Source organism: Coffea eugenioides, chromosome 3 (assembly GCF_003713205.1).
Source record: "Coffea eugenioides isolate CCC68of chromosome 3, Ceug_1.0, whole genome shotgun sequence".
Classification (NCBI taxonomy): Eukaryota; Viridiplantae; Streptophyta; class Magnoliopsida; order Gentianales; family Rubiaceae; genus Coffea; species Coffea eugenioides.
The window spans coordinates 7990971-8134674 of NC_040037.1; the positions used below are offsets into that span (position 1 = coordinate 7990971).

At 35.2% G+C, this 143704-nt stretch overlaps 11 protein-coding genes, 1 long non-coding RNA gene and 1 pseudogene across 13 annotated transcripts; 5 read left to right on the plus strand and 8 right to left on the minus strand.

The window, feature by feature from the left end:
- Nucleotides 1-10836: 10836 nt before the first annotated feature.
- LOC113764845 (non-lysosomal glucosylceramidase) lies at nucleotides 10837-24077 on the plus strand. The gene is made up of 18 exons (XM_027308862.1): nucleotides 10837-11524; nucleotides 12402-12512; nucleotides 12627-12683; nucleotides 12852-12928; nucleotides 13022-13121; nucleotides 14313-14386; nucleotides 15228-15328; nucleotides 15404-15507; nucleotides 15646-15699; nucleotides 15798-15853; nucleotides 15960-15998; nucleotides 17994-18135; nucleotides 18341-18525; nucleotides 19097-19164; nucleotides 19319-19391; nucleotides 20186-20247; nucleotides 21806-23120; nucleotides 23502-24077. The coding sequence occupies exons 1-18, from the start codon at nucleotides 11444-11446 to the stop codon at nucleotides 23764-23766; spliced, it is 2964 nt and encodes a 987-aa protein (XP_027164663.1). The 5' UTR covers nucleotides 10837-11443; the 3' UTR covers nucleotides 23767-24077.
- A 665-nt stretch (nucleotides 24078-24742) lies between these two features.
- Nucleotides 24743-25792, plus strand: LOC113765569. Its single transcript, XM_027309795.1, has one exon. The coding sequence runs from the start codon at nucleotides 24912-24914 to the stop codon at nucleotides 25710-25712; it is 801 nt and encodes a 266-aa protein (XP_027165596.1). The 5' UTR covers nucleotides 24743-24911; the 3' UTR covers nucleotides 25713-25792.
- Nucleotides 25793-32211: 6419 nt separating this feature from the next.
- On the plus strand, nucleotides 32212-45844 carry LOC113765164 (glutathione reductase, chloroplastic). Its single transcript, XM_027309246.1, has 17 exons — nucleotides 32212-32368; nucleotides 32843-33005; nucleotides 33566-33630; nucleotides 34219-34288; nucleotides 35214-35285; nucleotides 37975-38178; nucleotides 38858-38931; nucleotides 39016-39099; nucleotides 40300-40387; nucleotides 40587-40668; nucleotides 41439-41512; nucleotides 42296-42403; nucleotides 42528-42592; nucleotides 43590-43703; nucleotides 44118-44217; nucleotides 44967-45020; nucleotides 45314-45844. The coding sequence occupies exons 2-17, from the start codon at nucleotides 32856-32858 to the stop codon at nucleotides 45407-45409; spliced, it is 1500 nt and encodes a 499-aa protein (XP_027165047.1). The 5' UTR covers nucleotides 32212-32368; nucleotides 32843-32855; the 3' UTR covers nucleotides 45410-45844.
- Nucleotides 45845-47408: 1564 nt separating this feature from the next.
- On the minus strand, nucleotides 47409-49942 carry LOC113765778 (low-temperature-induced 65 kDa protein-like). Its single transcript, XM_027310026.1, has 4 exons — nucleotides 49763-49942; nucleotides 49272-49493; nucleotides 47831-49105; nucleotides 47409-47714 (listed from the first exon to the last, which is right to left on the minus strand). Exons 1-4 carry the CDS (start codon nucleotides 49821-49823, stop codon nucleotides 47647-47649), a joined length of 1626 nt encoding a protein of 541 aa, XP_027165827.1. The 5' UTR covers nucleotides 49824-49942; the 3' UTR covers nucleotides 47409-47646.
- A 1695-nt stretch (nucleotides 49943-51637) lies between these two features.
- LOC113765271 (protein disulfide isomerase pTAC5, chloroplastic) lies at nucleotides 51638-56332 on the minus strand. Its single transcript, XM_027309390.1, has 7 exons — nucleotides 55636-56332; nucleotides 54786-54992; nucleotides 53167-53262; nucleotides 52951-53088; nucleotides 52596-52845; nucleotides 51983-52020; nucleotides 51638-51886 (listed from the first exon to the last, which is right to left on the minus strand). Exons 1-7 carry the CDS (start codon nucleotides 56020-56022, stop codon nucleotides 51785-51787), a joined length of 1218 nt encoding a protein of 405 aa, XP_027165191.1. The 5' UTR covers nucleotides 56023-56332; the 3' UTR covers nucleotides 51638-51784.
- A 417-nt stretch (nucleotides 56333-56749) lies between these two features.
- LOC113765529 lies at nucleotides 56750-59209 on the minus strand. The gene is made up of 4 exons (XM_027309748.1): nucleotides 59029-59209; nucleotides 58815-58880; nucleotides 57702-58059; nucleotides 56750-57597 (listed from the first exon to the last, which is right to left on the minus strand). Exons 3-4 carry the CDS (start codon nucleotides 58056-58058, stop codon nucleotides 56977-56979), a joined length of 978 nt encoding a protein of 325 aa, XP_027165549.1. The 5' UTR covers nucleotide 58059; nucleotides 58815-58880; nucleotides 59029-59209; the 3' UTR covers nucleotides 56750-56976.
- Nucleotides 59210-60370: 1161 nt separating this feature from the next.
- Nucleotides 60371-66508, minus strand: LOC113764663. Its single transcript, XM_027308634.1, has 11 exons — nucleotides 66360-66508; nucleotides 66175-66264; nucleotides 64964-65059; nucleotides 64686-64761; nucleotides 64502-64591; nucleotides 64328-64416; nucleotides 64134-64238; nucleotides 63887-64024; nucleotides 63183-63288; nucleotides 61724-61935; nucleotides 60371-60832 (listed from the first exon to the last, which is right to left on the minus strand). The coding sequence occupies exons 1-11, from the start codon at nucleotides 66432-66434 to the stop codon at nucleotides 60764-60766; spliced, it is 1146 nt and encodes a 381-aa protein (XP_027164435.1). The 5' UTR covers nucleotides 66435-66508; the 3' UTR covers nucleotides 60371-60763.
- Nucleotides 66509-74075: 7567 nt separating this feature from the next.
- On the plus strand, nucleotides 74076-74936 carry LOC113765129. The gene is made up of 2 exons (XR_003467701.1): nucleotides 74076-74258; nucleotides 74422-74936. It is a non-coding gene; the product is annotated as an uncharacterized LOC113765129 (long non-coding RNA).
- Nucleotides 74937-79449: 4513 nt separating this feature from the next.
- Nucleotides 79450-80523, minus strand: LOC113764923 (glycine-rich protein 23-like). Its single transcript, XM_027308968.1, has one exon. It carries the CDS (start codon nucleotides 80480-80482, stop codon nucleotides 79730-79732), a length of 753 nt encoding a protein of 250 aa, XP_027164769.1. The 5' UTR covers nucleotides 80483-80523; the 3' UTR covers nucleotides 79450-79729.
- Nucleotides 80524-86404: 5881 nt separating this feature from the next.
- LOC113765720 (chalcone--flavonone isomerase-like) lies at nucleotides 86405-87473 on the minus strand. The gene is made up of 2 exons (XM_027309966.1): nucleotides 87112-87473; nucleotides 86405-86984 (listed from the first exon to the last, which is right to left on the minus strand). Exons 1-2 carry the CDS (start codon nucleotides 87383-87385, stop codon nucleotides 86581-86583), a joined length of 678 nt encoding a protein of 225 aa, XP_027165767.1. The 5' UTR covers nucleotides 87386-87473; the 3' UTR covers nucleotides 86405-86580.
- A 3654-nt stretch (nucleotides 87474-91127) lies between these two features.
- On the minus strand, nucleotides 91128-93103 carry LOC113765925 (annotated as a pseudogene).
- Nucleotides 93104-103061: 9958 nt separating this feature from the next.
- On the plus strand, nucleotides 103062-105221 carry LOC113765926 (cyclin-dependent kinase inhibitor 4-like). Its single transcript, XM_027310164.1, has 3 exons — nucleotides 103062-103453; nucleotides 104837-105034; nucleotides 105152-105221. Exons 1-3 carry the CDS (start codon nucleotides 103062-103064, stop codon nucleotides 105219-105221), a joined length of 660 nt encoding a protein of 219 aa, XP_027165965.1.
- Nucleotides 105222-125156: 19935 nt separating this feature from the next.
- LOC113765267 (protein PYRICULARIA ORYZAE RESISTANCE 21-like) lies at nucleotides 125157-127049 on the minus strand. Of its 2 annotated transcripts, XM_027309385.1 has the most exons (4): nucleotides 126919-127049; nucleotides 126531-126612; nucleotides 125971-126210; nucleotides 125157-125925 (listed from the first exon to the last, which is right to left on the minus strand). In XM_027309385.1, the coding sequence occupies exons 1-4, from the start codon at nucleotides 126928-126930 to the stop codon at nucleotides 125648-125650; spliced, it is 612 nt and encodes a 203-aa protein (XP_027165186.1). In that variant the 5' UTR covers nucleotides 126931-127049; the 3' UTR covers nucleotides 125157-125647. The 2 variants fall into 2 exon arrangements, with proteins under 2 accessions (XP_027165186.1, XP_027165185.1); XM_027309384.1 differs by having other exon boundaries at nucleotides 125157-126210.
- Nucleotides 127050-143704: the final 16655 nt, after the last annotated feature.

A 143704-nucleotide genomic window follows, 5' to 3' on the forward strand; every position in this document is an offset into this window, starting at 1 on the left:
GGGAATACTTCTTGATCATTTCTACCAACTTAAAGCCCCAATTTGAATTCCCTTTATATACGGAAATATCCCTTTGGATAACTTACAGAATCTCCATCATTACTAATCCTTTGTGTATTTTCGTCTTTCTAATCATCCACCAATTTGTGGTCAACTTTTTTTTATGTTAATACACCTATGGTAATAGGTAATAAAAACCCCATAGAGTTGATCTTTTGAACCCGCTTCAAGCCATGATGACATAATAACCAATCTTGGGGTAAACAGTCTCTACTGCTTTTGTTTACTTCGCTCTTGTACATAGGAAATGAGATTCAATTTTATTTACTGCAAATTTTGAAGCCGTTTTCTTTCACCCATATAACTATCTGTTTTACGTCATCAACCCGAATGATGAATAAAAAAATGAAAACTAAAATGTATATTTAACCCATTTAACTTAACTTTCTTCTTAAGAAAGAAAGAATATAGGGGAAATTTTGCGTCTCACCGAATCACACGTAAAGATATTGATAATACACATAGAGTTAATGGTATTTCATAACTAATTGATTGAGCAGCAGCCCTTAGACCACCTAAAAAGGAATATTTATTATTTGATCCATATCCCGACATAAGAAGTCCAATGGGAGCAATACTTGAAATGGCGATCCATAAAAAAACACCAATAGTAAGATCGGCTAGAACAAGTCGATAACCAAAAGGAATTACTGAATAACTTAGTAAAATTGATATGACTGCGATGGATGGTCCAATACTGAATAAACGAGCATCGCCCCTAGATGGAAGAAGGTTCTCTTTGAAAAGTAGTTTTGTACCATCCGCTAGAGCTTGAAGAATTCCTAAAGGGCCGGCATATTCAGGTCCAATACGTTGTTGTATCCCTGCAGATATTTCTCTTTCTAACCAAACAATCACGAGTACACCTATTGTGATTCCTAATACAAGAGTAAAAATGGGGATAAGTATCCATATGATCCCATAGACTTCTTTTAGGGATTCCAATTTGAAAAAAGAATTAATAGCCTGTAGTTCGGTTGTATCAATTATCATTTTAACGATCAACTTCTCCCATAATGATATCTATGCTACCTAGTATCGTCATAATATCAGCCAATTTCATTCTTTTAACTAACTGAGGAAGAATTTGCAAATTGATAAAACCCGGTGGACGAATTTTCCATCTCCAAGGAAAAACACTTCGATCTGCTACCAGAAAAATTCCCAATTCTCCTTTTGGTGCCTCAACTCTCACATAAAGTTCTTGTTTCGACAATTCAAAGGTCGGAGAAGGTTTTTTACTAATAAATCGATATTCAAAATCATTCCATTCGGGATCTTTTACTCTATCAATATCGTATTGTTTTGATTCTTCCGCGATATGCACCTTTTAAGAAAGGATCATACATTTTAGGAAAATATTCATTTTTAGTATCGTCATTACACAAGCTAGTTCTTGCTTCGAGTATATCCAGAAAAAGAAATTCCTTGTCTAGGGCTTGAATTCGATTTCTAAACTCATTGTTTAGATTCTTTATTTTTTGCTTATTCGTGTAAACCCAACGTTTGTCAAATTCATTAAAGGAAGATTTTTCTAGTGTGTACAGAGATATCTTTCTTTTTATCATTTCTCCAAAAGTTGCTAAACTGGGCAAGTATGTAAAAGATATTCTTTGTTTCCCATTGCTTTCGGAGATCTGAAAGAAATATTGTGACATTTCTTTTCGTAAAGCCTTTTCAAATCGATCATTTTTTATGTAACGAAATGGATGATTCCATCGGTTATAATCGAAAAGAGTAGTTACAAGAGTTTTTTCAAAGCGGGAGAGTTCATTATTAGAGTTGTTCATGTCTTGATCATTGACAAGTCAACATTTGATGAAAAAATTACCTGGTTTTTACTGATCAGTTTGAATAGTTGATGCAACTAAGAAGTACTTATCAGTTTAATTCTTTCTGAAAAGTGAAATATGGTAAGTTGAAATTATGGTTCTTTTAGCATTTACCAGAAGTAAGTAGATAGCAAGCTCTAGAAAGAGAGAAAAGGACTTTAAATGGATTTCTATCTTTTAAGATTCAAGACAAGAGGCCAAGGAAGACCAAAAATATGGACCATAAAATATAGTAGAAAATGATAGATTCAATGGATTTCTGTCTTTTAAGATTCACTCACAAAAAAGAGAAAAATCCAAAAAAAAAAAAAAACAAATGAAGCCAATAAAACGGATCCTTAAAGAGTCATAAGAATTGGATACTTTTGTGTCATCCGTCGCTAATAGAATTTAAAGTTTCAACCATCATCTTTTTTTAAAAAAAATATATTTTTATAAGTTCAAGATCTCTCATTTACACTTCCTCTTCTCGTACCATCCAACTTACTCTCTCCCGCCACCATCATCAAAATACTGAAAAAGGAATAACAACTGACGTGTTAGGACAGCTAAAGCCTATATTGTTGGAATTTAACTTCCTTTATATTTTCTTTGGCCAACAATTTCTGCTTTTAAAGTGAACGAAAGGGTATAAGAAATATCCATCTACACATAAGTGCATAACCTAGTGTATGTCTAGAAATAGAAATCCGCATTCCACTAGACAATCATCATTAACCACTTCCATTCAAATGGAGATAATGTTCCCATCATAAGGGTGGGGCTGCCAATTTATTCCATTCTTAGTTAATTAATGCATAATAAAAATTAAATGGGTTCTGTTTGATTTCACGTTTTAACTTAATTATATGAATCTAAAGACATATATGATGTATTCGATGATGCATAAGTTTTGATAAATAATACTACAAAAGTTAAAGAAATCATCTAGCGGGTGCTCAAGAGGATCATGTTCATAGGGCCCAAAGATTAATGTTTTAGAGAGTGACTTCACTGGAAGAAATGCCTACACTTTTGCATTCTTATCTTTTTGCATCTACTTTGATATCCTAAAAAAAATTCTATGGCCCGCAAGTGATTTACATGTACCAAATTATCAACTACTACATTTTATGTATGCAAAGAGGTAAGGGTATACGTGCCCCTTGTGAGTTGTGATATCCCAAAGGCAAGCATTATTTGTATTTTTGCAAGATTGCTCAGCCAAATCAGCCACAATTAAAGGTTTGTATTTGGTATTTCGTATGATAAAAAATATTGAATATCCCAAAAAAAAATAGATAGATATCTTTTTTTTTATTATTATTGAGGAAAATAAATGGATTATTTGACAGATTGCTTAGGTAGATGTCATCAAGTAACTTAATCCAATCACTTGAGAGATGCTTCACAACTTCTGTTTGCGGTAACTTGATTTTGTTGAGAAGCCAGTGACCCCCAGGGCCCCTTCCTCTCCAATATTTTAATTCGTTTCGATGTAATAAGGATAGAATTTTTTAAATTTAATTCTTGTAGCAATTAAAAATTTCTCCTCCTCACATACCAAAAAAAAAAAAAAATCCTCATGTTTTTTGAGAATTAGCGAAACCCTAAAAAACGAGTCATGAAACTAATCCGTAATTTTTCCTTTCATTAATTCTTTTAGAATAATTTAGTCAGCCTGGCCAACTAATTAAGATAAACTAAGAATTACTTGCTCCACGAAAGAATCTTGCTCTCCTTTCCATGTTTTAATTAAAAAAAATTAAAGATGTCGTATGCAGTTTATTCCTTCAAGAAAATTTGCCTTCCAAGTTCATACCATCAATTAGGTCTATAAAAACATGACAAAAGTGGGTTTTGCTACTAATGGATCATGATTGCTTCAATCATTTCACTTAACTGATGGGACAAGGCAGCCTTTGCTTTGTAAGCTTTTCGATTTGTATTCTAATCACATCAGGCTTTTCGAATGTTTGCTTGTAATCACTTGCAAGCAAAACTCTTAAGTGGCCATCATCCATTATACAATGATGAACTGATATTACAATAATGATTTTCTACCATTGCAATAATGAGAGCCCCAACTCGAAATATAACCTATAGCCACTAAGAAAAACAAAATGAAAGTTTATATTGCAAGAAATTTTATCAAGGCAAAGATAACGATGTAAGAAAGATTTACTCATAAAAATATCTTAATTTCTTGCCGCAAATATCTTGTTTACGTGCATCAGTATTCAGTTGTATGCATGCGGTGACAGAAGAATTATAGTCTATGCAACACATATAACCCTATTTCCATTCCCTTTTTCTCAACAAAAGGTATAATAGCTTCTTCTTTTTTTTTTGGGTTCTTTTTGTGTGAGAAGTGAAAATGCAATATGTTCTTGTGTCTAGATAGATACTGTGCACAAAAAAGAGAAAATTAGAAAAAGGGTAAATTAAATTACTATTACACGAAACATTCTTCTATTATGTCCCCTTAAGGCTTAAGATAAGAGATGAGTTTAGTGTTTAGTTGTCTAAAAAAGTTAAAATTTAGTAGGTAAAAGATAACGCAATTGAGGGGTGGATGATAGTTTGGATATTAGATTATTTGCAGAAATTTATTTGTTTGCATCGTAAACACATTTTTCAATCACTTTTTTACCTTACATATATTTTATTAAAAAAATGCTATGATATTTTTTTCAAAATTTTTTTTTCCAAATAATCTACTATCCGAATACACTCAATATTTAAATATTATAGTTGGACTACAAACCCTATATTTTGTGTGTTTATCCTATGCCCTTAAAAGCACATAATAGAAAAGACCTCGTATGAAAGCTGTCATTAATCGATCTTAACTATCCCACACGCAAAGATTGTTATTAATTTTGATCTAATCTGATTGACATTAATTTTTCTCATGAAACTATAAGTTTTTCTTTTTATTCTCATGTTTAATTATTTTGTCACAAACACAAAGAAATATTTTTTATCTAACAAAATTGCCGTGGACAAGAAAGGAGGCAAGTCACGAGTAACTTGAATCTTAACTAATGACTTTATGTTTGTATCTTCAGAAGCTGAAGGAGTGGACAAATTTTTGTCATGCAGGCAGAAACCCGAAACTTGTCTGAAGATTTTATCTAAGAAATTTGTTCATTTTATCAGTTGCAGCAATTTCGGAAATGGTGAAAATCAGAAGAAAAAAAAAACCGAAGAGATAAGGAAGAAGAGAAAGCCAAAAAGCCATTCATGCTTATCTTCATCATCAGTATTCCAAGATTGTACAACTGAAACATGTGTGGTTGGAATCATTGAAACCAGTGAGCTTCATTCAGTTGCAAGTTGGTTAGAAAAGTCGGAGTAGCAATTGGGGCAGTGTGCATGGTCGAGGAAGATGGACCATTGGGATATTTTCAGTGGATGTGAATTGCACGTAAGTTAATAAAAGCACCAAGAAAAACAATTTCACATCATTCAAGTTTCAAAAGCACCCAAAAAAAGTTGACTCTTTTTTTTTTTCACTTGAAAGTATCTCAACCTTTTCACTAAACTAATTTTTTAAAACTGTGTAGAGTTTTGTCCTAAGAATACACAGTGAGGTAGCACACGATGATCGATTACGGAACCTGCTGGTAATTGCCAGGTTATAGAACCAGTCAAACTATCGCGGGGTCAAAAAGTTGACTTCATCTACTTCCACTTATTTTTCCACTCCAAAAACTAGAAATATTTCCCTCTTGCACCACAAGGATATCTTATGGGATCCTAGTCCTACCATGCACGCCTAATCAATCCAGGGTGGAAAATTAGGTCTTGCCGTGCATATTGGATGTAGAAGAGGGGAATTATTTTTCTTTTCTACGAAAAAAGAAATCGAATCAAATACTTCCACGAAGTAATTTTGGTTTCTAACTGGCTTAGCCCTTTATTAGTATTATTTTTTTTACATAAAACAGAGTATTTCATTTAACTCAAACTTTCATTCAGTACACATGTAAGAAACAGAAACAGGTAAATAATTTCACCACCTTTGAGTGTCTAAGCCTATTCTAACTGTTTGCTTAACCAAGTTGGTGTCAGCAAAAATACAAGGGAAAGATGAGAAATATACCAATACCTGTTGGCTTCTTCAACAACTTAGGTGCAACTGTTTGATTAGTCTTCACTCTTTAGCTCCAAGTCCATTTGCATTGTTTTGCACTTTTTCCACCCCAGCCAATTCTAGAAGTTAGGTGGAATGGAAAGGTATAAAGAAAGGACCATGACGCCGTAGTTTGTTGAATTAACATGTCATTGAACAGTTCCTCAAAGACAAAGGATTTGTCATTGGACTGTTCACCTCCAGTGTGTGTTAGTGTCAACCAGCTAGCTAGGAAAATGCCAGGAAATCAACCGTGTATTAGCCGCCAGGTGAAATTTAAAATGCAGGCTTGATCCTAGGTTAGGGTTTCAAACCTCTGTGCTTGCAGTAAAATTCAAATACGTGCAATAGTATACCCTTTAATTTAAAAGTGGAGACTACCTCCCTAATTCTTTTTTTTTTCAGAGACGACAACTATTATATAATCTATCTATCCTAGACTACAAGAGAGGGGGAGTTAAAGAGGTTTTGTATTAGGAGTTAGTAAGTACACAGACTTTACTAAACTAAAGGAGTGTTTGGACATAACTCTTAGATATTTTTGCTGCAGATAAAATTTAAACCTCCACCTGCAATCGAAATAGGGTCTTTAAGACCCACATTGGTCCTAATTCTTCTTGGTATAGTTAGAAACAGCAGTAGAATAGAAATTGTACGATTGACACAAAAAAAGAGCTAGGAAAAATGTGTGGGATCCATTGATTGATGGAAATATGGATTGGACTGGCTGGTTCTTTGCCCAACATGGTTGGAAGTGAGGGATTAAATCGTTGTAAATTGTGATACCACATAGTGTCAGAATCAATTACATTTGACGTGTGTTGAAATAATTAATAAAACGTTAACGTGGTTATGACTTGCCATCATTTCCACTCATGGTCTTTTCTTTTAAAAAAAAAAAAAAATTTCCACCCGTGGGGAGAATAGGAACGCTGTGCTTTAAAGACTTGTCAATGGACTCAATGCGGTGGAAACTTGACTTTCATTAGCTGAATTCCTCTTCTAAAACACAAGGTGGCATGTAAAATAATGACAAGAAAAATATTCAATCCAATTAAATTTTCTTTTTTTTTCTAATATTAAAAGGAGTATATGTTGAAGAACCTCTTTTTGGGGTGTTTAATTGCTTTCTGCTTGGTTTTTTTTCCAATTCATTAACTACAGTCAAAAGATAACTCAAAATATTCCTTCCATATTTCTATTTTTCTTTTCTTCACTTTTTTTTTTATATATTTTTTACTTTTGCCTAAAGTTTGGCTTTGTTTTCTTGGAGAAATCGTAAATTCTGAGCTTGGAATATTCCTTTGGTTGGACTGTTCCATTCACATCCAAAGGTAATGCGACCCTTTTCACCAAATTGACCCATTAGAAAATGAACCCTTTTCTTTTGTTTTTTTATTATTTTTGGTAGAGTTTTTTCTTTATATCATCTTTAATTTAATGTTTTTGGCTATAACTATTTTCTTTTTATGTTTTTTTTAAATGTTTTTGGGCAGAGTTGTTTATTTTTCTTTTCCCTCTCAACTGGATATCCTTTTTCAAGAGTCAACAGAACTCGTCAGCATTAGTTAAATACTGTATCCCTAACATCTCGAATGCCCTTTTATACCGTGTCTTGTTTGAAGTGTCAACGCTCGTGCCAAACCTTTCTTTCATCATCCATTGTTTAGCACTTTGTATTAACTTTTATTATGCAAAAAATAGGAAGAGGTAACACTCATTAATTTTATGTAAGGCAATTATGGAAAATTACTACGAGACAGGTTCACCGATATTACAAGCTTCAACTCTGATAAAAGTCATACGTTTTTATAGCTAAGAGTCTGATTGGGGTTGTGATAACTTATTGAAAAGTATTTTACTAGTAAAGCTTTTAATAAAGACACTTATCAAGTGTTTAAGAGCTTTTAAATATATCGAATTGGGGGCTTTAAGTCGGTAGAAATAATCAAGAAGTATTCCCCAAGATTTTGGATCTAATTGTGGTTCGCGATAGCAGAGGAAATGGATTGGAATAAGGGGATACACAGTTCAATAAGTATTTATAGTATTGCATAATGTGTACTTTAATATATATATATATATTTATCTCTTTACTTAGTTCCTAATATAGGATAAAATGATTAAATTTAATATTTTATTTTTTAAAATTTTAAAGTAACAAATTTGAGTTTTTCCTAAAAGTGCTTTTAATACAAAAAATTTCACTCCTAATTTTATAAGATGATATTTATCAAACGTCTCAAAAATATTTTCAACACAAAAAAGTACTTTTTATCAGAAGCACCACGATCCCAAACAGATAAGAGTAAAAAAAAAAATTAAAATCAACATGCACCATGTGAATAATTTATTATTTTCTTTGGTCTATCAGAAACTCTAAACTTAATGCCAAAAAACAGGAGGGAGAGAAGCCTTGATAATTGAACTAGGAGGCTAATTAGTTAGTTGGCTCACGCGTAGATAGACTCGATTTTTAAATATTCAATAATTCAAATTGTATCACACCATCTCTCGATTTTTAAATATTCAATAATTCAAATTGTGTAATACCATCTCATCAAACGGTACGACACAATTTGGAACATTAATAAATCTTTGAAAACCGGTCTACCAAGTTCTGGGGTAGTTAGTATCTCAATTAGGTAGTTTGAGCGTGAAGAACAAATAATTTGTTATTGGCCTATAAATGCCAAACTAAAGGTAAAAGAACGGCAGCTGGAGCCCCTCCATTATTGTTTCAAGAGCGCCATTGAAGACAGAAAGTCCTCGGGACCAACCCGTGGGCAGGGCAAGCGCTTTTTATTTCTTCTTTACACAAAGTCGGTGTCCTAATTTGGTCCAAAATGGATGCCATGAAACATCAAACTTAATTGGATCTGTCCCACTTGGACCCCTTTAATAGTTGTAATTTCTTGCTTCTTGACCTCCATGGCTGGCTCCATTGGTCCTCCTCCGCCGCTCCCAACACTTTTCAATAGTCAAATTTTTCGTAAAGGAAAGAACTTTGTTAAAAGGGTCTTGGCAAACTAGGTTGTTTAATTAATAATATGATGTTAACAAAATACAAAAGTTGGAGTCCGTGTTCGTCTTATTCATCTCCGTAATTGAGTAGTTTCAGTAATTTATCACCGTAATATTTTTTAGAGTAAATTTTATACATAAGAACAGTGTATAAACTATTATCGTTGAACTTATGACATATATGCAAAAGTTGAAACTCAAATTTAAAATTTGTATAATTGTCATTTATTTAAAATTAACAGTGTATATACATTGTTAGTGTAAAAAATATTAGTCTTATTTTTTATGCATGTAACCTAATTCTTTATTTTTTTCTTTTTTTTTTTAAAAAAAATAAGTTATGTTTTCCAAAAATTGTTAGTGACATCAATCTTTTACCTCTCATACAACAAATACATGCTTTAATGTTATACAGTAAAATATCTGGTAAGCTTGGACTTTACATACGAAATAAATTAATTTGTGTGAATAATCATAAAATACATGAATCTAGAGGCAATGTTTTGAATACTCAATATTGACTACAAGAATCTCGAAGGCAAAACTTTTCAAGTGCTCGAGTGACAAGTCCATTGCAAACAAAAGAACAGTCATATAGGACTGCAGCGTTTGTCCAGAAACTACTAGAGAAAACTTGTACCATGACGTTCATCTACTCAATAAGGCTATGTTTGGATCATCTGTTTTTGGAGTATTTTTCAAAAATTAATTTTTCAAATACAATAAAAGTTACAACAAAGTACTCTAAAAGATAATCTAAAAATTAGTTTAAATTTTTTTACAATTTTACCAAATATCTCAAAATAAAGTGCCAATAAAAATATTCCAAAATATTTTTTAAAAATATTTTAAAATATACTCTAAAAACTCTGCTACAGCAAAGTTTTTCAAAAATACCTCCAAAAACAACTAATCCAAACAGCAATTTGAATTTTAAAGAATTTGCTGCACTTCTACACAATGAATCGAATATTTCATGCAAAACCCTTTTGAATTTAACACTTTTTTTTAATGAATAGGATTATACATGATATACTTGTGTAACAAAATTTATCTTTACATGTCACTGTTTTAGTGTTCATATTCGTTATCTTAGTATCTACATCTATTATACTACATTATCTACGTTACACACACTACAATTGACATTAATGATTACGAAGAACTGACATACTTAATGTTAGTAAAAGAGAATAAATTGAAACTGTTTCGAATCCAATTCTCATCACAAGTTAAGAATTTTTAAATCTATTCTCGCTTTTATTAATTTGTTTGGACAAGAAGATTTGCCAAAAAAAGATTTCAAATTTTGTTCAAAACATAATTTTTAATTAATTTTTTATTTCACATGCATCACATCACATCACAAAAAATTATTACAGTAACTATTTTAAATAACCTCCTATCCAAACTATTTCTAGAGATAGTTATTCCTCTACTGTTGCCTGTGGATTCCTACACTCTTGCAGACGCAACACGGAAGTGCTGAAGCTGCCGGTGCACCGAAAGGCAGCCTCTCCTCTCGTGCGCATTCAATTCAAAACTGTCACACTAAGACCGCCCATATATGACATACCCCCCCAGTCCCAGCAGGGGCCCCCGCTCCCAGGCCCCTCTCACATTTCATCGCGCGCGCACGCACGCACACACACACCTCACGCCATTGCCCACACGGAGAAATATAATACGTAGCTGCATACAGGGATTGGTATAAAATAGACAGGCTGATTTATGAAGGCAGGACAAGTTAAATAGGAGAACAAATACCAATACTGAGTATATAAATATGTGGAGAATAAAATTTTGCAATATTCCAACACTTGGCAAGTTTACGCGAGAGAGCTCCTGACTCATTCTTTCCAGGTGTTGGATAGTCTGAATAGCACCTTTTCCAATTCCATCTAGCAGTTCAATTTCGATCCCAGCCCACAATTAAAACCCTGTTATTTTTTCCTATATTTAGAGACCCTTTTACTCATTCTGTTAAAATCCCAAATCCCCAGATTTTTTGACTCCATGTTTCGGTGTGTTGGGTAGGCTCGAAATTTGTTGACATTCCATTTTTGTGATTTGATTTTCCTCCTCATCTTCATCTCTTTTTTCAACTCCACTGCACTTTCCAATACTAGCAGGAACAACCCTTTTCATATGCTCAAGCACCAGAAGTAACAAAGAGAAGAAGTGTAGAAGGGGTGGCCTTAAACTTAAAGATTCGATTTTGGGAGGATTAGAAGAAGAAGTGAAGTATCGTGTCTCTTGGGTTTTTCTTGAAAGGCACTTTTGGTCACTTGGTTTAGATAGAAATTTAGAAATCTAGAGTAAAGTTGAGTTTTTTTGTAGAGCCTTGTATGTATAGACAGATAAGTTTGATAGATAGCGATATATAGGAAGATAAGCAATACTAGTAGAAATGGTGAGTGGAAATTTATTTCATTGTAGAAGAAACTCATGGCCCCCAGAGGAATACATCCATCGATCAACTTTACAGTTGGTAAGTTTTACTACTCTTTTTTCTCCTTGTTGTCTATTTTGATCCCTTTGTTCTTTCATTTTGACTATTTTCTTCTCTTGACTAATCCAAGAGTTGCTGTATGTAGATGTATTTTCAGCAGCCTTATCAGAAAAATGTGATCTTGTAATTGTTGTTGCATCAGAAAGTAGTAATATGTGATTTCTGGGAGAATATCTTGTTTTACACAAATGTTTTCATGATGAAATTAATTTTTATCCGTGTCTGTGTATTTACTTTTGGGATTGGTTTACCTCAAAAAAAGAAAAAGAAAAATGGTGAAACAAATCAGTAACGACTCCTTGAAATCTGAATATTTGGGGATGAATTCTCAGCTTCATGGAATCATATTCATTTGTTATTGTGCACATATCTGCAAATATATATTTATCTAGAGAGTGTAATATAGCTGCCTTTGAACTGGCATGAAATCCAATCTAAAGGTGTTAAATTTGGGTTTAACTTTCTGGTTTTTTTTTTCTGTTTGAGAAAATTCTTTTTTTTTTTTTAAATTCAAATTAAGCCATGTTCATAATCTTCATATTGAAGTATGTTTTCCTTCTACACCAAAAGCAATGCCATGCTATTTTTCTGACCATCCTGGTGTTTTATTGCCACAATTTGCTGCAATGGTATGGTGTGGGGACTAGGCGGAAATTAAATGTTCTGTTATGCATCAACTTGGGTGCATTATTTGTAGCTTTCCTGCGCGTGTTCAATATTTTTTATTCTATTTTCTCTATGTTGAGGAAAGTTGGGGAGAAGGATCTGTTTCCATCTGCAATGACTACATTTTCCTGTTAAGCATCATCTTGTTAATTCTGGAGGTAGTGATTGCTTTTTGGCTCTCTTGCTGCAGTTTGATTTTGATAGTGCTGGGCCACCAGAACAAGCTTGGAGAAGGAAATTGGACACCCATGCCAGTATTCTTAGAGAATTCAGTATTACATTTGTGGAAGCAATTAAAATGGTAACCACATGAATCTGTTCAAGAAATTTATTAGATCAAGGGCTATTATACGATTCAGAGGCATGCCCTCCCACTGTTTGTACTTATTGTTTCATTTGCTGGGATTGACTTCAGATCAGACTTGGTATACGTCTTTGGTCATATGTAAGGGAAGAGGCCTCGCATGGAAGGGTAACTCTCTTAGCCTTTACTAATGTCACATCATAACTTGTCACATCAATGTTTTAGGTTATAGATTTTTAATTTGTTTAAGTAACTGGAGAGTTTTTGGACATCTGAACAGCATGAACATTAGTAGGAATTCAAGTTTTGGGATTTATCTTCTTGTTATTCTTGCAGAAAGCTCCAATTGATCCCTTTACACGTGAAAGTTGCAAACCATCAGCATCACATGGTATTCCACTTGGGGGTATGGGGTAAGTTGTGGGATCCAGAAGGAGAAAACTAATCCTTGCGTGTTTCTATAATGTATATGCTTCTGATGAAAGTCAACTTGAAAATGACCACAGAAGTGGCAGCATATCTAGAGGTTTTCGTGGTGAATTCAGGCATTTTCAACTTCTTCCGGGTGCATGTGAGGCTTCTCCTATCATGGCAAATCAGTTCTCAGTAAATCTCTGCCCCTTAAACTCATCATGTTATTTCCTGTATATACATTGGACATTGTATTCGGGTACTCATGTTGAATTAACTGTTCTATAGGTTTGTTTGTATGCAAGCTAAATATCTGTTAGGAGCCTTTGTTATGGACTGTACGGTTGTCTGGTTAAAAATCTATTCAGCAGAAACCCTTCTGTTTTACAGATCTTTGTGGCAAATCTTAATCTTCCTGGGCCTTAGGCCTAAGTTGAGACTTTTTAGATATCATGTAAAGAAGTTTGTTTGCTTATCATGTCGAAATTACATTTGTGTTTTTACTCATAGGAAATGGAGCATTCAGTATAAAATAGATTATATGATCATCATAGGGATTACTAGAGGAATATTCCTGCTATCACAATGAAGTTCGAAGTAGCAGGCAGATATTTGTGGAAGTTGTGATTTTCATGTGATGTGAGAAGTATAGATGTGTTTGTGTCTGAGGGACTCGAGTCTGTCTGTGAATCTATGTACATATGTGGATGTAAGGGCTGCACATCTGTTGGATTAGTTTAGAAGAAGTTGTCAGTTAACTTGATTGCTTTTTAAAGGGCTGAGTTGGAAGGATGTGTATCAAGCTGTTGGGTTGGTATTTTCCTGCACTAGAATCCCAGAACAGAGTGGATTAGAAATGGAATATTAGCAGTTGTTGAAAATATTAGTCATTGGAAAAAATTGCATTTGGTAAAGATTTTTGTGGTCAAGAGCCTGCCTATGAGATTTTCTATTCATAGGACTTGATGAATCAGCTTTTTCCAGTCACATTAATATTTTTGAACTAAACCAGTTTCCTTGAGACTGGTTTGTGCTTCATGATGTTAATGCAGAAACTCAGCAATAGGAGAAATCCAGCTGTTTAAATAAGTAATGGCCAAAAGTGCTGTTCAGGGATAGGTTTTCTGATTCAGACGGTTTTGCTGATGATTGCTTAGGTTGATTATTCCCTAGATGGCACATAATCCCTTTTATAAGAAATTTATGTATTTGTGCTTTTTATTCCCTACTAATAAGTTGTGAACTGCAAATTGCCAATCGTGGAATGCCCAGATAAAGAACCTTGTTTATAAATGTGGTTGAATCGCCATATATGAATTAGTAATATTTCTTATCCTTACTAGTAATTGCGTTCTTCATCTTCTAATGGTTTTTCTGGTCCAACAGATTTTCATATCACGAGATGGAGGGAATAAGAAGTATGCATCTGTTCTAGCCCCTGGACAGCATGAAGGTTTAGGGTAAGGAAATATATATGTAAATTTTACATTTAACTTTTATTTCTGACAATGTGAAGGTTTTGGTTTCATCTGACTCTGCTATCAATTGCAATCCTCTATTCGTTTCTTTAGTTGTGTATGTGTGCTCTTACTTTGAATACAGATTCAGATACTTTTCTAAGTAGTTAGTGTGCTTCAGGCTTTTATTTCGCACTCACTCACTCTCTCACTCTCTCAAATCCAACAGAGTAAGTGTAGGAAGAATAGAAAGTCCTCCTTGCATGTTATCAAGTTAAAATGAGGGTGTATTGTTTTTATGTGATGAGTGCTGGTGAGGAGAGAGATGATGTATATGCATTACAGGCGTGCACACAGAGTTTTGTGAGAGATAGTACCCCCAGCAGGCAGGGAGCATGATAGGATTTCCAGAAGAGGTTCTTGCCTATTTCATGCCTTTGGAATGAACCTAAATTTGAGATTGTAATAAGTAGTGCATTCGGTAGTTTATGGTGCAAACAACTTGACTTGGAAGGCTCAGAAGCATAACTAGGCTTGCAAAGTCATGGTTATCAGTTCTTGGTCAGATATCTCTGCTTAATTGATTACATCTTTCTTGTGCTCATGATCAAGGTGTGGCTGGGATGTCTGTGTAATAAGAATTCCATCCCTTCTAACCTGCATTACTAGAGAGTGAAAAATTAAAATGCTAGTTTTTTAGGATTAGAAAATAGTCTTGAGAGGACAATATGCTACTTGAATAATCTTACCATGTTCTTGTCTGAGCCTAGCTGAAGCAATCATTTATCAACATTTTCACTTACTAAAAATGGTCAGAATATCGATTCACTTGTGTGTGTATCAGGAAATCTGGCGATCAAGGTATATCATCATGGGGATGGAATCTGGATGGCCAGCATTCCACTTATCATGCACTATTTCCAAGGGCGTGGACAATCTATGATGGTACTTTTTCCATCTTATGAAGTTGATGTCATGAATTAACTTTGCAGTTTGCCATAATGGTATTTCAATGTGTAGGTGAGCCAGATCCAGAACTCAAAATCTCCTGCAGGCAGATATCACCATTTATACCTCATAACTATAGGGAGAGCAGTCTTCCTACAGCTGTTTTTGTCTACACTGTAAGCGAATTTTTGCTCATAATTATTTTTTGAGAGGAAATTAAATATGACGGGATAATTGTAATATTATTAAAGCTATTCAAAGATTGATAGTATTTTGTGATTTTCTTATCTGTTTATCACCTGTTTATCTTGTAGTTGGTTAACACAGGGAAGGAGAGGGCAAAAGTCAGTCTTCTTTTCACATGGGCAGTAAGTTTGTATTTTTGCTATAGTTTATTATGGCAAAATAGGTTTAGTAAAATTGTACACTTTGCATACATTATTCGGTCACATTTCTGTTTATGCAGAATTCAATTGGAGGTGTCTCACATATGTCAGGAGATCATGTGAACGAGCCATTTATGTGAGTATTCATGATAGAGAATTAAATTATCTACATTTTGTTGCATTGTTTTCTTGATTAGTAACTATTTTTCCTCTTTTCTTTCCCCCCCACAAAACCTCCACAGAGGTGAAGATGGAGTCTCTGGAGTGCTCCTGAATCACAGGCAAGTCATCAAACCTTAATACCTTAATATGACGGTTGGTTTGCAGATAATATTTTTGAATGATTTAGTTTTGTATTTGAAACTGCTGGAGTCGATTCAGAGTTTTGAAAGACAAATGTAAAAGAGTGACCTGACAGGTAGGATAATTTTCTAAAGACCAAGAGGGCAAGCCAGTTCTTTAGGATGGTAAATCATGAATATAGCTGAACAGGGTTTATTAATTTGTAGTAGTAGGAATCCAATATCTTTTTCTTTCAGAAAGTTATTCGAAAAAGGAAGAAAAAAAGGGGGAAAAAGAATTCTGCTTGAATTTATTTGCCAGATGTAGCATAATGCTTATATTTGGATGGTGGTGTATATATAGGAAGAAGAAGCAAACCATATCATACCTAGGTGAGTTGCTTTTGTTTGATCATTTGTCAGCCAGATTATTTTGGACAATTTGAGATAAGCATAGATGTTAACCAACATTTAAGGATATCTATCTGTCACTTCACAGTTAACACCAATCTTGATTGGTTTTTGTTCTTTGTACGTTTCCTGAAATATTTGCTCAAATAACACTGCTATCATCTTTTTTATTTTTTCCCTTTTATATTATGTGGGGCAAGGTTAATTCTTATTAGCTGGGTCCAATACTTTTTCTTGTGCTAATTGTCTAAATCATGTGGATGTTTTTGGTCCTCAATATGATGTAGTCAGAGAAACGCGAGATTCTTCGTGAGGGATTGTTGTGTGAGGTTTCATACTTGATAGGATGATTGGCTCCAAAACAAATATTTTAAGAGCATGAAGACCAAGAATTTTTATACCTTAAATTCTAGAAAATTGATAATTTTTATGCTCAAGGGCAGTGGTGCTAGCAGGGGACCGTATTCAAGTGAGGCTGGGCAATTGGCCCTCCTCAATGTTGAAGAATTCTTAAAATTTGCTTTGAAAATTTTTAAGTTTTTAGTATTGTTGAAGTTTCCAAAATTTTCTTTTTCCCTTGAAATTACCTCCTAAGTTCTTGAAGTTTACAGTCATCACATACTTAAAAAATGATGGCACATTCAAAACAATAACCAAGTAGTAGTTGACAACAGAAAAGAGAATTTTAAAACGTTTGGTATTTAAAAAAAATGTAAAAGCTTTCTTTTGTTCCTTGTTTAAGTCCTATAGTCTTCTATTGCTCATGAAATATTTGTCTTACGGTTGTTTCATTATTGTTATTGTCATAAAACTTTTTATGTTTTAACGGAACTGACAACCATTTTTGCTGTTTACCTATAGTTTTTGTACAGCTATTTATTGCAAAAGAAAAGTTTTGCCATATGAAAGTAATTGGCAACAACCCCAACCCTCACTCCCCACCCCCACCCCAAAAAAAAAAAAAAAAAAAAAACTTTTGGTCCTGGCCTCGCCACTGTGTGTGTGTGTGTGTGTGAGAGAGAGAGAGAGAGAGAGAGAGAGAGAGACCCCAGGGGGCATGGAGAGAGGGGGGGAGAGTGAGAGACAGACAGACAGACGGTCAATAAAGATGCCGGAAACATTAAAGGATAGAAGAAGTTGGCATTATGTTCATGGTTCTTTTAAATTTTGTAAAGTTAATTCACATGTGATCCCTATACTCCTACATTTTAGTGATGTACCTCTGATACCCTAAAAGTTGACCTGTGAACGTATTAGTAGACAATACAGTCTAGCTAGATCTCATATTGTGTGCCGTGACATTTCTTGCAACATCATCAAATGCTTTGCATGACCAGAAATCTTCTGAATTAATTTTTTAGTACTCTGCGGAATTTGGCCTTGGTCGTGAAAGGCGATGAAATGTTTTTTGAGTGCTCCAGCAAATCTTAGCCTGGTGTCAATAGTAAAAAATAAGGAAATGTAATCTCTATGATAATCATGAAGCTTTCATGTTCAATGGCTGGTCCTTATTTGATATTATTCTTTCAAAAGCACAATGTCATAACAGTGGCTTCTATTCTCTGCACAATGCATTTGTTGCAGGACTACAAAAGATAACCCCCCAGTTACTTATGCCATTGCTGCATCTGAAACTCAGAATGTAAGCGTGTCAGTTTTACCCTGTTTTGGCCTGACTGAAGGAAGCTGTGTAACAGCAAAGGATATGTGGGGTAAAATGGTTGAGGTAAAAATTGCTCTCAATTATGTGACTATACAGTTCTCGCTGATTGCCTGTTCAGCATTAGTTTCTATCATTTTTGGTTTGCATAACCTGGTGTGACATTTTATTTTCCCAAGAATTCAGTTACTTGTTCTATTATGATTATAGCCTTTGCATTTTTTCCTGTCATTATCTTTCTCATCACTATCTCATGCTTATCCACCTCAAGGATGGGCATTTTGACAGGGAGAACTTTACAAAAGGGCCAAGCATGCCATCTTCACCTGGTGAGACGCACTGTGCTGCAGTTTCTGCCTCAACGTGGGTTGAACCTCATGGAAAGTGCACTGTTGCATTTGCTGTTGCTTGGTCATCCCCTAAAGTTAAATTTATGAAAGGGAAATCTTATAATAGGTAATCTCATAGTAAGTTGGCTGATTTGACATATGTTTCTGAAGCTCTGTAACTCTTTGTCCACCGATTTTTTATGTCACCGTTGCAGTTCATTCCTTAATGAAACTCTGTTTTTATCATGAATCTGAGCTAATTTAATATACTACAGATCATTTTTTTTTATCTCGGCCATTAAATGTGAATATATGGAAAAGCGCATGCATGGTTTATTAAACTTGGGTGTTATGACCTAGAAGTCCTGTACGTCAAATGATTTGGTCATCTCATTTCTTATTGATATCTAGAAAATTAACACCAGAATGTTATGATGTGTTCAATTAACCTGAATAGAAATCCATTTTTTGGCCTTCTTCAACATGATCTTTTGGGCCTTTTGCTTTTGCTCTTAGTCTGCTATTTATGTGAACCAAAAACTAGTGGTGCTAATTTCTTTACATGGGTTGACTTGCGATTGTTTTTCCATTTCCTGCCTGTAGCAGGAAGGGACTCTCTGGAGATGAATCTGCCAATGCTTTCACATCTTCTCATGTCTTTTGATTTTTTTGTTTTTTAATTCTGTGCTGGTTTACAGGAGGTACACTAAATATTATGGCACTTCTGAGAGGGCTGCGGTAGACTTGGTCCATGATGCCCTGACAAGTAAATATCTCCTTCTGGACCTTCTTTTGCAATTCAGCTTATTAGCAATAGTAAAGGGCAAAGTGGTCAAACCCCGTTCACCAATGCTTTTTCTTTGATTGTATTTTGTGGAAATGGATTTTTAACTTTTGTTGTTTTTACATTTTGTGGTCAGATTATAAGCTATGGGAAGAAGAGATTGAAAGATGGCAAACTCCAATCCTCAAGGATGACAGGCTACCAGAATGGTAAGTTATGGTTGGACTGGCTATTCCTTAAAGTGTTGTCAATTGCTTCAGTGAGTCCTACCCTGACTCTTGCTAATTTAACAGATGTCTGTTTGAAGTCTCTTGAGGTTTAAAAGACAAGTTCATATCTATTAGGTGCCTATATTCTTCTGAACTACATTTCTGAGGTGGTCATTTTAGGGGCCACAACATTGTTCTCCCTCATGGCCAGGGAGGGTCCCCTGAGGAGTTTGACTCCTGGCTTTTGGAGAGTGTTGATGGACATGTTGTGGCCTCCCCACCCCCACCCTACCAAAAAAAACTTAAAAAAATAGCGTTTTGGCAAGTGTGAATGTAGGTGCAAAATAATTTTTGTTTCTCCTTGTATTTTCCCCAGTTTAATAACCTCTTGTTGCTGTGAAGTGGCTTTTATCTTTTGCTTTCAACTTTTTGAGGAGTTTGACTTTAGCCTCAGGAGGGGGTCTGTATATGTACCCACCCCACACCTGTCCCACCAATCAAAAAAAATACAAAAAAGAGAAGAAAATTGGTAAAGTATGACTGGGAAAGAAGTTCTTGTTTCTCCATGTATTTCTACTACATTAATAACTTCTTAATGCTTTGGAGTGGCTTTACCTTTTCATTTTTTTGTTGCTTCTATTTGGGATTCTTTCCTTCCTTCCTTTTTTTTTATTTGGGTTTTTTTTGGGGGGGTGGGTGGGTGGGTGTGTGTGTGTGTGTGTGTTGGGGGTTGAAGAGTTTCTCCTGTTGCCTTAGATAATGTTGTGAAAAATCATTTATTTGGTGCTTTACAGGTACAAATTTACATTGTTCAACGAGCTATATTTTTTGGTTTCCGGAGGGACAGTTTGGATTGGTACTTTTCTATTCCTTGGTTACGTGCTTCTGATGTATTTTTTCCAACATTATTGGAATTTCTACTTCCAAACTGCTACATGATAGGACAAACTGAATTACAGATTAAGAATTTGTGATATGGTGGTTTTGTGCATGTTTGAAGGAGAGAATTTCTGGTTTGGCAATTAGGGCCCTCTGAGCTTATGGGGATTCCTTTGTGGTGAATGGATCAATTTAAACGCCCTTTGAGTGCATTTATGGACCACTCTTGAATGTTACTCCTGTTGGCTCAAACATATATTGTTTCATTTTGAGTTTTCAGCTCTTCTTCTAGCCTTCTTGTCTGATGATGTTTTCCTGTGCTCTTACGTTGGGGTGATGGGACACATGAATGAATGGTGGTGCTTGGTTGCCTTTGTTTAATGGAGCAGTCTCAGCGTATACCAATCTTAAATTATTACCTCTCCCCCGGCTTTGTTTTGCCTTTTCAATTTTCTTCTTTTCTTTTCTTCTTTCTTTTTCTTTGTTTCGTACTTTTTTTGGGGGGGGGGGGTGGGTGGGGTGGGTGGGTGGGTCAGTTGGTGAATGTGTAAATGTTAAGCCAATACTGCTCAATAAGCATTGTCTTTGACATCCTGTTGTATCGTATCATGTTTGAAACTCGTTAGAAATTCAGCTTGTTTCCCGTGATAGATCGACTGTAAACATATATCTTGTTGAAAAGGAGAGAAAGAGCTCAATAAGTATTGTATTATTTACCTTAGAAAATTTTCTGGGAGAAACTGCCCCTGACCTAATAAGGCTACTATTGGTGCAAGTTGTAAGGAGTCTTGGTCTCGAGTCAAGCTGGGGCGTCATTTCATTCTCGTAATGGGAATGAGTGCACTGCAAGACCAGACAATGCATCAGAGAGTTAAGTAATATTTGAGTTCAACTAATTAGGAATCTGAGAAGAGTTGCATTGCATGATAATACTTTGGGCATCTGAACCGAAGATTAGTCATCATTTTTTGTAAATTTGAAAGTGTGTAGTTTGGGGTATTTGGTGGATGCATATTGATGTAATACATCTGGGTTGGGTTTCTGAAATTAAAGGCGCCTACTGATGTTGTGCCTTGTCCTTGACTGAGAACACCGATCTTAGTTTTTGATTTGAAGAAAGCTATTTTCTTCTAGGGGTTTTCTAACAGGTGCTCATTGGGCACTCGTTAGCACACATAAGTCACACCATACCTGCCATGTTAATGCACACATCAACAATTATTACCCTCCCTTGTATTTGTACTTCTCTTGTTAACATTTACTTTTCCAAAAATTTAACATCTGAACTACTCTTTATCAAGTGCCCAGTGGGCACTTGTTAGACATACCCTTTCTTCTATTGTCAAATACTCTTATGCCCTGCTAGCTCTTTGCATGGCAAACTGGCTGAAATCAGAAGCAGCATAATAGGTTATTTTGGCTTCTAATGATGGGAAGCAGAAGAGAATGGCAGTTATTTTACCTTTGTTGCTTGGAATTGAACATATTACATCCCGACCTGAAATGCTTTGCTTTTATGTTGTTTTCCCACTCAGATTCTAGCTTGCCAACTGAGGACTCGTGGGAAGTTCAGAATGAGGCAGTGCCAGTAAAGATCAAAGAAGTCACAGTGAGTAAAACACAAGAAAATCATAACCAAGACATGGAAAACAACCAGACTGTCGTCAATACTCATGTTGATATGATGTATGTTAATTCACAAGATGATGGTGTGAAAAGTTCGAAAGTTAGTAATGAAAGAGCTTCTAACAACTCTGATGAAAAAGACGAATCAACACTTTTCCGAAGAAGATTTGAAAGCCGTTTTACAACTTCCTCTAGTAAATTGCTGGAGAACGATACCAATGATGTTGGTAGGTTTCTGTACTTGGAAGGTGTAGAATATATCATGTGGTGCACATATGACGTGCACTTCTATGCATCTTTTGCCTTGCTTGAGCTGTTTCCGAAGATTGAGCTCAGCATTCAGCGTGAATTTGCAAAAGCGGTATTATGTGAAGATAAGAGGAAGGTGAAGTTTCTAGCAGAGGGAAATTGCGGTATCCGGAAGGTCAAAGGGGCTGTTCCTCATGATCTTGGAACTCATGATCCATGGCATGAAATGAATGCTTACAATATACATGATACTAGTAGGTGGAAGGATCTGAATCCTAAGTTTGTGCTTCAGGTTTATAGAGATTTTGCTGCCACAGGAGATTTTTCCTTTGCAGCTGATGTTTGGCCTTCTGTTCGCGCTGCAATGGAATATATGGAACAGTTTGATCGGGACCATGATGGCCTCATTGAAAATGATGGATTCCCAGATCAAACATATGATACTTGGACAGTCCACGGAATAAGTGCTTACTGTGGTGGTTTATGGCTTGCTGCACTTCAAGCTGCAGCAGCAATGGCTGTTCAGCTTGGTGACAGAGCCTTTGCTGAACGATGCAAAAGCAAATTTGTAAAAGCAAAGGCAGCCTTTGAAGAAAAATTGTGGAACGGCTCCTACTTTAATTATGATAGTGGTTCTAGCAGTAACAGCAAGTCAATCCAAGCTGATCAATTGGCAGGACAGTGGTATACAGCATCTTCAGGCTTGCCTGATCTTTTTGATAAAGTTAAGATCCAGAGTGCCCTCCAAAAAGTATATGATTTCAATGTGATGAAAAATCGAGGAGGTAGGATGGGTGCAGTAAATGGAATGTATCCAAATGGAAAGATAGATGAGACCTGCATGCAGTCCCGTGAAATATGGACTGGAGTCACCTATGCAGTGGCTGCCAACATGATTCTTGCTGGAATGGTGGAGCAGGGTTTTGCGACAGCTGAAGGTATATTCCTGGCAGGCTGGTCAGAAGAGGGCCATGGGTAAGTTATATTTGCATAATCAGTTCATTATTTTCTCATGTGCAAGTTGATAGATCATCTTTCCTGCCTCACCCCTTGAAGCTCTTTGAAGCAATAATCTTGCAAACGACGGTAGCAGTCATGAAGCATATGTACTGGGTTTTCGAGGATCCTTATCTGGGATGAAAACATGATTTAATCACCCTTGTGTCGTACTCATATATACGCCGCTGTGACAGCGGCACTATCCCTGGGATCTATTTGTCTGTAGTACACACATGCCTGCCATATTATTCTTGTTCTTTCTCAAGAAATACATCTAGAGTCTATTCTGTTTACATTTTTCATCCCTGTTTGGCTATCTCCTTATCAACCATTCTGCTCCTGTTTTTCTTTACGCAGATATGCATTTCAGACTCCAGAGGGTTGGTCAATAGATGGGCACTTCAGGTCTCTCCTGTACATGAGGCCACTTTCAATTTGGGGCATCCAGAGGGCAATGTCTTCGACTAAGACTACTCTTGAAGCTCCAGTGATAAACATTATGGACAGAATCAACATACCCTATCATAATAGCACACTTTCCTCTCGCAGTGAAAGTGGCGTCAAGAAGATAGCACACAAGGCCAAGTGCTTCAAGAACTCGGTCTTTCATTGTGCATGCTGACTGACTTTCTTTGTGAGGAATGTAATGCTACTGCTAAAATGTTGTTCATTCATTAATTCTTTGTAGTTGGATGGTTCCTCCCATCCTCTTTTTTCAGCAGCAAGAATATAGCTGAGGGAGGTTTGTGGAAAACTTCAGCCCTACGGGCCATGGCAATAAAAACTGGAAGGACCATGCATGTATTCTATTAAAATAGAGTCCTAGTTTTAGCCTAGTTAACGTTCTATATAGCAATAATTTCATGTCGTTCTGTAAGAGATTTTCCAGGACTCTTTTTTGACTCTGTCCTTATCTGTTTTGATCTTTTTCTATAGGTGTTGTCCAATGGTCTAGGCTATATGCTTAATGAGCTGTAATCTAGTCTTCGAGTTAGAATTTTTAAGTTGTCCAAAAATGGATGACCAAGAATTTCTAATATTCATATGTACTTAGCTCCATGAACTTAAAATTTCAAATTTGCATAAACCAAACATTTAGAGCTCGATTGGGTGAAAATTCACTTCAAACTTCACTTGCGTGATACTCGAGCCAAACCCAAAACAGAATTTTGAGCTCATTCATGAAAACAGCAATATAATGTTCGGGCTTCATTACCATTGTTCCAAATTATGCCCTGATATGTTGCACTTTTGACTCTGCAGAGGATTGAAGCAGTGCAGTTGGAGTCTGATAAGGTTCGATGTGATTATTGTATTTTTTAGATTACTTGGTATACAAATTACATTAGGTTATTGTATCCGAGATATAAGTGATGTATATGAATAAATATTTGACGTATACTCAATGCAACATTACAATTTATTTGTGTCTAACAATTTAAATATGTATAATGACTGAACGAAACTGCACAAAATACAATTGTACTGAGTTCTTGTCCTTTCATGAAATACCTATCAGTTTTATTAAGGAACTCCAGTAAATTTTTTTAAAAAATTAATCGATAATACCTGCTTTACTCCTTCTCTGGCCTATTTTAAAGGGTCAATCGAGACATTGGAAAATCGACGAGAATTAAACCATTGTTAGACCAAGCGAGTACACAGTACACCGGTATAAATTGGACCCGGGTAGTTGCTATACAAAACAACACGCAAAACAAACCGAAAAAACCATATCCACATCCTCTTCTGCTAAACCCACAACACATGTATCTCTGGTCTCTTCAGTCCTCACCAAACCCGCTCAACTCCACCATTTCATTCCTCTACAGAAACCCGGAAATCCCAAAACCCAGGAATGCAATCCCGGCGCGTGACAGAGTCATTGACTTTGGGAAGTACAAGGGCAAAATGGTGGGGACCCTTCCTTCAAATTACCTCAAATGGGTCTCCAAGAACTTGAGGGCACGTGACTTTGAAGAGTGGGCTAAGCTTGCTGATGAAGTTCTTGAAGACCCAGTTTACAAAGACAGGATAGAATGGGAGTTTGCTCAGAAGGTGCTGAACGGCGACGTTTTGAGCTCGAAAAGTGTTCAGCTTCAGCAGAAGAGTGCTGTGTCGGGTTTGGTTGAGATAAGCGAAAGGTTTGGATGGGATAATGAGGATAAGCTGGGCTGGGCCAAGGTTGATTTCAGGCTACTCGGGACGTCGAAAGGGGGAAGGATACCGAGGGTGTCAGACTCTGGGCCTAGGGTTATGAAAGATGGTGTGTTGGACATTTTGAAGCCCAAGGCGGGGGAGAATGGGCCTGTCAAAGGAAGGAGGAAGGAGAGGCGGGAGAGGTTGAAGCTGAGGAGGAGGAAAAATGGGGAGAGAAATGGCATTAAAGTTGATGATAAGGGTAATTTTGGCAATTCAAGTAAGAATAAATTAGATGGAGATGGAGATCAAGATCAAGAGGAGGTTGATGAAGATGGCAGGGTGGATATTATTAAAACTAAAAATAGTAGTGTATTTCCAGGACGTGAAGCTTTCTTGAAGAAAGCAGCTAACAGGAGAAGATTTTGAATTGGGTTGTTGATAAAACATTTCATTAGTTTCATAATGTAATAAAAGTTATTAACTTATGATTTTTTTTTTTTGATTTAGATGTGGTGAATGAATTGAGCTTGAATCGATAATTTGGTTCGATTCAAATGTGAATTTAATCGAACAAGGATCAAGATTGATTCGACTACAGTTATTGGATCAAATTCGATACTCACTAAGCCTTTAAAAGACTCAATTTAGCTACTTTTGTGAATTAATATATATATATATATATATATATATATATATGTATACAAAATGAAATTTTGTACGATAATGTGTATATGCCAGTAAAAGGGGTTGAAAAAGACAAGCCTAAGGCCATGCTTGGATTGCTTGTTTCCGTCGAAAAATATTGTCGTTTTCCGTGATCACATTTCCCTATCACCTTTTTTCCTCACATATATCAAATTGCTACAGTAATTTTTCCATGAAAAATGACGGAAAATGCAATCCAAACACAACCTAAGGCAAGCTCCCAAACTAGTACTACGACTTGGCTTATCCTATCACAAAGGATAGTTTCTATGGAGAATGTTACCTACTTTCCCTTTTAAATCTAGCTGGAGGCTGTATAACCTACAGCAAAAACAATTTTAATCAACTTATTGTAAAAGGGGTATGCATGACAATCATCAGTTTCTCAATCATTAAAGAATCTGCCCCTTCCAACATGCAAATCATTTTTCCTAGGAGTGGAATTTAAGATACGAAAAAAGGTAGAGATGGCAATCAGGTCGGGTCACGGATTGGTGGGTCGAAACAACACGTCAATCCGAACACGACTGGAAATTTAAATGATTCCAACTTTTTTGAACTGGACACTACTTGTAAATTTCGCGGGTTACCCGAACTCGAACTGAATAACCTGTTTGCTTAACTTTCTTCTTTTTTTTTACACCTTCTCACTTCGATAGAATGGTGGATTTTTTTTTTTATAATGGAGTTTTCATAAGAATATATAAAATTATAGTCCAATCTCATAGTACTTTTTTGGTTTTCCTTTTTGTAAAAAAAAAAATCATGAACAAAAACAAAATTACGACACCTTCACAAATAAAATACCTTGTTTTCACGTAATATTCATGATTCCGTTCTCGTAATCCTAATTTAAAGTCTTAGTTAGTTTTTCTTTTATTTACTTTTTACCTCTAATTTATTGATTAAATTATAAAATTACATATTAAACGAGTCAGACGGGTCAATCCAGGTTGACCTAATTTGGACTTGTTTGTCTAACGGGTCATTTGGGTGTGACCTGATTTTGAACCGACCTCGTGAAGAGTAAATCTATACGCGCTAATTTTATGTTATGTTTGAATTGTATTTTCAGATCGTGTCGAGAATTGCCACCTCTAAGAAAGGGACAAGGGGATCAAAATCCAAAACTTTTAATTTTTGGACTTTCAACTATAACCACTTAGCATACGTTGTGTCTTACGATATTAAGGGGATAAAGATAGAGAGAGAGAGGAGGAGGAGGAGTTCAAGAAGAACCTTTTATATTCAAATCTGTTCCATTACCTGTACTACATAATAAAATTTCAACTATTTTTAAAGAAAATAAATGAGAACATTAAAAAAGGATCTACACCAGGATAAATAAGAAGCAGCAACTCATATTAAGTAGAAGAGAAACCATGTCCCGGAATAGATTCGTTGATACAATGTTCAAACTTTCTGGCATTACAAATTTTAGCTAGAAACTAAAAAAGTTGCATTTTTTCTTGACTGATCGTGGACGAAGTGAAAACAGAAGGAAAAGACTAAAGCTGGTCTAAGCTCTATGTTTAAGTAAGTGCTATTCCGTATTCTTAGAAATTCTCTAATAAAAGAGTTCAATAAATTAAAACATATTCCTAGTAAAGTGGATTACTTTCTGAGCAACGAGTCTCCTTCTAACTAATTAAAGAGAAAAGAGAATACTCCATCCAAATTTGACCATTAATTGATTGAGCATGATCCTTAATTGTCTTCTCTCTAACATCTTAGAGAGAAAGAGGTTATATATATATATATATATATATATATATATATATACACACACACCAAAGGAGGGAGATTAGGATTAATATGCAATTCAACAAACAATTAGAATAGGCCCTGTTCTCTTATTCTCCATACATGTAATTAGGCAAAGAAAAGTTTCAATTACACAACATCTACTCTCTGAAGATCTTCCAATAACTAATTGAAGGAAACACAAGGGACTTCTATTGATTATTTAGTATGGTAAAGCGGAAAGCCTTTATCTTGGATCAAAGACTCCAAAAACCCAAGAAAAGTTGCCCTACTTTTATATTATAGACAACAAGAAGCTTGCTGAAATCACCACTGTCCGAGACATAACATGAGAAAAAACCCAACCACTTTGGACCAACATTCTGTGTCTCCAACATATCAGTTAGTCAGTTTTTCTGATGTCCGACTGACAGTAACCTCTCTAGAACCTAGCAGTTCCATCTGTCTATAGTTCTTCTTCTTCTTCTTCTTCTTTTTTTTTTTAAGCAAACCTGCAGTCGCTACCTGTGCACTGAATAAACTCTGCCTAATGCAATAGTTCGCCAATTACACGGAGGGGTAAGATGCACTAGACAAGTTCTATGTGACGGACAGATGTTTCAAAAGAGGTTTGAATTCGGATTGATAGGAAGGCCAACTCTACTATCTCGACCAACTCAAGAGACAAACATCTGTCTATAGTTATCATTCACTTGAGACTCAAAATTTTCAGCAGAAAATGAAGACCAGGAGATGAAGTTCATTCACAAAAAAGACACTAATCAAGAAGACACTACTTTGCTTAGCGCCCATCCAATAATGTAAAGAAATAGAGGGACTTCATGTAGAAGCTTAAATGGGATATGGAGCTTGAAACATTTCAAACCAGAATAAAAAAGGCCTCCTTATGTCACAGTAAAACAACAAGAACTAATTAATAGAAAACTAATGCATGAGATCCATTTGACGCCTAACAAAAAGAAAAAAGGAGAGAGGAGCAAAATGCAGTGTTGCATAAGTTGGACGAGGTACAGAAAGCCACTACCAAACCATGTACTTTGCAAGAATTTGCAGCACATCCTTCCAGTAGCTACTAATCAGTCTAATTTGGCACTGGGAATGCATTTCTATTAAAAAATAAATAAAAAAGTCTAAGAGTGAATTTGGTAAAACTGAAGTCTGAAATATGAATTCATTAAATTATTGAATTGTTAAGTATTAAATCTAATATATTTGAGTGCATATCACATTCAGTGATAAGTCAATAGTTTATCACTTAATTTTAGGAATAAGTTTTGCTTAGGAAATTCAGTGCCACTTAAATGATTCAAATGTTCAATTTTTTATTATCAAAATATTTTAAGATTTAAATCCATTAAATCTAAGTACTGAACTGAGTTATCAAACAGAATCTAAGTCTGCTTTGATTGATCAAAGGACAAAAATATGTAAACTAGCCGGCCTATTAATTAGAAGAAGAAATGCCAGCATTTAAAATGCAAATTACTCCAATACAAGATGCAGACACCAGATTTTCTTAAACAAAACAACGATCGTGTTTGAGATGCACTTAGAAAAATCTGTTAATGAACATGCTCAATAAATTATCACTAACAAGCAGCTCCATAAATTCTGTCAGCTGTAAAAAGTAGTACGTAACATCTTATCTTAGGGCAACGTATATAAAACTCTACAGCTTATTGCATGAATCCTTTTATAAATTATTTTACTAAAAAATGTAAGAACTAATAAAGGTATATCTTGAATCCAGCTCGACCATTGATCAAATACAATGAACCATGAGTTAGGAAGCTTTGGGGTTAAAGGTTTAAATCGGTGCCGATGTGATAATTAGGGAAATATATATATATATATATATATATATATATATGAGCTTTTCAACTTTCAAATTTATGGACTTTTAAGGGCATGGAATTATAGTGATTTGAGCAAAGGTTTGTTAATTTAGTTGTTGAAATGCCTTGGATCATATCTTCGACCTCCGCTGAGCTGTTCGGGGGTCTCGCTGATACATTCTGAACCCTAATAAAAATTTAATTTTTCCCAAATTTGTTCTTGCTTGTTCTTGTTTGTTCTTCCGTTCCGCTGCATCTGTTTTAACATTAGTTTCATTAATTTAGTTTTATTAATTGCATCCCGTGAGGTCTATCATGACTTTTTTTTTTTTTTTTCAAAGGACCATCATGACTAAGTTAAATGCTGTGGATTATTTGATCCTCGAAATTGTCTCTAATAGGAATTCAAAGTACACAGGTCAGGAGTTACACCAAAAAAAAAAAAAAAAAAAAAAAAAACACATGGGTTAAGGAAATGAATGTGGACTCCTTTAGGGCCGTGTATTCTACAGTTTGATGTTTGGAAAACTAGGCTCCACGAGACCTTTTCCCGTTTATTATTTGTTGACAATTATGACTAAGCAGGGGCCGACAGCGGACACCTAAGAATGCTATTATTGTTTTTTGGTTTCAAAAATGAAGTCACACTTTAATAGTTAGTTTAATTGCGGTTATGAACAAATAAATCTCGAACCCAAATTTTATTTCTTTCATGTTGCCTATTTTAGTCTCTTTGACAGTCATTATAGGACCTCATTAGCTATTCGTTACAGAAAAAAAGGGAAAATGATATATTTCATCCTTTATATTTCGCAAGAAATATGCTTTTCATTCCTCACTGTTAAAACGGAACAAATTCGTCCCTAACATTTTAAAATTGAAACTATTACATCCAAAAATCCAATTTTCAATCTAAATCAAACCATCCAATAACAAGATAACAAATTTCGAGGATAGAATCCATCATATTCATACGACATTTATTGAGCCAAAAAAGGAAAAAAATTATGACATAAAGAGACCATTCTCTATCTTAGAATAGAAGAGTTTTATTTTTTTTTGATAAATCTTTTTATATACTGTTAGTGTATACACTTGAAAGTTTACATATATACCATACATATAAAGTTTAGTATTTAAATTTAAATTGAAATGATGTGACAGGTATTCATACCTGTCTGTGTGTAGGAAAGATTAATCTGCCTTTTTTATGTTATAACTTTTGCTAACAATATCCTAACATACTTGTAATTTAAAAGCCATCATGATATGGGCTCTCATAAATAAGTTTTGAGCGGAGCGGATAAACAATTTGATGATTCCGCATGCCAACAAAAATCAAAGGAGGAAATGGGAAAAAAGAAAATGCAAATATAGCGGTGTAAGGGAGGACTCTAAGTCCTTTTAATTTGAATTTTATGTCTAACAGTTATGGATGGAAAGGACGTAGAGATAGAATGAAAGGTTAAAAAAAAAAAAAAACACGTAGATGCTCTAATGCGTATACCAGACTACTAGTCCGATGCTAGGAATAGCAAGTATTAATCTCCAAGATAGAATATACGTATGATTTTTCTGTTAAAATATGTAATAATAAACAATTAATGAAGTGGGTAAATTTTTTCCAATGTTTACTGAGACTGTATCTGCCAACACCGCACTTCTCGAAGAACACATTTTCCGCAGACATATTTACCTTTCATTGTACTATGAGAAAGCCTGTAATCATTGATATTAAAATATCCAATCCAGACAAAGTAAAGGCCGGACAGAACATACACCAGGTACGAACTCTTATTACTAGAATAAATGCTATTCAAATCAAGGCAGACCTCATGAAAATCTACACCTTTATTTATTTTATGTACTCAAATGTGATTGTATATGAACTTTTAATATTGGTATCATACATCAATTAACATTTAAATCAACATCCTGGATCTACTTCTACAAACTAAATGTATTTCAATACATTTTCAGGATTATTTTTTCCAACTCACTGTATAAATTTTTTGTTAATTCTAATGAGTATGACTGCATAACACATGAATTTTATATGAAGATTTCGGATTTCCCTTTTGTAGATATGGCATGCATTGAATCTTGCTTGTATATAAAAAGATCGGAAAAAAAGATTGATTGAATAATGCCAAATAATTAAAGATCCCTAACTCACTACCTCGTTTTAGAAAGATGATTTATTTCTCATTTAACTGAATTTCCTTTAATACGTTGTCTTCGACTTTACTTTAAGAGTATATTTACAAAAAACAAAAGCAAGTGAAAATTGCAATATTCCTAAACCATAAATACAAACATAAGAATCCGTAAAATCAACAAGAAGGTGGCCTAGATCATCTTTAGTTTATTTCTATAGTTTGAGTGTTGTGTCGGATCTTTCTTATTTTAAACGCGCCTCTCAAAAGCAAATATAGTAATATAATAAAATGATAAATCCCAATTTAAGTTTTTAATAATAAAAACTAATAATTAGTAATAATTTATGCCAGCCCCATTCCAAATTATGGATCTCCCATTCTTTGAATTATTTTCGGAGTCAATTCAAAAGACACAAAAGCCCACACACGCCCCCTACGTTTTGCATCTTTATTTACCAAACAGAAAAAAGAAAAGCTTCTTTACGTCTCTTCAAGCCACCCTGCGTTGCCTTCTTCCTCCTTTCTTAATTCCTCATTAGTCTGTACCGATTCTGGTGCCCAACAAAGATAAAAAGTAGAGAAAGGATCGAATTTCAAACGTTGCTTCAGTTCCACAAAGGTATGAACAGAATTTTGCATCCATTTTTTATTTTCTTTTGTTTTTTGTGACTTTTCTGATTGTTTGCTTCATTTCGTTTCCCAAATAATAGGAAAAAGAAAGGAAAGGAGACCCCATTTAGGAATACAAGAAAGTTCGCTCTTTTCGCATATTTTCCCTTTTTTGGCTAAAAGATGTTTCTTTTTGACGTTTAAGGAAATGGGTTCTGTTGAAAGATAGATCATTAGAAAGCAGGCTCCTTTATGCGTATTTTTCTTTATTTTTTCTAAAAGATGTTTCTTTTGGAGGTTTAAGGTTTTGGTCAAAGATGGAGTTATTTGAGCTTTGCTGCAGTTTATGATAATTTATATGTATTTATCATCAGGCTTTTTGTTTTCTTGAATTTTTAGTCTATGAAACAGGGGAGCCGTGTTGTTTGATGTTAATTTTGTACTTTTCTGTGCTAATAGTTGCGTCTGAATTTTGTGTCTTTAGCATTTTTTGTATCATGGCAAGTTTGGGAAGGAAGATGCTGATTGATGGAGAGGTTGAAAACTCAAATGAAGGAGATGTTCACTATGATTTCGATTTGTTTGTGATTGGTGCTGGAAGTGGTGGTGTTCGTGCTGCCCGATTTTCAGCTCAGAGTGGTGCTAAGGTATTGCCTTAGCTTGTGATGACATTGAGATGTGCTCATTTCTGCTTATGTTTGAGTTCCGTATATTGAAACTTATGGATTTGTTCATTTATTGGACTTGCTTATGTGTATGCATAGATTTGGTCGTGGAAGCTTAGTTAAATACTTGCTGTTACAATAATAGGTGATCTAGTCCTGAAAGCTTATTGAGATAGTTGTTTTTGAATTTACTTTTTCTTTGATTGTCTTCTTTTAGTTTCTATAATGATGGTTATCTTTTACTTTTACAAATGTTTTGATTGGTTTCATGTCAATTTTCATACTTAATAGCTGGAGAGAAAAATTAAAGAAGCCGCATTCTTGCTTGCTTTAATTGGTTAAAATATTACCACATAAGTGGGGGAAAGCTGTTTATATATATAGAGAATGAATATTTTGGTTATATATGTGAGGCTTTCTTAAGATGTGTCAAATGATGGTGGTTCTGCTGGTTTGCAATTACATGTAATGCTAGTCTTTGACCTTGCAGCAGACCCTTCTTGAATATCTTTACTCAAAGATATTAAAATTCTCTTTTCTAGGTTGGGATTTGTGAGCTTCCATTTCACCCGATTAGCTCAGAAGTGGTTGGAGGAGTTGGTGGGACGTAAGTTCATCATAACTGTAACTTTAATGGGCTTTTCAGTTGAACTTTCTTCCAGTTTTCTGTTTCAGTATTACTTTAGATTCCCAGCATACGATTTTTATCTCCATTACTTTGGATTCCGAGGTGTTTTATTCAGTACCATTATAGTACCTTTTGCTGTCTCTGATTGACCTTTGCTTAAAAATTGGAAGCAATAAGATCAAGAATTGAACCCCTGAGGATATGTGCGTGTAGTAATAGTGCCACAACAAGCAAGGCTTGCATTGGAGTTGACGCTTGCCTGTATTTTGGAATTGCTATGGGGTCTTTAATATGATCTTCTCTTGGTTATAGATTGGTGTTATAAAGGCTGTCAGGCTCGCTGATTGCTCTTTCTCTGTTTATCCCCTGCACATGCACATGCACATGCACATGCATATGCATACACGCAATTGACAGTGTCTATATGCATGTCATGTTCACACATGTAACTTTTCTCTAGTATGCTAGTTGTCTTGTGTCATTGAATCGACTGTAGAAAGTATTTTCTGGAGCTTTTTAATGAGATAAATGGATTAGCAGTGAAATAGACTTTTTAATTGTTTACAGGTGCGTGATTCGTGGTTGTGTTCCTAAGAAGATTTTGGTCTATGGAGCAGCCTTTGGGCCTGAACTTGAGGTGAGCTATCACTTGAACTTTGAAGATACATAAGGTTTGGAAATGTTTCTTGAATGGTAGCACCATTTTCCTGTCTTGGTCAAATTCTGGGAATCAAACTCATGGAGATTGAATTCTGAATGTAAAGAATTTTTTAGCTGAAACTTCTTTGTGGTGAAAGTTTCTTGATTTACAACCTAAGATTTCTTCACCAAATAAAGAGAGGAGGTTTTCAAACATTGAATGCGTACATCTAATTTAGGCATAAAGGGCGAAGTTAATGCTGGGCATATGATTTTTAAGTTTCTTGTGCTCTTTGGTCTTATGATATGTTCTTTTTAAAGTTTATTTTATGATACAGTGGGGGTTACTTGGGGAGGGGGCTGATGAGCATTGAACCCATTCATACACTGTGGTAGGGGGTTGCCACACTTTCCTTTGGATTTTTTTCATATTCCAGGAAAGCTCCTCACCTGTCTAAGTGTTATTGAACAATGCAAAATACTTAGATTGGACTTTGTTCTTGGAATGTATTGTAAGATGATCTGTTATGGACGGTCATGGGAAGCGAATAAACTTGATTCTTATGCTCGTGTCTTGTCTGCTGAAGCGAATAAACTTGATTCTTATGCTCGTGTCTTGTCTGCTGATTCACTATTTATCTTTTTGTCTCACTCACTCACTGATTCAGTCTCTATTTATGCATACATATGTGAACAGTTTTATATATACATATATTCATGCATAGATACATAGATACATACATATGTGGTATAGTATATGCATAGCCAGGCTTGCTTAGGAAGGAGGACATCAATGTTGTTTTGGTATTCTCTTTGTTTAAATCTTGTGTTTCATTTGTTTGCTCTCGTTGAGTATACTTGAATTATGAAACTTCTCTGAATCATGGCAAACATTTTGGTTCTTTTTTTGCCTACCTTTGCAGGACGCCAGGAATTATGGGTGGGAGTTGAATGAGAGAATTGATTTCAATTGGAAGAAACTTTTGCATAAGAAGGTTAGTATTGACAGTAGTTGCGATGTGCTTCTTGAGATAGCAAGTTTTAATATTGCTAGTTAAGTAACTGGGTGTGTTTGGATTGAGAAGATTTGAAAAAAAATAATTTGCTTCACAAATTCCAATCACCTTTTTATCTCACAGACATCACATCACAAAAAGTGCTACAGTAATTATCTCAAATAAATCATCCAAATAAACTCCTATCCAAACAAACTCAGTATTTTTCGAGATTCTAAAGGGACAGATTTTTCTTCTGTGGATACTGTGATAAATTTGGAAGTGGAGGTTTGGAATATGTAGTGTATCATAAGAGTGAAGTCTTGCTTTTGACCACCCTACCCCCTTAACGGTTGCCCCCTCTCTTGGGTTCAAGCATAATTGTCTTAGAAGACTGGTCATTATGTCTTGCAGGTTTTTTGTTGTCTTTAGTAGCTTTCTATTGTACATCTGTCACAGCCTCATTTTAGTACATCTTGGAAGTTGGTATTTGCTTTCGAAAGTGTAGTAAAAACTTCTTAACTTTTGATTGAAATGAACATAGTTAACCTTTTGAGCAAGAGAGAGCTCTCTTCTCTGGCAAGCAATAGACAATGTTATCCTTTGAAGTATGGAAGCAGCTATTTCAACATTTCCTCTCTCTCATGTTGTGTAGGCTATTTGTAAATTCATGCTTCCTGGGGTTGGTTGTTTGTCTGTTTATGGACATTTTCTTGCTTTCTCTATGTTAAGTTGAATGATGACAAAGTTTTTTTTTTTTTAATATTCTTCCACAAAAGTATAATTTTGTCCATTTTGAAACTGATGTACATTTTTCCAGTGTGTCTAGTTCTTCGAGCTTGAGCTTCAATCTTTACTTTAATCACTTAATGGGTCTGCTAATCTATCTTGTAACTCCAAAACTTTGAAAGGTAGCTTAAAGTAGCACAGTTTCCATACTTTACAACTTTATTCTTAGTATTATACATTTCAAGTCTCAATTTTGCTCTAAAGTAAATGTAGAGAGTACTTTAGTTGTAATTTTCTATGTTACATGGACTCATTCACCCCAGGCACACCCGTGTTGACACGATACGACATGGGTATGGGTACGGAATCCGTACCTGATATGGTAAAAATTTTTTGGATACGTTGACTATTGTGAGATGTGCAAGATGTTATGTTGATGGCGGAGGAGGAGAGATGGACAAGAAGTCAGATGAGATGGTAAGAGAGTGGAAGGGGAAGAAGGGTGGCTCTGCGGAGGAGAAAGAAAGGAGGAGAAAGCTGCTAGAGATTTGAATAGAAAAATACTCATGACACCTGCTGTATTTTCACTTAATACATACGGGCTGTTGATTCTCTTTCATTGGCGGATATGGGATTGTAGCAACGATGGCATCTAAGAGTAAGAGTGGACTTGTTTTTGGAGAAGAGGTGCTCTGTTTTGATTCGTTTTAAATGCTCTGTAAATGAGGTGACAGCACTGCTGAATGAGGGATGAGGAATATAGGGTTTGACAATGATATTTATTTTGCAACTAAATCCCTGTATCTTGACTTTAATTATCATTTTCAACAAGTAACTTAATCTCTATACAATTTTGCACTTTTTAATATAATTTTAGCCCCTCATATTTTAAAAAATTTACCTTTCTAAGCAAGCTTATTGTTCTTTTCAACCTAATTGCACATTTAATTGAAATTTTTTATTAAAATACACTTTATGCATCATTGTGTATAAATATTAGAATGATTTATTTCTAAAATCTTATCCATCTGAGTTTAAGGAGCTCACCCCTGCACCAGTACCCAAAATTGGACACATATCTCCGGATCCTACAATTTTTCAAATATGTGAATCTGACACTTCGACACGCACCCATATCCAACCCCCGCACCCAAGTCCATGTAACATAGGTCATTTTGACCTGTCCAAGTACTAGATAGAACCAACATATTATGTTTTAGAAGACTTCTTAAAAAGGATTAAGCAGAATGATCTTGATTTCTTCTTCTTACCCTGTTTAATAAAGTTCCTGATTTAGTTACGCATGAGGCTTGTGGTGAAGATCTAAGGTTTGAGGTCCTGTCAAATGTCAATGATCTAAATTCTCGGAGTTGAAAGCCCCCCACCAAAATATGTGAATTAAGAGTTAATAATTTTAGTTTGTAACTATATGTGGATTTGTAATAATACTGTTTCATATTTTTCATATTCCCCAGTGATTGAAGGACTTTCACTTATGTTTTTGGCTCCTAATAAGATATCAGTCATGCATCATGGCCCAGTTGTGTGCTCTCTTGAAATGTCCTTAATAGTCAGCCTGAGATCCATGTCCAAAAGTTAAAACATCTGGAGTTAATGTTGTGCAGCTTGATCACACCATTTGAAAAGTTTGGAGTTAGATGTAGATCTTCTGGATTTGAGAATTTAATTTGTTGTTCAAGTTCTTATGTAATGCTGCTATCTTTCGCTTTTAATATGGTAACTGATAAAGTTCCACTTTTGCTTGTGTTGCTGACCTCCCAATTGTATCTCATACCTAAGTTCTGTCTATTGGCACAGTAAACTTGTGTAATTTTCTCTAGATAACCATTCAATATATTGGCTATACTGCTTCTCATGCTGATATTCAGTAGGTTTTCTATACTTAAGTAATTGATACTCCTTTCTGAGTTGTCTGTTAATTTATTATATGCTCTGTTAGACAGAAGAAATAGTCAGATTGAATGGAATATATAAGCGGCTACTGTCAACTGCTGGAGTTAAACTCTTTGAAGGAGAGGGAAGGGTGGTTGGTCCAAATGAAGTTGAAGTGACCCAATTGGATGGCACCAAAATAATCTATTCGGCAAAACATATTCTGATCGCAACTGGCAGCAGAGCTCAACGTCCAGCTATTTCTGGTCAGGTGTGTATTATTCTTGTTTGAATACTATACGGAAGGTGTAGGATTATAATTTGGTGCTTGGGATTTTTTTTCTTTTAGGGCATTGCTTGATTCAAGGTATGACTGTTTTACCTTGTGTCAGTTCTCGCTCGTCCTATTCATTTCTAATTTGAATACTATAAGAAAGGTGTTGGATTATAATTTTGTAGTTGGGATTTTTCTTCATTCCACTGTGACTTTTTTTACCTTGCGTCAGTTCTTGCTCTTCCTATTCATTTCTAATTCTACTCCAGCTACATCTTAGAGATCTTAAAAAAACCGAAAATGGAAGAGGAGTGCATTTTGATTAGTGTTTTTCATCTTGTCTTATAGTTTTTCTGATCATGCAATGGCTACTCTGGGTCTATGTTTTTCCTATTTCGATGTTTGACTTAATTATACCTTCTTTTCACTCTTCATCCTCCTTTTTTTATTTTTTTTTATTTTTTACCCACTGGTTCTGTTAATTCCTCACTTGTTTTGCATAAAGCTGTATACAATAGTAAATTGCACCAAGTGCTTGTCACTGTATCTCATACCTGTATGCACTCTTGCAGTCTTTTTCCTTTGCTTTTGATGATGCTGTGCAGTATGGCTCGGTCTTTAGGTTGTTTTTTGTATATGGCTCTTTGCTTATGTTGGGCTTATGTGGTTGCTGTAGGAGTTGGCCATTACCTCGGATGAGGCTTTGAGCTTGGAAGAGTTGCCTAAGCGTGCTGTGATACTTGGAGGAGGGTAAGTCTTCCTGTTATTTTGTTAATGATTTTCTTCTCAGCATGTATCTGGCTTCTTTTGATTTTTACAACTGGTGTTTAATAGGTACATTGCAGTCGAGTTTGCTTCAATATGGCGTGGCATGGGTGCAACTGTGGATCTATGTTTCAGAAAGGAACTTCCATTGAGGTTGTACAAGTTTTGTTTGTTCACAGATTCTTTTTCTTTAACTTCCCCACCCGTTGGAAATGAAGACTGAAGTTTAACTTATTAATATTTACTTATTTGCATCTTTTCTCTCTATGATGATTACTCACTCTCTCAGAAATTGGCCATCATTTTTTAAAGACTCCTGGTCTTGAATTCATCTCCCTTGTGATACTCTGAAATGTCAATTTATATTGCTCAAATATACAAAACTCTATATAAGCTTAAGAACTGCTGTCATGTCTCCCATAATCACACTCAGTGGTGAAGCCACGTAGAAGTGAGGGTGGGCAATTACCGCCCCCCCCCCTCAAATTTGATAAAATTATACAACGGCCATAAAAATTTTCAAAATTTTTAAGTTTGCACCCTGAATTTTATAAAACTGTCTCCTTTAGTTGCATTGCCCACCTTAGATTTAAGAAAATTCCTTTCTATACATAGATTATCCTCTTAACATCTATATATTCCCTCCTCATTCTACATTGATTCTCTTAACATCTATATAGTACCTCCTTTAACAAAAATTCTGGACCTATTCCAAATTAAACATTGACGACACATAATGGGAAAAAAAAAAGATTTGGCCTTTCAAATCGAAGTACATAGTATATTTCTTATATAAATCTAAGAGCATGATTTATGCTGAAGTTGATTGTTGGAACCCCTCACCATGAGGTCCTGGCTCCGCCACTGATCACACTGGATATTGCTTGAATATGGGCCATGCTAGTTTTCCCAATTGCATTTCTGTCATTGTACCATTAACATGCCATCCCACTGGTTTTTATTGTCCAATCTGCTCACTAAAAAAAATGCTTTTTATTCAGCATACTGATTCCTGTAGAGTCAGTCTTGATGCTGCTTATATTCTGTATGAAATGATAATTCCATGAGGTAACCAGACTAATGATTTTCACAACAAATCTGTTTTTGCTTAGTGTTCTTATAAAAGATAAGAATTATTTTGCTTAATGAACCCTCCTTATCCTGCTGGTGTTTGTGATTGTGGATCTGTTGTCAATTAATTTCTCCTGAAAATAAATTTGCCACCAATGCGCACTTCTGGTTATGTTTTTTACATTGTTATAATAGGCTTTGTTGGGAATTTCTTTGGGTTATATTCGGTTTGATGGGTAGGTGCTTATGGCCTTTGTTATCCTCCAAAATCTGTAATTGCAGAGGTTTTGATGACGAGATGCGTGCAGTAGTTGCAAGAAATCTGGAAGGCAGGGGAATCCATATGCACCCCCAAACAACCTTGACTGAGGTACTTACATCTTTGCTGACAAACGTATTTAGGTCTTCATACATTTTAACAGATCATCTGAAATAGAAAGAAAAGCAGCAGTCTTCTCTTCATCCCATATCCTGCAATTGTTGTAGCACTTGAACTTGTTCCTGCTAGTCTAAGTGATAATGACTTTCTATGATCAAATCCTAACAGCATTGATATTTTGGCTATTTAGCTGGTGAAAACAGAAGAAGGCATAAAAGTTCGCACAGATCATGGAGAAGAACTGATTGCTGATGTTGTGCTTTTTGCTACAGGTAATTGCTGACATTACTCTACATGTGAGAGCATCAATGTGCACCTTGAAGTTTAATGTGGTTTAAGAATGAATAGTGGAGGTTTAACCTTTGCACTTCTACATTTAACGGAAGACCACCCTCTGCAATTTCAACCAACTACTATATGATGATCAAAATAGAAAATAAAGAAAGAAACAAAGCAAAAAGGCAGCATGTGGTTGCATAAAAGTTGTGAACGTGGAGGTCTTGGGAGTGGTTAATCTGTCTTGTCTTTGTGTTTGCAATTGAAATGCATTTTATGGATTGTTTCTATTTGACATTCTTATCCCTGAGGGGTAATTTTCCTGGCAATAGATACCCCATCTTTTCTTCTTTTTTGTTGTCTTTTTTGCAAAGTTAGATTCCATCTGATGGAATATAGCTTTGCTGGAATCTAATTTTGATGGTCCATAATTCTCATTATTCTTTAAAAGAATTTAAGACACTAGATACTTGGTATTGTAGTGTGCAAGGAATCTCATTCTGTTAACTTCTGATGTTCTCGTAGCAAGTTGGCCATGTTCAGTGCCAACCTTTCGCAGGCTTGCCCTTTACATATCTGAATTTGCACTTACAGTTTCTAGTGATGTTGGTTTTGTTTTCTGAACATATTTTGTTCTGTCATCTATTCTGTCTGAAAAGTTGTCAACATTATTTGGTCCTGAAACGTGCTGAGGAATAAGTGAATGGATCCCATCTTCTGACCCTTTTCTTGGGCTAATCTAGGATTCATTTATTGGTGGTTGCAGGTCGGGCCCCTAATACAAAAAGGTTGAATTTGGAAGCTGTGGGCGTTGAACTCGATAAAATTGGAGCTATAAAGGTTAGCCTTTGTTTAATTGTTCTGTATTTGTTTTCCTTCTGCTAAAAGAATTTGTGGATGTGGAAAAATGGTGTTGCAGATTGAGTTCAAATGACCAACACCTTTTAGTCGTGACTGCAACTGACTGTTGCCCAGCTTATCGAACAACTTCAAGTGCTTAAAAGAATTTGTTCTCAACATGTTATGTTGCGAATTTCTTTTCCTTGTTTCTCTAATTTTTTGGGAAAGGGATTCGCTTTCTAAGAACCTTTTCGTGTCTAATTCTTCAGTTCTGATGCATGCTAGCCTGATGAGATATTGTAAAGCTTAGGCCCAAACCAGTTTATTGCTAGGTGATGCTATTTGTTAGCATATCTGGAAACTGTGCATCTAACTGTTGGACAAGCTGGCATATCTAGAGGCTGTCTGAATTTCATCTACTATACAAAGCTCTCGTCTTTTCTCTTCTATTCATAAACTGTTGGATTTTTACATGTCCTATCTTTGCCTCCATTGTGTATGTGGTTTTAAATTGTGTCCTCAGACCTCCTAGGCCTTGATGTACACAATTTTTAACAATCCTAGGCATTTGGCGAGCATGAATTTCTACGAGTGGACTTACTCTAAAATAATAGGCTTCTTTGTCGAGTAGACACAGAGGTTCATTGTTGTGGTGACTGATTCATTCATCCCTTTTTGGTGATATTGAAGAAAAACTGTTACGGTGTTTTGTCTGTAGAGTAGGACTTGCTGATTTGGTTAATTCTTACTGCTCTCCCTCTTTTTTCCAATTCCCTTTTCTAGGTCGATGAATACTCTCGGACAAACATACCTAGCATATGGGCCATTGGTGATGTTACTAATCGAGTTAATCTCACTCCAGTTGCCTTGATGGAAGGAACCTGTGTTGCAGTATGTTCTGCTCTTGCCCGTTATTTGTTGTTATGCTTGTGATGGAGATTGTTGGAGTATGTTTGATTTGATGTCCTGCCAATTTAGTGTTTCTCTTAATGAATATTATGCTGGTTGTTTGCAGAAAACTGTTTTTGGTGGACAGCCTACAAAACCTGATTATGTTCACATTCCTTGTGCTGTCTTCTGGTATTGGCTCTTTCTCTATGCCCTGTTTGAAGTTGTCCTAATGTTTTACATGGTCGTGAAGCTTCTTGTGTGCAAAATAATTTATTTCAAGCTTCCTTACGGCTTCCTTGTAATAATTTTCAAGGGCTAACAGTGCAATGAGTCGAGTTAAGAACTATTTATGCTCTTATTGAATTTATTTGGTATTCATTGGCTTTCACTATTGTGTAATGACTGACTTGTATACTCGATATCAACACACGTTTGCACTAGCGCATGCAGTGATTCAGTTTCTTCACCTGATTACTGCCGGAATAACAGAGGACCTCAGAGTTGGCTCTGAAAGGGATCAAATTACCCTAAACTTTGTAGATCTGGTTTGAAGGAAAGTGGATAATATTATAGGCGGTACTTACTATTAGTTATTGCTGGCTAGCTGGCTATCCATGCTAAGCAAATTTCCATATAGTCCACATGAATACATCTGATCTCTGGTTGCAAGTGATGGATAAATTGTTGAATTAGACCAGAACCATACTTTTGTTCATCTTTTGCTGAAATTATATCTCTAGGTGCTGAACTATTTAAGCAGTTAACAATTTTGTCAAACAATGAAATAGATTTTGTTTTATATAGAATCCTTTATAATCAGAAATATTTATGTTTCCTTGATAAAGTTCATTTTGGTTTCCTCCTGTTGTCAAATTTTTTCATGTTACTTTCGCATTTAAGCAGTAAAGGAGGGGGCAGTATTTGGATAAAATTTTCCTTTCTATTTTGTACTTTTTAAGTTTTCATTGCATGCAACAAAACTCTGTTGTCTACATTGGCTGTTGTAGGATACCCTATTGGACATATTAAGTGTAGGTCAATTGAACTGGTGTGCACTAAGTATATTCATATTTGAATGCTATGTTATGGCTGAGTATGGGTATAATTTCTCTTTTAGTTTAAAGTTTTGGTCCCTCTTGTCCAAAGTATTGATTTTTGACTATCTTGCTTTTTATCTCTTTGACAGCATACCACCTCTTTCTGTGGTTGGACTTACTGAGGAGCAGGCTATAGAGCAAGCCAACGGCGAATTGTTGGTTTTTACGTCGTCTTTCAATCCAATGAAGAACACAATTTCTGGGTATGAATGTCAGAAATTAAGTTCATTAAATTATTAACTGTATATAATTTCTTTTCACCATGTAATGACTACGAATGAAATCTCTGCTTTGACTGCCACATCATTTCATAAAGTTGCTGGCCATAGTTACTGAGTAGCTCCTATCTGACCAGAGGTTACTTCATTTTAGTACTTTTAATAGCTGTCAGCTGTAGGCAATTGTATGTTGTTTGTACCCCTTTCTTTTGTAGCTGTACTGATTACTAAAATCGGAACTATGTCAAGCTTGTTTTCTCTTTCTTTTGGAAAATAATGTACTTGACATATACATGGAACATGTTAATACCTATATTGTGTGCACACCAAAGCAGTATTGACATGATCATCAAATGATATCATGAATATTTGTCCATTGAAAAAATGCCTTTGCTGTAGGCGGCAGGAAAAGACAATTATGAAGCTCGTTGTTGAAGCTGAGACGGATAAAGTTCTAGGAGCATCTATGTGTGGTCCGGATGCACCTGAAATTATGCAGGTACAACATTAGATATTCAAGGACATAGGGGAGATGCTACACATGCAGAAAGAAATTCATCCTTGGTTCTAAGCAATTTTTACTTCCTACTTTGTTTTATCACTTCACACTTTGTTGTCATTGCAGTAGTTCATATGCATTTCTCTCAGTCAAACTGCAGAACTGGGTTGAATTTCTGCATAAGCAAAGTTTATTTTCAATTTCTAGTTTTGTTTCATGCCATTTACTCTTCTCTCTTCTCATACTGTTGCTTTTGAATGAAATAATTTGGATATATGATGTGACCAGATGGACTATTTGCAAAAGCAGTTGTACTTTTTGTTTGGTTCTTAACGGAAAGACATAACTGAAACTGAAACAAGGTGAAATTAATCAGTGTATTGCATTGAAAATTGTCAGATAATTCTTGGTCAACTAATTTTGTGTGTACTTGAACTGTTACGAGGAAGATGACATGTTTATTGCCAAAAGCATTTGGTCTGTTCTTGCTGTTAGGAAAAGTTAAAGTGATTCCAGATTCATGCAGTACAAAATTCGCCTCTGTGGTCACTGAATATAAGTTTTGCTTGTATGTTATGCTTCTCATCACGTAGGTTGAGATTTTATATGCTGCAGGCATGAACCCTGCTTTGTCTTGTTCATTTGAACTGCACTATTTCTATAACAGGCCTTGAAGACTGCCAATGTCGAACATTCTTGATCTTTTGTATGTTCAAATTCCCTTATAGCAGTTGGGATCTTTATTGCAGGGCATTGCTATTGCACTCAAATGTGGAGCAACTAAAGCTCAATTTGACAGCACGGTATGCTATGTTGCAGTCCGTTTTTCATTGTATCTTTATCCTTTCATCATGTTATGATCTTCTATTGATCTTGTACAGCCCAATCAAGCAACGCTTGTGTTTCCCGCAGATTTCTATCCTATCCACATTTGATTTCTGTCAATCTTGTTTTCATCAATAAGTTAGATGTTTTACTGTCAACTCATGCTTGCTCTCTTTTGATTCTCATTGGATCTTAGGCCTCTTGTGCTGTTTCTTTGCTATTTATTTTCCTACTATCAGCACTCTGGTTAATTGCTCTTTCACTGTCCCAGGTGGGCATTCACCCTTCTGCTGCTGAGGAGTTTGTTACAATGCGGTCGGTGACTAGGCGTGTCGATGCTGCTGGTAAACCAAGGACAAATCTGTAAACATCATCACATAGAAACAAAGAACAAAATGAACTATCAAGATGTTTGAGGGTTTTTTTTCAGCGATACTGGACTGATGTTCAAAGTACAGTCATGATGCAATGGGGGCCTGATGCAGTACAAAACAGCACAACGTTCACAAAGCAGTCCATATTACAGAAGCCAGAACTCAGAACTGTGCTTCTGTAGTTTGCTAGTTATTCATGATATGTTTTTTATTCCTATCTTATAGTATCAGAACTCAGAATTATGTTTTTCTGTTATTATGCATATAATCTGACCTCCAACAAGTCATCTTGCTATGCTTTCTTGAAGACAATACGAGTGGGAGGAGGACCAAAAGGTGTACTTCACCTATTTTTAATGGCAGATTCTAAAGAAAGATTCTTGTGCTTTATTTAATAAAACAAATCAGGCATCTGATCCCTTCTTCCATGTGTTTTTCCCTCAACTGACAACGGATACAAAATTTTTTTTTTTTTTACTCTAAAGAATGGGAAAATGCAACTGGATTATATTTTTTCCTTCTCCTAAGGAGAAGGGAAGTCTTAACTAAACTGTGTAAGAGGCTGAAAGAAAGAAAAGGGTTCGTTCAGACCAGAAAGGTACACTGTTACATTTTTTCCACCTACAGCCAAGGAAAATTTTAAAAAAACCCTTCATGGTAGCCAATTTTAGGGGTGGACTTGGTAGCCAATTTTAGGGGTGGACATGAATTGGGTATCTTGATTAATTCAATCGATATCTTGTGGATCAATAATTTTTTAATCGTTACTTGTCTTGCATATCAACAAATACCAATGATCGGGTACTCACTAAAAGAGAGTCGGGTCAGCGGGTACCTATTATACTAATTTATTTTTATATTTTACATATTCATTTAACATTTCATATAGACTTTATCAAAGAAAAAGTATCACACCGAGAAACAAACATGCAAGAGAATGCAAGAAAAAGAATAATCAAAAGAATCCAAAATTAATGAAAATTGTTATAAGCATTTCTCTTTTTTAATACATATTTTACCTCAATTAAACTTTTTCTACAAAAAAAAAAGTAACATGAACTCTATAAATGAATCTTGTAAACAAATTAAATGCGCTCATATTTGAGGTGTAATTTGCTCAATAAAATGACTTAGTTAACTCTAAAAATAATACTTTGTAGTGATATAAAAATAAAAATATATATGCAAAAGGGGTCGAATACCCATGGATTTTTAATCCTCCAACCTTATCCCACCCCATATATAAGTAGGTATCCAATCCTCTTTTGATCCGCTCATATAATGTTGATCAAATACCCAATTTTTTGGAGCGGATCGAATCGGATTCCACAAATTTTAGGATCAGCGAATATTTTTTTCAATCCCTAGCTAACTTACTGAAAGCAAGTTGGTTTTCTAATCCGTTCTGAAGCAGTCAAAATTCAGTTTTGCATTTAAAATATGGATTAATCCTTTCTACACTGACAGTGTATACACTATCAGCGTTGGATAAATGATAACTATGCAAAATTTAAATTTGAAATTCAATTTTTGCACACATATCATGAATCAAACGGTGACAGTGTATACACTGTCAGTGTATATAAGATTTACTCTTAAAAGATTTACTCTTAAAGTAAGATTTACTCTTAAAGTATCTATAAACAAGAGTATACATGTCGATCAACCAGTACACATGTAGACATGAAGACCATGCAAGAATGTGTAATACTATCAATCTGCATATACACTCTTTGAGTGCTAATGTTACTGTTAATTTTTCTTTGCTGTCCATCTATCACTTTATTTTTTTTCCCCAGGGATGTATAGGACCACAATCTTTAAGTTTAACTACTAATTTGTTAAACTCTACTTGTTGACAACTTGTCATAGTACTGTAACAATGTCAAACCCTAGTTCTTCCATCTCTTGCACAAAGTCAAAAAATTTTTTTTTTTTTCAGACTACATATCCTAGAGCATTGAAATGACTCAAAATTATTTAATCTGGGAATTGATCACTCAAATACAAACAACAAACTTCATACAAACGGCACAATTGTTACACAACATCCAAACACAGCACAGTAATTATATTCATCCTTTATACATAATAAGCATAGAGTCCATATAACTCTAGACACAAAGGTATTTTTCACTTTGTCTTAAACCATATTTCCTAAAAACATGTAGCAAAGCAGCAGCAGAAACATGCCTCCAAACCTCTGATGAAGAGCTAGGACCAACTTGCATCAGTTGCCTGATTCTTGGAGTCTGCGATGCCCGATTTCATCACTAGCTGCAGAACCTTCATTTCTTACTGTACAAGGAGCAAAAGAATGGGAAAATCCTATTAGGATTAAGCATGAAACAGTGGAAGTGAAAAAGGTGGATAGAATGCATATTTCTTAATGGTAAAACTTGCTTATTTTTTACCATTGGATGAATCAGCTGACCCCTGAGAATATTGTTGGTCTTCACGACCTTTAACAATCCATGAGCTGACAGCCCCTTTAAGCCTATCTACCATACCCTTTCCACTGCTTTCGCGACCAGCAGCAATGGCATCTTCACCCTCTCTCTTCCTCTCCATTCCAGTCCCAAGATGCGTTGCTACCTCCTCTGACTCAGTCACCTTCCCCATTGGCTTTGATTCACCTGTTTTTCCGACCTCTTCTTTCTTCTTGTGCAAAGTCTCTGATATCACCTCAGAAAGCGCCTTATCTTCTTCACGAGGTTTAAACTTCTCAACCAGGTACTCCTTCACAGACACACCTTTATCAGGCACTTTACCACCACTTGTTTCAGATCCTTCCTGTCCTGTTCCAGTACTGCCTTTCACCTTTGACACCACAGAACTTCCAGCATCTGCGACTTTCTGGTAAACTGGTGCCAGTTTGTCAGTAACTGTCGCTGAGACTTTATGTGCATACTCCGCTGGGGATGCACCTGATTTTGCAGCATTCTTTTTTTCATCGGTTTCAGGGACTTTACCACCTTCAGTGCCTCCATATCCAAGCTTGGAAGCGACTAAATTCTTGGCAGAGATTGCTTTGTCAGCAATAGTGTATGTAGCTAGTGATATCTTCTCAACATAACCGCTCTGGTCTGATGATTTTCCGGTTAATGTGTCACGCGGTAAGTTGTCTTCTGGTTTGCTAGGATCACAACTTTTTGGAGCTGAATCAGATTTGCCTTCAGTAGGATTTGGCTCTGGAGCAAACTGATCATGGCTTCCTGTATACCCCTCTTGTCCTGATTCCGATTTAGGCACTGATTCATCATAAACACCCATCTTATTGAAGGATTGGATCAGTGGGGTTATTCCAACTTCTTCACCACCCTTTCCAGTTGGATCAGTAACTTTAGTTTCATAATTTGAAGGCGGAACTTCTCCTGGCCGGTTTTTCGGCGCTTGAGGATCTTCCTCTAAGCCTTCTAGAGCACCAATTCTAAACCCCTGAGAGCCAACATTTTCATTGTCGTTTCTGGCACCTGAATCCCCTTTTGTTCGACGAATTTCAGGGGGAAATGATATATCCTTGTCCTCAGGCGCATGAACCACTTCCATGGCTGATGGTTTTCCCAGATTCTCCCCTGATTGCCCCTCAAAAACAGGCCTTGTAGCGCCTGTTTCCCCTATTGCTGTTGGTTTCTCCAAATTGACATTTTGTGCAGGAATTGCACTTCCAATCACAGTCGACTCATAGACTGCAACAAAATTCACCAAAAAGGTATTGTAATCATATAGGACTATCTCTTTTCTTTATCCATGAAACTAGCCAAATTTCATATTTTAAATCAACCCAAAGTAAATGAATGAAATGAAACACACACACACACACACACAAGTAAATGAATGAAATGAAACACATACTGGGTGCACCATGGACTTCAGGGTCTTCTTCCATTTCTTCATCCTCATTTTCTTCACCTTCATCAGGATCATCATGACTATAATCTCGTTCATGTTCATGTTCATGTTCATGACCAAGTCCATGCTTGGCAAGAGTCTCCTTGATCTTCTTCGCTTTCGCCTTCACTTTCCTCATCACTGATGTCTTCTCATGATGATGATGGTCTCCTTCATCCTCAACCGCTATAAATAACGAACAATCCCATCACTTTAGTGCTACATAAGTTGACAAAAATCAACCATGTAGAACGCAAGGCCGGTGTAACATTTGTTCATACACAGGGAACTAGACACGTACAACTTCCAATTTCACATAATTTTTTACTTGAAGATCAAATGTTCCACAGAAAAAGATTCACCAAAACTGATTCAGTGTTGCTAACATAAAAATAAGTACTAGCAAAAAGAGAGAGGAGAGAATCTTGCAGTAAGATTCTCGCCAGAGTGCAGACCTGCGTGTTGGGGATCTTGATCATCCGTATGGCCATAAGGGCGGTGTAATTGGGATTCCATGCCTGTTTCAAACAAACCTTTCTTTCTACAAAAATACACAAATTCTTAACCAAAACAAACTCTCTTTTACTATGTTTTTGTTGTCAGACAAATGCTTGATTCTGCTTTTGACATGCAACTTTCAGATGGGATGAAAAGGTGGGGCGGTTTTAAATTTTAGTAGTAGCAGTTGAGACTTGAGATCAGATTGGATTTAATGGAAGATTTTTGAAAAGTGGTGTTGGCGCTATGTATGAGCAACACACGTACTGCTGCAATGCGATCGACACGTCTCTGCTCTTCAGACGCGTGTAACGGTTCAGTGTCCATGTCTGTTGGACGTGGCATCTGTTGTGTTTTATCATATTGGGTTAATTACATTTACGTCCCGTGAGGTTTATCCAAATTATGAATCAGTCCCTGAGATTTCACCAAATTACATCTACCTCCCTTGTCACTAACTCTTTTTTAATACCCCATTGACAGAAGTTACAAAATTGGGCTATGGTCACCATCAAGTCCTCAAGGTTTGGTGGGGTGGAAGGCTAAGGATTCAAATATTACTTTTCATCAATTGTCACAATATGTGGCATCTCTAAAAAATTCAAACGAGTGCATTTGGTCATTTGGTGGTTCAGTCTCCGTCAGTCTCTCGTAGATTTAGTTGGACCTTCCTTTTAAATTAGGATAAAGTAGAATAATATAGATAAAATGGCGATGACAAAAAAAAAAATAGAAGTTACAAGATGACAATATAAGTATAAGAAAAGGTAACAAATGCTATTGATCTTTGTTGTGAATAGTTGGAAATCAAAGAGTAGGATTTCTACAGGAATTAGGAATCTCAAACTCTATTTATCTATCATTATCACCCGTTAGCAAAGAGATGACACTACTTGCTAGTAATTCTACTCTATTTCACATTTGACCCAATCATAGAAACTAAGAAAAAAACCAAATCTATATTGAATTCATCATAATTTTTTTTGTCATTTTTTATTTCACCTTGATGATTTCTAATTGACGGACCATTTTTTTAATGTTATCAAGCTTTCAGGACTGATTCGTAGTTTGGACAAACCTTAAGGGAGGTAAATGTAATTAACCCTTTCATTTATTCCATTTTTGGATGAGTCAATTGATAATGATATCCATGTGTTCAAAGTCTTGGCTAATCTGGGATCACTTTTAAGGGTTGGACATTTGCATATGTGGAATTTGTGAGTACCAACTGGACTTCAAATCATTCTAGCTGAGGAATGAAAGTGAAAGGTGATGAAAAGGACACATTTCTGAAAAAAATTCTGTGTATTATCATTCCACGAATTGATTGCACAAGAGATCTAGATTAATGTACAATAAATATTGTTGAACAACACAAAAGAATATTGAGGGATTGCTTTATGAAATATTGAGACGGTAGTAATGTTTAACAAGAAGATATGGAGAAGAGAGAAGAAAATAGAGAACAAGAAGTGCAGTCCACTTTCTCATCTTATCAAAAATGGGGTAAGTAATATAATTGTATTTTTTTTACGGCAACTATAATTTAATCTATTCTAATCTAAAAGGAAGAGAGTCTAAAGAGGCTATGTATTAGGAGTTAGTAGGTATAAGAACCTGACTAATAAATCAAAGGGGTGCTTTGATACCTCTTTTAAATTTTTTTTGCTGCAGGTGGAGTTCGAACTCCTGACTTACAGTCCAAAGAGAGACCGAGTCCCTTTTTTATGGCCGGCTCTGTGGTTATATAATTGTATTTTGTTGAGTAAATCAATATTCATTCAAATAGATATTATACGAGATTTTTATGTGTAACTAGATAAACTAAATCATATGTGTGACGTGACAACTATTAAAGTTAATAAGGGAGACAAAGTTCATTCATAAATTGGACCTATACATCTTATAACCTAAAAATCTACAAATTCAATCGAAGCAAGAATAAGTATCTCTATGGAAAAGACGTGAAGGAGTATGGATTATGCCTCAATGACCTTTCTTCCTTCACATACATCACAAGTTGTGTGTCCTAGACCTTCACAATATGGACACTTTGCTCCTTCCTCTACCCATTCCAGAAACTGCATAACAAAGGGAAAGTTAAATACTTGCTAATTAACTGATGAATAATTAATCTTGACTAAATTGTACAGAGAGATCAAATGTGTGCTGCTTACCTGTGGCTCAACGTTTGGCTCACCAGTTCCATCACATTCTGCAAAAGAAATGTACAATTTTCAAATCTGCAAAACTAATGAGATGATGCAAATCTGCAGAACTAAGGTATGTTTGTTTGCATGGAAAAATGAGGGAAAGTGAAGGAAAGCTAGTTATTTTCACCTTTATGTATGTTTGGTTAGCAGGAAAGTTCCAAAAATTTTCTTTATGAATTGATGAAAACATGACAACGGCTCCGTTTGAATAAAAGGAAAGTTGTGTTGGAAAGTGCTGTAAAGGAAAGTAAGAAAGGAAAATGAAAATTTCCCCGTACACGCTTAGTTACAAAGGAAAATATTGAAGAAAATATGAAAAGGTAATGGCAGTTAGTAGTAACTATTGAAACTTTTGTGAGTAACCAACTTTCTTTCTTCAAAATCTTGCAAATTTTGCAGAACGTGAAGTGCAGGAAAATGCAAGAAAAGTTTTCAACATTTCTGCCAACCAAACATACGTGAAGGGAAAAATTAATTCAATTTTCTTCACTTTTCCCGACAAACAAATACTACCTATGTGTACCAGAGAAGGGTGAGAGAGAGAGAGAGATGAATGGAGAGAGACAGAATAATGTACCCATGCATAACAAGCGGCCTTCTCCATGACAAGAAGGACACTTTGTCATGGTTTTACCGCTACCAATCTTGGTTTCAGGTTGTTTGTTTCTCCCTGCTAGTCTTGAAGGTTCTTCCCATCGGTTCTCTCCAAGAAGAAAAACTCGATGTTCAGACATGTTAATTCCTGTCACACCATCTTTGCCAACTACTGTTTCCTTAACTTCTGAAATTTCAGTTATTGAAGCTGTTGCAGCTCCATTTGCACCATTCTAAGAAAGACAGTACCCAGAATATGAATTTGTGAACCATGTAATACAAAACTCAGAAGCATTAGAACCAAAGTCTTGACCATTAAAGAGAAAAGGATTATGTACCTCCTCAGGGTTAGTAGTACTCGAATCTTCTGGACCTTTTCCTCCAGTAAAGCTAGGAGTCCCCCTATTTTGCTCAATGTATAGTCTTTCAAGAAGTTCTGCTGTCATGATACCATCTTCTGGGGCACCTAAACTAGCCTGCAGGTTAGAAAAATAAGGTAACCTCCAACCCAGCTTCATGATTTTTCTGCAAGTAGAATGCAAGTCATAACTTACTTGCCAAGTTTTGACAGCACGTTCAGTCCCAGTTGAGAAGCTGGAAAATTCCATGTCTTCCTCACCAGAATAAAATCCTAGTTTTAGCAGTGCCTCCTATCAAAGAACAAGATATGGAAGAGATATTTGAAAGATGAAGGAATGCTCTAATGAACAAAGAAGCTAGAACAGAGAGGCTATTGTACAGAAAGGAAACTGATGAGCCTAAGAAAATGCCACAAAGAGAAAAGAGAGCTCTAGGGAAGTATCATATAAATCAAACCAAAATGAGCTAAACCCTTGATTGACCCTTTCTCACAGTAAAAGCTAATTACACCAAGCTCAACTAAAGCATATAACCAACATGGGCAGTTTGTTAATTTTTGATGGGACATATTTTCCTCTGCCTAATTTAATTCCACAAGTATAGTGTCCTATAAAACAAGCCACTCCTCTTTTATCATTAACTATGTCTGCCTAAAAAGATAGGAACTTCTAAGTTCCCCAAGTTATTCAACTCTTCAATCCTATGACATCCCAAACGTGAAGACCTTCATTTCTCAAAGGACTCAAGAAATACAGATTACTTTCTGGATGCAGTAGAATCTTTTAGTCCTCTATTACAGCCAAAGCCCAGCATATCATCAAAATGCAATCAATCTTTTCCCCGCTAAAAGATGTGAAAAATGACATTTTAATTTTCAACCTTGGATTGCTGAAAAAGAGATCTTCATACCACATCTTAGCATCGATTGCCATTCAAATAATCTAAATGAAGTTCCACCCAAAATACAGGTTTATGACTCCTAATAATGCAGCAATCATCCTGTGCAAGAAAAGTATATAGTTTCCCTGATTATCACCTTTATATATCAAATACTTTATCATGCTAATATCCTGTAGCTAGGTTGACAACATAATTCTGGCATACTGTTTATATACGAGCAACTAGTACCACAAAAGTAATGCAGTTTCATTTTGAAGAACTTCAAAGCAATCAATTTTTGGGCTGTTGTAATCACCACCAATCTGGATAGTTCACAGAGTATTACTCTTATGAGTGTCTCTGATGATCTCTACATTGCAATTTGAACATCTCCTTCCTGTTTTTGGTGTTGAAAAAAGAAAAGTTTAGTATTTGGACAATTTACATAAAGTTTATCACCCACAGTTTCTATGTAGAGATCATTTACAGCTTAATATACGGTCTTACACACTTTTCCTCATGACCTGACTTCATTTTTTTTTTGTCGGGGGGGGGTTCCTTTCTTTACCTCACTGACTTCAATTGGTTAGAAGCTACATACTTGAACAAATTTTGGGTACTTTGGCCATTCTGTTAGCCTTCAACTGCACGAAAGTTAATGAAAAGGGTAGATATGTAATCGTTGAGTGCTCTAAGGTAATAGAACTACTCTCTTGACCTTTTAAGTGGCATTCTTATGTAAAATTTTGATCAAATGTGCCAATTTGTCAATGCCATTTTACTCAGTTTTAACCAACTTTTGTTTTTGACTTCATGAATTAAACACAAAAGCAAACTGTCATGAAAGCAAAACAGCACAAAAATCCAAGCCTAAAGATATGGACCATGCCTGCTTAATTTGCAATGGAGAAATGCAATTTTTGAAAAAGCAAACCTGCATTGCTTCAACATCATCTCCTTCGGATCCCATCCTTAACGTTACCCTCTTATTTCCATTGTTTTCCTTTTCAGGAACTTCAACAACTTCCTTCACAACCATTTCCTCCACTTTCTGTGCTGTTTCTACACCAAACGGCAGAGCACCTGCTCTGCTCTCTGGAATTTTATTGATACTCTTCCCCAAGTCCCCCTCCTTCAAGACCTGAAACAAAACTCAGAAATTTATTAGTTTAGAGCTTTTCATTTTTAGTGCAGTACAGAAGCAAGAATTATGCCTGAAAGTTAACCGTCTTCAACTCCAGAAAAGATTTATCACTTTTTTTGTTGCATAAGGAAGTTTTTAACACCTAAAATATAGTTATTTGAGCTTATAAACTACAAGAATATCCTTTAAATATCACTTTGCAGCTTCAAGTAGTGAATATTAAGCATTCTAAAGTGCACAAATGCCTTCTTTTGCAGCAGGACAAGAATTGCAACAGAGCAATAAAGCTATCACCACTATTCACCGCTACAAAATTCTTCTCACAAAATGAAATAAAACCCAAAATTTCTTATCAAAGAACTTGAAAAATGTAAAATAGGAGCAGAAATAAATGAGCCAATAACTTCTATACAAGATATCCAAAAAAATTGCTATTATCAGGCGGTTGGATTGAGCGGAGGGAAGCTGGGACTCAACTTCTACAAGTTTCAATAGCGCAAGCAGCTCAAGATATAAATCCAAGACCCGCATTTCCTTCATAAGTCCTACTCACTATGATCAATTAATTCCCAAGAAAGAGTTATCAATTAAAATCCAATTCCAACAGTCTAAGAAATCCAAGAAAATCCCTTTTGTATACCTGCAACAACTTAGCAATGTTTGCTATAGTTTCAGAGAGTGAAGTTTCTTGCACAGAATTCAGTTGTTCAAGCTCTTGTACACGGAGATTCAGCCTCTGAATTTCATTTAACAAAGCTAGCCTTTCAGCCTGCCACCGCTGCTCCTCGCGGAGCCACCTCTGCTCCTCTCTGAGCCACCTCTGCTCTTCCCTGTGCCACCTAGCCTCATCTTGAGGTCCGTAGTTTAAAGGGTTGCTGCTGTTTGAGTTGGAAGATGAAAATGTAAAGCAAATATGAGTATTCCGCGTGAGATTGTACTGAAAAGTACAAGAAAAAGTAGGCGGCTTGAGATATGGAAAAGATTGGGGCTGGTTGAATTTGAAACATAATGGTAGTGTAGATGACATCTCTGTTTGTGTGTAGAAGAGAGTGAGAGTGGCAAAGCAGAGTTGTTATTGGACTGGTGTATAATACGTTGGTGATAAAGAGGAAATTGGAATTATCTGTCAAGTGCTGAGGAGAAGAAAATAGAATTAAAGAATCCAAAACAGAGGGAATGGGGAGCAACAACGAGTTTTCATTATTTCATTGCTAAGGCCAGAAATATAGATAAGATGGGCAATTTTCGTTATGATTCTTCTTATTATGTTGAAAAACTGGAGATGAAGTGAAGTATGAAATGTTAATATAAATCCATTGAACCCTCAATAGTTTTAGAAGTATGGAATGTTAAAACTGGAGATTGGATATTGCTGAAGTAACTGTCAAGTCCTAAATCCTAATAGATATAATTAGCACTTCTGAATGAAAAGGAGCTTGATTAAAAGATGGAAAAGAGGATATATGGTGCTGTTTGCCTATTAAGCATATTGAATAGTTGAAACATTTAGGATGGGTTTAATACCCTTTGCACGCTACATGTTTGGTTCAGATTGGGAATGCTGTTCCATCTCTGTGTTTGGGTTGCCTGCAGGAAGACGATTTCAGACAAAAAGTTCTAATTTTGATAACAACAATTATTGGCCGGAAACTAGCATATACAAAGCATCTGGAGGCCAAAAGAAAAGTACAAAATAACAATGAAAATAAGTCTAATATAATGCCAACAAAAGCAAAGCAATTGAAACAAGAGGCTTAAAAATTGCTACGGGATTGAATAACTAATCAAAATCAGCATAATCCATACATGATTCAAATTTAATCCTACAGATTTACAATATTAATAGGTTCCTAACAGCTTGCCATATAGATTGCAACCGATCGAAGCATCAATCCTACATAGCAACCTTGCAACTATGGTTGACAAGTCTCAAGCAATCCGGCAGCAACAACCATAACGAGCAAAAAGACTGCCTGCCTCCCTAGTTACTAGAACCAGAAAGACTAGAGGTAGGATACAGAAGATAGTTCACGTATTGCCTCCTCATTTTAGGAGAAAGTTGAAAGAACACACTAAGCTTGGAAGATTCTGCACAGAGAATATTAGCTGCACCAAAAAGATCTCCAGTAGGTAAGCCAAGTTTCAAAAGCTCTTCCACCACCCGATTACTTCTATCTGCTGCTAATTGTGCACGCTGGTCCTCCTTAGCCATTGTTGTTGCTATTGTAGCCAAGTGATCCAACAGCACTTCAAATTTTCCTGTCATCATCTCAAATTGTTCTGGAACCAGTGACGGTGCTACTGATGACTTCACTTTCTTGGATTCCTTACTTATAGGAGATGTTTGTCTCTTCTGCTTCCTTAAAGTACTAGTGCTAGTTGTGTTTGCTTCTTTGTCTTGGGTAACTGAATTTGCCTCCTCATTACCTTCATCACTGAAATCCATAACATTAGCCTCTATTAATGCTGTCTCCATGTTTTGGTCAGCATCTTCAAAGCCTTCAATTTCTTCCGCTTTCACTATATCATCTCCATATACCACTTCAAGATCACGCAAGTATGGAAACTTCATATTCCAGAGCCCCTTTGCCTCTTTATGCGTCTACAACAACGAGGCATCAGAAACAAACAAATAAAAAAAAGAAAGTTTATAATATGGAATATCAAATAAAATCAAAATATGAAAAGCAAAAAACCTATAATTACCTTAACCCAATTGTCATACCACTGTCTCTCACAGCTGATCATCTTCTCAGCAGCATTCCATTTGCAACCACTTTGTCTTAACATCTTACTAATTGCATAAAATTTGCTCTTCAACCACTTCACTTTTGACTCAACATGCGGATCAACTTTCTTCGTGAAATTTGGAATCTTACTTGAAATAATATTGTGCACCTCAAACATATAGTTTTGCTTAAATCCACCATCATTTTTCCATAAAGGATCATATGACAACTCTTTTAGTGCTTCAACTAATGCTTTTACCTCTTCAGGAGTCCAAAAGCATTTATTCTTGCCACGCCCACGCGGTGGTTCATAAGTGGACTCACCATTCTTCATCCTGTAAGCAATGTTCAAGTGGGTAACATTGTTTATTAAAAATTTTTAAAAAAATGTTAGTCTGATATCATGCCAAAACAATGTGTTCGACAGTAAGAAAAGAACTGAAACCAAAGTATGGGAAACCACTGCATGTAATAATTGAAAGGACAAAACTGATACCAAGCATGCATCCACATATGAAATACATCACAGAAATGATGACTACCCCCTAGTTGCAGGTACATGATCACTATCCCACCAGACAAAACATATAATAATTGCCGGCATGGTGCACAAACACCTAATCGGTTAGTTGCACCATTCAATCTTGAAAAAGGCTTAAGTATTACAATTTCGAGTACGGTAGCAGCCACTGATTAAGGCCATACTATTGCACACTGAAAACATGACAGGGATATTGCACAGTCGTCCTCATCTCCTATTTTTGATGGGAAGAAATGAACTATAGGAAGAACAAGTGGGAAGGATACTGCAAGGAGGAAGCATGTCTGCTATCACGGATGCCGAATTCGGCACTTTACATTACTCTTCTACTTAAAACTGTCTTATTAAACCTCTTATTACTGGCATATTTCAAGAATAAGCGATTCAATTAGCACTACAGAAATAAAACAGAGGAGACGCCATTAATGGAAAAAGAATAACTTTTCAGCCAGATAATGAACAGAAGCCCCATAAGAAAACAAGAAAACAAATTCTCATAATTTTTTGTGCCAAAATTAAAAAAGAAAAAAAGGGTTCTTATAGTCTTACCTGACTGGCAGGGAGAAATAGTGGGCCACTTCAACCAGTGATTCCGCTCCCGCTAATTTTTCAACCCTGCAAGAAAAGCAGAAAACCAGTATCAGCTATTTTTCCAAAAAATTAAGACGAAAAAGGGAAAAACTCTAAAGATAAAAAGAAAGAAGGAAAAGGGTATCAAGATGCAATGCCAAAAACTAGGAGGAGTAGGCGACGGTGAACTTACCGGCGGGAGAGACGTTTCCGGCGAAGAGAGGGTGAGGCTTTCGTGTTGAAACCCTCGGAGTGAAATTGGGGAATGAAATTGAAACCCTTGTTTAGAATTTGAGGTGTTTCATTCCTTTACGTTCATTCCGATGCAGATCTACCAAACAACAATATCGGGAAATGTTATTGATTCCCATTCCTGCCCTTGCTCATTCCTCCCCCCGCCACCCCAGCGCTTCCGGTTCTGGTCCCCGAATTAAACGTTTGGAAAAATTTTCAAGATTTATCAACCATATAAGGAAAATCTTCAGTAGTAGAAGTATCGTGTATTTTTGTCGAAGTATTATTTTGCTCCCATATGTAGTATGGATGTTAAAAAATGTATGATTAATCATTCTTACATTGCCAGCGTATACACTAACAAATTTAGATAAATGTTACATTATTGCAATTTGAATTTGAACATCAAATCTTGCATAATGAATGTGCATTTAAACCTGATAGTGTATATTCCATCGATACATAAAAAAATTTATTCTAAAAAATATAGTTGGAGTTACAAAATTATTCTTATGCTTTATAAAAGTTGTAGAAAATAGAAAGAGGTGGCAATTGTAATTACTACATTTTAATCTTTTATAGTAAAGTACTAAAAATTTAGGAGTAAATCGACAGTAAATGAAAGATCTCTCTTTCTCTCTCCCTCCCTCTCTCTCCAGAAGGGAGGGAAAAATCTCTTCTATTGTGTAAGACCAAATTTGTGTAATGAATAACATTTCTTAATTACAGTCTTTGCAGAATCAGCTGTTGTTATCTAACATAACCTTTAGATGAATTTCTTTTTACTTATTTATTAATTCTTTTTGTTTTTTGGATCATCTGAATTCCATTCTAGAACTTATCAAGAAAAGAAAAGTTTCCATAAGACATTCAATCTCAAGGGGAAAAAATAAAAGCAACAAGATTTAAAAGAAGAAAGAAAACAGTAGAAGGGAAATAGAGTACATCGATTATCAACTGCCATATCTTTTAGAGGTTATCTATTTTTAAATGTCAGATGAGATCTTGCTGGATGCCAATTATAAAGCTAAGGCTCTGTTTGGATAAAATGACCCACGTCTCCCAACAGTCCACAAATGCGTTATTCTTAGTTTTCAGAGCCGCATTGAATTATTTCAACTTCTTCCAGCTCTTTAACCAGGCATGTCATACTTATTTCCTGCTTCTTCCTTCCTGTCATTTGCTTCTAAAACTTGCACGGTGGACGTCTAAATATAAAAATAACTTGCACAGCAAGACGCGAATAATTGCAGTAAAAACACGAGTGAGATGCTCAAACTAATCTTATTAATGAAGAAAAATAATTTAAATTTCTCTTTCTTCTCATTATTAAGACTCGAGATCATTTAGGACATATACCAAAATACTGATAGACTACAAAATACAAACAACAGTATCATCTCCAATTTTTTGCTTCACCAAATCCTACAGCCAGCATCTCTACATTACAAGCCATGAGGCATTGGTATATATTTGAACGTCCACTCATCCACCAAATAATGCCACAAAAATCAATAGGCAAGAAACTCCTCGGAACATGAAGCAACTACCAACTTCTGTGTAAATATTGCAAGTGCAGAGTGACAGAGGACAGATCATTTACATCACATGATTTCATCTCTTCAGCACAAAGTTCAGTTGCAACCTGGATTGCCTTGCAGTTCAATGACACTATAAACAGCAGCTTTATAATCTTAGTCAAGCTTGACATTAGAATACAATAGGGTGTCCCTGGTGAGTGGCATGTAGAGAAGAAAATAAACCTGCATCAAATGAAAATGACTGTTAAATCACTTAGATGGATGATCTGTGATGCACGCATGGCTTTCAGTTTCTGACATAGTTCTCTAAAATGAGGTGAAAATCAGAAAGTATACCCATATTAGCACAGATTAATGGTTTAGAAGCAGTACTACCTGCTATCATTTTGTTTGGACGGAGGGTGAGGAAAGGTTAAGGGTCAGTTAAAATCGGTTGTATAGTATGGTGTGCACCAAATCTTAAGTATCTTGGATATCTGCTACGATAAAAAGAAAATTTTGTGCTTTGACGACCGACAAAACCAAAGTACCAACAAAACTTGATTAGATACTTGACCAAGAATGGAATATAGGAAGCTCGACACAAAACCCAATCTGCATGTGTGCATGTTACGTGGGTTTACATATGCATGTGTCAACTAAAAGTAATGACATGATTAACATGGTTCCTACTAAAGGATGGAATATAGAAATAAAAAAGAATTATCTGCTATGAAGATTTGCTAGGATGGTTAAGTGTTTACACTCAAACAGAGACCGTTTAAACCATAATAAAGCTAGAGGCACACTAATTACTTAGGATGGCTAGCTCAGCTCTGAAATCAATTTGAACTCAGATGTAGCAAGAGCCAAATAAAACCTTAGCAGGGTCATAGATAAGATGGGCGATAACAAAATGGACCAGACAGACACACTTGAGAACAAAATGGACCAGACAGACACACTTGAGAGTCCATTATGTAAATTACAACCTTATCAAACCAGAACAAATAGCATGATTGTAGGAAAAGGACATTGATGGGGAAAACAATTGCGATTGCATTAGGGTGCACAAGCAGAGGATTAACACAGAGAGGGCTTAACAGTAAAACCACTTGCAGATGATATACTTACTCCTAAGAGAGTTGCAATTAACAGCAAGATTCCTGTTACCCATGCAATGGTCCTCCTAACCAGCACTATTTCGGAAACCAGAGTTGAATTAGTTGGAGTTTTTGTTTCCTCCAGCCAACGTGGAGATGCCCGAGAAGCAATCTCAACATTCAGTAGTTTCTTTGACTCTGAAGCAGGTGCTTCACCATGGATGATCACTCCAACAATTTGACCTGCGAATCGATACATAATATTGATTTTCTGGGGCAAGAATGAGTGGTTTTGAGATAGAAAACATATGTGACCAGTGTTATCATAATTAGACAAGAATATTTACTGTCACACAGATATTCAAATAGAATATGTCAGCCTCCCAATTTCCTCCAATTAGTTCATTTTGCCTATGAATTTACTATACAATGCTTTTCTTTTTCATTATTCTATGTCCTGTTTAGCTGATGGCAAGCTGTGCTTGGTTCTGCAATAAGTCATATGCAAAGAAGATAATTGTCTCAACCATGAAAAAGTTTGAAAAAGATCTGCCAAATGGACACAACATAACTATATTAACCCAATGTTTTCCCGTCATGAAAATTATGCAAAGGTTTCTTAGAACTGAGTAAAATATTTCACATTAAATTGAAGAATAGGGAAGGTTTAAGTATTTCCTTAGAGAACATTATGCTTTAACTGAAATAGAAGCAACGTTTACATTTGTGCCAAAGAATTAAGTCAGGTGGGCGACTCAACTGGGCAAAAACGATTACAAAATTACACAGTAAGCAAATATACAATGATAAATTTCAAGACATACATCAGTTAGTAGTCTATACATATAAAATTCCCAAAAAGGAGAATATACATTCAGATCATACCATATTGACTCCCTATAGAAACTTATATTGACTCAAGTAGTGTTTACTTCCATGAAAATGCATTCAGGTTCAAATTTTAATTTCGAAATATGGGAATGCCACATGACTTAGAACACCATTGTTTTGAATCACTGCAAACGAGAATTAAAATTTCAAAAGATTTCTCATAATTCTTTTCATAAGGCAGAAATACTTAATACAGAATCTCCCAAGTTAAACGTTTTCTTTGGCAGGGTGGTAACCAGGTTCCTTCAATTTCATAGTTGTGTTTGAGTTAGATAAGGCAGAATCACAACGGATTGGAATGGGTCCCAAAACCACCAACTGGTGGCAGTGTTGCTGGTTACAGGCTGTGGAAACGGATCGTAGGCAAGGTTAAATTCTAGTTTCAGTTTTTAAGGTAGACTGTGGAATGGAAAAATCAAGAGGTGCAGCAACTTATAATTTGTTAAGAGTTCCAAGCAATTAAATAAGAAATGAGGGCCATTATTTCCAAACTATAAACTCCCAATCCTAAGAAATAAAAGACAATTATCTAAGTGGAGAAGGTCGAAGTAGAGCGATGAAATAAGTGTACAAGTGCTACAATAAGAAAGTTGTATGACCTTTATATCTCGCTTCTAAGTAATCAAAGATCTTTGGAATGGAAAGAGCAAATAATTCCACTCCTTGCTGCACAACACTATCAGTTCCATAGTGCTCTTGCAAAACCTGAAATCAGAGAGTTTAAGAAAAAATAAATACATGGACAACCACATGTTTAATATAAGTTAGTTTTTTCATCCTCCCCTTTTTTCTCTCTCTCTTCCAGTCAATATTAAACTAGATCAACATCCAGAGGAAAAAGAGATTTTTCAAGAAGTTTGACAATCACTCTCAAAAAGGAAGAAAGTGTCTGCAGGATACCATAAGACAATAAATGACTACTGAATTAAGTTCAATCCTGAAAAATGCATAACCCAAACTACTTCTGATCAACAATGAACACATAGAAAAGTGTTGAACAGCTAGGAACTCAAGTTAGGAACTCAATACAATATTCCTTCTTTACCGAAAGCAATGACCGACCATCAGGAAAGAATGGTCCAAACAGTAACCTTAAATGATAAATTCAAGTATCTGCTTTTACTCATCTCAATAGATTTGGGAATCTCACATTGTCGGGAAAAGACAGGACAAAGGTAGAAAAGAGCTAATAATGAAAACCTGAAGACTGCACAGTTCCGCAGCATCAAATGTCTCTTCTTTTAAAGAGAAAAGGGGATATCTTAACTGAAAAGTAGGAGGGAAGATGAAATGGATTTTTCACCTTAATACCATCAAATGATCCAGTAATTAACTCAGCATGCTTCTGTTTACTTCCAGACAAATCTTCAAGAATCACCAATGCCCTTTCAACTTTGCGGAGGAGAGCTACAAGACTGTTTATAAATTCCATTTCTGCTTTCTGTACATTTCAAACACAGAAATGCTGTAACACTCTCATAAACGAGAAACAGCTCATTGAATTGGTATAATAATGAGAGAGAAAAAAACTTTAGAATCTGGGAAAGGACCTTTGACAAATCAAGTTTGACATTGGCATCACCAGCTGACGGGACTGTCAACTCTCCAGTGAGTGGCAAGTCATTGGAAGCATATGAACCACCCAAGAAGGTTGCCTGCAGAATAAATCATCATGTGAATTACTCTAAATTCTGGACAAATAGGTAATAACTAATTATAAAGAGCCAAAAGTGTTCAAACTAACAAATTCAAGTAGTTCGTTATCTGAGGACAGAGCATCAGAATCAAAACCAGGGAGATCATTCAAAGAGATGACCGATACTTCATCCTCACCTGTAAGAACATTGAAGGTACTACCATCACACAATGAATCCACAAGAAAAAATCTCATACAGATTTACCAAAAAAATTCAATTACCAGGAAGTTGGATATGACCGTCACTTTCTCCAACCAAAACCTTGCTCTTGAGAGCACCACCAAATTTTCCTGTACCTACAAGCTGTGAATCTGCAAGTAATAGATCATGTACTTAAAAACAATTTTGTATGTTAATATGTTAAAATCTCAACTTTTCAAGCAATTACAGCTCAACTGCACACACCTTTTATTCCTGTAACTTCTAGAGCAAAGACAGCACGAGGCCTATCAAATGGATTAGGAGCAAGCACCTTATTGAGCTGCAAAACAATGGTTCTTCTTATGTTGAAAAACAGTTTCTATAGCATAAGTAACAGACACAGTGGTGACTATCCTCCAAAAAAAGATTGAGGAAATTGGAAAAGGAAAGATGCACATGGAGCATTCTAGTTCTTTTCCTTTTTTATGTTACATGGATGCTCGATAGAGGCCTCATTGGATGCTCATTATGTGATGTCATACCTTAGAAGAACTAGCTGCTGAAATTGTGGAAGGAGGAGCATAGCCAAGCAACACTGATACTGAAGCACTGACTTCTGCCAGCGAAATTGAATCAGTCTGCAAAATTCAAATTTATAAGCTGTCAATGTTGTACTAATAAAGATAGTCCCTGACACAGAGCTGGTACATATCCAAATAAATAATCAAGCACACAGGAACAACATACTTCACAATGCCCCTCACATACAGCTGGCACGATTTTCCAATATACAATGAAGCAGACAGAAAAATATACTTCACAATGCCTACATATGAAAAAACAAAAATGACTGCAAAATAATGAAAAGAATGTCATAAAATGTGTGAAAAAACACTTAATGATAGAAGAAATGTTTGGAAACAAGGTTATTCACTCACTAGTCTTATTTAATACTGCTCATTCAGGACATTTGATCATAAAATTCTGATAAACAAAAAATGCCAAAAACCAAAAGTTCCTCAGCATGCAGCAATTTGGTAGACAAGAGTCCAAGTAATGAGGGAGCAAAAGAGACAAGAATGGAACAAAAAAGTTGATAGTGCACACAGTGTCTAACAATAGGAATAATGTTAAATTATTTCATGAACTTTTGAAATTTGTCATATGACATTTCTAGCAGCTTTTCATGTCTTCACATCATAAGGTAAAGATATACTGTTTGCTTAGCAGTATGATTCTACCCTTCTATAGTTTGTACGTTCTATTTTTTGAAAAGCACAGATAAGAGAATCATTTGCCTGTGTAGGGTAGAAAACAGAATATAATAAACCAAATGACATTGCTATTTACCTCAATTACTAAATGACATTGCTCTTATGTTGAAAAACATATTCTGTACCAAATGACAATAGTTCAACTTATTCTACCCTTCTTTAATAAACATCATCAGCCTAAACACCAGAAAAATCATCACCAGCCACCCAATTCCGCCTACTCTGGTAAGATTTGCAGCACGCAATCAGTGGGAACACTTTTACCCCACTAACTACTATGCTCCAGAAATGTAATCCTCTATTATGTTCCCAAGACACTCAAATTTATCAATTCTACGCACTACATCCATATAAATTTGCTAACATAATAGTAAAATATGCAAAATCTACTCTCTTTTTAAAAGAAGCAAAAAAAAAGTACAGGAAGCAAATCCACTCCCAGACGAAAAATTGATCAAGAATTACGACTAGTGATTTACCTCAGTTAAAGCGTTCGGGTCGGAAGGTGAACGAAGATATTGATGAACAGGACTATCCAAGAAGACAACTGATGCGGCTTCAGTAGTGATCTGCACCACAATTTCCAAAAAAACAAAGAATAAATCCCGCAATTAGATGTAATTGCAGAGAGGAGGGGGAGGGAGGATGATAACAAGGTACGAACCAGAGATTGCAGAGAGAATAAAGCGAGAATTAATGAAAATAACAGAGCAGCGATTGTAGGACTCCGTGGATCCATCGCCGGAAGAGGGATTGGGGATTCAGTCTTGATATCGGAGAGGAAGAAGAAGATTCTCAAGACTGGGAAGATGGAGAACAGGGGAAAGGGAAGGAAATAGAGATTCAGCCTGGCTAACGACGTCGTTTGGATTCGATGTGCTTCGGCCTAGTTTTCTTTGGGCCTCCATAATTAAGCAAAAGAGCTGACGCCCCGGAGACGTAAATGAGAACAGTCGTGCTTCAATTATTTGGGCCGCCAGGAAAGGTTGATAAAGTGACGTTAATGGGCTTATCCTCATTGGTGGAAAGGCCTATCGATCACGACATCCTGATTCAGTTAGTCCATATACTTTTTCCCATTTTGTTCCCTGCAAACCAATTTCATTAGGGCGTACACAAAGAAATCTATTCAATTAATGAAAGAAAAGTCAAAGGAGTAAAGTACACACATTTGATAGCTTAATTATTGAAAATTGTGAATAACTTACTAATTAACTTTTTCTTTTGGGGTCGTTGAGTATAACCATGTCAGATGCACTATCTTCCTAGAGTGATTTTATGGGAAATAGGAGAAGAATACCTTAAAAAACAAACATTCTAAAGAAAGATAAAAGATCTTTCATAAGAAAATCTATATATAATTATGCAATTAAACAAAAATCCCAATTCCAAAATATGCTAAGGCAGAATAATACTATTCAAAACCTGGGGATCTTAGAATTTTTCTTACTGTCAGATTCAGAAGTCGAGTCTCAAATTTGATAATTGAGGCTGTGGGAACGACATGGGGAGGGGTGGGAGGTAAAAAATTAATAATAATAATAACACCTATTCAACGATCTTATCAGGTTTTATGCTGTAACAAGCCACTGTACTGAGAACTTATTTGAGCCATGGAAAGGCCTCACTATTCCCTTAATGGACGGAGAAGACAAAAATTGCATTTTTCTAGAGCCTGGAATATTTATTTAATTCTTTCACCTTTCCGTTAAAGAATTGTTTTCTAGTCTTCCTCTGAGAACTCTTTTCATGGAGGAGATGCAAATTTGGCTCGTTAAAGGTTGTCACTTGAAACGAAGGGAAAAAAAAAAGAATCTAATTTACTTTCAAAAAAGGGCTCTGTTAAATGCCAAAACTTGATTTACATTATCCCACTCTCTTGTTTAGAATCTGATGTAGTAACAAAATATTGCAGATAGTACTTTTAGTATTTATTTTTTGATGCGAAGTACCTGCTCCAATTTAGCCTTAATTCCGATTCCTAGACTTTAACCAAACGAGCTCCTAAATCAATAAGTTGAACTCAAAAGGTTTCTCATGCAAGGCATCTAATGCTTATCCGTTAAACATCAAACTATTAGCCTTGACGGGAAATTCGATGTACATGTTGTTCTCATATGCGCTATAGTTGGAAAGAAAGTTTTCGTACCAAAAGCATAATAAAAGAGGCAAAAAAGAGGCAATTCGATGCTATTCTCAATTATAAGTTTCTGAAAACCAAAAAACAATAGCGGAAGAATTGTTAACTCATTACACTTTTCTCCAACATCTCTACTTCTTCTTATCTCCTCAGAAGGCCTTAATTTCTCTAGTGGTCTCCCTATCATGAATCTCCTTTTATTGTGTTTTTTAATAAAGTTTTTCCTAAATTTTCTTGATGAAAGTCTTTTGTTTCTTTTAGAAGGTCTCAGTGAGAGTTCTTTGTTTGTTTTAGGGGTTCTTAGTAAAAGCCCTTTATTTCTCCTAGGCCTTCTTAGTGAGAGTTCTTTGTTTCTTTTAGGAGTTTCAAGTGAGGTTTTTCTATTTCACCTAAGAGTTTCTAGTAAGAATTTTCTGTTTTTATCCTTATTTTGTTGTTTGATCTGAATTTATTTTAAATTTGGTTGTCAAATTTAGAATTTTTTGGGGTCTTGGGTTTATTTCAATAGATCTCATCATCATTAGTGAAACTTGAAGTCGTTGATTAGCAGATCTGGTGATTGGAATATGTATAGAAGGGAGTTACAATGATTTATCTTATTAAAAGGCAATTTAAAAACTTTTACATCTACTATATCTGTTGTTAAATTGCAGATCTGTTAATTCAAGTGCATGTTTAACTTGCCACTAATACAGAAATTTGTTTTTTATCAAAAAAAATCGTTAATTCATTACAGTTAGATGTTGGAGAGTCACATGAAATTAAAGAGGATATAACTAGGTATGTCAATGGGTAGGGTTTGAGTTGGATTTCTTTGACCCAAATCCATACATATTAATTTTAGTTAGACCCAAACCTAGACTTAGACCCTTGTGGGTCTAAAAAGAAAATAAGTTCAAATTAGACCCTTCTAAAATTTGAAAATAAGTTCAAATCTGAGTATCCAATCGGTATCCATTGTATTTTTGTAAGTGCGCTGAAATAAAAATATATTAAAAATATATGGATTTCAAAAAAATATAAACACCATCCAATTTTTATTTTCAAGTAATAAAATTAATATTTAAGAAGTTGAATGCAGTATTATGAACTCAAATAAATAACTACTATCGACAACTTCTATTTATTTTTAAAATTTCAACTGTATCTTCGTCAAATCTTTCATTTACTTGCCTTTACTTTTTCTCATTTTCTAAAAAAGTTTGTATTAATTACAATGACAACTAGAATTAGATTGAAAAAGAAAATGATCATGAAGTCTTACTGTATTTAATCCAATAACCATAGAATATTAGAATATTTTATAAATTTACTAATATATATATATTTGTGTGTGTATGTATGTGTAATTTAATCATATATATATGGGTTTGGGTAAGGTCTGGTATGGATTTGAATTTGGATATGGATCATAAAAAATCAGACCTTACTTGGATTTGGATTTGAGAAATTAAATTCAAACCCTATCCAAGTACATTAGATTTAGGTTGGATCTCGGTAAGATCCAATCCATTGACATACTTAGATATAGTGATACAAAACATTATTTGGGATGTTATCCAATTCCTACGTTTCTCTTTCTAGTGTTGCTCTCCAATAATTGGAGCCGAAGAGACCAATTAACAAACAAGGGTAAATTTTACTTTGGCCCTCTAAGATAGATGACAGTTTAGATTTAGCTCCTAGTAGTAAGTTTCAATTGAGTTTTGCAAATTAGAAAAATTGTTTTAAAGAACCCCCCGTGTCAATTTAGGCGTGGGTATTAAAGTATGACCAAACTTTAGTGGTATGATAAATTGCTACCACTTCTTTTATGACTTGATAGCAATTAAGCTTCTACAAAATGAGTTGAAAAGGACAAAATAGTGCTCTTTTGATTAGACTTCAAAGATTTAATATAGCAATAAACAAATTTCAAATTAGAACAGCAATAGTCTATCCTCTTCAAATCATTTAGTTAGGCAGTTAATTACTTTAAAGTTTTCAAAAGTTAGTAAGGTTTCATTTTGTAACTCAACGTTTTCATCAAACTTTGTTGACTTAATTGGGATTTATTTAGTTTTAGGGGCTGAATCAATACTTCTATGTTGAAGGGCCAAATCAAAATTCACCTTTAAAACAATAGTAGATTTTGGGGTAAAAAAGGTGGTTTCACGGTAGTCTACTTTGGATTGGAATGTATGTTTTCACAGGAAAATAAAGTATGCATGTGCGTAGGTTCTTGTCTCCCATAAAAGAGTTAACAACCTTTTGCCTTTCAGAATGTTCTTCTTTTTCATGCTTTACCACAATTGACCGGCCATTTAAAATTCGTCTACCGTAATTTCAATGGAGGTGGCATCACATAAACAATTAAAGCACCTCTTTTTATTTTTTTCCTAATTGTATGTATTCATTTGGTATTACATGGAATTTAATTTGAAAACAGAAAATATACTTGACATTTGTTTAAAAGATTAGTCCAAAACACTTGTAACTAATGTAAACAAGTTAGGTAATTCCAAACTTTCAATCCGTTTGGATTGCTATTTTTTGAAATTTTTATAGAAAAACATGTTGTAGCGATTGATATATATGAGGTAAAAAAGTGATTAGGAATTGTATTAATAGAAAACGTAAAATTTTTTTGGAGGAAAATGGCTTTCCAAACAAGGTCAATTAACCTTGTTCAAAACCCAACTACTAGAAAGGAATTTATACCCATTATGAAAGATTTTTAGTGCTAATTACCAGAAGGGTTACGATAGAAAATAATTTCAATCATATTCAAGGGGTCATCAGCATTACATCAGGTTTTATTCTGAAGGCCCATGGCTGATTTCAGCGCAGCTGCTATAGTAAAGATCCTTTGCTTCACAACCTCAAATTAGGATACTGAAATCTCCAAAGAAAAGGAAACAAACAGACAATGTTGACAATTGCACATCATTGGATGAATCTTTACGTGAAAATTAATTGCGTGGCCATGCACACGTCGAGATTGTCGTTGAAATGTCAAGAGATTTCTTTGTCACGCATGTAAATGATCAACTCTTATCTACAAACATGTGCAAAACATATGCATTTTGTAGTTCATTCATCAGGGGACATCCAGACTTAAATTATTGCTAATAATCTCTTACTCAGACGTTGTTCATATTTCTTGACACCTTCTGCATTTCCCATTTTTGTCTGGACAGATTGATTATCTAGGACATATATAGGTAAAAATTTGTGTTTCATATTTTCTTTTTGTATGGTTTAGGTCCATTGGTGTCATCAGAACTTTTGATTTTTGACTCTCATGAGCATATTTAGTCTGGGATTAAATTTAGAGTAAATCTTATATAGATTGTCGGTGTATACATCATCACAGTGTGGAATTTTAATAGATGTAATTTAGACAATCTCCAAGCCAACTTTGTACATGACTTGGGATTTTGTGTCTCTAACTAAATTGGGATGGTGGCTTTTTCAAATCCATATGGATACATAGTGTATCTGTTTGGTTCAATGGAGGTTCAGTTTCCGTCGATTACCCAATGACTTAGTTAGGCCCATCTAAAATAGGTTAGACTAGAAATAGAAGTAGAAGAAAAGTAGATGTTGCCTAGTGACAAAAAAATAAAAAAAAAAAAACTAGATTGGGATGGTGCAGACTGTGGTCCATAGACTAACTTTCAGTCAATTTCAAAAATTGTAAATAGGGAGGTGGACCAATTATTGCTTGTGATTAAAACAATACTTGAAGATTGACGAAATTAAAATAGCATATTAATTTGATGGTTTCAACCATACTCTTTCCCTCCAAAATGCTTTGATGACAAAGGCAAAAATGGGGAAAAAGGAAAAGGGTTTTTCTTTTTCTTCCTCTTTCTATTTTCGCTTTTCTTCTTATATGTCCAAGTAGAGGAGCAACTAAGGTGTGTAGCTGGGATCTGAATAATGGGAGCCATAAGGATATACTACTATTTCTACCAAAATGACAAGATCGGGATTAGCTACAACATATAGAAAAAATCAACACTTTGCAAAGAAAATGGAAAATTGGGATAGCTCCATCTAGTATGAGAGTTCTTAGCCTTTTTTTTTTTTTTTTTTTTGTCAAAAGAGAGTTCTTGATCAATCTCTTTGTCCTATGTATTGCTAATTTTTATTTGCTTTTATTGAAAACTCCTATATGTTAATAGTTGATAGTTAGAGTATTATTAATGTAATATAACTTTAAACTGATTCCTTTGAACAATTTTTAGGTTTGCTTTTCTCTACTTCATTCTTAGCTTAAAAAAAAAGCTAATGTTAGTAGTATATAGCTATATAATTATAGAACAGTCACAAAGGGTAATTTTTAACTCGAGAAGTTTTACTCACTCACCCTCTACTTTGACCTTTTATCACTAGATTAAGGTATCACTACTCGCTCATAGCCACTTTATTTACAAGCAAGCTAGCAAGACTTGACTTCATTTTTGAAGATAAATATCCTTTGAATGTAAAGCTAGCTAGAGATATCAAACCCCTCTCTCCAACACCCCCCCCCCCCCCAACAAAAAAAATCCCCCTAATTTACTTTTTTCTTTGTTAAACCTTTAGAGAATTTTCATCTTGAGCCCCCCAAAAGAAAAGGCATAGGTAGTTATCTAAATATAATGTGGAAGAAACATTTCTCTTGAGCAGCTTCTCTAAGGGAGTGGGGACCTATGCATCCAATTAAGGAGACAAGACCTGGAAATTTCACAAGCAGCAAACCAGTGGATTAGATTGCTTTTGCTTCTCTATAATCTTTAGTTTATATGATTTTGATAAAAAGGCAATCAGACACTAGCCTCAGCTGTAATTTTCCAATGCCCCTCCAAGTCAAAAAAAGGAGATTTCTTATGGAAGAATCCAAGCAAGAAAAGGCCACCAGCATTCTTCTGCCCCCTCCTTTCTTTCATCACCAGCTTTATCTTCTCTTTTCTAAAATGACCATACTAGACAAGCTCACCATTCTAAGGCCAAGACATCAAAAAAAAGAAAAAAGAAAAAAGAAGAAGGTATCTAACTAGAAGAAAAAGAAAAAAAAAGTTAAGTGAGGTCAAATTAAGGAGATTATGAGAGTGATATTACAAGCAAATTAATTACCTATCAAAATCTCTTGTTGCTATAATTGTACTGTACTTAAATATCCAAAACACAGGAAAAAAGTTCTAACTAGAAGAAAAGATAATAAAGTTATGTGTGGGCAAAGGAGATGATGAGAGTGATATCACCAAGCAAATTGCCAATCAAAATCTCTTGTTCCATAGTTTGTACTTAATTCAAATATCCAAAACACAGAAAAAAAAGGGTATCTAACTAGAAGATAAAGATAATAGAGACACGTATGGGCAAAGAAAATGATGAAAGTAATATACCCAAGCAAAAATTACCATTCAAAATCTCTTGTTCCACCATTGTACTTAGCTTGAACATGATCCAAAACACAGACAAAAAAAAGGTATCTAACCTGAAGAAAAAGAAAATAAAGTCATGGGTGGGGAAAGGAAATAATGACAGTGATATCACTTACCAATCAAAATCTCTTGTACTGTAATTGTACTAACCCTAAACATCCGAAACACTGAAAAATATGTGTCTAACAAGAAGAAGAAGAAAATAAATTCACGTGTGGGCAAAGGAAATGATGAGAGCGATATCCCCAAGCAAATTATCATTCAAAATCTCTTGTTCTACAATTGTACTTAGCTTGGACATCCAAAACACAGGAAGAAAAGGTGTCTAAGTTGGTGAAAAAGAAAACATTTAATGTGTGGACAAAGGAAATAATGAGAGTGATATAACCAAGCAAATTACCAATCAAAATCTCTTGCTCTATAACTGTAGGTGTTAATTTGCATTCATATTTGGAGCTAACCATTTTTTTTTACCCTTGTATGCTGCAATCGAAGTGATCGAGTTGATTATTCATTATTAGGTTCTTCTAAAAGGCTTATTTGCATCAAGAAAATGATTAATATGTTAACAATTTGCCAAAATTAAAATGAAAAACCATCACAAGAAAATCGTTGATGCCAACCTGATGCCATGCCTCATTTTATTGATTTTACTAAATGTTCCTTTTCTTTTTGTGGTTTGGAATTTGTCGGTGTGTAAAAATGTGAACAGAATGGCTGTAAACTATTAGAGGGTTCATATCTGTGGGGATATGCTTGTCAATTCATAATAAAGAGAACGACATTATAGTAAGCTGAACAGTAGGTCACATGATGTTCATATATATCTCCTTGTTGAGGAAGCTATGGAACCCTACAAAATTCAAGACATGTTTTGATATTCAAACCAACCTTTCCTCTCATAATCAACAGTCAAAAACTTTTCTTCTTAATCCTTTTTCCAACATCTTCTTCCCTATAATTTTCAATCTTGGAGGTCCATTTGGTTCATGGATATTGATCTCCTAAGGTATACTGGGGGGTGGTTTTTCTTCTTGGTTCCATTATTTTCATGGCAAAATCTAGCAACAGATCAGCTCTCAAAACCTTCAAGAATTCACAAGCCCTGTTGCTTCTTCTTGCTGTATTCTTAATTGCTTCACTATGCTATGTTCATTCTCTTGATTTTTCAGTCACTTGTGGGGCTTCTTCAGCTAAAAAAGGACGAGCCCTGTTGGAGGTTAATCCCACAAACAAGCAATCCACCATGAAAATTCATCAAGATCAAACTCATTTTATCCCCACTACTACTACTACCTCTACTGCTAGTACTCCTGCAAGAGCTGCAACTGGAAGTGATGTTCCTACTGTTACTGCTAGTAAAGATCGACAATTTCGGATGGCTGCTCATAATGTTCCAAGCGGACCAAATCCTGAGTCCAACAAATGATGAATAAGGACTACATATTCGCTGCATGCAGATCTTCATCACCATATTATAAGTATGGATATCCCACTACTCCTTATCTATTAATGCTACAAAAGGTGTTGTTATCAAAATTAATATGTTTATTAGGCTTTTTCCTTGCTTTTTCTTTCTTCATGTTTCATTTCCAGTGTAAATAAATAAAGGGAACCTTGCTAATACTAATAGATGCAATTATGAATGTATGTCTCATACTCTGCACATTGATGATGATTATTTCTATCATTAGCTATGGTTGATGCTACTCAATAGGAAAGAAAAGCTGATCTTTTTTTAATCTATTTCTTGAATTTTTTTCTTTTTTTTTGTTTCAACTCTATCCACTACAAGAGAAAAAAAAATTATTTTCACAGCCAAACAGAAACTGATAATTAATTATATCCAATATATTTCAAAAAGAAATTGTATATTTTCTGAACAAACAAGTTCTGAAGAAACAAGTACGTTACTCTTCTTTGGAAAAATGAAATAGCTTTTATTTCAAAAGATCTTCTTTCTTTTTGGCGATAATACAACTTGGCTCAATTTTCTTAGTGGTCATCTATAGCTCTTCTATATGGCTCCTTGGATAATCTCTTTTTTATTTTACTTTTTTTATGGTCTGAATGAACCTGAGGAGGATATATAGGGGAGTTTCATGCTTTTGTAATCTTGTTGTCAAGAATCAGGGCAAGACAAAGCAATGACTTAGAAAATGCTCAGCTCAGAAGAGATTGCAGTGATATCAGATCTGATTGCAGCAGTGCTTTAGCTTTTAGCCTTTGAAAGAGAAATCACTATTTTTCGGTTTTCAGTGCGCCATTTGCATTGGTCTTGTCAACCAAAAAGAAGGTGGCCCCAAGTGCTGAAATAAAAAAAGAAAGTGATTTTGAAATGATTTCACAATTATTAGCATGAGTCTGAACCAAATTATTGAGTTGGCTAAGGTTTAAGGGGTAGTATTCAACCCAATTTTTTAGTTTACTATTTCACTCCTTGTGTTAATCTCTATTCCAATCTTTGTTAATTTTCTCCTTGTGTGTAATTTAATTACAAAACTGTGTGTTTGGAGAGCGGATTACTTGGGATAATTTTTTTTTAAAAAAAACTGTAGCTTTTTTTTTTAAAAAAATTTTGATGTATATAAAATAAAAAAGTGGTTGAAAAATATGTTGATAATGTAAAAAAATAAATTTCTATAAATAATTCACTATCAAAATACAATGATATTTTCTGAATATATCATGTGATATATCTCATTTGGGGAGATAAAAATTGGAGTAGAAATTCGAATATACCCCCATATCACGTTTTTGCAGAAAAATGATTTGGAATAAAAGGTTAAAAACAGCTTAGTCCATATGTAGCAAGGACAAAACATGATGTTGACTTGTAGTAACATTTACCAGTATAGTGACAAGTTTTTTCCTAGCTTTCTTTTTTTTTTTTTGTTTTTTAAAGAAACGTTTTTGGAGTTATTCATTTGTTTGTTTTATATCTGTCTGAATGATTGATTGGATGGGAAGAGGTAAAAATCGTGGTTATGGCTGGGACTTGGGTATGTTAGGAAGAATTTAAGACGAGTTAGAAATCTGTGCTTTCTATTTGCAATAATTTGCTTACAAAAGCTGCTTCTTAACTGGAATTTAAAATTGACATTGGATACAGACTTTGTGATGTAAAAGGTTTTAGAATAATTTTTGGAGTTTTACAGTATAATTTTTGTTTGTTTTTCAGATCTGTAGTATTCATTTTTTAGATCTATCTTTTTTTTTTCAAAATTATTTTTTTTAGATCTATCATTTGATATCTATATATATTTGATGATATAGCTTTATATCATTAATGTAGATTTTAATGAAATTATGATATTTTTTTCAAAAAGGGATTAAAGTATTAATTTTTGAAAAAATTGAAATAAATATTCAAAGAAAAACTATTCATATGAATGGTAAATTGTATGTACCAATCCACTAGAAAAGTAAAAAAGTTAATCCAGCCTGCATAATTAACGATAATCCGACTTATTACATGATATATATTTTGTCATCTTCCTCTTCAGAGTATAAAATTTTGCTGCTTAAGCTGTTTAACTTTTCTTTTCTTCGTAATTCGTAGTGAATTGTTGCGAGTAATTAAGATTCTCTAATACAATTGGTTCAGTAATTACTAATCATTCAAAAGTGTAAATTTATGCTGTAGCAAACATGTTTAACATCTCGGACAGGATCCAGCATTATGGGAATGCAGAATCTACCCCTCTCTCTACGCTTCCAATCTTCTGTCCTTAAATTAGTTTTTGTCCCTCTGTCCCTTTTTTGTATAACTGCCACGTCGCCTCTAATTTTTTGATAACTCAAACTCAAACAAACTGATAATAATCGGTTAACAAGTTTACTCAAAATCAATTAAAACAGATAACTCTAAACTTTATTTATTTTCTTTTTTAACGAAAAAAAGTCTTGTTAATCGTAAACATAAAAATCAACTAAAACTTTTCTTTAATTTTTACCCCAAATCATTTTTTTCTTAAACCCTAACAAGGAATTTGATTTACTCATTATATCTTTAATTTTGCAACAAAAATAACGGGTCCTCATAGTTTTTGTGAGCAATTGTGGGTGTAAACGATATAATCAACACAGTAGACAGAGTTAAAGACAACGATATCGTAGGGATTTGGTGAGCAATTGAATCAAAAGAATAAGTTGTTCAAGGATCAATTGATGGACATAATGTTGCAGACTTGCAGTCTTCTTCTTCATGTAAACTAGAGTTGAAGGAATTCTAATTAGGAAACCACTGCTTGATTTATCCAAAGAAAAAAACAGTTTTGAGTTATCGGAACCGCTTTATTTATCCAAAGAAAATTTTTTTTTGAGTTATTGAATGAATTAGTTTTGAGTAAACTTGTTAACTGATTATTATTGGTTTGTTTGAATTTGGGTTATCAAAAAGTTAGAAGCGGTGTGGCAGCCGCAGCTATATAAAGAAGGAACAGAGGGGGTAGAGACTAATTTGGGAACAGAAGATTCGAAGCACTCTGAGTATATTTATCCAGTTTCTTTTGATCAACTATGAAGTTTTTTTTTATTTTTTATTTTTTCCAATGGATAGATTTTCATTTTCAATACCCAAAATTACTACTCCCTTTTTAATTTAATTGCAAATGGTTCCTTTGCAAAGCTACCTTTTTTTTTCAAGATTCCGTTTTTAAATTTTGGGAGTCAATAAAGGGGCAAATACTACTCTAGTTCCCTGTGGTTTGTGTTTGGACTAATTCGGTCTCTGATGCTCTAATAACACTATTTGCAGTCATGTTTTTAGGTTCACCAACTTACACTGTTTTGGTTAAATTTGTGATTGACTAGAAATCTTTAGATACCCTTAACTGGTTGAAATTAGAAATGTATAAATCAGTCTTTCTGCAAACTCGAAGGATAAGAAAGAACAAACAGTATTTATTGGCAACATTCCCTAGGAACTTTTATAGTAAATGGAGTATATAGAATTTTGATCAATCAAATATTGCAAAGTCCTGATATTTATTACCAGTTAGAATTGGACCATAACGTGATTTCTGTCTATATCCAACTGGTAATAAATTGGGAAGGAAATTGGACCATATTACCAGTTAGAATTGGACCATATGGTAATATTACCAGGAAATGGGACCATATTACCAGTTAGAATTGTTAACGTCTCTTTACCTTCAAAAATAAATTTTACTATCTCCCAAAATTATTATTCTCTAGTTTGACAAGTCTTCAAATATCTGCCCTCTTGTCCTCTTCTTTAATTCTTTCACAATGTCAATCAAGATTCAAGATATTACATATTAGTACAACCAATTAAGCTACCTAAGAAATTTGGCTTCCATCACCTCAAAGTTCCTAGCTAGTTGATCTTCTCTGCTTTTTTTGTGGAATCTTGAGTAGTTGACTAGTTGGGATTAGGCTTCCTACTAGATGAATCGAGTTTTCACTCATATTGGGACCAAAGCTCAAAAAATAAATTTTGTTGGCAGTAAATTTTTGTATAAAAGCATCAACTGTCGGAAATTAATCGCAGCTTTAAATTGTAGTTGTAGAACGGAGAAGCAATTAAATCCGGGCCTGCATGTAATGACGAACGTACATGTTGTAGCTTGAGTAGCCAGCCATCACCAATGAATGTCATTTTGGGCCACACCCAAGCAAGTGATACCACATAATATCATATATGTACATGCAAACACAATAAAAAATTGTACATATGTACACCTATTTCTAGTTGATGTACACGCAAATAATAATTGTTTATCAACCTCAAATCCAAAGTAGGAAAAACAGCATCCATAGTAGGTGTTGACTACATTTTGGAGGCCACTGGCCATTTGGTCCAGTGATCATCACCATTAAAGGTGATGCTGGAGGTCAGGGGTTCAATCCCTGCCTCCCACAAATTGTGACAAATTTGCCACAATTTGTGGCGGTCTTAATTGATTTCATCGATGGAGTCTGTACTCACATCGAACCCCCTTCCCTTCCCCTTAGACTAGGCTAGATTAGGTTATAGGACATCTATCGTTTCGAAAAAAAAAAAAAAAAAGACTACATTTTGGAGCATTTTTGTGAAGACCAAACGTTAGTTAGGACTTAGGAGCCTAGGAAACACATCAAATGAGAGATTTTATTTTCACCATCAACTTTGGAAATGTGAAGACAATTAATTAAGCATAAATTATATAGTGAAAAGGAAAAGAGTACAAAGCATATAGGATATTGGTTGAATCATTTATTCCACAAGTTGCTCATGCAAATTCATATTAGTTAGAAGTGAACAGTCCCAAAGTAATAGTAGTAATATATTTGGAATGGTCTTTTTGTACCATTGCCTAAATTACATTTCTTGGTGCACAATCAAGAATAATCCACGCTTGAAGAAGACACTGGTAAAAGAACATATGAAACTTTGTCAACAAAACAGAATACTACAAATACAGCTCGCAATGTAGGAGAGATTTGGTCATGCGAGAATTGGAGGCATTGCAGAACTTAATTGTGATCACCTCCAATACCTCCACCCCCTCCAAAGCCACCTCCTCCGCCACCACCAAGACCACCCCCTAAACCTCCGCCAGCACCATATCCTGCTCCCCCGCCGAAACCTCCCCCTGCACCGCCTCCTCCTCCTCCTCCACCGCCAAAGCCGCCACCACCACCTCCAAGGCCACCTCCTGCACCACCTCCAAAGCCACTACCAGCACCACCACCTAAGCCTCCACCAGCACCACCACCTCCACCAAATCCTCCACCCCCACCAGCTCCTCCACCAGCTCCACCTCCAAAACCTGCACCTGCACCGCCACCTAGACCACCACCTCCTAGCCCACCACCTCCAAGACAAGACCTCCCTCCAAGACCTCCAAGACCTCCGCCACCACCAAGACCACTTCCACCACCCAAACCACCTCCAAGACCTCCACCATGACCTAGCCCACCACCACCACCAAGACCACCCCCTCCACCTAATCCTCCTCCACCACCCAAACCACCTCCAGCTCCACCTCCATAACCACCACCTAGACCTCCACCAATCCCATGTTTAAAACCCTTTCTTCCAAATAGTCCTGGATGAGGTCTAGGACCAAACAAATGTTTCTCATCCTTAGCACCTTTCACATCCGCCAAAACCACCCCATCAAGAACCAAAGCAAGGAAGGCAACAAGCACAAAAGTACGTCCCAAAACTCCCCTCATTTTTGCTTCAAGAAAACAAGCATGAAAAAGAAGAGAAACCCTAAGCATGCAAAAGAGCTCTAACCCTCTTCACAGTATGCTTTAATGCAAATTTGCACGATATATATAGTACTAAAAAGCTAGTAATACGACTTTTTCCAAGTTTCTATTAGTAAGTGAACCACATGGGTAGGTCCAATTTTAAGAACTCACCTGTCATCTTCCGGTGAGTTATGGAGGCAGTCCTACAATTGGTGGGCAAGTAATTTATTCTCTTCAACTGTCCCTTCGGAAAATAAGCTCTCCTAATTAAAAGCAGGTCTTCATAATTTCCCATTTTGGTATTTGACTTTTGGCCTACTTGGGGCCATAAACTTGTGTATTTTCCATCCAATAATGGACGAATTGATCAGTATCCGCGTTGGAAAAGCTTCATACAGGGAGATAAAATGAAAAGTTGGTGGACTAGAAGACCAGGGTAGCTTCATCTTCAATGCTTTCGCATTTATTTGGTTGTCTTCTGAGCATTTACTAAATGGAACTAACCAAACATTGCCCGCCAACAGTATATATGTATGTCGACAGAGATGCTGATCAATGGTCTCTCCCGTGAGACGTAATCGAATTATTTCTCTCTTCACAGCCATACACAACCAAGGAGAGAGATCATAACCGTTAGATTAAGAAAATTTAATATTATTGCCGGTATGAGGAAACTATTGTAGTTATATGATTCTCTTATAGTTTTATCACTGTGCCAGAAAACATTTTGAGTTATGGGTTATTTAAATATCCCATCGTGAGGCATTACAGCTTAGTCCATTTTCTTGCCTAAAATAATACCGTACTTTTGCCTTAGAATAATTAATGGACGAGTTACTTACAATAAACCCTTTCCCTTCCCATTTAAAAGCAGTAGGGCAAATGATTTTAACAGTTCCTCAATTTTTAAAAAGTATTTATTAAGCCCCTCAACTTAGATATTAGGTTCTATATGGTCCCTCCAAGAATCGAAGTGCAATTTTCACTTTGTCGTCCTCAAGTGAGAATTACCATATTTAGATTTGGCATTTGCACATATTTCTAGTGTAATGTAAGCCCTCTTATTTATGGGAGTATATTTCATTTTTCTCCGCATGTTTAAATTGATATAGGGATCTGTCAATAACACGATTGACCTAAAAATATTAACGGATAAGGATTTCTTTGAAATTATGCTTCAGCATAAATTTATGGATTTTTTATAGAATTATTGGTGTCAAATGTTAAACCAAGAAGAATGTTAATGTTTTTAATGAATTTCATCACAATTTCAATCGTAAAATTCAGTTAATTATTTGTCAAATTCAAGTAGTTATGCATATAATGGCTAAGTCAATTGAATTGGGTTATCACGTTTTCCTGCTGCCGCATTATTGTTGTTTAACTTTTGCTAGATTATTTATAACCTATTTTCTGTAGAGACACCTAGAAGCAAATTAGAGATTGGTTTCATTTACTGCCACATGAATAGGTGTCAATCACGAAGCAGAATGACGCATACTTGCACATCCCCACCACAGTGCATGGCGCAGTGTATACTTCCAATTTGAATCAGCAAAATTTGCCGTCAATCTAAGCTACAATATCTTGTGGGAAAGTAGCTTAAGTTGAAAGAAAGGCACAGGCAGATTTGAGCTGTAGTTACCCGCAATTGTATAGTTTAACTAATCTTAGTTGATACTCCCCCCGTCCCACTTTGACAGTCCTGATTTTTTTTTTCCACACAGTTTAAGAAAAAATAGTTAATTTTTTGGAACAATCAATTTTGGTAGTTATTTTCCTAAAATACTCTTACATTAATTAGAGTATAAATTTATGGGAACTTAAATTGATGGTAAAAAAAGAATCAACTCTCATTAAATGTGGTAGGTTTATAACAACAACAACTTACATTGAATAAGAGTATTTTAGAAAAATTAAAATACAACTACATTCTTTAATTGAAAAGTGGACTATAATTTGGGACAGACGAAAAAAAAAAACAGGACTATCAAAGTGGGACGGAGGGATACTACGAAGGGAAAAAGTCTTAGTAACTCCGGAACTTTTATTTGTGTAAAGTTTTAACTCTCTGAACAATTATGAGGAAAGTTTTAACCTCCAATCGAGCAGCGTCACTTGTGACCCACGAGCAAATAGCGTACAGCAACTGCAGTATTGTCGGTGCAGGAGCATTTATTGAATAAAAGGCAATAAAAACACTTTGACCTAATTGATTTTCCTTAATTTAGATCGACCCCTTTCCTCCAAAACCCTCAATTGAAAAATTAAACAAGAGGATCGAAGAACTTTCTACTGGCATTAGAAGGAGAAAACAACTGCTTAATTCATCTTATACTTGTTGGGATTGTAATGATGCACATCGGAGAAAAGATTGGTGGCCCGAAGAAGAGGCAAGAAAATCCTCTATTTTTGATAAACATCGTATGCAGATTCCTATGAATTTGTGCCAATGTTGTATCTGTGAGCTTTTGTCCACTTTGATGAGGATGCCTCTTGCCGTCAATCTCTAGGTATAGCACATCAGGCCCCATGAAACATAGAAGCTTCATTGCCTGATCTTTTTTTTTTTCCGAAACGATAAGTGATTTTATAGATGAACAAAACCTTTACAATTTCAAGTAAAGACTTGAGGGAACTACACAGTCAGTGCTAACTATCACTGAGGAATCCAGAATTCCTGGTCAACAAAAAAGTCTAGCGCATGAGCGCTAATCCTATGAGTAATATGGTTAATATCCCTGTTAACTAGGCAAAAGGAACACATACGAAACAGGTACTTAAGGTTATGTATATCCTCCAGCAGTGTGACCACTCGCATATCCGAAGATTTTGGCTGCTGGATAAGATGGAGTGTCTGCTTATTCTGGACCTGAACTTCTACCCGCACCAAATTCTGTACAGCAGCTTTACAAATCAGTAGCTTAATTGCAGTAAGTTCATCAATTAGCTTATGGCCAGAACATCTTTCCCGTAGGCAGGGAGAACTGATTATTTCTTCTTTTTTTTTATGAGCCCAAGGCAGGGACTTTGGCACCCAATGTGGTGTTGGATTAATGAACTTCCTCTGAAGGAGTTGGCCACCACATGGATTGTGGAGTGGGAGATTAAGAGTTCAAACCTTACCTTCCATTAATGTGTCACTATATGTGACTTTTTCTAAATCCATACGAGTGTGTGGTACATCCATCTGATCCGATAATGGTTCAGTCTCCGTCGATTCTCTCAACACAGTTGGATCACCTCCCTAGAGTAGGCTCGAGTAGGAGTAGGAGTAAGTTAGGATACCACCAATCTAGTTCAATGATAGTTCAGTCTCTATTGAGACTCTCGATCTAGTTGGATCACCCCCTCTAGAGTAGACTCGAGTAGGGGTAAGTTAGGATAGATTAGATGTGTCGTTACAAAAAAAAAAAGTTGTGTTAGATTTGAAGAGGTTATTGCTCCCATGGTATAAGAGATCTTTCTTCCTCCTCTACTGGATTTGAAGAGGTTGTTGCTCCCATGGTATAAGAGATCTTTCTACCTCCTCTGCCTCTGCAACTAGGGATTGAAGATGGGAAAGAAAGTTACCTTTTACGCAGACAAATACTTTTGCTCAGACCGAAATGCCCTTATTAATCTATCGTGTGTTGCACGTGATGCAGTACTCTATTACACATAACTGATGAAATTGATAGAAGGACTAATAATTTGCATTTTTAATATATCGGGGATAAAAAATTTTCTCATAATTGTTGAAGGGTTAAAACTTTACGCGACTAAAAGCAAAAAAAAAAATATTGATGTTTCTTGCCAGAAAAAAAAGCAAAAAAAAAAAAAAAAAAAGACTCTTGATGAATCATGAAAACGGATGTGGAAAAACATCAATTTAGGCTTCATACAACTAATCCCATAAGATCCTAATGTCCCGTCTCAGAAACAAATTAAACAATATAACAAAATTTGATGTGTGAATTGAAACACCAAAATTACTCTTCAACATTCCCTATTTTTCATCCCACACATATAGAGTAAAGCAATTGGCCATGAACAATAATCAAAACAATCAGTCATATGAAACATACTCAAGAATTATCAATGAAAGTCACTCTTACAGAACAAGAAATTAATCAGCAAAAGAAGATACATGCCTTTAGAGTTTGCATTGTAATAATAACGTGAACCATTAGCATGCAATGAAAATCAATCAAAGAAGTGGAAATTTTAACAAAGGAAAATCGGGAAAATGACCCCAAAAATGGAAAAGTAAGACATGAATAAATGCCTTAGAGAATCTGGAAATTGATGAACTGAAACATGTGGTCAACCTTATGAGCTTGGTTATTTACACTATTCTCACTCGATCAACAAAGTTCTAATACATAGTAGCAATATATAGGATGTGAACTCGAACTGGCTATCTGCGGATCGTCCACGGTTGCCCATTTTGTGGTAGACAATCTTTCTGCGAGCTAAATTTGTTCACAAGGTAAATTTTTGGACTTTAGTATCTTTCTCCGAGATATCAAAAAAAATATTTCACTAAATTCATCCTTTTATCCCAAGACAGAAGTATACTGTGATACGGAATAGTTAGAATCCAAATAGTATCACTTGGATGTATATGACATACATGGGTAGGACGGATGGATGGTGCAACAACTTTTTTGGTATTGAATGTCAGCAAACAAGGATTTTGGTTAGGATGGCATCTCAATCAAATTGTACAGTTGAGAGAAACAGACCATTGTTTCTCAACCAGGGAAAGAGAGTCACTAAAAAGAAACATCTCAGGAAGGTTTAGTTGGGTTTGGAGTGGCAAATTAATGATGGGTTTCATGTTTCACAAAATTTGTTTCTCACCTTTTGGTCTATCTCTAGTCCAAATTAATGACGGGTTTGGAGTGGCAAATTTAGTTGGTTGAGCTTTCATCACAAAATGATTTTTTGTGATGCAATAAAAGCTTGACAAAAGTTGGTCACAGAATTCCATTTCTTCTTTTCTATGACCAAAGAAAAACAGTAGTAGTCAAATTACGCAAACAATTATTAAGGTCATGTAGTAGATAGAAGGAATATTCTATTTTTATCTTCTTGTAGTAAATTCTACTTTCTTTCTTTCGAAACCCAAAGAGCTTACGTTAATTTTTACAAACCTAAACCCCGAGAAAACCCCAAAAGCCGGTATCCTCTGAGGTCCCACAGGAGACTTATAACTACCAACCCAAACCCTCCCAACCCCGATGTGGGATACATCTACGGGACGACACCCCAAACCTCCACAACGGGGGAGCCTGCTGCTAAGCCCACAACGGTCATCTTGTAGTAAATTCTACTTAGTTGTACGATTTTCTTGGCGTATGGCTATTGAAACGTTGGGTCAACAGGCCTACAACTTCTTTTATATATAAAAAAAAAAAACCCATGTTGGTCCTAAGCCAAATACAAATGCAACAATATAGCAATATTCATCGCTCACATTATAATTAATCTCCTATGAGGATGGATTTAACTCGAAAATGGCTCAGAAAACCAGCAGCAAGGCCGAAAGAGGGATTTTCAACATTTAGCTTCTTTTAAAATTAGTCTTTTCTATCCTTACTGTGTATTTTTTCCATTAGGTGAAACTTCTGAGTATAAGACGTTCGATGATTATGTTTTTTGACCTCCCACTTACAAAAAAAAAAAAAAAGAAGTTTTTTTGACCTTTTGAAGTTAACAAAGTTCTTGAACGTAAAAATGGAAAATTTAGCTGTAAACTCTACGAGGATTTAGAAAACAAATTTACTAATTTATTTTTGTTGGAGGGTACCGCAATTATAAAAAAAAATAGATAATCTCATCATGTCCAAACAAATTAGAAGTTTTTAGATGGTCTACTTGGGCCGAGATTTTTTAATGTTGGACACCTATGATGTTTTGCTCTTCAACCATTGGGTGGGAGCAAACTAACATATGGCAAAAACATTTCAAAATCAATTGCGTTAGCTATATATATATTATTCAAGTACACAATAGAGACTAATCAACAGGACTACATGGAAAAACAGAATGAAGTAAAACACAGATAAAGCAAAACAAGTACAGAAGATCGGCCACAAAGTCATAATTTTCCCTTAACCATGCATTAAGGTCCTCTTGCTCTATGATGCAGTGTCAGACACTTTCAACAAGTCTGATACTCGTACTGCCAGACTCTTCCTTGTAGAAGGTGAAACACCATCCCAGCCAATAATGGATTCCAGTACTGTTTCAGATAGTGGTTTGTTCTCCACAACTCCACTGCTAACCTCGGGTATGGAATCATGCTTGGAGAAGCTAATTCTTAGTGATCCAAGGGGTGATTGGGAGTACAGGATGGAGTCACCAGGTTGGAAGGACTCGTTCTTGAAAATATCATGGAACTTTTCAATAGCTTTATCCTCTGCATCAGTGTAACTTCCAATTACTTTCAAGTAATCGGCACAATCTTCACTTACTTTTTTCGAGAATTCCTCACCCGTCAAGGGCTTCAAAAATGTCAACCTAATGAACTTCTCAAAGGGACCTAAAAACAGCAAGAAAACAAACAAAAAAGTCATAGTCATTTACTCAATTTCACGGCGTTCTTGCCGTGATTGGGCCTCTCCTTACTCATCTAATAAAAGAGAAAAAAGAAAATAAAGTTGTGTTGCCTGTAATGATGTCCCTGAAGAACTCAACAGATTCCATCAACTCCTCAGCAGTCTTGCCCTTCCACTTGGCGGCGAGTGACGGAATTGCAGTCTCCTCCAAATACACTCCAGGAAGTGAGAACTTGATAAACTTGCCTTGAATTTCCAATCCTCTATACCCCGCGCCTCCAAGAAAAAAGGTACCGTTGGAGCCAGAAGGCTTCATGGACGAAGGGAACACGTGGCCCTCAACTTCAACTTCGCTAACGGAGAATGCCGGCGCCATTAGTATCATACAACCTCTACTCTGGAAATCTGGTAGTAATTTGTAGAGGTGGAAGAATAGGCGGTTTTGCTGAAGAAGGTAGGAAAGAATAGAGTAAAATTTTCTGAACGGATGGTTGGTTTTGCTTCTTACATGGAACTGTAAGATGGTTATTTATAGAGGAAGACCCTCAACTACCAACTTCTCTAAAAAAAGGAATCAGAGATTCAGAATCTAAGTCTTCCCTAGAAATATATAATATTAAGGAAATTCATTCCAGCTCGTAGCTTCAAAGTTAATGTTTGCCGAAGAAAAGAACTAGAATTCAAACAAACTACCAGTTTCCTGAAACATGGATTTCAACAATTCTGAATTGATATTTGTTGCTTGTCGTACACCTTCTGCAAGCGGCAGAACAAGTTATCCTTGTAATTATCTCAGTGGACCTTCTCAAATGGGGTCTTATCACGCGTTTAGAATACATATTTTTCAACTTTTCATCTCCATTTACAATCTTGACATGGTTAAAACACTCCCTCGAATGAGCCCTCAACCATACATGAGATAAATTACAGTTGATTAAACAATATCAGTAGACTAGAAGAAGCATGCTGATATCTCGCACTCCATCATACAAGAAACTATAATTAGGGGTGTTAAAACTTTGGAAAAAGAAAAAAGAAAAATCGTCCAATCCAATCTAGATGACTGGAGATACTGCAAGAACAGGAATTTTCCTATCAGAGCAAATTTGCTGAAATATCTCATAGTACGCTTCATCAGCGAACGGTTTAATTTCACTTTAACTTAGTCGGACCCACAATATAAAAAGCAAAATCCTGATTAATCCCTTGGTCGAAAGATGAACCAAACTTTTCGATACTCTAATCGAATTCAGCTTGGTAAAAGTTAGTTCGAACTTGGTTCATTAACTAATTAAATCAACCTTGAATAGCATTTTATATTCGATAATAGTTAAAATAGATGAAAAGCACGTTTAAACTCTATTCGACAAATAAACAAGTCAAACATGATTAAAATTTCAAATTCATTAAAATAATCAAATAAAATTGAATATTAGGATATCCGGCTTTATTAGTCTTGTTTACACCCCTACTCATCCCCTCTCCTCTAGTCTCACGGGAATTCTAGTTCCACCATGCTCAGTTTACGGCAGAAATAGTTTCCAATCATCAACCGATGGTTGCCTGGCAAAGTTTGTGAACCCAAATTTCCACGAGACTCCAAAAAAAAAAAAAAATTCTGCTAGAGCTGAGAAAATTCTAAAATTATTATGAAAATTAAATTTAATTCCACATAGTTTAAGAATCATTGGAATGGAGACAGGCCAAGATGCTAGATTTTCATTCTGGGGACTGATTCTACTATATCCCAAGTCAACCTTTAAACTGGTCAAGTCAAGCACCATTAAAAAGCAAAATGAATTTCATGGATTGAAGCATTCTAAGTCCACAATGTAATAAAAACAAGCAGATACAACCTTGTAATACGAATTTTTAAGATTACATATACTATCCTATCGTTGCTATTTCACACATTTGGAACTGACTTCTACAAGTTTCATACTTCGGACAACTATCAAAGCATTTGTACGAAGAAGTTATAAGCCTAAAACAATCTATGACAAAGCTGAAAAATGCCTTCCAAAACTAGATTTAAAAAACGCGTTCAGCCAGTCGCCTTTTTTATTATATACATCAAGTTGACGACATCTCCAATCACTTGCCGGTAGACGATAGTTATATAAACTGATGGAAACAGGTTTATCATCTCCAATCACCTTTTTTTTTTTTGGTTCGAAGGAACTGCCCACTGTTTGCAAGAAGAACGAAGAACAGAATCTTTCTTTACTTCTGCACGTATTATATTATCATCACTAGGATAAATTCAGAACCAATCCAGTAATAAGAAATATTGAAGGTCTAAAATTCCGATCAAAGTGCCAATTCCCAGTTGACTTTTTGAAGCCCATTTCTTTGAAACCCCGCTATAATAAAAATGGAAAATACGAGATGGGCCCAAATTAAAGAGAAAATGACTTGTGACTGTGAAGCAATAAGGTATACTTAATCTGGCTCCAATGCATAGATCTTAGTCAGGTAATACGGTTAAAATACTTTCGAGGACTTGGACCTATAACTTGGTTGAACAAGTCATGCTGATCCAAGCCAAATGCCAAGACAAGAAGATGGCGTAGCTTACCCCTCACAATAAGGTTGGATTTCCACTAAAAAATGACTAAGTAAACACACGATTAAGTCTGAAAGAGACATTTTCAGCATTGAGCTTCTTTCTTTTAATCAGTCTTATCCATCTTTGCTGCGTACAGTGTGTTTTGTCCGTCGGGTGAATTGCATGGGATAACGGGCCTCATAAGTTAAAAAATTGTTCAGTTCAAACTGGTTCGTGTAATTAATACTATATTTAATATAAATTCGTACAATTTTGGTATAGTTTTGAAATTTATATAAATTTAATTATATAAGTTGACAAATTCAAATTTATGCATAATTTATACGATTTTACAGCCAAGAAATGTAAGAATTATATCAAATGGTTTGAACTGGACAACGCCCAATTTGTGAGGCCCGTGATCCACATCAAAAGGACAACTTTCAAGGTTCATCACTTCTAAGTGTTAGATGTTAATCTGATTATGTTTTGACCTTTTGAAGTTGGTCAACTTTCTGATACATATGAAGTGGAAAAGCAGATAAGTCTCAACTCGGTGAGGAGTGAGAAAACAAATTTATATTCTTTTTTGGGGAACCCAATGAGAAATTAGATAATCTGATACCATATTAGAAGTTCTTAATGTACTACCTAAAATGAGTTTTATTTGAATGGTTATATCATGAAGTTTGTGACTGATAGCATCCAACCAGAGAACAGAAATAAACGGAGCTCTTAAACAAACCGGGCTGTTCGCAACTGTGGCTCGACTTGGTTCATATGAGCTCGAGTTCTGCTTGTTCATTTAAATAAATGAATTGAGTTTGAGCACAAAATTAGGCTAGTTCAATAAATGATTTGAGCTCAGCTTCGACTTCCAAACAGTTTGTTTAAGCTCCTTACATATTTGTTGGTCTTGATTGTTTAAAATTCGTGGTGTAAAAAGCATTTGGGCACATTCCTATATTGACGATTTTTTTTAGGTTGATTAAATTGGTTAAAATTATTGAGATAAATTTTATATAAAATTTTCATGCTCCTTTTTCAAGCTCAAGCCTGGTGAAGCTCAATTTGTTTGTGTTAAGCGAGTCAAGCTAGAGGAATTTAGGATTTTCTTAATGAGTCGAATTCAAACACAATCCTAGTGAGTTAGATAACTAAGATGAGCTTGAGTTAGGCTTGTTTATTTAATAGGCCAAACTTGAATGCTAAATATTCAACTTATCTCTAACTCATTTAGTCATTTATAGCTCTAGAAATAAACAGATCAAAATTGAAGACTTCTCAAATAAGTAGTTTAGAAGTAGACACAAAAGAAATGCGCCTCTTGAGCAGTAGTGTGGGTGCAAGTGCAACCCCACATCAGGATGCAACATTTGAAATCAGTTGCTTTAACTATTAGTCAAGCGTAGTACATATTAGAAGCTGATCAAAAGAAAAACATGCAGTAAAGTAAAACAGTCATAAAGCCAAATGTATAGAATATGGCCACAAACTCATAATTTTCTCATAACAATGCATTCATTAAGGTACTTTTGCGCCATTTTCTCATGGGGACTTCTACACGATCAACCCTCTTTTATGCTGCTGCTTCCATAGCAATAACCTCGCCGGCCTCAAGTTTCTTTCTAACAGCTTTGGGCTTGTTCTCTACGACTCCATTGCTAACCTCAGGCACTGAATTATGCTCGGAGAAGATAATGGTTAATGATCCAAGGGGTGACTAGGAGAATAGGATGGACTCACCAGGTTGGAAGGATTCATTCTTGAAAATGTCAATGAACTTAATAGCTTTATCCTCTGCATCACCATGACTTCCAGTTGATTTCATTTCAGGTAAGCAGTGCAATTTTCAGCGACCTTCTTTGAGAATTCCTGACCAGTCAAAGGCTGGAGTAGGTTCAACCTCGTGAACTTCTCGGATGGGCCTAAAAATAGCAAAGAACAAAATAGTTGCAATCAATTTCGCGGCCTCTTAGATTGAGAAGGAGAAGGTATTGCATGCTCCATGTGCATCATTTAAGATGCCATTTGATGCATTAGTATCAATCACTAACCACCAAGTAATAAATGTGGAAGACAAGGTATAACTCGCTACCATTATTTAGTGATCAATAATTGACAATAATATGTCATGTAATCGTGCCAAATTGTGCATATGGAGCATCCAATATTTTTTTCTCATTAAGGATGCTGTTTTGTCACTTCGTGCTAGGGGCGCAGCCACACGGTTCTGAGGGCGTGCAATTGTGCCACTCAACTTTCAAATTTTCATAATTTTTTAAATTTATTTGACGTCTGAACCCCTTACATTTTGTAAGATTTCTTATCCGCCCTTATAAAAATCTAAAAGTCTTCCACCATTCAATTTCACAAGTCGAAAGTATCACTTCAATGAGGATTTCAAGATTCTAAGATAATCATATTCTATGGAGGTCACATTTCTGGAGGTGGTGGGAAGGTATCTTACAGGCAAGGAAAAGACCAAGAGGGGAAGATCACATCACATTAACAGCAAACATCATCTGGCAAATTTGGAAAGCAAGAAATGATCAACAGTTTGAAGGGAAGTATAGAGATCACATGTCCATATTAGAAAATGCAAAAAATGAATGGCTGGAATATCAAGAGGTGCAGACGGAAAATGAGGCAAAGCACAGAACAAGAACGAGTCACCAACTGCACAACCACCAATGGAGGCCACCAGAAGCAGGTGTAGTGCGAATCAATGCTGATGCTGCTGTTCCTATTAAAGTAGCAGGAACGGGGCTGGGATTGATAGCGAGAGATAGGCATGGGAAACTGATAGAAGCAAGAGGCAATATAGCAGAAGTGGAGCTGAAATAGAAGAGGCAGATGCAATCCGACAAGGATTGATAATGGCCAAGGAAGCTGGATGGCGAAAAGTAGAGATGCAATCGGATTGCAAAGCTGCCATTGAAAAACTCCACAACCAAGGCAGGGAGGAAACACCAATTGGCACTATAATAGAAGATATAAAACAATTGAGTGGCCTGTTCCAGTACTGTACTTTTTGTTTGGTGTATAGAAATGGAAATAGATGTGCTCATCAGATGGAACAATTTGCAAATAACTTGTTTCCAATGTATTATGGAAACAAAGTTTCCCTCTGTGGCTCAAAGAGAGTATACAGGAGGACAATAGGACAAATGTCCACTTTTGTAATTAACATCTTGTATTATCAAGGTTAATATATATATAAAGAGATTACCGTTTGGAAACAAAAAATATTAAGCTTCCTTTGTAAACCAGTACTAGAAGTTGAGCCATGTATAGAAAGCATGCACAAAAGTATCGGGTAAAAGTTCTTTTTACCTGTGACGATGTCTCTAAAGAACTCAATGGATTCATTCAGCTCCTAGGCAGTTTTGCCCTTCCACTTGACGGTGAGTACCGGAATGGCGGTCTCCTCTCGAATCCTCTATATCCTGCCCCTCCAAGGAACAAGGTTCCATTCGAGCCAGGAGGCTTGACAAATGAAAGGAACACATGGTCCTCGACCCGAACTTCACTAACTGAGGGTGATTGAGCCATTAGTACCAGTCCAGTCAGAACACCTCTTACTGGGTTTTCGCCCGCTACCTTTCAAAATTTGTGAAGGATGATAACTCAGAGTCTTTTTTATGAAACTTCAAGGTGTTCATTTATAGAGGGAAACCTTGGAGGTTTTTTAGAATTTTCAGAAAGAGTTCGAGACTTTGGAAGTTATTTTTGTCTGGATGATGAAAAATGATCGGCTGGAGGAGATGAATGAGACGAGAGATTAAAGGCATTAACGCCGAATTTGGATGCCAATATACGACCAATACTCAAAACTGCCCACTTTGCATTCTGCCCATGATTTGTTCTTTTAGCTTAACGGGCAATGGGAGTATGGGATCTTCAAACTGTCTATTTTCTCAGCGCAAAAACTTATTTTTTGAGGTCCAAATGATCATAGTTTTTGAATGAGAATGTTAAGGGAATTTATGATTTCTGCTCGTAGCATATAGGACTTAATAGTTTGCTGAACAAAGGAACTGGAATAATTTCAGGCAAAAATACAGTTAAATGTTTATTTTTGCAAGCGATGGATGTGTAGTGTATCAAGTTTTTCTTGAATTGCACCAATTTGCGAGTGCAGGAGAAGAGTTATAAATTGATCTAGTTCTTTTTAGAAATGTAATTTAATATGCTTTTTTCTCCATTCACACTTTGACTTCAGAGTCTAATGTTATAGATGGTATGACTACTAAAGTGAAAGATTAATTTGTCCAACATACATTTGGCAATGATTTTCTAGACAACTTGAAATTAGACAACTTGAAAGCAATAAGGTTTTGGATTCAACTATTATCTGTATACAAAGTGAGATTAATCTAGTGAGTTTCCTATTTGCTATAAAGACAAACAAGAAAGATCAATGCTAATTCTGATTTAATTTAAGATTTATTCTTTTGAAAGCAGGAGATCAAGTTATGCAAGAATTAATCTCAGTAGACCTACCTGAACCAGTTATATCCTAACCTTTTGAAATTTTTTTTTCCTTTGTTGTGGCATTATTACTTAATCAGAGCATCAGTCTGCCGATAAGGCAGAACATACAAAAGCTAGTAGAGGATGCCTAAATCCATTTTGTATTTCAAACATTTGCAGTGAAGGTAGTGTCTAACGGCTTGTGCACTGTTATATGCTCTGATTAAATAAAATATATTGAGACTTTCTTTTATGAAAAAAAAAAAGAAATTAACATAACTAATGAAGCCTAATTTTACTACATACTCCACAGCATTTAGCTACAATCATAGCAAACATTCATGTCTGTTGAGTTTGTCTTTGTATCTCACATTGAAAGTTTTACAAAGAAATCTGTTAGAACTGGCAAAAAAACCCAAAACCCAATAATCCGCCCATTAATTTTAAAGGATGGGTTGGGTCAATTGGGTAATGGATTTTGTTGGCTTGAGTAAGGACAACCCAATTTATTCATTGGGCAGGTTGGGTTGGGTTTTTTATTTGGGTACCCAATACCCAACTTGTTTAAAAGTAATTCAAAATAATAAATGCAAGATTCAATACACATATGTCCAACTATTTGCATTTGGACATGTGTTAATAATTCATTGATTAATATGTATTCAAAATTCTCATATATATATATATATATATTTTAATCAATTTTTTTAAGCTAATCTATTTAAATGTACAATTTATTATCTAAAATTCACAATACAAGTAATATAAAATATTATTCTATTTATGATGTGTTTTCGGGGAACTTAAGAAGTGAGTGTGTGTAAAAATACATTTATGTATGTGAAAACGTGTTTATATGTGTGAAAAAAATCTTTTTTGTTTGTTAAAATGTATGTGAAAAAAGTTTATGTATTAAAATGTATTAATTAATATGTCGGGTCATATTTGAGTCATGGGTTTGAGATAACCCAATATGACCCAACCCAAAATCAACCCAATCTAAAGTTGGGCGGGTTGGGTATAACTCATTTAAGTGAAAACCCAATATTAACCCGCCCAATTGCCAGATATAAAATCTGTCATGATTATAAATATACTGGGTTTAAATGAGTTTAATTGTACTCACTTAAAATTTTACTTTTCTAAATTTTTTTATATGTTGTTTGACAAGAAATAATAACATTTTATTATTATTAGATCGGTAGAAAATTTAAATTTATTTGCTTAATACCCATTAAAAATTAAGTTTAAATGTACAATTATATTTAAATATGTATAAATAGATGAATCGAATCAACCCATTACCCATTAATTAAATGGACTTAATTGAGTATCCATTTAAACTCATTCAAAATTCGTCGCATGCCCAAGTCCACTTATTAGCGGGCCAATTTGGAAAATCAACATAATTGGATTGTGGTGTTAATACTTTTAGTAGAGGTATTCTCCGCCAGCTTTTGGACCCTCCACATTATTGGCGGACTCATTTAGCAAATAAAATTTGCTAGTTTCTTTTTTAAAAGAACTTTAAAAAATGTGCGCCCGCACACACAAAATGAACTTTCATTTTAGAGCCCACTCCTCGGCGTTTAACTAAAGTCACAGCAGATATTCACCCACGTCGTTAGTTTTTAGCTCCAATTGCCTGAAAAGATGTGGACATAGATGTTGAAATTGTTGATGACTACATAACACAATCTCCATAACACAATCTTGAAATGGTTAAATCACAGACATGAATTGCCACGAGCAATTCTGCGGAGCCCTCAACCTTATAGTAGTTAAACAAAATCCTTATGTGGGATAAAATTATGTCCAAACAACTCAAGTTAGATGGTATTTCTATCTAGGAAACTCTTCCTCAAATCACAAGGTTAATACAAAAAAAAAGAAGAAATTCACTACGTATATTAACTTAATATTTTTTGAGACATTAAAAGTATTATTGTTCTTGTTCATTTTATTAGTTGATTTAAAATAAAGAAATTGTACTTTAATTACTGGTGATTTAATATATTGAATTAACTAAAACATGTATAATTTTATTATCATCCTACTGTATGATTTTAATATTCATAATAATTTATTCTTTTCAAATCGGTGATCAAAAAAATATTATGCAAAAAAATTAGTCAAAGAAAAAGGACAACTTTTTGATGGAAATAAATGTGATGATTCACGACAAAGTTCTAAAAAGCAACAAGTTATTGTTTTCTTTTAGAAGTGGATTCAATAGGCAGTTAGTGCTGACATTTTCACATAACATTTGCCTTGTATTATTTATTTGTTATTTAGTTTGATTATCAATATGTGTAAAGAAATTTTTGTGTACAAACTTTGCTTCGCTGACCCAAGGTTATTGTTCGGTCGCTGTCTTCGGGAATTCTTTAGCTGTCAAGGATTGGAACAGTATCAACTAGGGGTGGGCCAAAATTATTCGCTAACTCGAAGATCCGCCATATCTGATTCGGTCCGATCCGAAAATTAGGATATCTGATATGTATTATTTGATCCTGTAAAAAATGGATCAAGTACCTGGTAAATTACAGGACGGGTTAGGATCACATAATTAAAAATTCACAGGTATCCAACTCGCTCTGCATATATATATTTATTTATTTATACAATACTATAAAATAATATTTTTAGAGTTAAATAAGCAATTTCATTGAATAAATTGCATTACAAATATGAGAGACTATAGTTTATTTACAAGATACATTTGTAGAGATCATGATCTTATGTTTTTATAGAAAAAAGTTTAATTAATGTGGAACTTATATTTAAAAAATGTGCTATTTATTTCAAAATTTTATTGATTTTGAATTCTTTTAATTTTTTCTTTTATCCTGTATTCTCTTTGCATACTTGTTTTTTGGTGTGAGACTTTTTTTGAGAAAAATCTTTATTAAATCTTAGATAAATGTGTAAAATATAAAATTAAATTAGTATAAATTATTTTTATAAAAAATTAAATAATAAGAGGGGCAGGGCGGATGTCCTACATATGCGGGGCGGGTAAGGGTCAGAAAATATCTGACCCGTAAGATGCGGGTCGGGTCAGTTAAATGATGGATGGGGCAAGTACTCGACTGGCGCCCACCTATCAACCTTTTGAGCTTCTCAAATGGGCCTACAAAATAACAAAGAATAAAAAATAGTCATAATCTCCTAACTTACCTCACATTTGCACACTTCAACATTGATTCAAATGAACAAAATTGGTATGCACTATTGGTAAATCAAAACATGTTCCAAAAGTCAGACATGTTATTGCAACCATATCAATAGCCGGTTATTTTGTTTCACATATTACCCTGTCTTTCCTATCCAAATCCAAATTTCCAAAAGAAAGCAGATCATACATGTTCGTATGCCAAAACCCGAATTGGAGAATTCCACGATTGAACAGAAAATAGTAGCGAAAATAACATGTTAGTTGGCTCACTGTCTAGTCCAAGAAAGGAAATTTAGCATCAATTGTACTTCACCTTCCTTTTCCTCGTGTACTAAGGATATATGCATAATTTAATCATATCTAATTTGCATAAACAGCCATATAAGGTTACATATCCAACATTACAATCCTTATCTGTGCAGAAACCTTAGAAATCTCTGTCCACAAAAGAACAATAATGACCAATAAATGAAGCATCCAATTTCAGTAAAACCATATTTGTTTTTTTCTTGAATTTGGCTATTGTTTCCTTATAAGATGTCCGTTACGGTAAAGTTTAGCCCAAGTCACAAGATAGGTGTTCAAGCTGGTAAATTTGCAATGTAGGATAGCAACAAAAGGTCGTAACACTTGTCAAATTATTCTAAAACCAACAAACTTTTCTTTAATTTTTTATTAGAAGAGAGGAGGAGTTCCATAGTACTTTTCGGGTATTATATCGTTATATATTAATTTATCATTGATGTATAAAAAGAGATATCAACACTTAGATGATTTTAAGAGTTTAAATTATTGAATGATGTGATAAGACTTTATTGAATGAGAATCATGGGTATGATATTCAAAAGAGATTGTAGAATTTTGCATCCCATAAATAAACTTCCACAATTTTATGTTATCAATTTTACCTTTTGAAAAAAATAACTTGGTTACTCATTTGGAATGAACCAAGGCGACCGAGTTGAGGTGCTATCAAAATATAACATCCGTTGTTGTGCTCTGGTTTTTATGGATCATTAACACAAACATGTTATTCATTTTTTTTCCAACAAACGACACAAACATGTTATTCAATGTTGAGATATATATCAAATTTGGAGTTATATATCCATAAAAGAATAGGAAAAAAGAAGAACGGTCACAAAAGTGTATTTTATATTACAAGAGACATCTTGTGACATCAGATACTCGTCTCCACATTATAGCCAAAGACAAAGTGGGGGTAGTAGGGCAATTGCCCTCATTGATCCCACCAAAATCTTCATATCTGCATATAAATTTATAGTTTTACTCCTATACTTAAATCAAATTGTCCCCACCACCCTATTGCAAAGTTTAAGTATTAGAGAATTGCCTAGCCAAAATCTCCATGTATGCATATAAAATTGTAGGATTGCCCCCACACTTAAATGAGATTACCCTTCCTACCCGTCAACAAAATGTAAAGTAGTAGTGTACACTTTGTTTATATGTCTCAATATCTAAATAATTTAACAACACTTAAAATAAAGAATGATACTGAATTTGCATTTATTCTTCTAATTTATCTATTCTAATGTGCTCCCAGTACACAAACTTATTGGAAAAGTTTTTTTTTTATAACTTTTTTTACTACATACTAAAACTCACAAACATTGCTCATTTTTTATTTCATCCTAACAAAAGTCTAGAGAAAATTTATTAGGGTCGTGAGAGGAGAAGTGGAGGTATCCTTTATTAGGAATTTAAGATTTGAGAGATATTTAATTTGTTGCTAAATTGTAAATTAATTATATACATAACTTGCGGCATACATTATTAGTTAAACATACTTTTTTTTCATATTGTAATTAGTAAAATTTCACTTATTAACTTTGCCCCTACTGAATTTCTTTTCTAGCTCCGCACCTGAGTGTAGCATATTAGATTCACATCAGAAAACACTTACGTCCCAAATGTACTACACTATCGATGAAGAACCATTTGTGGTTAAATCTTAACTAAGCAACAACTGCAGTTATGGTGCATACCAATGGTACTGCCTTTTCTTACTCGTAGACTCTTTTCATCGTCTAATAATAGTTTTGGCAAAAGTACAAATTGATAGATACATTTGCCTACAAGTCGCTTATTGCAGATAATGCAAGCTGGTGCTATTCTTTTTCCTTTTTGGCTACTATTCCTATTGCAACAACTAATTTGCATGCCGACAAACCTTCTGGTTTATTTACACTTTTTTATTTGAAAGACAAATTATTGACTAAAGTTTTATGTTTATAACTAGTACTAAGTAAATTAAATCTTAAAAAAAATTAAAAGTATTCCATAAGCTCAAATGGAGTGAGATTTTCTTTTTCTTTTTTTTTTATGTAGTTATGATAAAGTATTTTGACGCTACTCTGATAGAAACATTTATCAAGAGAAAATAGTAGTCAAGATACTATCAACAGGTTTTGATAACGAAATAAACCTAACTGAGACAAAACATGTTCTTGTACAATAGATCTAAAGATAGTGAATAATGTTCGCATTAATGAGACTTAAAAATTCATGTCTAAATAAATATATTAAACCAATCTTGCCACTGGTGGTTTATCTTGGCATTCACTTGTATATACTCGGGGAGCTATGAGAAATATTGTGTGGGCGGTTTCCCAATCTTGCCACTGGTGGTTTATCTTGGCATTCTCTTCTTGATTTAGTGGTCAAGATGGCCTTTCCGGTAGGATTTCCTAGCACAAATGGAGCAGGCCGCAGCTTATGATCCCTATATTGAACGTTGATGGTTGCTATCAGGACAATTCGGGAAGAGCAGGCGGGGGTGGTATTTTAAGGGACCTAGAAGGGCATTTTATTGTTGCCTTTGCAAAGGTGTTTGATGTAGCTAAGAGTTTGCAAGCAGATCTGAAGGCAGTACTTGAGGGGGTGAGGCTTTGTGTACAACGCGGATTTGCGGAGGTGCACGTGAGTCAGACTCTTTGCTACTGGTTCGAATGTTCCACGCCGAGGCCGGGATACCTTGGTGGTTAATGCGCGATTTTGAGGAGCTCTTAGCTTTACGGCATCATGTGCGGGTCATGACGCATTGTCTTCGAGAGGCAAACAGGTCTGCGGTTGGTCTGGCTACGGTGGGTATTAACTGAGGCAGCAATTGGGTTTTTGAGTTGTGGGGGCAGCTACCCCTAGAGGTTCGAAAAGAGATCTCTCTGGATCGGCTAGGTATCCCGTCTAGTAAGATTGACTAGTGCTCGTCAGGAGTAGTGTAGTGACTCATGGAGGTACGGTTTAGGCCCCCTCCTTGTATCCCATCTTTTCAGTATGAGCAATAAAATCAATCTTTGCTTTAAAAAAAAATTATTTTGTTGCTAAATTGTAGATTAATTATATACATAACTTGCGGCGTACATTATTAGTTAAACATACTTTTTTTTCATATTGTAATTAGTAAAATTTCATATATTAACTTTGCCCCTACTGAATTTCTTTTCTAGCTCAACACCTGAGTGTAGCATATTAGATTCAGATCAGAAAAACACTTATGTGCCAAATGCACTGCACTATCGATGAAGAACCATTTAGGATTAAATCTTAACTAAGCAACAACTGCAGTTATGGTGCATACCAAGGGTACTGCCTTTTCTTACTCGTAGATCCTTTTCATTGTCTAATAATAGTTTTGGCAAAATTTCAAATTGATAGATACATTTGCCGACAAATCGCTTATGGTGTATACCAATGGTACTGCAACTGATTCTATTTAATCAGTCCTAGTATTTTACCCGCTCACATTGAAGTATAAGTTTAAAATTTGGCCAAAATTCTATATCAAGTGTATCAATATGCAAACCTACACAAAACATGTTCTTGGACAATAGATCTAAAGATAGTGAATAATGTTCGCATTAATGAGATTTAAAATTCATGTCTAAATAAATATATTAAACAAAAAAAAACTATTTTAAACAAGTCAAAAAGATTACTATTAAACTATTATTATGGCAAGTATGCGGAAAGACACATTATATACATTAGGGTATGATATTAAAAGTTACAATTGAAAGAAATATGTTCACCAATAGTATATGAAACACGACAATTTCTTAAGAGCTAAAAGTAAGTGTTTTGTAGGGTTAAAAGTCCATGAGATGTGAGAAATAAGTGTTGAAATGGGCAATATCAGTATTTCCTAACAGTGAAATGCTGATTTGATAACTAGCAATTGGTATTCTGCAACATCGAATTCGGGGCTATAGTAAGGCCTTTCAAATGTTACTTTCTGGAAAATAATATCTTGCTCATATGAATAAACAAATTTCAAAATTCTATATGACAATGTAGCAACACATTGGAAACACTTCTTAAAATAGTTATAGGTTTTTCTTTTTAATAAACAATGCCTTAGAAACATGTGTAATAATTTGAAATTGAGAATTATAAAATGTCAATTGCTGTAATACAAAATTATTCTTACCTTGAAATTTCACACCATATCTTACTAATAAGTGTGAAAAGTATTTATGCATTAAAAAGCATAATATATTTTTGACCATTTATTTTTACAGGCACAACATAATAGATATTCACCTGTTGATATAATATAACAGATATTGGCTTTTAACATAAAAAATCTTCTTGTTAGTGTTACGCGACAAATTAGACATGCATCTCATCTACTTCCAAATATCAATTTATCAAATTTAACAAATCAGACAAGTATGACTACACATTAACAAAATATATAAATTTTGCATATCGTAGTTCTTTCCTAAAAATTTCCCGCCAATATATTATATTGTAGCATGATTGACCTTTCGTAAAAATTTCCCGCCAATATTTAATAGCAAGCATATATGTTATGAACGAGTTCGTTAAGATTTTAGATATGGTGGACTAAGAACCAATAAAAATTTTCAAACTTCTTGATCTCTATTATTTAAAAGCTTAATTGATCATCTAACATGTTTTGATAATTGTTCAGTTTACTTATAATATAACTAAAAACAACTTAATCTTAAGGCATACAGTTACATGAAAAATTAGATATACATCTCATGTATTTTTTATATATCAATTTATCATATCCGACAAATGATTAGACACGTGTATAACAATACAATAATGAACAAGATTTAAAATTTTAACTACATCGTAGAAAGATTATGCTTTCCTAAAAGTTTGCCACCAATATTTATTAGAAAGTATATACACACGGACAAGTTCGTTAAAATTTTAAATATGGTGGACCCAAGAATTTAACGCTAATAAAATTTTCTTGGATCGATTGGCGTTGTTAGCAAAATACGACAAGAGTTTGTTACGATTTATAGTGATCGCATTCCTCATATGTAAAAAAAATTATTACACAATTTCTCAAACTACTTAACCTCTTTTAGTTAAAAACTTAATTGATCATTTAATATATTTTTAAAATTGTTGCATTTACTGAATATCTTTTCACACTACACTTACAATCCAAAAAAGAGGAAAATGATATTAATACAAGATGTGATGAAAAGTTGCTTTTCCTAATTTCCTTATTTGGAAAACGTAAAAATATAGTAGAATTCAGAAAATTAAAAAAATTAGGAAATGAGTTTTGGGATTAATTTATATACTATGTATGTATATAGTGTGCATCTTACGAGATATTACAGCCATACCAAACGAACCATTCCCCACCCCAAATGCCAACCTAGCTAGGTTTGCCTTATCACTCTTTACCTTTCCTTTGCTATATATATATAGTCATTAGTCACCAGTGCACGCACACACCATTCATACATTCAAATTACCATCCTTCATTTCCCCATCCCTTGTCTCAAACACCAGCCTTAGATTGAAAAAGTAAACAAGTCCAAGGGGAAAGTAGGCGCACCAAAAATGGTGGTGAACCATGCTCAAACCCCGCTTGGTGTACGTACGAGGTCCATGACTCTGGAACTCAAGCGTATACAGAAGTTACCTGCTTCACCATCAGCTGCATCTGCAGCCATTGGAGATGGTGGATCCTATCTGCAACTGAGGAGCCGTAGGGTGGAAAGGCTCTCACCATTTGCTGCTAAAGCAAAAACCCGAAAGATTCTCAAGGGTTCGACTTCAAAGAGCCAGGGAACTAGGCCAGCCAGTGAGAATCAAGAAAGTGAGAAAGACAAGGGGAAGCGTCCAATGCTGGAGGAGAATGAAAATGAGGAGAAAAACAAAAACCCTGATGATTTGAAGGTCATGGAGTCCTCCTGGGGAGAGAACAACTTGGAGGCTAAAAGTGCTGAAAGGTGGGTTTATTTCTGTTTTGTTGACTTTTGATGACTTTATATATATATATATATATATAAAGGTTTTCATTGTTTTGCATAAATGGAATTTATGTTTTTGGTGCTAACATTGAATTTTAAGAAGTTGACACTGAAATTTATTTGGTTTCAACAAAAATGTTTTGCAAGTTTTAAATTTCAATCTTTTACAAGATATAGTTTGGCTAGTTGAAATTTTTTCTATGCTGTCACTAAAATGTGATTGAAAATGATAAAGTCAGAATTGGTTTTTTTTTTTTGTTTTTAAAGGAGGAATAGTTTTGGATTTTGATAGAATAAATTTTTTCTGCAAAAATCTCTTTGTTTTTATTAAAAATGCATTACTTTTGGGTGTTTCTTATTTGGGTCCTTGATTGTGTGCATTGGTATACATATGGAAACCCCGATTTGGTTTAGACCCTTCTATTGTTGCTTGAAGAATGAGGTATATTTTAAAAAATTGAATGTTTTCACCATTCAATATGGTTTTAAGGATTTTTGTAACTTTTTTAGCATTTTGATTTTACTCTATGCACTTTATTAGATTCTTGAAATATTAGCAAAGAAATTAAAAAAAAAATCTAGAGTTTTGTTGGAGTGTCACAGCCACGTGGTTGTTCGAATTTGTACACCTCAAAGTGTATTTTTTTTCTTGTGCTATCCTTAGGAATTCTTTTCCACAAATTTTTGTTACAAACATTTGTCATGACTTCCAAGAATGGTCTCCTATATATGATTTTAGCAAAGATTTTTAGCTTTTCAATTTCATTCATTCGAGAATATCAAGATTCATTATTTTTTTTAAAAAAAATCATTCTTTTTTTTCAATTATTTTCTCATTGAGTCCCTTGAATCCTATGAATCAAACTTGATGGACCTAATCGAGTTGATTCGATTTGATCTCAATTACAATGATTCAAGCCGTGAACTCGTTTTAATCGTTAATTGCATGTTCATCTTCTAGGTTGGGTTCATTTTCTGACTTTTTTGGTTGATTGCTAACCAATTCAATTATTTGCTACTTTACTTATTTGGGAAAATTCGAGTTATTCAAAATGTGCTTCTTAACTTGAGGATCCAAGTCTTAATAGTTTTCCCAAATAGACACACCATTTACAAGACAAAGTTTCTTTCCGTCAAAGGGCTAGCAATTTTTGCCAATATCTATTTGTGTGTTTGCTTATCCGTTGGTGTTTGACCAAATTGCCAAATAATTGTACTAACAGCTGTTCCATCCCACGTTACTCTGTGCTTATAAGATTTCAAATTCTAATCCTCCTTTTATGGCAATTTACTTGTATCTAAGCATTTCTTATTTTAATTTATGGATCTAACGAGTTCGGATTCCTTCAATTTTCTTTTTAGGGCCACAAGGGAGACCACGCCAGTCCATTTGATTAGGGATCCAAACGCTCTGGTTCTTCCCCCCTTTTCAAGCACCAGGCGTCGCTACACCCGCACCACAAGGGCCAATCCAAGGCAGTTCATTAACCCGGTAGAAGATTACCTGAACGCACTTTTTGGTGATCTTGAAGAGAGGCATAAAAACAAGTGCATTGAGAAGTATGTGTGAGGGTTTTTATTTCCTAACAAGGCCATTATTTTTCTTCTTCTCATGAATTTCCAGCTTGTGGACAATTAGACAAAGACATTTTCTTGATGAATATTAATTTTGTGCAGGTACAACTTCAACTTCGACAAGGAAGAGCCGCTACCTGGCCGTTATGATTGGGAGAAATTGATGCCTTAATTTGGTTTAGGAAAAGTGTTAACAGGTGATGGAAATCCTTGTACTTCCATTGTCGTGTCTTTTATGTACAAAATAAGGGGACTAGGGTAGTGAAGGACTTGTCGACTAATGATCTGTAACATGTTAAAGGAGATAGCTCAGTTTCTTCAATTGTCTAGAAGTTCATTAGAACTTGTTTGTTGTCGTCGTCGCCGCCGTCGTCAGTTGTGTTTGTATAAGTTTCTTTGTTTATTGTTCGTAACTGTACTGTGTGGAACTCTTTCAAAGAATTAATAAAAAAGACCGATTTCCTTTGTTGTACTTTTGGCCTTCTTTTTGACTGTTTTCTTGTGAATTTCTTTTTCCTATCAAATCTGGAAATCTAAAGCTCGAAGTTTAAATCCAGAATTCTAGAACTCCAAGTGCTAGGCCTATCTTAAAATGGAATTTCTAGGCCTCTCAATTTTCTAGCCTGTTCATGGATTGCTTTTTGGGTACCCCGCATCCACTATTTATCAACCATATATAGACTAAGTGCTTAGGAAGTTGTCCGATGTTGCGTTTTGTTTGCTGACATGGCATTTGATGATTTGCTGGAAAGTGGTCGTTCTCCATGCGCCTTTCACGTGAACTGCTGCTTGCAATTGTTGGCCTGTGGATTGCGTTTGTCAGCCACCGAACCCTGGCTGGAAAAAATCAACTCCTTCAATGGAACCCGAGACCGGACTCATAGTGGTCATACTGGTCATCAACAGTAATAATAATAATAGTGTTAGGCTTGTGGTGCTGATAATAATGCTACTCTGCTTCCCATTTTACCTAATGTCAGGTTTTTGGTGAGGTTAGAGTGTGTATTTGGGTCAAAGTGACAACTCCTGTTTTACCTGTTTACCCTTGTCTTACATGTTTATTTACTTTTTTTTTTGGCTTGGCTTAGTTTAGCTATTGTTGGGTTATAGATGTCAAAATAATGCTTTGTCACTTTGTAGCTTGTCAGCCATGCGTACCTTCTTTGCCTCTTATACTTTCAAAACGTTGTCTTCCGTACGCCTTGGGAAGCTATTCCATACTTTCTATCCTGGATTTTGCAGATGCTATCATGCTTTGTGGTTGGTTTATGCATTCGGTGATCATTTTTCCTCTTTCGTTCCGTTGTTTCAGCTATAAGGTTGGTTTGCTCTTTTTCCCTCTGCTTGGTTCTCTGTTCTTTTGGAGCTTTCATTTCTATTGTCCAGCTTCGAGGTAATTATCTCCGCCAGTTTTTCCCTTTTCGGTTTATCTACTGTTTACTGCTTCTGCTTATCAGCTGTGCCAGCATTTGCTATTTTATTCGCTGACTTTGTTCCATTTTCCCCTGTTTGCGTGCTTGTGAATGCTGATCCATGCATGCCGTTGCTATTGTGGTAAGCTCATTTTAAAACCAAAAAAAAAAAACCTTTCCCGCCTCTTTGTTTTCTTTCCAATATCTCATCTTTCTGTGCTTGCCATTTCCTCTTTTACAGCTTTATTTGATGTCGTTGTGCTTGGGATTTTCTGGCATTCTCGTTCTTCCGAGGGCGCTGCTATGGAGCTGATCTTCTGTTATGTGTTATGGCAGGAACTTGGTTGCAGGTCAGATGCTTGTTTCTTTGTTTTGCTTGCCTTTTCCCTCCTTCTGCCTGCATTAGTTGCTGACTATTTCTTGCCTCCTTCCTGGTCATTCCGTACTTTACGTATTTTCCCCAGCATGCATGGCTTCTTGAGAATCTTCATGCTTTCTTTAGTGTTTTTGCTTGGTGCATTGTTTAATCTTTCTTTATCCTTTTCGCTTCCTGCATTTTTGTACTGTACATCGTGCTCATGCATGTCTTCATCCTTTGATTGTTTAATTTCTTACACCAATTCGCATGTGCTCCTGTTCTTTCCCTTGGTTTCTGCTATGTTCTTTTATGCTTATTGTCGGTTCTTACAAAGTCATCGTATCTGGAATGTTCTTCCTTAGTTATCTTAGTGAAATGGATAAAAATTCTCTGCGCCGAAAGCGCTATGCCGAAATGTCTCCAGATGCCAAGGCTGCACTTTTGTGCCGGAGACGTGAAGCCAGGCTTGTTAAGAAAAAAGACAGCACGCTCAATACATTTAATTTCCAGTAAATCACATTTAATTTCCTCTGCAAATACCCAGCACGCTCAATCTTCTCTTCAAACTACATCCTGCTAAACAATACCCGTAAGATGAACCCTTCTACCATGCCTTTGTCTGCTATTCATCCGTCCTTGAAACACTGGGGAGTTACTGTCCAGGCAATTGAAGCAACACATGTGAAGTCTAGCTCAATTCTTCAGCAACAATTTCAAACATTTGTGCTTGCTGACGCAGAGGTAATATATATCCAAGTCTTCCTTTTACCTTCAAATCATCAAACTAACTTCAATACAATTTAATACTTGCTAATCACAGGGTACAACAGTCGAAATGCATGTTCCTCAGAGCATTCTCGATCAAACAACTAAACTGCTTGTACCGTTTAAAACATACCACATCTCTGGAGCTTTGGTTTCTCCGCCAATTACTGATACTGCCATCAGTCAATATCCATTTCATTTCATTGCTACTGAAGATACTTTAATTGAAGAAATTCAACAGGCTGGTCAGCCTTCTCTTCCTCTTCATTTCCAGCTACATTCTTTCTCTACATTAGCCGTAATTGCTGACACTGATCAGCTTATAAGTAAGTTAGTCCTCACACCATGCGATATCTTGTCCACCTGCCAACAAATTACTAGCATCCTGATTTTTTTTTTAAAACTTCCTTAGATGTCATGGGAATTGTACTACATGCTTTACCTGTGAAAACTATCACTTCTGACAGAGAAACATCCATTGCTCGAGACTATGTCATTGCCGATCGAGAGTAATAACCTTACCTGCTAATTCATTTAGCTATTCCATACATCATATATCCGAACAAACTATTCACATACATATTTATTCTTCCTGTTTTTGCTAGCATGAGGCCATTCATTTTAACTTTGAAGAATGACTTCCAACAAGCCAATGGTCCTGCAATTGCAGCTGCTCAAAACGATTTTCTAGTCATCATTGGCATAAGAATGAAAGTCACAACACAGAACTGTAACCAAATACCTACTATTTATTATTTAAAAAACACCATCACACTTATAAGCAAAAAAATCTTTTTCGTTCATCTTGCTGTTCATATTTTCTTCCTTTTTTTCCCTTATATCCCAGATCTTAGTCTTTCAACTCAAGATTCGACCACTATTTTGATATCTCCAATAGTACAACAAGCAACGGATCTGCATCACTGGTCAGAATTTTTTAGGCGCTCTATGTTCCATCATTCCAATTACTCTGTTCCACCTTAACTTTTCCTTTCTTATTTTAGGTATCATCACAACGCGCCTCAGCTAGCACAGATGGTCCATGAACACAGTTATACTAATCCGCACATCCTTCTTCCTCCCCCTCAGTACAATCAAATCCATGACATAGCCGCTCTGCTTCACTTCGTAAAATTCTTATACTACTGGCCAATTTCACATCTTAACTTCTTTTTCATATTTCCTTGTTAATATTTCCCTATTGCTCCTCCTATTGCTTTTATTATTCTATGTAGAAACCAAGGACTGCATGGATTAGAGGTGTCGTCGAGCTTGATTGTAAACCTCAAGATTTTACCTACATAGCTTGTCCCAATTGTTATCACCCAAACAACTGTGTAGATGAACGGAAAATAACTTGCAAATACTGCCAAGCTAATGTTGATCTCCAACCCAGGTACTTATAAATAATATACCCTGTTTATCTTACTCAATCTATACCTCCAATCGCATGTACATCACCTCATTAATTCTAGGGCTTGCATTTCGATTTGGATCACGGATTCAACTGGCACTCTATGTCTTACTGCTATGGGCTCTGAAGCCGAAAAGCTAGTTCAATTTTCAACTGCTGAACTATTCTATTTGCAAATGGAGGTAAGTACCTATTTTCTTTTATGCATCACTTGTTTCGGTCTCTTTTTCCCAACAACTTATTATATTCCTTTCACACTTTATTCTCACCAGAATATAAATATAACTCAGCATCTCCAAACAATTCTCCACGGAAAAATACTTACATGCTACATCAAACCCTCCACATCAAAGTTCAGAATGACCAGACGCTCAGCTTATCAAATGATCACTTACTACGCTATGGATGAAGTTCACAACGTTGACAACCTCAACATCAATGATCTCAACATTAATCACTGAAGACCTACTTATTCTGTTTTCTAAATCTACGTTCATTAGTATTAATGTTTTTTTAATTATCTGTTAAATATGCTGTTCATTACAATTTCCAAATTTCTTACTTTCTACTTTCCAATTTCTTATTACTTTACTCAACAACACTGGGCATGCCAATCTTTCAAATCCACACCGCGCTTATGCGCGGTGCACACCTCCTAGTATATACATAATTGGCGTTCTTAGACGGTGGTAGGAGGTCACAGATTGTCAATGGCCTATCATTTTTAGCTATAGGTCGCGCATGATATTTATATATATATATATATATGTGTGTGTATATGTGTGTATATACATATCACTTTTATGAAATTTATGCAATGAGACACAACTTTCATTTAAAATTTATAATCCAATTAAAAAGGGTTAATTACATTAACTCCTTCGAGGTTAGGTCAAATCACCAATCAATCCCTGTGGTCTCAAAAAATAACAGATATCCCCTTCAAATTTATTACCGTTTAACAAAAGCCACCCTACGATCTAAAATCATTAGAAATTCTACTAGTGCCAGCCAAAAAATTAAAGTGAAATTCCAAAAATGTTCTTCAAGACCCATGTGCCATTTATCTTTCTATTCTTTTATTCCAAAAATAGCCTTTTTCATCCGAACAAATATTAAATAATGAAAACACTCCAAAAAAAACCCTCACAAACTTTTCCAATGAATATCATAAAAATATTTTTCAAATCATTGAAAATTGTTTCCATTGATAGATCTCTATATAGGTGAGTAAAATTTTTGCTTAAAATGCTATAGGTTAGCCATGAAAGCCATGATGAATTTAAAGATGTACCATCCTTCCAAGCTCTTATCACTTCAACAAGCCAAACAATACTACTACAATCTTCTGTTTTGTTTTGGTTATCAACAGGATTAGAAAGCAAAATATTTGAATAAACAAGAAAGAGTAGATTGATCAGAGTTTAAATATTAAAACTTTGAACCATGTAGAGGAGAAAGGGTTAATAGAGAAGGAGGGAGAGTGTAGAAATATGATGATAAATAGGAGATTGCTATAATAATGGCTGGAGTAGTGGCAAATATATAGGAGACCTCTATAGTTTTTCCCGCCAAAAGGCTATTTGTGTAATTTTAAAATAAATATTTTTAATTTTAGAAATTGATCAGACATGTTGAAGGGCGTTTAGTCTTTTTTCTTACTTCCGTTAATCACAAGTGACGGAAGTTATTGTGAGGGGCCATCTGTTATTTTTTAAAACCACGATGATTGATTAGTAGTTTGGCCTAACCTCGAGGGAGGTAAATGTAATTAACCCAATTAAAAATAGTAAAGAACAAGGGAAAAAGCTTTAGTGGTTACGGAGGAACCAACTCCGATCCCTCCACAAAAACCTCCCACCTTTCTGTTTATTTTCTCTCAAATAATAATAGCTTTTAATGACTTTGACGTAAAAAGAAAGTGTTAGGAAACTGGCTTAATTTTTTTTAGACAGGTTTCTTGATTTGTGTGGAAGTAACTAGTTTTCTAATTGGTTTTAGTTACTTGAAGTAGTAGTCAAGGAATATCCTATTTTGTTTAGGATTAGAAGTTATTTCCTATTCTGTGTAAGTTTAGGAATTAGAATTGGTTTCCTATTATTATTTGAATTTTTTGGCCAAATAATATTTCCTATAAATAGGTGGGTTGACATATTACACAAGAGATACACAAGGGCACATAAGAGGCAACATGTAGCCTTATACATGAGATGAGAGAGGGTTCTTGAAAGATGAGAGATGGTATACAAGGGTTGGGATTAGGTTCAAATTGTATTATTGTATAGGGTTTTCCTCTCATAATAAAGAATGGGTTTCTCTCCGTGGATGTAGCTTCAATGGTGAAACTGAACCACGTTAAATATTGTGTGTCGTCTATCTTTCATGCTTGTGACTTGTCTCTCATTGAATTGTTATGTATTCGATATCTCAATAGTTGTGTATTCTGCACTTGAATCCTAACAGAAAGTATGAGGACGGATGACTAACAGAAAGTATGAGGACGGATGAATTTTGATGTTCTCTATTAATCAGCATTAGCTCTCTGGATTGCTATAAGGGTGGATAATAGCTTTTTAAGGACTTTAAAAGTAGGATTGCTATTTTTAAGGCCCTAAAACTTCAATCCTATTTGAATTGTTATTTTTATGAGTTTTTTTTTTTAAAAAAAATGTGTTATAACAATTTGATATATATGAGATAAAAAGATGATTATAAAAGGAATTCACAAAAATGTAAATTTTTTTTTTGTACAATACTTATCACCAATAATTCAAATAAGCATAATTTCCCCTAATTTTAGCACATATCTTGCTACATTTTACCTTTCTAATTGCAATTTTGTAATACAGACAGACACTAATATATAGCATGGTTTAATAATAGGCCAAGACCGCGAGTAAAATGACATAAATTGATATAAAAAAGATATTTTGCAGATGTTTTGATTAGCTAGCCAAATGATGAAATGAGTTGATAACATTATGCTTATTTGATTAACTAGCTTAGTTGATCAAATTGTGCTTATTATCTGCTGTTTATATTAGCATTGTCTTGACGCAAATTTCAGATATCATGACATGGATAAACTTTGGAGTTATCTAAAACAACAGCATTTCATCTGGTGGACCCTAAAAAACTATGTTCTTTTATACTTGACAATTAGGATTTGCATGAGAATTGCTCATCCCTCCCTGGTGCTATAGATTTTGTTGCCGTTAGAAATTAATTATAAGAGCATCCGTTACAAATTGCTTATTCACCTCGGCAAAACACTTGTATAGGCACATGAATTTTCGTACATATTTTCTTATATATTTCTCGCCAGCACTTTTTATCCATCAGCAAATCAATACTGGTGAAGAATTGGGAATCGACCTTTGAATTTCATTGTTAGTTTCAATTTCAAATAATTTTGGTTAATCATTAACTTGTTAAAGTACGAGGCATATCACCAATAATTCAATTAAGTCACGTAATTAACATGATGGCTAGCTGAATCCTACATTCTACACCGAAATATTGATAGAAAGATTGATTTTTCTGTCCAAACATAAATTAGAGGTGAAACAAATGTTTAGGTGAGCTAAGAACGCTGCTCAATAAGCTCATTCCTCGATTGTGCATGAGAATTACTATAGTACAATTTGTGCCATTTAGCTTTACAATTTGACTGGAGACTGGTTCAGTATTTAAATTTAAAGGATTAAGATCTTAATATATTTAGTACGTAAACTTAATGGATTCAGATTTTAACATATTCAAACCGTTTGAAAACAAAAAATTGAACATCTGAATTAATTAAGTAGCACTGAAATTTTTAGGCAAAATTTGCTCTCAAAATTAAGTGATAAACTATTCACTTATTAATGAATGTGATATACACTCAAATGTATTAAATTTAATACTTAACGATTCAATAATTTAATAGATTCAAACTTTAGCTTTCAGATTTCAGACTTTTTATCAAACGCACTCTTAGTGCTTAATAGTTTAGTAGCTAATGGATTCAAGTTTCAAATTTTAGTTTTCAAATTTCAGCTATAAGGATTTTTCTAGTAAATTGTTAATTAAAGTACTAAATAAACACTTATTTGGCTTTACTAGACATGTATGATAACAACTAACTATGTATGCACATGTGGCACAAATGTATATGTATGTATAGCTGTTGAATCAATAATTATGGGTCACAGCTCATTCGAAAAATGTCAAATTATGGGATACCACCCAATAACATTATACTTTTATCGTACCAAAAATTTAGTAAGTTAATTACTCAACACTAAAATAAAAGTCAGAAACATGGTGTGACGCGTAGGATTGGAATAGTCAATATTACCTCTATATAAAATTGAAGCTTTAAAAATTGGCTCTCTTATTAGCATATTATATTCTTCCTCATTTATGCGGGCGAATTTCTCAAAATATTGCTAAAATAAAAAATTGTCACGAAAGTGGTGTGATTTTGGAAGCGTTTCTGATTTAAGAGTCGCCGCAATTCCAATACGAGGCTTCTAATAAAAGTAGTTTTAATTTGTATTTATTTTGGCTTGCTATAATTTTCTGAACTTTCTCCTTTTTTTTTTTCCAAGCTTTCGCGGCTCATCTGATGAGTGGCGAAGCATTGTTTTTTATTTCTTTCCTAACGCCGCAAATTTGATTTGCGGCATCCGGAGACGGGAAATTTGATTTGCGGCGTCAGTAAAAGAGGTCTATCCAAATATATTTGGCACACAGGTAGGTAGTTGGTAATCTTCATTTTAATGATACAGGAAGCTATCCAGAGAGGGATACTACTGACATCGCATGTCTCACCACCTGTAATAGATCAGTTAATTTCTTATCACAAATATTCTTTGAGTTAAAAATTCAGTTTATTTAATAAAATCTACTCCCCTTTGGGATTGCACCCGACGTAGATTGCGGCCAAAATATTTTTTTTTTTTAAAGTGAAATTGCAATTTTGTTTTTAAAGTGAAACCTTATGTACCACTTTTGCATAGGGACCTCAGTTGGCTTCTCACCACTTTTGCATATGGACGACCACAGCGTTTCCATTAGTGCTCCTTTTAAAACGTTCATAAATGGTTCTTGTCTTACATGCGGTCAAACTCCGGTGTTTGATCCCTCTGTTGATGATGACGATGACCAAATGCCTGAACAAGTTGATGTACCAACTCGGAGGTTCGAACAATTATAATTAGGACGAGATCTACCACACGGAAGGATTCATTGGAAATGTGACTGTTCTACCACTCCGCGCGATAAGGGTAAGAGGCGCGTTGATTGGTGATATTTAGATTTTTCAAATTTTTCTTATCGAACTTCTTGTTTTTATCATCATTTAAGTTCATATGCTAGTTATTACATGGTATAAATATTGTTCAATGCTACATTATTTATCATTACTTAGATTAACATTAACATTAAAAATTTTCAAAAATATGACTTAAGCAAATTTTATTAGTATTTTAATCACAGACTTGATTATCATCTAAATTTATAAAATTAACATAATGTCGTATATTAATTTTTTGACAATTCTGGTTTATAATAGGATTTTAGTAATAGGGTTTAGGGATTTTGATTTTAAGATTAGGGTTAAAGGGTTTATGTTTATATTAAGGATTACACTGTGAGGGCTTGAAAATTAGGATTTCATGTTAGGTAAAACGTTAAACCCTAAACCCTAAACCCTTATTAAGCCTAATTAAGGTTACGTTTTATTTTTAAAAAAAAAATGTTAGCAGCGATGCAAAAAATAATAAAAAAACCTTCGCCGCTCATGAAATTTGCAAAAATATAAAAAGGAAAACTAAAGCAACAAAAAATAAATGAAAATTAAAATATTTTTGTTGGAAGCCTCACATCGGAGCTGCGACGACCCCTCGTCCAGAACACCCTCTCCAATAGCACCAACTTTGTGGCGATTTTTAATTTCGGCAATATTCTGAGAAATTTGCCCATTTATGTGGTCATTCCGGGTATAATTCCGTTACCAATTGAGTGAAAAAGCCTTTCCTCCGTTAATTTCTCTCCCGGTTCACGCACTTGTGTGTTTCCGTACGTTGTCTGGCAAATTTGGACCAGAACACGATAGGCTACGCTAGGCCCAGAACAAGTCTGTGGAAAGAACTGAGTCCATTAACTCATTTTACCACGGCCCAAAAAGGGAGAAAAAATATAAAGAACAAAGCATATTGGAATTAAAGATTCTCAATTCTAACCTCTTCATTTGCTTCCTGCTTGTTAGATTCCACCTCTTCTGTATTAAAAAAATTCAAAAAATATGGGCATAGTGGTACAAAAAGATGAAATCTCAGAAATTAATTGAAAAGAAAGCGAGTCTTTCAATTCAAAAGAAAAAGAAAACAAAAGGAGAAAATAATTTACAGCATGAAGGAAATAATTGATAGACAGGCTACTACAACCACCTAATAATGTTGGTTAGCAGTAGACTATTTGATTAAAAAGTTGGGGTGGTGGATAGGTTTCACAAAACAAAAAGGGAATATATTTATTTTTTACCCAAAATGTCAATCAATATCATGAAAATAGCTAGCAGAGATTTACAAATTACTATCTCACACCACAGTGCAAGCAACTAACAGCACAAAAACCTTATTTGTGTCTTTTATAACATGCTCTGATTTTACATGTTCTTACACCTATAATGATTTATAAGGTTTTTCCAATTGATCAAAATCTAGATCAGCAATTAACGGGACAAACACAAGAGTTTCATAAATTTTGATAGAATGTCTAAATCACATGTAAGAAGCCGCAAATTAGTTTTTTTTTTTTTTAAATCTCAAAGCTCAGAATTTGAACTTGACTTTGTGAAAAAAAAAAATGTATTCCAGCAGCCAATCTCTAAAATGAGGCTAATTTCTTAGATTATATGTAAAAAAAAAAACTTCGCACAAATGTACGCCTGACAGACTCTATTTCTAATTCTATACCTGCCGTGTTGAGTCAGCACGGCAGCAGAATAAATTGTCAGAGCCCTCAGTCCCTCTGCAACAAGTTCAGTGCACTGAGCGGCCCACCTTTTTTTTTAATAACCCTGTCCCCAGCCGTGCTGACTGGACACGGCTGGGGACACCAAGTCAAAAAAAAAAAGAAGAAGCTTTGTCAGCCTTTGTCCGACGCACCCCCAACCCTGTATGCATTCTTTAGGCATTCTTTAATTTTGTAAAATCTTTATTGTGTTCTTATGCTCATTGATTTTCATCTAAGTCCATAATTTATATTTATAATTTGTCCCCTAACTCTTACATAATTATGCTAGGGCGTCTACATTTGCAAAAAAATGGATATAATTTCTCATTTTTGAGTCCTGGCCTTTCTTTATGATGTTAATCTGTATTTTGGTGAATTAATTCTGACTTTTCAGGTATAAATTGGGGTTTAAGTAAATTTGTTTGGGATCCGATTTAATTTAAGTCTACTTATGAAACTAGTATGAATACTCTTTTGTTTGCAGATTTGTAAATCATTTTGGTAGTCTAAGTAGCCTAAATTTGAGTAGAATATGAATAAAAGGTTAGTTAAAAAAATGGATTTTGCAGCATTTGCATTTTGGCCATTAGAATTAAAAATACCGGGTTGGGGGTGCGTCGGACAAAGGCTGACAAAGCGCCTTTTTTTTTTTGGACTTGGTGTCCCCAGCCGTGTCCAGTCAGCACGGCTGGGGACAGGGTTATTAAAAAAAAAAGGTGGGCCGCTTAGTGCACTGAACTTGTTGCAGAGGGACTGAGGGCTCTGACAATTTATTCTGCTGCCGTGCTGACTCAGCACGGCAGGTATGGAATTAGAAACAGAGTTTGTTAGGCGTACATTTGTGCGAAGTTTTTTTTTTTTTTTTTTACATATAATCTAAGAAATTAGCCCTAAAATGAGGAGAAACTGAAAAAGCTTGACAAGGAGTCCAGATGATTTTGCTTTATCATCCTTAGGTTCTCTACTAGGCAAGTGTGTAGTAGCAGCAAGCTGTGGACTATGTTTGGGGGATGGATCAATCTCCCATCGTAGTAGTCATCTAACATTAATCTTGCACCACTGCCATGACCTGCATTCTTGAATTCCTCATTTGCATCCTTTCCTGCCAAAAAATCCCACCGTTTCATGCACCGGAAGGGAAAAAAAAAACGAAGATTGTCCTTACCCGTGGTGATGCTTAGGGTCACGTTCACCAACATGCACATAATAGAAAAGCTTCATATAATTTAGTGTATGTTTCACCAATCTAATGACTCCTCAGATTACTTTTTTTAAGATAAGGGGTTAGTGTGATCATCTGTTTACTATCCTGCTTTTTATTAACTTTGTAATTGTTTTACACAGATGATGGATACTAATTCCCTCTAATTATTGTAGTGTTGCAGAAGTTTTGCGTGATCCATGTTTCATTGATGTAAATTGAGGTCAAGTCAATGAAGTAGCTCATATTTTGGCCACTTTATCAAAACATTGACTCTGTTGAATATTTTTGGAACTCTCCTCTTACTTTTATTCAGCAAAATTGTGTTGGACAATTTTCAATAAATTTAGCAATAAAATTTTTATTGCTATCAGAAAAATTCCCTCCAATAGACCATATATTTGGGAAAAGTGCTACTAGGTGATGAAGATCCTTGTATTTCCATTGCCATGTTTTTTTTTTTTTTTTTTGGTGCAAATCAAGGGGAGTAGGGACTTTTATTCAACAAAATCGTGTTGGACAATTTGAACAAATTTAGCAATAAAACTTTTATTGGTATCAGAAAAATTCCCTCCAATAGGCCATATATTTGGGAAAAGTGCTACTTGGTGATGGAAATACAAGTATTTCCATTGCTTTTTTTTTCGTGCAAAATAAGGGGAGTAGGGACTTTTATTTAGAAAAATCATGCTAGCAATTTCCAACAAATTTAGCAATAAAATTTTTATTGTTATCAGAAAAGAGCCCTCTCCGGCCTTTATGAATGGGAGAAATTGGAGACTTAGGCATCAATTCTTCCCCCCTTTTCAAGCACCAGGCGTCGCTACACCCGCACCACAAGGGCCAATCCAAGGCAGTTCATTAACCCGGTAGAAGATTACCTGAACGCACTTTTTGGTGATCTTGAAGAGAGGCATAAAAACAAGTTCATTGAGAAGTATGTGTGAGGGTTTTTATTTCCTAACAAGGCCATTATTTTTCTTCTTCTCATGAATTTCCAGCTTGTGGACAATTAATTAGAGAACGACATTTTCTTGATGAATACTAATTTTCTGCAGGTACAACTTTCACTTCAACAAGGAAGAGCCGCTGCCTGGCTGTTATGAGTGGGAGAAATTGAAGCCTTAGGCATCAATTCGAGTTCCACCGGTACCCACCTGGCTACTTTGTAGTGTCTTTCGGTCTTTAATTTGGTCTAGCAAAATCCTTGTATTTCCATTGCTGCGTATTTTATGTACAAAATAAAGGGACTAATGTACTGAATGACTTGTAGACTAATGATGTGTAGCATGTTAGAGGAGATCTTGTGACTCATAGAAATGTAGTTTTTCTTGAATTGCACCAATTTGCGAGTGCAGGAGAAGTGTTATAAATGTGAATGTGCACCAATTTGCCCCAATCAGAGCATCAGTCTGCCGATAAGGCTGAACATACAAAAGCTAGTAGAGGATACCTAAATGCATTTTCTATTTCAAACATTTGCAGTGAAGGTAATGTCTACCGGCTTATGCTCTGTTACAAGCTCTGATTAAATAAAATTGTCACTTTTTTTATGGAAAAAAAATTAAAATAATTAATGAAGTCAAATTCCACTTCATACTGCACAGCATTTAGCTACAGTCATAGCAAACATTCATGTCGTTAATGTTTAGTTCCAATTGCCTGAGAAGATATAAACACCACATTTTTTAATATAGATGTTGAAATGTTGATGAAAGACACTAATACAATCCATGAAGATATTTCGTTATTAACTTGTGTGCCTTAATTACCCCATTTTCAAAATTTTATCAATTCCAATCTCCATTACACAATCTTGAAATGGTCAAATCACTACCATGAACTGCCTCAAGCAATTCTGCTGAGCCCTCGATCTCACATGAGTCTCGCCCGTGCTTGCCTTAATAAATTGACGTCTTAGTATTTAGCCACATCTTTTAACCTTGTTGAAGTGATTTGTATGTCAAATAAGTTTATAGAACATGATCTCAAATTTGAGAAGAAATTTGTTGTTTTTTTTTTCAAATGCAAAAAAAAAAAAAATTGGGATTCCTAATGTACTCAAGAAAAGATTAGTGCAAGCATTTGGATCATTAAACAATAATAGCAAGAGACTAGAAGAAGCGTGCTTATTGTCGTGTATGGATTGATTTGACATGTAAATTGTAATGCATTTGGCTGACCTTGACAAAAGCTGAACTCTTAGGTGTAGCAACTAATTTGGAACTATAAATTAGTTACTCAGTGACATACTTGAAAGCGCTAGTGGAAGCTAAAGTTAATTGATTGAATTTATCGTAGTTCCATCCTGTATAATTGATAACCTTTCTTTTCTTTTTCTTTTTTGCATTTGAATTATACTATTAAAGTAACTCTAATTGATATGATAGCATGGTTGGTCGCACAACTAGCGAGGAAGGGGGTAGGGTGAAAGAAAAAGGGGTGGGGAGAGGAAAGGAAGAGAAGGAAGGGAGGGAGGAGAAGGGGACGAAGGGAGGGAGAAGGGGGCGGGTGGGTGCGGGGTGATGGGTTGAGGTGGAGACGACAGCGGCAAAAGTAGAAATGGTTAGAGAGGGTGGTGGTAGAAAAATGAAATAAGTCTGTATTTTTTAAATAAATTTTAGAGTGTTTAAACAAATTACTATAGGTGAAGTTGAAAAAAGAACTTTGTGTAATTGAAACAAGTAAAAAAAAAAAAAAAATTCCTACCAAACACACCTAATATGTACTTAATATCTAATTTTTTATGCTTAATGAGAAATTGCTAGTAAAATTAGCGTGGTGGAGCAGCAGCGGGTTGGGACATTGGAGTCACAAATGTTCAGCCATCACCTTCAAAGCTCTTCACATCATTGAAAATGCTTGCTTTTCTCTCCGTTATTGAATGCCACCATGATCGATGAGATTATGGAACTTCCTCCGAAAGCAGAAGTGCTGGCCTGATCTAGTAGAACAAGGGTAGAGATGTTTAGATATGGTGATCACATCCTGGGCATTCAAGGTCATCCTGAGTACACTAAAATATTCTTCTATACTTGATTAACCGGCTTCCGCAATGCAATCTCACTGAGGAATCATTTGCTGATGAGGCTAAGTCTGACTTGGATGCTCGTGAACCTGATGATAGGGAGACGTGGAAGAAGTTGTGCATCAGCTTTTTCAAGGGTAGATTTTGATGATGGGGTGGTTCTAACATAGGATAATTTGGGAAGCTAAGGGGATCCACTGTCTAGGATCTGGATAGGGAAATTTCTACATGCACATTCATATTAATTTCCTGCAAAGAGACCATATGGAGCACGCATTATAGGGAAACTACTAGGTGGCCTTGTCCTGCTCTTCACGCAGGGTTGCCCATGATTTGGTGATAGTTTGTCCTTTTTTTTCTGGCATATGTTTTATGGTAATAAGAAAAATGTTAAGTGATGACATTAGTTGGCTAGTAATAAAGTATAATAATATTAATATCGAAATATTTATTAAATTGAAAAATATGTATTATGTAATTCTCCAATACAGTATGCTTATTAATAAAAATTACTGAGAAAAAACAGACACCGAAGAGAATAAAATAGAGGGAAAAAGAAAAAAGATGTTACCATTATTATACTATTGAAATGAAGAAATAGATAAATAGATAAAAAAAAATGTTAGCAACGTATGTGTCTAAAGAGCATTAAAAATGAAGGAATCTTTTTAATTATTTCATAAAGGAAAAAAAATTGAGATGCGGAGAAATCTTAATAGAAAGGGATTTGGAGTGGAATTGGCAGTAAAATATTTCACTAAATTTAAACAAGAAAAGGAAAAAATCTGAAATGCAGAGAAATATGGATTAAATTATATAAAATAATTTTTAATTATGCACTCTATATTCAACTAAAGGTCACAATATTCAGCTGTAAATGATTTAATTTTTTGCGACAAATTGAGAGGAATTTGGAGGATGATTAACACTAAAATTGTTTAACTAAATTGAAAGGAAAAAAGGAAAAAATTCAAAATTAATAGAAATTTGGAGTAAAATCTAAGAGATGAATTTTTTTAATCATGTCATGTTTATTCAATTGGAGTTCACCATATCCAATACAATAGATATCATTATTATTATACTACAAAAATTAAGGAATAAACAAATAATATACAGAAATAAGAATAAGCATCTAATCAAGAGATCCTTTATTTTTTTTAATGTAAATATAAAATATGTGGAATAAAATTCATAAATTTGGAACAAATTTCATGTTGGGATTTTATTGTGACATTATGGTTGTTCAAACACTAAATTAGATTTGAATAAAGAAAGGAAGGAGAAAAGTGAGAGGTGTAAAAGGAATTTCAAAGTACGATTTATATTGGCATTGTTTTATCACATATAGCAATTCAAACACTAAATTAATTTTGAACATGGAAGGAAAAGAGGGAAATCAAAGGTGGAAACAAATTTGGAGCAAATTTTATCTTCGAATTTTTTACTAAACCATGCCTATATTTATTTTAGAATCTTTTATTAGACTATGTTTATATTAATATAGAATTGTCTCTAACCATATTTATATTATAAAGATATAAACTAACGTAGAGAAATAGAGAACAAACAATAAATTGGATCTCTCGCTTTCCATGGAATAAACTGTTATCAAATAAAATGGTTTTCAAGGAAACAAGCAGGAAAAAAATAAATTCAACCTTGCATTTTCTATGCATAGCCATTTCCAGCTGTTAAACATTATTTTACTATTATTTAAAAGTCATTGCAACAGTTGGAGCTCAACACATTTAATACAAAAAATATTAGCATAATTATTTTTTTAGCAACAAAGAAATAAATAAATGGTGCATAAAAATATTAATAACTAATGTATCCAAAGAGTATTAAATAAATGTCCAAAGAAGGAAGCATCTATTTACTTCATTAATATAGAGGAATTTGGAGCAAAATATATTTTGGGTTTTTTTAAATTATGTTCATTAATACCAAGCATCTTTCAATAATATACAAAGATTTGGAACAAAATTTATCCTAACAATTTTTGGTACATTGAGCTTATTAATACCCTTTATTTTTTTTGGTCAAGAATGTAGACAAAATTTGGAGCAGAACTCATACTAAAATGTTAATCTAAATTTATAAATATCTTTCAAAGAGAAAAAAAAAGCAAAATCATTTTTTTTTTCTTGGAATCCACTTGGGGCAAAATTGAATAACCATAGCAATGAATTCGTGCAAAAAGTGTTACATAAATGGCTACCAAAGGGACTTTTAATTTTTTTTTGGTGGTCAAGAATGTAGGCAAATTTTGGTGCAGATTTTTTGATCAGGATTGTAGATGAAATTTGGAGCAGAACTCATACTAAAATGTTAATCTAAATTTATAAATATCTCTCAAAGAGAAAAAGCAAGCAAAATCATTTTTTTTCTTAGAATTCATTTGGTTGCCTATTATTTGTTTGAGAGTTTTCCTTTTTTTATGTGTTTTGGGTTGGTAAGAAAAATGTGAAGTGGTTATATTATATTGATGATGCTAAGCTTTTATAGAATTTGTGTGATATGGAAGCATAAGTATGTGCACGAAAGGTTTGGCTATTGATGAAATTTTATGGTTAGATAGTATTAATATTGTGATCGTTAATTAATGTATGTTGGTAATAGATAGAAATAGTGAAAATATTCAGTATTATTAAATTTTTAAAGGAAGTGGATCTTAGTATTTAACATTGTTGTATTAAATGAAAATTTACAAATGGTAAGTTAACAGCCTATCGTTTTATATGGATCATTGGAAAATTGACAGTCGTAAAAATGCATTTTATTAGATGAAAACATATATAGTTTTAATTATATTTAGTATTTGTTCCTCTAAGGATTGGAATAAGTTAAGCATTATAGTAGATAGATTTTTACAAGCTTGTCATCAAATATCTACATTCGATATTCGTTTTTGACCTAAGTGTGCTATTATAGTTATATATATCCTGATTTAATAGGATGACATTTGAGCTTTTTTTTTTTTTCCATCCATAAGTGAAAATGTTATCTTCAATTTTGATATCTCAACTCTTATGGTTGTAGCGGTTCACAATGATGTTGTTCTTATTTGGTGAAATGTGTATGCGTCTTCTACGTGCAACTCCTGCAATACCGAAGAGATTGGTTTTAGTTTTTTTTTTTTTTCTTTTAAATGCTAGCAGACTGCATGCAAATTGAAGTATGAACATTACTAAATATTCCATGTCCTATTGTCTGATCGTCAAGTAAATTGAAAACTTTGTAAGCAATCTTTCTCTTAGGGAAAAAATACCTGCGATTTTTTAAGGGAGAATAAAAAATAAGGAAGTTATTTGTAGCTAGCTGTTAGCTGAGAGCCGTAAATTCGTGAAAAGTAGAGTAATCAAGAATAGTAAAGATGGATGTGCACAAAAAGCATTAAATAAGTGTTTAATCATGGAATCATTTATTATAATATTTTTATTAATATATATAGAGTAATTAAAAGAAAAAAATTGATGCCAAACCTCTTAGATGTTCGTTTATAGCTAATATCATGCTTTATTATTATTATTATTATAAACTTATCGAACAAAATCTAAGTTGGCTATACCAGCTTAAAATGATTATCATTGCTATCATTACATTGAAATTGAAAAATAAATTAACTATGCATAAAAACAACAATAACTAACTTTAATAACGAATCAAAAAGGTGGTATCGAAAATTTTTCTCTACTCGTTAAGATATTTTTCACAAATTATCTAATTTTTTAAAGCACTATCTAACTTTTTTTTAAGAACTCAAACAAATAGCAAATAACGATAAAAATTTTAAAAATGGTATTAAAATTTTTTTCCCAATCATTTAAAATGTTCTTTACACATTATCCATTTTTTTAAGAACTCAAAAAGATAGCAAATAACGTTTCTATCATTACACTGAAATTGAACTATGCATAAAAACAGCAATAACTAACTTTAGTAACGGGTCAAAAAGAAGGTGAGAAAATTTTCTCTCTAATTATTTAAGATATTTTTCATGAATTATTGAATTTTTTTTATGGACTATCTAACTTTTCTTAAGAACTCAAACAGATAACAAATAATGATTAAGCTCAAAAAAATGATATGAAATTTTTTTCCAATCATTTAAAATATTCTTTATACATTATCCAAATTTTTCAAGCATTATCCATTTTTTTAAGAACTCAAAATGGTAGCAAATAATATTTTATAATTAATCATCTAAAACATCTCTTACACATTATCCATTTTTTTAAGCATTATTTGTTTTTTTTTAACAACTCAAAAGGATAGCAAATGACAAGGGTGATGATTTTTTATCCTAATGGCTCAAAAAGAGAGTATCAGTCCAAAAACAGGCACCATGTCTTTTTTTTTTTTATTATTAGGCTCAAGCCATGGCAAAACTAAAACAAACGGTGTCCAAAAAACATTACAAATGAATGAATCTTTTTAATTAATTTTTCAAGAATAGTAAGAGGTTGGAGTACTGGGATTGGCACTAAAATATTTCACTAAATTTAAACGATAAAAAGAAATTTCTGAAATGTAGAGAAATCTGAATATGGAGGGATTTGGAGTAGAATTGGCACTAAAATATTTCACCAAATTTAAATGAAAAAGGAAAATATGTAAAATGCAGAGAAATGTGGAGCAAAATATACAAAATAATTTTTTAAGATATTTTTGTGAGGGATAAAGAGAAATTTGGAGCATAATTGACACTAAAATGTTTAACTAAATTCAAAGGAAAAAAAATTGAAATCTAAAGAAATATGGATTAAAATCTATGAGATGATTTTTTTTAATCATGGATCATCTCTATTGAATTGGAGCTCACCATATCCAATATAAAAAATATTATTATTATTATACTATTAAAATTAAGTAATAAACAAATAATGTACACAAACAATAACAGTAGATTTGTCTAGAAAACATTAATAACGTCGCACCTCAATTATTTTGTAATAATAATGGACGACAGCCTGGACCGCTGACAATTTATTACAGACAACCAGACCAATCCAATAGTAATTAATACTCTAGAGCGAGCGAGCGAGCCTCTGTCTGTGCCACTGTATACTAGTTTACTGCCATGGGGTCTTCGGGAAGTTTGGCTGATGATCAATGATCATACTACCGTTGTTCTTTTATTGTTGACCAAACTTAAAAACATTTTATTATTACATGGGGTCCGTTCATAATTTGGAGGACGTTGCTACAATCAACCATCCGAACCAGATCCTATTCAATTCGTCAAAACGCTCTCATCAGACCAATGTCTCTTTCCGAAAATACATTCACCGAAGCATCCATTGTTGCACGTCCATTAGTATTATTTTCTTCTTCCTTGTATAGGTCGCCCTGACTACATACATACTACCATAGAATCACACTAGAGGCACCCCATCAAATTCTCTACTCCACTCATATAATCGTACAATTTCCAGTGTTCTCCTCACTGAAATAATCGCAGCGGCTGTACGGGTACCCCTTCCCATACCCATAACCATAGCTATCATAATAGGGTGGCGGGGGCACAGGCTGCCCGTACCCATAGTAGCATGGTCCCCCCCTGTACCCTTCTGAACATGGGACACAGCAGAACCCCGTTGGAACTGACAGGTGCGAGTACGGTTCAGTTGGAACCGTTGCTGCTAGTAGTGGTGGTGGTGTAGGATCCTTCGGCTTTTCAACTACTATACCTGTGGGTTTTTCGACAGGATCCTTCGGCTTTTCAACTACTATACCTGTGGGTTTTTCGACAGGATCCTTCGGCTTTTCAGCTGGTTTTTTGGGAGGCTTTTCTGGCGGCTTAGGCTTTTCTTTCGCCTCGGGCTTTGGTGGTGGGGGTGGCTTCACGATCTCAATGCTCTTAATGACTTTGCCACCCTTGCAACATAATTTGTCGCGGATTTTCTCCGGGCTACAGCACACAACGGTGATGGTCACCAGATTTTGCTTCTCATCATATACCTGGTCTCTGATTTCTCTTGTCCGAAAAAAATTGAGCATCACCCAAAAAAAAAGAAGAAGAAAAACTCAAATTCTTGTCCATACAAATTAAACCCACTATCTGATCACTAGTAGTTTCACAAGCCACACTACCAAACTTTTGTTGTCCAACTCGCCTAATAATCGTGGAGCAGGGGGCAAAAAAATTGTAGTAGCTCATGGTGGTGCACATGCCTATGTACATAGTCGGTGGAACGGTGGATGGCCTCCAACCAACTGTACTTGCTCTAAAGAACTACTAGTATACTGGTAATGAAACCATAAGAGATAGAATTGATAATTATAAGAGACTCACGAGGAAATTTGCAGAGGATTTTCTTGACCTTCTTGTAGCAGCTGGGGCATTGAAGATCAACCTTGAGTCTCATTAGAGTGACCTGTATGGTTGCATATTATCGGAGCAGAATAATCAAACTCGATCCATATATATATATATATATATAACAATCAAGAAATGTACAATTAAGATGCACAATTATATGGTACTACTAGTTGACGCTGAGAGATGTGGCTTAGAGATCTTGACATAAAGAGAAGCACATCTCACGTTGTATTTGCTGTCATAGACTTGCAGTTAAAATTTTCAGATCCAGCAAACACTAACAGAGGAAAAAAAAAGATGCAAAACAATATCACGAACATTTGAGGGATGGTTGACAAAGCTAGCAAGAGAATTGGCTTACCTTCTCAGCCATGGCTGATGAAGGAGTCAGTCAGTGGCGATGGGTGGATCTGATCAAGAATCCACAGCCCAAATGATAAATGTGGGAAATGGGAATTTTTTTCTTTTTTTTTTTTGGATGGGGGGGGGGTGGTGGGGAGAGGAAGAGTAGGGGAGTGGGGAAGGGATGCAGGCAGCAATATACTAAACTGAAGCTAATAAATGGTTGAATTAGATTGTAGGAGCCAATTAGGTAGAAAAAAGTGTGAGGACTGTATGTAGAGAGATAGCAACCGGGTAGTATGCAGTACTAGCATGGAAGGAGGGTGGAAATGAAATGAAAGGGGCGTTGAATTTTGATGCCATTATCAAGATTGTCTGCTTTCTAGTTGTATACATATGTATAAGGTAAGGAAAGGTAAGGTAGGTATACATGCTGGCCGGTAATTGCTGAGTTGTGCGGAGTCACACAGTCCTCTCCTCCATCAACACCCATTGCTTGTCCAGTGGTCCTTTGATGCCACACCCCCCGGCCCCAGCCGCACCACAGCCACAAAGACGCATTTGAGAATTACTAGCTGGCTTATTAATTGTCTTTTGTTTGGGCATGTGTTTTATGATAATAAGAGAAATGTGTTTTATCGAGATATTTATTAATGAAAAAATATTTATAATGCAATTGTCTGCTACAGTATGCTTATTAATAGAAATTACGGAGGAAAAAAGCACACTAGAGAGAAATAAAATAGAGGGAAAAATGGAAAATAATTGAAAAATTAAAGATGATGACATAGTATAAAAAAAGATATTATTATTGTTATGCTATTGAAATGAAGAAATAGATAAATAATGGATAAAAATAGTAGTGATGAAAGTGTGTAAAGAACATTAAAAATGAAGGGATCTTTTTAATTTTTTCATAAATGAAAAAAGGAAAAAATTTGAAATACAAAGGGATTTGGAGTGGAATTGGTAGTAAAATATTTCATTAAATTTAAACAAGAGAAGGAAAAAATATGAAATGCAAAGAAATGTGAAGTAAAATATATAAAATAAATTTTTTTAATCATGCGCTTTGTATTCAATTGGAGTTCAGTATATTCAATTATAAATTATTTATTTTTTGTGAGGAATTGAGAGGTATTTGGAGCATAATTAACACTAAATTCAAAGGAAAAATTTTGAAATTTGGAGTAAAATCTATTAGATGATTTTTTTAATCACATCATGTTTATTCAGTTGAAGTTCACCATATCCAATAGAAAAGATATTATTATATTATTAAAATTAGGCAATAAACAAATAATGTACAGAAACAATAATAGTAGATTTGTCTAGAAAGTATTGAATAAGTGTCTAATCAAGAGATCCTTTTATTTTTTCTTTTAATATAAATAGAAAATATGGGGAATAAAATTATATTCATGGAATCTTTTATTGCACCATTCATTTATTAATATCAATACAAAGTAATCCATTAGTGCCACTTTGATAGTCTGTTTATCCGTCCGAAATTATAGTCTCACTCCAACCCAAATAAATTTTATCTTAGAAAATGCTTTTTATTAGTGATTGGTTTCACCCGAAGCATCGGACCAATGATGTTCGCTACTAAGGAGCTCCTTTATTAGCTCGTTCGTGAGCCCTACCTATGACCCACTTTTCAATTAAAAAATATAATTAAATTTTAATTTCTCTAATAATATATTTATTTAATGTACTTTATTATTAATGAGTATAATCTACTTTACTCATTAATTGCTTAGATTCATAGTTTGAATGGTATAATTTTTATAGTATTGTTATTGTAATTAATGTAAAGGTATGGTGATTAGTTATACTACTGATATTGATTTAATGGTATTTTAAGAAAATAGTAGACTGGATTTACTCTTTTAACAAAGTTAAGCAGCTTTTCTTAAACTATGTTAAAAAATACTACCAAAATAGAATGGAAGGACTAATTAGGACACAATTTATCAAGTAAAAAGCTTTCCAAAGAAGCAAGCGGGTAAAAATAAATTCAGCCTTGCATTCTCTATGCATAGCCATCTCCAACTATTAAACATTATTTTTCTATTATCTGAAAGTCATTGAAACAATTGGTGCTCAGCGCATCTAACACAAAAAAATTAACATAATTACTTTTTGAGGAACGAAGAAACAAATGAATGGTGCATAAAAATAGTAATAATTAATGTATCCAAAGAGCATTAAATAGGTGTCCAATGAAGGAAGCTTCTAATTTTTTGCTAATATAGAGGAATTTGGAGCAAAATGTATCCTGATATTTTTTTGTTAGATTATTAGATTATGTTCATAAATAGCAAGCATTTGTCACTAATATAGAAAATTTTGGAACAAAATTTATCCTGGAATTTTTCTTTATGCTATGTTTATTAATACAAAGTAATAGTTAGGAAAAAGACATTTAAGGAGGGAAAAAACTCAGAGAAATAGACAAGAAATAATAAATTTTGCTTTTATATGTTGTTTGTTTAATCATTTATTGCTATTATTATTTTTTGGCTATTTAAAATGTGTATATATTTTTTACCAAGACTTTATATGTTGTTTGTTTAATTTTCTATTAGTATTATTACTTTTTGACTATTTAAAACGTGCGCAAGTAATTAAAGCTCACCATACTTCATTTTCTTTTTCAGTAATATAGAAAATTTTGAACAAAATTGGGTATTAAAATATTCAATTGAACTTAGAATAAAATCATACTAAAATTTTGTTTTTTTTCACGCAAGTAATTAAATGATGCATAAAAGTAGTATCAAGGAATTCGTGCAAAAAGTTTTATATAAGTGGACACTAAAGGGACCCTTATTTATTTAGTTATTGTTGGTTAGGAATGTAGACAAAGCTCACCATACGTATTTTCCTTTCCCAGTAATGTGGAAGAATTTCGAACAAAATTGGTATTAAAATATTCAATTGAATTTGGAACAAAATTATACTAAATTTTTTTTTGTGAATTTGTGTAAAAAGTGTTATATAAGTGGCCACTCAAGAGACCCTTTATATATATATATATATACATATATATATTTGGTCAGGAGTGTAGACAAAATTTGGAGCAGATTCTTCGGTGAGGAATGTAGAAGAAATTTGGAGCAGAACTCATACTAAAATGTTAATCTAAATTTATATTTTCCTGATGGCTAAAAATGGTAGTATTAGTCCAAAACCAGGCACCATTTTCTTTTATATATTAGGCTAAAGCCATGGCAAATTGTGGCTCATCAAGGCAAAACCGAAATAAACTGTGACTTGGGGCCATTAAAAACCCACATGCAGCACCAGGTCAAAATACTAAACTTTTTTTTTTTGAGACGACAATTGTTGTATAATCTAATCTATCCTGCACTAAGGGGGGAGGGCGGACTTAAGGAGGCTCAGAGATAATCTGGAGGGACCACTACCGAACCAAACGAGTGTACTACGCACTCGCCTGAATTTTTTGAAACCAAGCCACTTTTAAATGTGGTATTTGGTACCTTGTATCCTACCCCACCAAACCTTAATAGCTGGTGGTTGGTTGAGGGGAAAAAAATGGGAGAGGGGAAAAAACAAAAGAAAGAAGCAGCCAGCAAGGAAAATCTCCTGCCGAAATTATCCTTTAAGGCTGCACAAAATCACCAAAGAACCGGCAGAACATCAAGAGGAACGACACTTTCATTGTTTCTTAGCGTTGGGCGCTTTTAATGGGTAGGATTAAAAGCCTTTTTATACTTTTTCCTGAAGCAGAAATAAACACACACACCTAATTAGAACAAACACAGGAGTTAACAGATAAATCGACCCGAAAGCAATGTCAAGGGGACCTACAAAGAACCCCACCTTCAGTCAATTGGTGACAGAACGAGACCCCCGTAAATCTTAAATTCAGAATAATGACCCCACGATCTTCTGATGTGGGATGATAACCCAACCCCGGTGCACACACACCAAATAAAAGCCTTTTTATACTGCAATGACAGGATTTGGAAGGACAACGAATTACGTCACACCTCAATTATTTTGTAATAATAATGGACGACAGCCTGGACCGCTGACAATTTATTACAGACAATCCTAAATTAATTAATCTTCTAGAGTGAGCGAGCGAGCCTCTGTCTGTGCTACTATATACTAATTTACTGCCATGAGGTCTTCGGGAAGGCTGGTTGATGATCAATGATCATACTAACCCTGTTCTGAGTTGGTGGAGGTGAGTGGGATAAAGAGCGTGGTGGAGCCAAGATTTCGAGGGGGTGGGAGGGTGGCGAATTAATAATTGTAGAAAATTTTTTTTACTTGTATAATTTTGAAAATTATGAATTTTGCTTTTAATTTTTTCCATTTCTTTTGTTTGATGATTCAGCCTTGACATCTAATCGCAATTTAATGAATTTTTTTAATCCAAAATTTTCTAACAAGTTCTGTATTATCAAGATGATTTTAACAAAACACTAGTAAAATCAAGTTCACAATACATAATAAAAAAGTCATATATTCGGTAATGAATTTAAATATGCATTAGTATGATAAATGTATATAATAACTTATTTTTCTATCTTCTCTTTCTTACTATCCTATACACACACAAAAGACAGAAAACTGTCTGTATGAACATATTGCAAAGTTTTATATCAAAGTACCAAATGGAATATTCAAATAGCTATAAATGTTGATTGTGGTTTACGTTTATAATGACATATTATTGGAGACAATATATGAAATTATAAGAAGATAATATATAATATAAAGTAATAGGAAATTAAATATTTTCTATGAACTAATTTAATAACTGTCTAAAAATATTTATAAAATTTAATAGTTTTCTTAAGGCAAAAGTTAAGTGTAGGGGAGGGGGGAATGAAAATTTTTAAGATTTTCGGTTTTTTTTGTTGTGTTGGGGGGCAGGGGGGAGAAGGAGGATAGGTACAATAGAGAACTTCAATCAAATCATCTTAGGTAGCACCTCAAATATATATATAGCAAGACTTTTTTCATCACCTCCAGCTCTCAAATCTCGATTTTGTTGCTAAGACTTTTATCTCTTAAAAGAATTGAAAAGGACTAGGCTATCATTTTTCAAACCTGCTAATACACTTTCTTATCACGAAAATTCTCAGGATGGCATTACCCGTTAATCGTTGTGTACCATTTCTTCTTGTGTAAGTAAAAAGTATTGTATCCTGTTTTGTTGTATGAACAACGAAACAAAAACTTTTACCTCTGTCTTGTTGTTTTGTTGGCTTTAGAGTGTACTATTGTATCTTGCTGCACTAAGATTTTGCAAAAAACAAAAAATTGGATAAGAGACCGTGGCAATATTTTATTATTTCATCGGAGCATCATTCTGCCAATAAAGCAGAACATTCAAACGCCAGTATTTTTTTTTTTTCGTGATTTGATATACACTTACAAAAGTAGTTACACTCGTGCATTAAGTTGGCATACACGAACAAAATTTATGGATACAAAAAAAATTAATCGATACAACAAAGATGTGTCAATGTACATCATATCATGTAAATAGTACAACAATCGGACAAATTTTCCAACTGTACTTGCCCCAAACCTGTACCTAGGATACACAATAATGTTGCTGACTTGTTGGCTAAAAACTCCTTTTCTAAATTAAAATACAAATACGCCTTCTCTATTTCAAATATGTGTGGAGGTTAGACGTGTCAAAATGGGTAATTAGGACAAGTTTGGATGGGTTATAATTAGGTAGTAGGTGTAATTGGATCAATCCATTTATACTCATTTAATAAATGAATCAAAATGAATCAACCCATTTATACCCATTTAAAAAATGAGTACAGGTACATCCAATTACCTATTTATGACTCACTAAAAATTTTACTTTTTAAAATTTTTTGATATGTTGTTTGACAAGAAATAACGACATTTTATTATTATTAGATTGGTAGGAAATTCAAATTTATTTGCTTAACATCATTAAAAATTAAGTTTAAATATATATAAATTGATGAACCAAATCAACCCATTACCCATTAATTAAATGGGTTTAATTGGATATTCATTTAAACTCATTCAAAATTCATCGCATGCCCAAGTCCACTTATTAGTGGGTCGGTTTGAAGGAACAATATAATTGGGTTGTTGTTAACACCTTTAGTAGAGATATTCTCCACCAGCTTTTGGACCCTTTACCATATTGGCAGGCTCATTTATTACATAAAATTTGCTAGTTTCTTTTATAAAAGAACTTAAAAAAATGCGCACGCGCACACACACAAAATGAACTTTCATTTTAGAGCCAATTCCGCAGCATTTAACTGAAGTCATAGCAGATATTCACGTCGTTATTTTTTAGCTCCAATTGCCTGAAAAGATGTGGACATAGATGTTGAAATTGTTGATGACTACATCAATACAAGATTATAGTCAGAGTATATCTATATATGTGCAATATTAACTTGTGGGTCTTACCCTATTTTCAGAAATTTTTTTTCAACTTTTAATCTCCATTACACAATCTTGAAATGGTTAAATCACTAACATGAATTGCCTCGAGCAATTGTGCAGAGCCCTCAACCTTACGTGGGATAAATTATAGCAGTTAAACAAAATCCTTATGTGGAATAAAATTATGTCCAAACAACTTAAGATAGATGGTATTTCTATCTAGGAAACTCTTCCTCAAATCACAAGGTTAGTACAAAAAAAAAAAAGAAATTCACTACGTATATTAATTTAATATTTTTGAGACATTAAAAGTATTATTCTTGTTCATTTGATTAGTTGATTTAAAATAAATAAATTGTACTTCAATTACTCGTGATTTAATATATTGAATTAACTAAAACATATATAATTTTATTATCATCCTACTGTATGATTTTAATTTTCCTAATAATTTATTCTTTTCAAATAGGTGATCAAAAAATATTATGTAAAAAAATCAGTCCGAGAAAAAGGACAACTTTTTGAAGGAAATAAATGTGATGATTCACGACAAAGTTTTAAAAAGCAACAAGTTGAGACAATTTCAATTTTATTATTTTCTTTTAGAATTGGATTCAATAGGCACTTAGTGTTGACATTTTCACATAACATTTGCCTTGTATTATTTATTTGTTATTTAGTTTGATTATCAATATGTGTAAAGAAATTTTTGTGTACAAACTTTGCTTCGCTGACCCATTGTTCTTGTTCGGTCGCTGTCTTCGGGAATTCTTTAGCTGTCAAGGATTGGAACAGTATCAACCTTTCGAGCTTCTCAAAGGGGCCTACAAAACAGCAGAGAAAACAAAATAGTCATTAATCTCCTGACTCATCTCACATTTGCGGCCATTAGACTTTCTTAGGATTTTCTATATACACATACAATTTTCAAATCACTTCAACATTGATTTAAATGAACAAAATTGGTATGCACTATTGGTAAATCAAAACATGTTCCAAAAGTCAGATATGTTATTGCAACCTATCAATAGCCGGTTATTTTGTTTCACATATTACCCTGTCTTTCCTATCCAAATCCAAATTTTAAAAAGAAAGCAGATCATACATGTTCATATACCAAAACCCAAATTGGAGAATTCCACGATTGGACAGAAAATAGTAGCGAAAATAACATGTCACCTGGCTCACTGTCTAGTCCAAGAAAGGAAATTTAGCATCAATTATATTTCACGTTCCTTTGCCTCGTGTAGTAAGGATATACGCATAATTTAATCATATCTAATTTGCATAAACAGGCATATAAGGTTACATATCCAACATTAAAATCCTTATCTGTGCAGAAACTTTAGAAATCTCTGTCCACCAAAAGTTGTAACCGAACAATAATGACCTACAAATGAAGCATCCGATGTTGGTCAAATTTCAGTAAAACCATATTTTTTTTCTTGAATTTGGCAATTGTTTCCTTATAAGATGTCCGTTACAGTAAAGTTTAGCCCAAGTCACAAGATATGTGTCCATGCTGGTAAATTTGCAATGTAGGAAAACAACAAAAGGTCATCATGAGGATTGTAACACTTGTCAAATTATTCTAAAACCAACAAACTTTTCTTTAATTTGTGATTATAAGAGAGGAGGAGTTCTACAGTATATTGTTATATATTAATTCACCGTTGATGTATAAAAAGAGATATTAGCACTTAAATGATTTTAAGAGTTTAAATTATTGAATAATGTGATAAGATTTTATTGGATTAGAATCATGGGTATGATATTCAAAAGAGATTGTAGAATTTTGCATGCCATAAATAAACTCCACAATTTTATGTTGTTAATTTTACCTTTTGAAAAAAGTAACTTGGTTACTCAATTGGAATGAACCAAAGCGACCGAGTTGAGGTGCTATCAAAATATAACATCTGTTGTTGTGCTCTGGTTTTTGTGGATCATTAACACAAACATGTTATCCAATTTTTTTTCCCAACACACGACACAAACGTGTTATTCAATATTGAGATTCACGATAAAGAGTATATCAAATTTGGAGTTATATATCCATAAAAGAATAGGAAAAAAGAAAAACGGTCACAAAAGTGTATTTTATATTACAAGAGACATCTTGTGACATCAGATACTTGTCCCCACATCATAGCCAAAGACGGATTGCCCTCATTGATCCCACCAAAATCTTCATATCTACACATAAATTTATAGTTTTACTTCTATACTTAAATGAAATTGTCTCTGCTACCCTATCACAAAGTTTAAGTATTAGAGAATTGCCTCGCCAAAATCTCCATATATACATATAAAATTGTACGATTGCCCCCACACTTAAATAAGATTACCCTTACTACTCTTTAACAAAATTTAAAGTAGTAGTGTAAACTTTGTTTATATGTCTCAATATCTAAATAATTTTAAAACACTTAAAATAAAGAATGATACTGAATTTGCATTTATTCTTCTAATTTATCTATTCTAATGTGCTCCCAGTGAACAAACTTATTGGAAATTTTTTTTTTCAAACTTTCTTTACTACATGCTAGAACTCACAAACATTGCTCATTTTTCATTCATCATAACAAAAATCTAGAGAAAATTTATTAGGGTCATGAGAGGAGAAGTGGAAGAATCCTTTATTAAGAATTTAAGATTTGACAAATATTTATTTTGTAATGTCATACTAGTAATAGGGTTGGAAAGAATTAGGGTTTCGCTGCTAGAGTGGGGCTGCTAGGGTTTCGACAGGCACCATGGCAGCAGAGGCTGCCCTCCCACCTGGAGGGGGCAACCTGCATCTCCAGCTCCTTCTTTCAGGAAGAAGGCCTTTTCAGAGCTTTTTGCAAACACCGCTTCACAGCTTAGGCAAGTGGAAGCGACCATGTCGACGCACCGGGGGGAGCCTGCGGTGGTCATCAAGGCTGTAGATATGTCTGCAGTTTCCTCTCCATTTCGTTACGCTCTAGGAGGGAAATTCTCGAAAGGCAAGCCCGTTTTGCCAGAAATTCGCAAGTTCTTCACTACGTTGGATCTGAAGGATGCTGTCATGGTGGGGCTGTTGGATAGCAGGCCTATCTTGATCACTCTCAACAACGAAGTAGATTTCTTGTGGGTGTGGGCGAGAAGTATTTGGTATGTTTACGGTTGCCCCATGAGAGTCTTCAAATGGACACCAAAGTTCCATGTGGACCGAGAATCCTCTATGGTTCCTGTTTGGTTTAGGTTGCCTAAGTTGTCCATACATTTGTTTGATAAGCAATGTCTCTTTCATATTGTCTCTTGTCTGGGGAACCCCCTGTTTGTGGATGTTGCGACTGCGTCTTACTCTCAGCCGAATGTAGCTAGAGTGTGCGTGGAGGTGGACTTGCTGAAGACTTTACCGTCTAGAGTGTGGTTGGACATGGGAGATGGAGATGGCCTCTTTCAAGCTTTACAGCCTGAAAACCTCCCCACATATTATATCCACTACTTTAAGCTGGGGTATGCAGAGGACCAATGCCATGTAAAAAACCCAGAGTTAAGGAAACCACAACGGGAGTTGCGTCGCACGGAGACATTGGAGTTGAGTCGGGCTGTGCATGTGTCATAGGCCAAGGGGGTGGGCGCAACCCAGCAGCCGTCCAAGCTGCATGAGGTTGAGCTGGTAGGAGGTGTGGAGGGTGGACTGTCTGCGATGGCGAGTGGGACTGACCCTGGGTCATCTCAAAGGCCACAGGCTATCCAGTTGCAGCAGTCCCTATCGCAGCAGTTGGAAGCGGAAGAGGTGGAGTCGGTGGGTCTAGAGGGTGGAGAGCAACCTGCGGCAGTGGCTATTGCACTGCTGGGCTCTGCGGCTACAGCCCAGCGCACAGCTTCAGCCCCCCCGACGGCAGTGATGACAGTGGTGGAGACTAGCGCACTGGCTGCGCATGTCAAGGAGGGCTACGACAGTCCCAGGTGCAGCACGGTTGGCACTTTGGCTTTGGAGGAAGGTGGGCAGCGATTGGTTTCCGAAGAAGTTGCGGAGAGGGACGGCTCTCATATGTCAGGAACGCTACAGGTGGTTTTACCACTCCCGGAGATGCAAGAGCAGCCCTTTCCTTCTAGGGAGCAGAGGGGGGGAGGAGGTTCACGAACAGGCGGAGATAGCACTGGTAGAGGAACTCCGGCTCGTGGAGCAGGTTACAGAGAGCTTGTCTCCAAGACAAAGGGCGGGGATGGCCAGTAATGTGGACTCGTCAGCGGTGCTGGACATCTTCAACCTGGACCCAATAATCGAGCGCGTACAACAGGATGTGCAGAACATCGATGGCTTTCAGTTGGTGGGTCAACACAAGACGAAAGGGATCCGAGTTAAGTTTCCATCAGACCGTTCCTTACGCTTCAAGAGTAAGTCCTCCACTAACTCTTTCGTAACTTTGTCAGATGATTAATTATCTCTTTTGGAACATACGGGGTGTTTCGCCCCCCCTAATTTTCGTAGATTGAAACATCTAATTCGGCATCACGCTTTGCAACTTGTGGCTTTATGTGAGCCTAAATTTTCTGCTACACCGGCAAATATCCAGTCCATTCGCCATAGACTTCATATGGACTCGGCCTGGATAAATAGCATGGGTTCAGTTTGGGTGTTTTGCTCAAGTGCAATTTCTTGTACTTTTGTGGGTGAGTCGAATCAGCACTTGTCCATAAAAATTAATTCCCATTTGCTACCCTCTTCTATGATATTTTCTTTTGTGCACGCTAAATGTACCATGGCAGAGCGAGAGGGTCTTTAGGCCGGGTTGCGTACTGATAAGGAAGTTTCGGTGCCTTGGTTTATTGTAGGGGATTTTAACGTGATCACGGAAGAGGAGGAAAAAAGGGGAGGAGTGTCGTTCTGACCTTGGGAGGAGGTTGAGTTGCTCTCGTTTATGTCCATGGTTGGGTTGATGGATACGGGATTCTCGGGGTCCAGCTTTACGTGATACAACAACAGACAGGGTCGGACTCGCATTTGAAAGTGCTTAGATAGGCTGCTTGCCGACCGCTCGACGGTAGTGATGGGTTTCACATTTAGGGTCCAGCATTTAGGTAGGACTCCTTTAGATCATGCTCCCTTGCTTCTGTCTGCAGTCACTCGCTTGGACAAATGCCCTAAACCTTTTCATTTTTTAAACTGTTGGACCACTCAGGAGTCTTTCTTGGATGAAGTTCGGCTGAACTGGCAGGTGGAGTTTATGGGTGATCCCCTGTATATGTTGGCAGCGAAATTGGGCCGTGTTAGAAAGGTGCTTAAGGCATGGTCGAGGGAGTCTTTTGGGGATATCTTCGAGAAGGTGAAGAAGGCGGAGGAGGCAATGGCACAGGCTGAGGTGTGCTTCGACGGGGACCCATCAGAACTGCACCAGGTGCTTCTAAATGAGAGTTGAGCTTTGCTCACCCAGGCGCAGGTGCACGAAGACATATTTTGGCGCCAAAAAGCCTGGGCGGTATGGTTGACAAATTGGGATAAGAATACAAGGTTCTTTCATGCTTGCGTGTCTGAACGGCAAAGGAAGTCGGTAATTCATCGCATAAAATCGCAACGTGGGGAGTGGCTGGACAGGAAGGAAGGTATTTCTGAGGAGGCAGTTTCCTTCTTCCATCACCTGTTTTCGGATCAAACAGGGTTGAGTTCCCCTCCGGTGCTGGAAGTAATCTCCAAACTACTATCTGATCGGATAATCTCGATTTGGAGCGTCTCCCCTTTCTTGAGGAGGTTAAGGACGTGGTGTTCTTTTTGGACCCTGACAGTGCTGTTGGGCCTGATGGGTTCTCGGGGAGGTTTTTCACCTATGCGTGGGAGATTATTGGGAAGGATGTGTATGAGGCAGTAGGTAACTTCTTTGCTGGTTCGGAGCTGCCAAGGAGCATAATGGCCACTTCTATCATGCTCATCCTCAAGGTGGGCTCTCCTCAGGACTTCTCGCAATATCGACCAGTTAGTCTTTGCACGTTTGTGAATAAGATTATCTCTAAGTTGTTGGCGAAGCGATTAGCAAGGGTGCTGCCGCTCTTGATTTCGGATAACCAGAGCGGGTTTGTTCAGGGACGGCAAATCTCAGATAATTTTTTATTGGCCCAAGAGCTAGTTTCCGGTATTCGGAGGGCGAATAGATGAGGTAACGTGGTCCTTAAGCTGGATATGGCAAAGGCCTATGATAGGGTGTCCTGCAATTTTTTGATGCAAGTGATGCGTAAGTTTGGTTTCGGGGAGAAGCGGATTGACATGATGTGGCGGTTTTCAGTGATTATTAATGGGACACCGAAGGGGCTCTTTACATCTTCCAGGGGTCTACGCCAAGGGGACCCTATATCACCAGTCTTGTTTATCCTGGGGCCGGAGGTCTTATCTCGGTCACTGAATGCACTGCTGGTAGATAGGGGGTTTGTCCCGTTCAAAGTTCCCAGAAGTTGCCCTAACATTTCTCACCTCGCTTATGCGGATGATGTGATGATTTTCAGTAGCGGGTTGAAGAGGTCCTTAAAGATGGTCTTGCGCGCTGTGGAAGCCTACTGCAACGTGTCGGGGTAGCAGGTGAACCTCCAGAAGAGTTGCTTCCTAGTGCATCGGAGGCTCAACGCGGTTAGGAAGCGTACCATCGCCCAGATTACGGGTTTCAAAGAGCAGTCTTTCCCCATTAAATGTCTTGGCTACCCGCTCTATGTTAGAAGGGGCAAGTCGATCTACCTCTCAGTGGTTGCGGAGTCGGTATCCAAGTGGGTACTGTCGTGGAATAGTAAGTTGTTATCTTATGGTGGGAATCTGACTCTTATCAAGAGTGTGCTTGCATCTATACTAGTTCATATTTTGGCTGCCACGACTCCCACGAAGGGTTTCTTTCGAAGTCTGGAAAAAATCTTCGGGGGATTCCTATGGGATAGTTTTGACTATGGTTTACGAATTCATTGGATAAAATAGAGTTCCATTTGTAGGCCGGTGGAGGAGGCTGGTGTAGGGATACGGGCACTACAAGCGGTCTATGACGCTTTCCCTATGAAATTACGGTGGTCGTTCCGCCAAAATGTGTCCTTATGGGCACGTTTTATGCGGGAAAAATATTTGTGGGAACGGTCATCCTTGTGAAGTTGAACAAGTTAGGGGGCAATCCCACATAGGGCGAAGGATGGTGATGGTCAAAAACCAAACGGAACAGCACATTAGATGGGTTTTGGGGAATGAGGAAGTGGATTTTTGACATGAAAATTGGATGGGACCGGGGCCAGTGTGCGATAAAGTGGAGAATTTTAGGGTACATGCTATGGCACACTTGACTGGTGGAACGTACACCTGTTACAGCTGTGGTTGCCTCGGTTCATTGTGTCAGACATCTTACGTATTCCTCCTCTTGTGTCCCGACGGCCGGATCATATGGTGTGGGCCTTGAGCTCCTCTGGCTCATTTACAGTTTCTTCGGCGTATCAGGTGGTAAGCCAACCTGCACCTAGGTCAATATTTTTCGCAAATATATGGCATCCGTTGATTCCTGCGAATGTGTCTTTCTTCATGTTACGTTTGCTGGGGTCCAGGCTTCCAGTCATGGAGATTCTCCACCGCTTTCAGGTACACGGCCCATCTCGCTGTTGGTGCTGTAAGGAGCCAGGGCCGGAGTGCCTAGACCATATTTTCTGCACTGGAGAGATCTCTTCACAGGTTTGGCAGTCGTTTGAAGGGAGTGACGAAAGCCTCGGTCTAGCTTTTACAGTACGACATGTGCTAGCTACATGGTGGTTGAGGGCCACATCGAAGGCTGCTTTGAAGACAATATATCGAATTTTACCTTGTCTAGTGTGTTGGCACCTCTGGAGGGCTAGGAACACGATGCTTTTCGATGGCAAACGGGTGACAGCGGTTGGCATTCACTTGTATATACTCGGGGAGCTATGAGAAATATTGTGTGGGCGGTTTCCCAATCTTGCCACTGGTGGTTTATCTTGGCATTCTCTTCTTGATTTAGTGGTCAAGATGGCCTTTCCGGTAGGATTTCCTAGCACAAATGGAGCAGGCCGCAGCTTATGATCCCTATATTGAACGTTGATGGTTGCTATCAGGACAATTCGGGAAGAGCAGGCGGGGGTGGTATTTTAAGGGACCTAGAAGGGCATTTTATTGTTGCCTTTGCAAAGGTGTTTGATGTAGCTAAGAGTTTGCAAGCAGATCTGAAGGCAGTACTTGAGGGGGTGAGGCTTTGTGTACAACGCGGATTTGCGGAGGTGCACGTGAGTCAGACTCTTTGCTACTGGTTCGAATGTTCCATGCCGAGGCCGGGATACCTTGGTGGTTAATGCGCGATTTTGAGGAGCTCTTAGCTTTACGGCATCATGTGCGGGTCATGACGCATTGTCTTCGAGAGGCAAACAGGTCTGCGGTTGGTCTGGCTACGGTGGGTATTAACTGAGGCAGCAATTGGATTTTTGAGTTGTGGGGGCAGCTACCCCTAGAGGTTCGAAAAGAGATCTCTCTGGATCGGCTAGGTATCCCGTCTAGTAGGATTGACTAGTGCTCGTCAGGAGTAGTGTAGTGACTCATGGAGGTACGGTTTAGGCCCCCTCCTTGTATCCCATCTTTTCAGTATGAGCAATAAAATCAATCTTTGCTTTAAAAAAAAATTATTTTGTTGCTAAATTGTAGATTAATTATATACATAACTTGCGGCGTACATTATTAGTTAAACATACTTTTTTTTCATATTGTAATTAGTAAAATTTCATATATTAACTTTGCCCCTACTGAATTTCTTTTCTAGCTCAACACCTGAGTGTAGCATATTAGATTCAGATCAGAAAAACACTTATGTGCCAAATGCACTGCACTATCGATGAAGAACCATTTAGGATTAAATCTTAACTAAGCAACAACTGCAGTTATGGTGCATACCAAGGGTACTGCCTTTTCTTACTCGTAGATCCTTTTCATTGTCTAATAATAGTTTTGGCAAAATTTCAAATTGATAGATACATTTGCCGACAAATCGCTTATGGTGTATACCAATGGTACTGCAACTGATTCTATTTAATCAGTCCTAGTATTTTACCCGCTCACATTGAAGTATAAGTTTAAAATTTGGCCAAAATTCTATATCAAGTGTATCAATATGCAAACCTACACAAAACATGTTCTTGGACAATAGATCTAAAGATAGTGAATAATGTTCGCATTAATGAGATTTAAAATTCATGTCTAAATAAATATATTAAACAAAAAAAAACTATTTTAAACAAGTCAAAAAGATTTCTATTAAACTATTATTATGGCAAGTATGCGGAAAGACACATTATATACATTAGGGTATGATATTAAAAGTTACAATTGAAAGAAATATGTTCACCAATAGTATATGAAACACGACAATTTCTTAAGAGCTAAAAGTAAGTGTTTTGTAGGGTTAAAAGTCCATGAGATGTGAGAAATAAGTGTTGAAATGGGCAATATCAGTATTTCCTAACAGTGAAATGCTGATTTGATAACTAGCAATTGGTATTCTGCAACATCGAATTCGGGGCTATAGTAAGGCCTTTCAAATGTTACTTTCTGGAAAATAATATCTTGCTCATATGAATAAACAAATTTCAAAATTCTATATGACAATGTAGCAACACATTGGAAACACTTCTTAAAATAGTTATAGGTTTTTCTTTTTAATAAACAATGCCTTAGAAACATGTGTAATAATTTGAAATTGAGAATTATAAAATGTCAATTGCTGTAATACAAAATTATTCTTACCTTGAAATTTCACACCATATCTTACTAATAAGTGTGAAAAGTATTTATGCATTAAAAAGCATAATATATTTTTGACCATTTATTTTTACAGGCACAACATAATAGATATTCACCTGTTGATATAATATAACAGATATTGGCTTTTAACATAAAAAATCTTCTTGTTAGTGTTACGCGACAAATTAGACATGCATCTCATCTACTTCCAAATATCAATTTATCAAATTTGACAGATCAAACAAGTATAACTACACATTAACAAAATATATAAATTTGGCATATCGTAGTTCTTTCCTAAAAATTTCCCGCCAATATATTATATTGTAGCATGATTGAGCTTTCGTAAAAATTTCCCGCCAATATTTAATAGCAAGCATATATGTTATGAACGAGTTCGTTAAGATTTTAGATAAGGTGGACTAAGAACCAATAAAAATTTTCAAACTTCTTGATCTCTATTATTTAAAAGCTTAATTGATCATCTAATATGTTTTGATAATTGTTCAGTTTACTTATAATATAACTAAAAACAACTTAATCTTAAGGCATACAGTTACATGAAAAATTAGATATACATCTCATGTATTTTTTATATATCAATTTATCATATCCGACAAATGATCAGACACATGTATAATAATAC

What these genes read in the sequence shown, in the direction of transcription:
- LOC113765271 (XM_027309390.1), bottom strand. Translation starts at nt 56,022, where the DNA reads ATGTCATCTACACTACCATTATGTTTCAAATTCAACCAGCCCCAATCT. An exon ending in ATGATGTTGAAGCAATGCAG is followed by an intron (nt 53,263 to 54,785) that starts GTTTGCTTTTTC and finishes GTTCTTTGATAG; the next exon opens with GAGGCACTGCTAAAACTAGG. An exon ending in GTACTACTAACCCTGAGGAG is followed by an intron (nt 52,846 to 52,950) that starts GTACATAATCCT and finishes TGTCTTTCTTAG; the next exon opens with AATGGTGCAAATGGAGCTGC.
- LOC113765926 (XM_027310164.1), top strand. Translation starts at nt 103,062, where the DNA reads ATGGTGGTGAACCATGCTCAAACCCCGCTTGGTGTACGTACGAGGTCC. An exon ending in GAGGCTAAAAGTGCTGAAAG is followed by an intron (nt 103,454 to 104,836) that starts GTGGGTTTATTT and finishes TTTTCTTTTTAG; the next exon opens with GGCCACAAGGGAGACCACGC. An exon ending in AAAAACAAGTGCATTGAGAA is followed by an intron (nt 105,035 to 105,151) that starts GTATGTGTGAGG and finishes AATTTTGTGCAG; the next exon opens with GTACAACTTCAACTTCGACA.
- LOC113764845 (XM_027308862.1), top strand. Translation starts at nt 11,444, where the DNA reads ATGGTGAGTGGAAATTTATTTCATTGTAGAAGAAACTCATGGCCCCCA. An exon ending in TTGTGGAAGCAATTAAAATG is followed by an intron (nt 12,513 to 12,626) that starts GTAACCACATGA and finishes GATTGACTTCAG; the next exon opens with ATCAGACTTGGTATACGTCT. An exon ending in CATGTGAACGAGCCATTTAT is followed by an intron (nt 15,854 to 15,959) that starts GTGAGTATTCAT and finishes AAACCTCCACAG; the next exon opens with AGGTGAAGATGGAGTCTCTG.
- LOC113764663 (XM_027308634.1), bottom strand. Translation starts at nt 66,434, where the DNA reads ATGGATCCACGGAGTCCTACAATCGCTGCTCTGTTATTTTCATTAATT. An exon ending in ATAACGAACTACTTGAATTT is followed by an intron (nt 64,239 to 64,327) that starts GTTAGTTTGAAC and finishes TTTATTCTGCAG; the next exon opens with GCAACCTTCTTGGGTGGTTC. An exon ending in TCAAACTTGATTTGTCAAAG is followed by an intron (nt 64,025 to 64,133) that starts GTCCTTTCCCAG and finishes TGAAATGTACAG; the next exon opens with AAAGCAGAAATGGAATTTAT.
- LOC113765778 (XM_027310026.1), bottom strand. Translation starts at nt 49,823, where the DNA reads ATGGAATCCCAATTACACCGCCCTTATGGCCATACGGATGATCAAGAT. An exon ending in TCAAGATCCCCAACACGCAG is followed by an intron (nt 49,494 to 49,762) that starts GTCTGCACTCTG and finishes CGTTATTTATAG; the next exon opens with CGGTTGAGGATGAAGGAGAC. An exon ending in TGAAGTCCATGGTGCACCCA is followed by an intron (nt 49,106 to 49,271) that starts GTATGTGTTTCA and finishes ATTTTGTTGCAG; the next exon opens with TCTATGAGTCGACTGTGATT.
- LOC113765529 (XM_027309748.1), bottom strand. Translation starts at nt 58,058, where the DNA reads ATGAAGAATGGTGAGTCCACTTATGAACCACCGCGTGGGCGTGGCAAG. An exon ending in GGTATGACAATTGGGTTAAG is followed by an intron (nt 57,598 to 57,701) that starts GTAATTATAGGT and finishes TCGTTGTTGTAG; the next exon opens with ACGCATAAAGAGGCAAAGGG.
- LOC113765720 (XM_027309966.1), bottom strand. Translation starts at nt 87,385, where the DNA reads ATGATACTAATGGCGCCGGCATTCTCCGTTAGCGAAGTTGAAGTTGAG. An exon ending in CTTCAGGGACATCATTACAG is followed by an intron (nt 86,985 to 87,111) that starts GCAACACAACTT and finishes TGCTGTTTTTAG; the next exon opens with GTCCCTTTGAGAAGTTCATT.
- LOC113765267 (XM_027309384.1), bottom strand. An exon ending in AATCCTCTGCAAATTTCCTC is followed by an intron (nt 126,211 to 126,530) that starts GTGAGTCTCTTA and finishes TTCGGACAAGAG; the next exon opens with AAATCAGAGACCAGGTATAT.
- LOC113765164 (XM_027309246.1), top strand. Translation starts at nt 32,856, where the DNA reads ATGGCAAGTTTGGGAAGGAAGATGCTGATTGATGGAGAGGTTGAAAAC. An exon ending in GTCCAGCTATTTCTGGTCAG is followed by an intron (nt 38,179 to 38,857) that starts GTGTGTATTATT and finishes TGGTTGCTGTAG; the next exon opens with GAGTTGGCCATTACCTCGGA. An exon ending in CCCAAACAACCTTGACTGAG is followed by an intron (nt 40,388 to 40,586) that starts GTACTTACATCT and finishes TTGGCTATTTAG; the next exon opens with CTGGTGAAAACAGAAGAAGG.
- LOC113765569 (XM_027309795.1), top strand. Translation starts at nt 24,912, where the DNA reads ATGTATCTCTGGTCTCTTCAGTCCTCACCAAACCCGCTCAACTCCACC.
- LOC113764923 (XM_027308968.1), bottom strand. Translation starts at nt 80,482, where the DNA reads ATGCTTAGGGTTTCTCTTCTTTTTCATGCTTGTTTTCTTGAAGCAAAA.